The 123,343-nt window shown below is 46.5% G+C and overlaps 1 protein-coding gene across 7 annotated transcripts; it reads left to right on the top strand.

Moving 5' to 3' along the window:
- The first annotated feature begins 47,780 nt into the window (after positions 1-47,780).
- JCAD (junctional cadherin 5 associated) lies at positions 47,781-114,326 on the top strand. 7 transcript variants are annotated; one of them, XM_037384803.1, is made up of 4 exons: positions 81,380-81,482; positions 94,208-94,566; positions 101,126-104,784; positions 108,788-114,326. In XM_037384803.1, exons 2-4 carry the CDS (start codon positions 94,268-94,270, stop codon positions 108,820-108,822), a joined length of 3,993 nt encoding a protein of 1,330 aa, XP_037240700.1. In that variant the 5' UTR covers positions 81,380-81,482; positions 94,208-94,267; the 3' UTR covers positions 108,823-114,326. The 7 variants fall into 7 exon arrangements, with proteins under 7 accessions (XP_037240697.1, XP_037240700.1, XP_037240695.1 ...); XM_037384799.1 differs by lacking the exon at positions 108,788-114,326 and adding an exon at positions 82,101-82,161 and having other exon boundaries at positions 81,409-81,482; positions 101,126-108,778; XM_037384801.1 differs by lacking the exon at positions 108,788-114,326 and adding an exon at positions 89,204-89,342 and having other exon boundaries at positions 81,440-81,482; positions 101,126-108,778.
- Positions 114,327-123,343: the final 9,017 nt, after the last annotated feature.

Raw genomic sequence — 123,343 nt, 5'->3', positions numbered from 1 at the left:
GCTCTTTGAGACAATAACTTCAGGTTAACATTTGTTGCCAGGGATTATCTTCCCCCCTGCCCCCGCCCCCCCCCCCCCCCCGATGTTTGTTGTTCACAAGAGTTGCAGGAATGGGTTCTGCTGCAACTGCAATTGCTCCATCATTCCTCTAGCTTCCTGGAAAACTGCAGCTTCGGTCTACAGTTGGCTGCTGGGTCAGTACCTGTGTGTGATGCTCATAGCTAAGACGCAGTCACAAAACAGACTTCTTGGCTGGTAGCAGGTGCTCTCTTTCTCTGCCTCAATTTCAGATCTACAGTTCCTTCTTGGGATTGTGTCCTTTAGGCGTCGGATCACACTATGATTCAGGTTGGGAGTGACTTCTGGACCTAGTCCAGCTGCTGCCTCAAGTGGAATCAACTGTCAGATTAGACAAGGTTCCTCAGAGCTTTACCTAGTCAGGCCTTGAAAATCTCCAATGATGGAAACCACACAGCCTCTCTGGACAACTTGTTCCAGTGCTTGGCTGTCTTCATCACCCTGGGAGCTGGTCTGCAATACCCTCCCATATCCTTGTCACTGGCTTCTTTCCCGATGCTCACCCACACTCTCAATCAGACTGGCATCCATCACAAATGTTCAAGCTGCTCCTTCATGTAAAGAGCCTGCCCAGTCTTCCTTTCTTCCTTCCTGTCTTCCCTGAAGGGGTGGTACCCATCCATCACAGTGCTCCCACCATCATATCTGCTATTCCAACAGTGCTGTAGTAACAGCATGAGGAGCTCTAGTTCCTTCTTGTTCCTCAGGCCGCCCCGTGTTTGTATCTGTACATTTGAGGTGGGTACCTGTTGATCCTTTTTATTCATGAGGTCCCTCTTGGTTCCCATCACCCTGTATCCTTTGATTTCAGTCCGTGTTCATTGCTGCATCCCTTAACTGTGGGTTAAAGTTGTCCTCCCTTACTGTTCCTGGAAGCCTTGATATGGCCACTGCTCTTACCCAGCTTATGAAGTCCCCTGGTGCATCTGCAGAGAAGCACACAACACCATGCAGACACTCGTGTGGGTGTGGAGCAGGGTTCTGCTGCCCAGCAGAGCTTGTCAGCTTGGGTTTGGCACGTTGCTGGTGCTGTGTTACTTGTGGGTCCACAGCAGGCAGGCTCCCAGCGTAGCTGTAGTCCATGGTCATGCTGGGTCTGTGGTCATTGAGGAAGCGTGTTCTTAAAACAGCATGTCCTTGTTCTTGCAAATTTATTTCCAAGTTTAATTTCATTTATACTCTCTGGGGGGTATAGGCTATGTTTTTACTTGACACAATCTTGTACCTTTGGAAAAAGGAAAGATGGACAAAGAACCTTTATGTAAATAATTCTGCCAACATGCTAGTTAAAGGTCCATGCCAAGTTCAACTGTAGCAAGTTTAGGATTTCCCATCTGGGCTGCTTTGGAGATCCAATCAATCAACAATTAGGAAGTTTTTCAAAGTGAAATCATCTTGCTCACAGGAAAGCTCTCTCATCCAAATGCTTTGTCTTAGCACAAAATTATCACCAAGGTTCTCTTCTAGAACAAAATTCCTTTTAATGTCACAGGTAATTTGGGGTCAGCTTGTTTGAAACAAGGGTTAGGATTTATACAAGGCTAACCTGTGCCTGGAGATAAAATCTCTTCCTCTATAAATCCTCTCAGTTGAAAGTCTTGATTCACTGCTTTTGCAGACCTGTTTCTCATACTTTCTTCAAGTAGAGGTTGGTTTGCTTATTTTGCAGGACCCTCCTGCTTCTTTTCCCCCTCCCCATTGTCTTTTCATCAAATCTCTGATCTGATCTGTAAAAAACAGTGTGTCATTTGGCCCATAGTGTTTTGTGGAGCAGTAGTGAATACAGCTGTATTCAAAAAACAGGTATTTTTTAAAACATGGCTCTCATATTGCAATGTAACTTCTTCCAACTGCTTTATTTCTGGTATAGTTTGCTTCTCCATACTATCTTTTCCATGGCTTATAGAAGGATCAGTTAGCTGGGCTTCATGGGCCTCACCTACACTGTTCACATATTTTTTGGAAGTCTGTTCATTTAAGAGACTTAACACGATCTGTAGTATTAGAAAGCAGAAGTTCCCTGCAACATTTTTGGTAGACACTTTACCCTTCAAAATTATTTCTGGTTTTGCCTGTTGTTATGGGGAAGATGATGTTCAATTTGTTTCACAGAAAGACTTCAGAGATAGGTTTTTGTTCCCATGCTTAGCTCTCTTGTGCATACAGATTTGTAGTCAATGTAAACAGTGCAGCCCCGTACAGGAATTTTGCATGGAACAGCTCCCAGAATATGTCTTCTAGGTATTATCCTTGCAGCCCAAGGGGAGAGGTAAAAGCCCCATGAATTACCAAGGCATAGCCTCCCAATTGTATTGCTGACTCCAGAGGATGGAACAATTCCCGTTATTCCGCGTTGCTTTTTCTCATGCTGGACACAGGCAAAACTCTACTTTCCTGCAGAGAAAAGGTACGTATTGTTAGGTTGAAAAGCAGTGTTACTTAAATTCTGACTATTTACATCTTAAGTTTGATTTTCTAAAGTCCTTATCTAGGAACTATTGCTAGAGACTTTCGGAGTGAGAGAAAGAACTGGGAGAATACATAAAGGCTTCATATTTCGAGTAATTAGAGAAATGGTAGTTACTATTAGATTAATTATAAAAAATAATTACATAGTGGAAAGTAATACATGTAACAATTCAGCAATAACAAGGAACACTGCCTTACCTCTTGGAACCAATTTTCCTCCCCTAATTTTCTGTAGTCCTCCCAGTGGTGCACTACTTTTATAAAAGAATGGGCTTTGAGAAATTGTACTGAATGGAGATTAAAATATCCGATAGATGGGAAGGTGAGTGAGTATTTAGCCATCGCAGTAAATAAAAAAAAGCGTTATTGACTCCACCATAAAATGAGATTCAGAGATTTCGTGACTCCAAAAATACAATATAGAGAACTGTTCTGTGGATCTTTAGGTGATTCATACTTCCTTTTGAAAATTATCTTTGGACACCTATCAAAAGAGGGTTTGCTGTAATTGCTTGATATCTGAGCTTGCAAAGTAAGATCTCATTTGAAATGACCATGATCTGTTTTCTTGAGACACAAAAGACCTTAGCTATTACAGTTCTGCACTAAAATCCATGTTTAAGAGGGTTTGCATTGCAGTTGGTTTAGAAACATGGAATGTTATAATTTTCAGTTATCCTAAAAATGCACATGCTTACAGATAGCAACAGACTTTCACACTTCTACTTGGGCTGTATGATTTTAGTTCCCTTTTTTCACTGTAGACAATACTTTCAATCTTTGAAACATTTTGCAGCAATTAATTTTATATTTCTTCTAGAAGATAAATAATAAAGTCAAAGAGCTCTTCTGTATTTGTTCAGTAAGTTGCTGTTCCATTGTGCTGCTGAAGTCTTTGATGAGATAAAGAATGGCGTATCTGGAGCTTTCCTTCCTCAGATGCAGGCGGAGGTTTGTTGCATACCGAAATGAGGATGCATTTCATAGAGCAGTGTTTTTGAACTCTGAACCCCTCAGTGTCCAGGGAACTACGTCTGAAGAACTCACCAAAAAAAGCAAGAAAAAAAACCTTAAAAAGCCAATCTAATGGTCAGCCAGCTTCAATTCACCCAACAGAGGTTTTTAAATTTGGGGATTTTTTCCAAACAAAATAGAGGTCATACCAAATGCTGTTGAGTCATGGTTGGAGATGCAGCATTTCTTGCATTCCGGCATCACTTTATGATTAATAATCTGTTTAAGTAAGTGGTGGTCTGTGAAGAGTATGTCTCTGTTGCTTACAAAACATGGTTTCTAATGAAAAGAGCAGAAGTAATATCTTGGATGTCTGACAAACTCTGAAAGATATTTCTTAATGAGGGGAGAAGAAACGTTTTCTAGCAGGATATCTAAAGTTCCTGAACCCTGCCCTGGCAAAAAACTTGCCTTTTACCCTTATAAATTATAAAGGGGGAACATGGGTGTCTCAGTTTGTCATGATCTAATTTTATCCCACATGTATAGGGTTACAAGTATGTGGCAGTTAGGCATAAGCAATAGGATTTTATGCTCCAAATGCTGTTGGGAGAGAAGCCTGAACATCACATAGGTTAATGCAGGCTTGATTCAGACACCTGGTCCAAATCTCCTACACTGTTCTAGACCCCACCCACTGTGGCAGCAGAAGACTATAAATAATAACTACTGCCAGCTGCTTGCTCCCAGTGGGGATGCCTTCCCCTGGAGTTAATCTTTCTGATTCAGTTGCCAAGTTGACCCAGGGACTTCTGAAGCCTGAGAAGGCAAAGAACAGTTTGTCATCCCCATGCCCCATTCCTAGCAAGATTTTTTTCTCCTCCTGACTCCAGTAACAGCAGGACACAACCCTAAAATTCCTCTCGGATACAGAAAGAGAGGACAATGGTGTTGTAGCATGGCCATTTCTGTTCCTCAGATTTATGCAATTTATATAGTTGCAAGGGGATGGACATTTTTATCTAGCATCTGTATTTTGTTTTTCAAAAAAGATTGATGAAAAGATATTTTTTTCTCCCCCTGGAGTTTAATAAGCTAGAGCTTTCAGAGTTGTGCTTCACTTCCTCCCGTGTTTGTCCTGGCAAAGAGCAAAATTTAGAGCTGAGCCTTTTTCTGCTGAGTGTTTTTCTTTTCCGTGATAAACACAAAATATGCCATTGGTGTCATAAGAGCAGTAGGTGCGGGATTCAACTGATGCTTCCCAGCAGAAAGCTCTCCATCTTGCCAGGCCATTGAAGAGACGTGACAATGATTCATTTCAGTGATAACGCTGCAGGAACACAAGTCCAATTGTTTGCTTTGTAGGTCAGAATGGGGGGTGTTGGCATCTCTGTTCGCAGACTTTACAAAGAAGTCTGGGAATGGAAAGCATGGCCAGAAAAACCCTATTCTGATACTACTTAAATTGTTCCCCTGGCAGAGGTAGGCTATAAACAGCTTGCTGTCAAATACTTGCTGTCTAGCTGGCATAGCTGGACACTGTCTATATGAGGAGGTTTAATTTTTCAGATTTAACAGCTCATTTACTCTTTACCCAAGCTCTGCGATTGAAGTCTTGGTCTGTGTCAAGGAGAAGGCCCTTGGAAATAGTCAGGCTGCTCCAGTGTGAGTTCCTGACAGCAGCTCATGTTCATGTAGATATGTCATGTACTTCAGAGCCAGGGGAAATTGCCAGGTAACTTGGTTAACTCAGGGCTTTTCTTGCAGCCCTGTGTCTTCTAATATCTGTAATAGTACTTCAGACACTTGTTCACCGGTGTGTTTGGGTTTTGCCTGTTAGTCAGCATGGGCTTTGCAAACTGGCAGGAGATGAAGTTCTTGGGGACATAATTTTGTGTAACACATTACAATATTTTATTGCACATCATGACGACCCGTCTTATTGTGGGAGTCTACCAGCTCTCACCTGATGTCTCTTCCTTCCAGGAAAGCCTCTGCTTACTGACGAAGAAGAACCAAGATTTCATCTCTCTCCCTGTGTGAGTACTCCAAGGGAGGGACCTGGGCCTGTCTCTTTGGCAGGTTTGGACAGTAACACGCACCCTTCGGAGGATGGTGTGTCTCTGCACGTGCCCATGCAAACACCTCAAGCTCTAGTTTCCAAGTTTGTCCCTCTGGTCCTCCATTGCTGTTATGTAGAGAAAACAGCAGCACTACAGCTAATACTGCTCTGTAGCTAGGAGAAGCTGAGGCACGTGTTGTGCCTTCCTGTTTTGGGGAGAGTAACTCTTTCCCAAATGATGCATCTCCTTGAAACTGACTGTTAGCTGCTTCTCACACCAGTGAGTGGGAGAAATGTGCAATGCCTTACAGCATGGATCAAATATATATTATGGCAAACATTACAGCCAAAACCATATTTTTTTACGTTCCACACCACACACATTCAAGGAGAAATTTATTCTCTTTGTCCTATATCTTGAGAGCTGAATAGATTTTTGAAGGAGTTGGAGACAGTGTTCCAAGATCAGATCATGTACCCTTTTTTTTTTTCCTCTGGAAAGAAGGAAATAAATCCTGATGGCTGGACATGATGTTGTCTAATGATCATACTTTTTCTTGGCATGTTTATTAGCACAATGTGGACTCTGATGAGACTGTTTTCTTCCTTCCATCAGTCCTAACCATTTATAGCAATTCTTTTCTCTGGGGTTCAGTTAACTTACGAAAATGTCTCATACAGGAAAGATACCAAGTCAGGTGATTATAATAAGTTTGGAATAAAGATATGTGCAATCAAAGATTTTAAGTTGCAGCACAATTCAGAAGTGGAGTGGGTGGTAATTGATGTTTTAATTTCAGCCTCATCATGAGAATGTGATTTAATATTTTTTTTTTTCTTGCTGGTGAGGCTTAATTTAAAAAAAAACAAAAACCAGGGAAATGTTGTCTACCTGCCTAAAGGTCAGATTTCTCTTCTAGTAGGGCTAAAGCTCTATCCAGTATTTGTATAAGTAGCTTAATGGCTTTCAACAGAAGTCACTAGCTGAGGATCTTCATTGTTCTTGATTATGAATAAAGGCATAGAGAATAATAATGGAATGGGATTTTGATTTCTGCTGCTGCACTGTTACATGAAATGCATGCAAGCACAGAGCAGAACACCACGTTCTGACATAGAGAAGCATCTGTATGTAAATGCAACATGAATTTTCAAAGGGCTCCAGTGTTGAATCCCAAATCTTTTCCGCATCTTTAAAAAATCGCTGAAAAATCAATTGCACAACAGTTTATGCTGGGAAGAAGAAACGGAGCATAAAGCATCACACTGTGATGAATGGCCAGTAGGTCTGGTGAGCCAGCCGACCATTCCAGTCCAGTCTTTGTTCCTGTAAATGAGCCAGTGTGTATCTGGAAGAATGGGAAGTCGTCTGGAAACTTGATCCAACTGATCCAACAAATAGCTCAGTTGACACTGTGATAAAAGCATAGCTGACTATTTCAAATGTTCAAATAATGGTGATGTTTCTAATTAAAGAAGATATTATAATCTTCTTTAACACTGCCACTCCTGTTTGTTGCTGAAAGAAGTAGCAAAAAAGGAGTATGCATCATGAGCTACACTCTAATCCTCCCATTTAAATATCTGTAAGGCCAGAACAAGGAGTAGCATAATAGTATGAAAAAACATCTTTTAATAAGACTTTACCACACATGTTTTGACTGTTAGGCTTAAAGATTGTATTTAGATTTGGATGGTGTAATAATTTCTGCTATGTTAGGCTATTTTTATATGCATCTATTTAATGCATCAATTTGAAAAAAAAAAAAACCAACCACAACCTACTTTTAAAAAGTGGGTTTGGTCTGAGTCCAATAAAAATTAAGAGAAATGAGGTCCCTGTTGATTTTCTTTGTTGGCACTAAGGATGTAGCTGAGAAGGTCTCCACTCCTCACCACCCCACCCCCACCCCCCAAAGTTCAAGGCTGGATTTCTCAATTGTTCATTAAAGTTTTCTTGTTCTTCCCTCACAGTTCTAAGGCATTTTACACACATCTATAAGCACAGGCTTAGCACCAGCCAAGACAAGAAAATGTTGGAGACTGTTAGATTTCCCTGTGCCTCTGGAAAGAGCCTTGTGTGTTGCCTTCCTGAGAGTTCTGGCTGTAGCTGCTGGAAGGCAGCAGCTTTGTCCTTTCTGCTGAGGTTTGCACACCCTTTAGCTGAGGTTTGCACACCCTTTAGCTGAGGTTTGCACACCCTTGCAGCTGCCACTGCCACCCAGGGAGCTGCCCTGCCCTTGTTCCTGCTCCTGCATTGCCCTCTGGTGTGGGCACACGCGTTGGCCTGGCCAGGCAGTGATCACCCCTGGGAGAGGAGCCATAGAAGTGACCCAGACACAGCCCACAGCCCCCCTGCTCCTCTGCCTGATTAACGAGCACAGGCTTGGGTTTTGTTTGCTTTTATGAGCTCTTGCAGCCTGTCAGCAGTAAATAGCAGACTGGTTTCTAATAACTTCTGTTCTCATTATGTTTTAATCAGAAAAAGACTGACGTGGGCTTTATTCCCAAGGCAGCCGCTCCCGCCATGGCTGTCCCGTGCCTCATGTCCACACAGTGTCCTGTGACGCAGAGAGCTTCTCGCAGGCCTGGCCTCAGCAAGCTGCACTCCTCCTTGGGAAATCCCCCTGCATAAGCCCATCCTTCTTGTGCAATAGCATGGACCTTGCAGCTTTCGCTTTCCTAGCTGTAGAAGAGGTAATGTGGAAAGCGCTGTCCTTATCCAGCCTGACTTCGGAGCTGGGAGCCGTTATGCTTCGATGCTTGAACAAGCTGCAGCTCTGGCTGAGGAATTTCAAAATGTCTTGTGCTCTATCAGGAAGTTTTAGGGTACATGCCGTCTCACAGAGACCTTCTCAGCATCCTCCCCTGCTGCCCCTCCCTGGGGGACCCCCTGGGCAGCACAATTTGCCAGATCATCTGAAGTCCCTAGGGATGGGGCAGCTGGCTGCTTTTCTTTCTGTTGGCAGAGAAAATCACCCCCAACTTTCCGACAAGACAGAGAGGAAACTTTGATTGCTGTAATGCTACTGGGTTTTGCTCCAGCTCCAAAACTCTGGGCAAAGTGCTCCATTTCTTCCGGGAAATGGAAATTCTGGCCCTGGGAAGTGAATAAACGTTAACATGGGAAGGGTCTGGCTCCCTCCTTTGCCTGTCTCCCCTGCAAAGTCCATGAGTGTGTTTCTATGCTGCTCAACCCTGTTAGGGATACATGCAAAACACATTTTTCTCTCAGTGTATCAATGGAAGGAGAAGTCCTTTCCTACATGGACAGTGTGAAAAGTGTGCCAATCCTGTTTTCTTCCTTTTAAGACATTTACATAGCTTGAAGAAATTTCATTTGTATTTCAAAACCAGTGAGCAAAGGCAGGCAGGTTGGTGCTGTCAGCACATGGTTTGACTCTGTACTGAACCAAGCTTAAGAGAACTGCACACCTGTGATACCGAAAAATTGGAGACAAAACTCGCTAATACCTGGTCTGGAGTGTTAGAAAGCAGGCAAATCTAAGATAAATAACAATGCAGGCATAGACTCGAACCAAGAGTCTAATTCAAGTACCCATGTTGCTCACCCAAACGCAGGCACAGACTCAGACAAGAGTCTGATTCAGGTGCCTGTGGCACAAACAAGAGTCAATTCAGGTGCTTCTGTCACAAATGAGAGTCTAACTCGTGTACCCGTGTCACCCATGTGAACACAGGGACAGACTCAAACCAACAAGAGCCTAATTCAGGTGCCTGTGTTGCCCACACAAACACAGGTACAGACTCTGTCAAATTCAGAGATGGATCCAACCCACCCTGCAAGGCATCTTACAACACCAGGAACACATCCTGACATGGATAGGACTTCAAATCAAAATTAAAAATCAAAAGAATGCCTTTACCTTACCGGTGCGGTTCCACTCATGAGACCGGCGGAGCTGGGGTGGGGATGTCCCCGAGAAATCCTCTTGATGCCGGCTGGATGTCCCGTGATCCCATACTCAGCCCAAGCTCAGAAGCAGGATCCCATTCTCATTGCCAATTTGATACCAAAAATTCAGAGACAAAACTCTCTAATACCTGGTTTGGAGTGTGAGAAAGCAGGCACGCTTTATTTTTGGTGCCGAATGCAAGGAGGATAAGTTTCGCCCAAATATGCTGACTTTGTTCACTGTTTATTTTTATATGGCCAATCTATACAGACTAATGACATTTCTGAGAAACTATTAGCATATTCATTACAGCTGCAAGAACTACTTATCACATCTACACTCTTACTACACATGTGGTCTAATGGGTCAGGGGTCCTCTGATGGTGGTTGTTTGGGACATCTTCATCCTTTCTTCATCCTCTTCTCCAACTTCTTCTTATTATCCTTTTGACAACCTTTTCTTCTGGCCCTCTTTCAACACTCTTGGCTTATGTCTTGTTTTCAGACCGGTTCTTATCTACTTGGTAGCTAAACATGCAGCATTCTACTCTTAGCTAAACTACACAGTACCGCCTTGTACAGCTCAGCCATGCCATGGACACATAGTTGCAACATTTACAGTTAAGCACATTGGTAAGATTCCTCTGGTATCACCTGAAAGCAGGCACGGCTGATGGACCCAGTCTGAGGACTGACTTGCTATGAGCAGCTGGGTTTCAAAACAGCTGGCAGTGATTTTCTCATCACCCACTTCAGTTCAAAACAGGAGACATTTTTCCGTCATGGAAAATGGTTGCTCTGTGAGTGTGCCGTGGGATAGCCCACAAGAGAAAATCCCTCTGCCTTTCAGAGAGGCTCTTTTTCCCATCCAGTGAGACTTGAGGGGGCGGTTTGTGAGGCTGTGGTGTGTAAATGTGAAGCTTAATCTCGGTAAGTAATTAGCTTCACACTGGAGAAGCACAGGCCATTTACCACCCATCTGAAACATCAGTGCTTGACAAGCTGGAGCCCCACTCCGCTCTGGGCTGAGGTCCTCAGGGTCCTCAGCAGTTCACTCCTTCTCCGTGCCATGGCTCCGCTGCCCTGTGTGCCCGTGCCGGTGCTGCACGTGTTCCCTGCACGTGGTGTGTGCACTAGCAAGCGCCCTCGCCAGCATGTCAGCTGTCTCTGCTGCCCTTTGCCATCCAGCCTGTGCTGGCAGCACCACTGCAAGCCCCCACTGTCCCTACATACCTGCCACTCGTTTTCCGGGAGCCTGGCAGGGAGGTAGGGATACACCAAATGGTCAGGGGCATCCGTGGCTTCCTCTGTGGTTTGGGGCAGGGCATCCTGCAGCCCACGGCAGGCACTGCCCTGCGACCCCCTGTGATTCTCTGTCTTTTGCTTCATGCTTTTCATGATGCTAAAAGCACACAAGTCGGGGCCTGAGCTGTGTGCCATCCCCCGCTCCTCTGGCCTGCTCACACCTGCCTGAACCTGACCCTCCTTCTCTCCCTCATGCTGGGAAAAACCCTGGCTAGGTTCTTTATTGAAATAAATAATTCCTGCCCTCGGTCTACTTTCTCTTTCACCTATCAGCTTATTTAGTGCTGGACTGCTGCATCACTTAAACCTTGCTGGTATTAAGTCCGTCGTAGACAAATGTTATCCCTCTTCTGCATGTTCAACAGCTGGGAGACGGGCAGATCCTCAGGGTCAGAAGACAGTGAAACACCACCTCCTGTCTTGATTTTGAGTTTATTCCCAGCATTAATAGAAAAAAAAATTATCTGCATTGCATTTAACCGTAACCAGTCCTTTTCGATGGCAAAGGTAATGGGTTGGAAAGCTCGCTGTCCTGCAGTTTGTAGGGGCAACCATGTGGACTTGGCCTTGCAGTAGCCTGCAGTAATGCTATGAGAGATTGGGTGGTCTGCTCTCAGGAGCAGTAACTCAGTGGGAGGGGAGATGCTGTAGATCATAATTTTGGATGACTTCAGTACAGCACAGAAGACTAAACTTCACACTGCTGTTCCTTGTCAGAAAACATTTACTGCTTAGCTGAACCACAGCCGAGCCTCCTCATCGCTGCTCCATGAAGTCACATGTGGCACCACGCAGTGCAGGCTGTCCTGCTGTCAGGGTACACGGCACTGCACCAGCTGAGGTGCAAGTGGTTGACCAAGCCGAGCACATCTCCCCACTGGGGCATGTGCTCCCAGCCAAGCAACGACTGTGTCAATGCGCTTTACTGGAGGGTGTTTAGAAATGTTCCACCAGAGCGCTTGGAAAACTTGGAAAAGCAAAGAAAGTGTCTGGCTCTGCCAGCAAAAACATCTCCTAAACAGAGAAGATAAATTATTTTTTCTGTGTGGTAGGTTCACTTTCCAAAAAGACAAATGCCACTGATAGCAGCGGGAGGGATAACAGAGGCAGCTCGTATAAGGAGGTGATTTCTTTCAGCATGAAATTATGCATCTGTTCTGCCTGCCACAGATCTCACGGCATCAGCCCTCCCTCCCTCCGCTCATCTCCTCTCTCTCAGTGTGACGCTGCAAGCTGCTGTGCAAGAATTAGGTATTTTTAACATGGAATAGCTGATTCTGCAGGAACACACGTCAAAGGCACCAAAGCACTCCTTGCAAGCTCTGAACTAACCTGCCTGGCCTTCTCTCCTGAGGCTGGAGCATGAGGCCATTGATTAGAAAGGGCTTTGCTGAAGTCCCAGGTGAGGTGCAAAACCTTTCCCATCCCTCCACAGATTCCTCTAAAACTGAATCTGGGGAAAAAAAGGTTCCAGAAGCTGTGTTCATACCTCTGTAAGCATGAACCAGAATAATGATATTATTTGTTCTGTGGTATTTTCCTACAAAATTCTCATTTTTCCAGGGTAATTCTTTCAAGTTCTGTCAGGTACATGTGGTAGCTACATTGTTTAATCCCTGTGGAGATCTATAGATTTTTCTGTTTGGACTGAGAACTGGTAAAGTCTGGCCTATCAGATGCTTCTTGCCAACAAAAAGCTCATCTGCCATTCACTAAAAGATCCTTCTATCAATGACTGAATGAAGAGATAAAAATCATAACAACTTAAAGCTGGGTAACATCAGAATCACAGACTGATAAGGCTGGATAATATTGGCAGGGACCTCTGATGATCATCCAGTCCAGGCTCCTGCTCAAAGCAGGGTCAGCTAGAGCAGGTTGCCCAAGACCAGGTCCAGTTGATGTTGAATGTCTTCAAGGATGGAGCCTTCACTACCTCTCTGGGCAACCTGCTCCAGTGTTTGACCACTCTCACAGTAAAGCAGTATTTTTCTTGTGTTTAAATATAATTTCTTGCATTTCAGCTTATGCCCATTGCCTCTTGTCCTGTCACTGGGAACCACCGAAAAGAACCTGGCTCCATCTCCCTTAAAGCCTCCCATCAGGTCTTTATACATAATGGTGAGATCACCACTCTTCTTCTCCAGGCTGAACAGTCCCAGATCTCTCATCTTACCCCTCTTTAAGAGAAGCTTCAGTTCTTTAATCGTCATCATAATCACCCTTCATTGGACTCTCTCCATGGTGTCCATGTCTCTTGTACTGAGGAGTCCAGAACTGGACACGGCACTCCAGGTGTAGCCTCACTGGTGCTGAGCAGAGGGGAAGGATCACCTCCCTCCACCTGATGTAATGCTTTATCTAATGCAGCCCAGGATACCATTGGTCTTCTTTGCTGAAGTTTTTTGGCAAATCTTTTTGGGGAGGAACATTTGCTTTCTTCCAGTCTTCAGGAATGTCTCCTGATTGCCATGACCTCTCAAAGATTATAGAGAGTAGCCTTGCAATGACATTGGCCAGCCCCTCAGCACTTGCGGGTGCCTCCCATGAGGTCCCATGGGCCTGGGTATGTCCAATTTGTTTAAACCTTCCCTAACCTGACCACTTCCACTGACACTAAGTCTTTCTTGCTCCAGATTTTCCCCCTGGTCTCAGGGGACTCAATAACATCCTATAGCAAGATACAATTTTCTGTTAATTCTCTGCAGTGCTCACAGCATATTCATTTTTCCCCCCATTCGGTTCTGTAGCATTCTTCAGAAAAAAAAAATTACCTCAACAGCAATGTTTCCATGTAATTATAACCTCTATATGTCTACCTTCCTTCCCTCCCTTTTCCTCCCACTCATCTCCAGCACCTTATTTCTAAATTTTCCTCCTTTCTCAGTGCTTGCAGGAGGAGATGGGCTTTGGAGCATGTCTGTGGACTCACATTTCCCGCTCTGAGGAGCACAAGGGTTGCACACTTAAACCCCTGTGGTGTATGCTTGAAAATTTCAGCTTCATTTTGCTGAAGGAGAGCTCTAGTGAAAGTTTTCCATTAACCTTATCCCAGCCCCAGTGCTAACATCACCAAATCCCCAGCAAGGGGTACCATTGCTGCATCTTTGCAGTGAAAATATGAAATGATTCTGTTTAAACATACAATTTTCTATCCAGAGTGTACCTTAGAATACTGCAGACTTTCCCTGAAAGATTAATGATGTTAAAAAGTGCTAACAGCAGGCGAGAACAGCTTTTAGCTGCACAGCCATCAGAGGTGTCACAGGCTGCTGAGCTGCTGCCCTCTGAGGCTGGGTGCCCTTGTGCCGGCTGCCCCATACATGGGATGGCATGGCATGGGAGTCCACCTGCCCTACCACAGTGAGCCCAGCATGAGTTGATCGTGCTCCCTACAAACCTTGGGCAGGCTCGGGGAAGAGTTCCCGGCAGTTGCTGTCAAGCATGCCGGTCCTCACGCTTCCATGGAGCAGGCATACTCTGAAATGACAGGTTTTTTCCAAAGTGCTTGTCTGCCTTTTATGTGTGCCTCCTCAAGCAGAAGAACACTCTCTGCAGCTTTTTCAGAAATATCGGCCTGGCCTTTGCCTGTCTGTCTGCAGAGCCTCTCGGCTGGCTGGTGGGAAGGATGAGCCCCCCTCCCCATTTCTCTCTGCATGTGCCCAAGTCACCCCAGCAACCTGCCTTGGCCCCAGCCTGCTCCCCATCTTCCCATCAGGTCTGGGTGCCAAAAGCTGCCTCTCTGCCCCATGCTGACACTTTTTTCCTTCTCAGCTCTTTCAGTGAGACCGGATCCTTCCATAGTTTCAGCCATGGTGTGACAGTTGGATTTTGGACACTGCTAGCTGGAAAGATTTTTTGTCCAAGAAAATATTAAGCACTGTTCCAGGACAAAAAAAAAGGAGAAAAAATTTAGCAACTTATACCCCCATGCTGGGAGATCCGTTGACCATGAGCATGGAGAGCCAGGCTTCACCTCCCGCTTGTTCCTACACTCCCAGACTGTGGTTGCAAGTCCAGAGCAGGCTGCATTTGGCACGAACCAGATGTCTAAAGCCAAGTACACAGTCAACCTGATGGGCACACTGAATCCCCTAAACAGGCAGAAGCATGGGTCTCTGATTTCAAGCCCATGCCCCTGTAGTTTTAGATTCTTCTTAAATGTTTTCAATTACATCCCCTGTTCTGGAGCATACAGTTTTAACTTGGAGAGCGAGAAGGTCCTACCTATAGGCTTGGCAAGAAAATGAGATGCATCCTGTAAGGGTGTGGTGTTTTTTTCTGTGTGTAACAGAAAATTAATTACATGGTGTCATTCTCTGTTAATCTGTGTATGACCAGAGTGATTTCTACAGAATCCAGTGGGTTAACCTCACTGCCAAGGCCTGCCCTGCTATGCAAACTGCCCAGCAGGGCACCAGAAACTGTTGTGAGGGCACTGGTGGGGCAGAAACCAAATGGACTATGAAAATATCTGCTCCTGGAGGAGCCATAGGCAGGAAAACCTCACCACAGTGAGCCGGGTGGCTCCGGGGCTGGATCCACGCACAGCCTCTGTTCTGCCTCTGACAGGACGAAGAAGAAGCACTGCAGCTATCGTTTGTGCTCTGAGGTTGATCATGTCTGACTTTCTGCAACCACACTCAATGGACAGAGATGATTAGAGTAAATTCCAGTGGTCTTTGGCTCTCCCCAGTGCTGGGATGCTGATAAGCAGTGACAGTTGCACGACTGCTGTCCTTTTCCATGGTGGATATCAGGGATGTAAGGGCAGAGACGAGGTGGTATGTGCCACTTCTTGAAGCCCAGTTCTGGGAAGCTTTTGGCCCTGAACATCCTCACTGCCATATAAGAGAAATAAGAATTGCATTGGAAGGTGCCTGGAAAAGCAAAATACTTGTGTGGATCTATAGACACATATATCGATATTTTTATCTGTATTTCTCCAAGGAGATGTGACAGATTTGTTGTTTGCTTTCAGGAGGTGGAGGAAAGGTCAGAGTGGACACCTTACCTGGCTGCACCAGGAGCCAGGTAATGCTGTGTTTGCTCTGTGATCCACTCTTTTTGGACCTGTGTCACCAGAGCAAATATGCCCATGGTAATACATATTCCCCCAGCTCTGGCCTCCCAGATTTTCTATCCATGCAATCACTTCTCTTACCTAATGGTACAGCACAAATCATGATCACACCCATAATCATACACCATTCTTCTGGAGCCCAGTGGGAAATAATCACAAACAATTCATAAATGCAATAAAAACATGGAAGCCTGCAAACAGTTCCAAAATCAATGAGTCCACACGTGCCTGAACAGCTTGTGAAGGATGCTGTGGGCACACTGGTGTGCCTGCACATGTGCCTGCTGCCAGAGGGCTGGCTGGAGACCAGGCACGTGCTGCTGCAAGGTGAACGAAGGCGTCCAGGTGGTGCTGTCAGCACAGTGGTATTGGGGCTGAGGTAACCCACCGCAGGTGATGTCAGTGCTGGCAGCAGAAAGGAAGCTACCTGACATCTTTGGAGTTTGTTTACAAAGCCTTAGTCTCAGTTGGTGGCAGCCATGCTGACATGGCCAGCAGGAAGGTGGTTATATTTCAGGCTTCAGAAAAAAACAAAAAAGCCATTTTCCTGTCTTCCAAGACACTGACATGTATAAGCACTGTGTTTGCAGGAGGTGCTCTGTCTCTTCAGGGGGAAAGAGCTTTTAGTGAAGCAGCTTCTCATCTTGCATCAGTGCCATATGGGACACTGAGCAGCAAAAGGCCAGTAGGAAACCCAAATGAAGGACAGCACATTTTGCTTTGAAACTTCAACTGGTTACAGAGAGAAAAGTTTCAATATAAGGTCGAGCGCATCCAGATTTGGCAGTGGAAACTGCCCAGTGGAGTTTTAGCTGCTTTACATATTTAAGACCAGATGTGAAGCTGAAGTTCTGTTGCTGGGCATTTCTCACCTGTTCTTTGCCATGGGATGTTTCATATGTTTTATACCCCAGTGCACTTCCCCTCGCATTGCTATAATCCTGAAACATTTAACTTAAACCTTCATTCTGTAGAAATGGAGAAAGAAAATGTATCACTTGTCTTCCGTCACCCTCTACTGTCTCCCCTATCTCTCCTCTCACACATAAAGTTATTATCCCAAAGGTGGTTCTGGGTTCTCTCTTGGTCTTTGTCATGCATGAGGTGGAGGTTTGGTGCTGAATGTTCTGCTAGCAGAGACTGTGGTCATTGCTACTGTCTACTTCAGCTGTGCCAGTGCAACTGCTTTTTGGGGCTATGTGCATAAACTATGTCACTGGAAAGGTTTGGGTCAAGAAATAGCAAACCAAAGTGGGGAAGCTGCATCTATTCAATATACGTTCTCAAGCAAAGCAAATAGTTTACTGTTCTTACCCGTTTTACGGAAGTGAACTAACTGTCTGCTGGCAAGCGAGGTGTGACACCGGGCTAGCTGTGGCCAGCAGCTGTGCAGCCCCTGGGCACGGAGGCTCCATGCTGGAGGCCACTGGGACCCCCGGGAAGGTCTTGGGATAGGAACTGACTGTGCTGATGGTCGCACCCTTGCTCCAAATGTGTAATAAGCTGCTGAGCCAGTACGTACTGGGACCCACATGCTAGCTAATGAGGGATGGGTTTGGGGGTCACCAGCACCAAAAAACTCACCGGCAACAGTGTTGCAAAATGTGCCACCACTGGTGTGGCAAAATACAGAATAAAACCATGAAAATAAATACCCCAAAAGGAGCAGGGGCATTATAGGGTCTCACAGTTCCTCTCCCCGTTGCTCCTTTCAACATGCCTCGTTTACAGCCTGGGACCCTGTGCCATATCCTCCACTCGGCTTCTTTCTTGTGTGTCACCAAGGGGTGCTGTGCCTTGCCACACCATCAGCCACAGTCACAGCAGTGCCTTTATGTTGCCTCTTTCTTTGCCCTGCTCTCAGCTTCTCTTCTAACATTAACAGCTACATGATCCCACCGAAAAAAAGAACAAAAAAATATTATAATTTCCAGCAGCCGGTAAGCTGGCATATTTCTAGTTATAACAAAAAAGTGACCAAAGCCTGATTTGTACCGATAACTTCCTTTAGTTAGGCCAAAAAATGTGACTATTTCAAAGCTGATTTAAGTTTCTCACTGAGGTCCAGAACCTTAATCTCTCCTACTGTTTTCTCCCATCTACCTTGTGTGCAAAGCGAGGAATTAGGGTCAGAGGTGGAAGTCAGAAGGAAGAAGGATCAATTGTTCCTATTGCAAAAGTAAACAGGAGTAAGTGCTTAATTGTTTCTGTATTTTTTAATGAAGTGGGTTTTTCAGGCTGGTGCAAAGAGCTGTCAGTGTGGAGCAGCACAGTCTGAAACCAAATCAAGTCACGTCCTCCTCCCCTCTTCAGGTACTTGTTTTTCTCGTCATTGGTCCAGGGTGAGGACAAGGTCTTCCAGTGCTCTGAGCCTCTGTGCAGAAGAGGACTGCAAGAAACCCACTTCTCAGTGGATCAAAACAGTGATATACAGCCTCAGACTGGGACAGGTCTGGAGAAATGTCAGGAAATCCTGCTGGGTCACCTTCTGAGTGCAGCAGGGCAATGCAACTGTACGATCAGCTCAGAAAACCTTGTGCTGCCTTCGCATCTGTCACCAGCATCAAGGGACCATGGGACAGGGCTCTGACCGCCCGACAGCCCTTGAAGGCTGCAGAAGAAAAACAAGCTCATGCAAAAATAAGACCAAACAAGCTCCTGATGCTTTGTTTCCAATAGGTTTGTGTTTTGTGCTTGCCCTGGGAAAGTGTGCTCTCTTATGCCTTACTTTCCAAAGTGGGTGGGCTTCACCTGCAAAGAAAAAGAGGGTTATCCTAGGAGCCTCACTCCATTTTCAGCATCAAACATGCTCTATATGCCCTGGTCCCAGTGCCAGCCAGGCTCCATGGGGGCGTCTGGATGGAAGCAAAGCACACAGCTTTGAACCACACACCAGTGCCTGGTGCTCTCACTGTCTGCAGCAGCTGAGCACCATGGAAAGCATCACCCATTTTGGAACAAGCCCTCATTGGAAATAAAGCCACAGGCTGGGCTCCTGGCTACCTGCATGTTTATATGTCTTTCCGTCACACCCAGCCTGCCCAGGAATTTCCCCTCCAGTGGGATTTTTAACTGCTTTCTGCTTGCCCTCCTGCACATGTGCTGTTTATTTTAGCCCTAGCACGTGTCCTTCAGGAACTTGTGTTCAGGTAACTGCGGGACTTCAATCTGATTTCTAGCAGACTGGCTGTGTTTGGCAGGAACAGACCCTGTTGCCCAGCCCAGCCCTCTTCTTCAGCCTCTCCCAGAGACGCTGGAAGGTGCAGTTCCCCCAAAGAGAAGGATGTTTCATGCTCTGGGACTGAACTGAGCTGTTGTGGTGATGAATGATATTCCTGTACTTGAGATGGCCTTGTGAATGGTGAGACGGAGAAGGGCTGGATGAGTTTCCAGAGGCTGGCTGTCCTGTATGTCCTACAGATGATTTTTTTTTCCCTTCCTATTTTTTTCCCAAGGTTTCATGTGTTTTGATACACAAATATAACCAGGATGCTGAGGGATTAACGAGGATCAGAAAGGCTTTCATGACTGTTGGTGATTTGGGCTGTTATATTTCTTCTGCATTTCTCAGAGCCACTGGAAGGCTGCCGTGCTCCTGTATGGGACGTAACGGGTATTGTATAAACCCAGGCTGCTACACTGCAGGTTAACTGTGAGCAGAGGAGAGATGAAGAAAAGAGTTTAGCTTGGGCAAGAGGCACACCCTCTATTTTGGCAAGAAGCAGTTCAAATTCTTACTCTGATTTACGCTAGTTTATAGAAAAGGCAGTACTGAGCTCTTAAAGCATGTGGTAGTATTTAACTGTATAAAACTTGGAATCAGCTTCAAGTACTGCATGTGGGGAGATCAAAGCTAATACACTATACATTTTATATAGGGAATATCTGTGATGAAGAAACAAATTCATCTTAGTGATAGCCAACAGGGAGACCCTAGTTCAAAAACAAAGGCTGGTGTGGCAACATTCCTCTGTTCACTTGATTTACAGGGAGATTGTTTATTAGAGTCACTATTTTAATATAAACTCTGCAAAGGCTTGTGTATGTTGCATGAAGGCACTCCTGCTCTCGAGCTGAGGCGTGCGGCAGCAGACGGACTGGGGCTCGCTGGACCCATGGTGCTGGGGCAGCAGCCCTGCCCTCCCTGCCAGGGAAGGGATGGGGGCTGTGCCTTTCCTCTCAGGCAGCAACATGGAAAATACTTTCCTCCTGGTGTAGTCAGGCTGATATAACTGCTTCTGGCCATGTTTTTCCAAAAGGGGAAGAGGGAGAAGAAGAAAACCTTCTCTTGGCTGTTTTTTTGCTCAGCTGATGACCAGTTGCCTAGCCCCATCTCCATAGGAACTGAAGGTCACCTGCAATGCCTGCCCTCGGGAGCCTTCGGAAGGCCATGGTCCTTCTGCACCCCTTGACACTGCTGCTGACATTCCAGCCATTGCCACAGAGGGCCCTTCACTGCAGAGGGTGGCAGCTGTGCCTTTTGCCATCCTCTTCTGAGACCTTCCCTCTCCCCCTCCCCACTTGCTCGCTCTCACCTTGTGCAGTTCAGCTTGTATGTCCTGGTTATTTATGTGAAGCAGGCTCTCCAGAACTGCCCCGCGTGGTTATTTTAGTCATTTCCTCGAGCAAGTTCCTGTGATTGTTGGGCTGGCATTGTGTGAGTCACCGCCACGCTTCCTCCCACCCTCCCTCCCAGCTGGGAAAAGCCTCCTCCTGCTAATTTTCCTTTGTTAACCAAAGCATCCTGAAGTAATTACACCTTTAACAGCACAAAGGCCATGCTTGGCTATGGCAGCCCCCTGCCTTGCAGGTGCCTGCGCCTGCACCAGAGCAGCCTGGTGAAGCAGCGTGGTGTGGACAGAAGCCAGCTGGGCTAACCTGCCCCTTCGCTCCCTGCCTGCTGCTCCATGCGGTCACTCAGTGCCCTGGGGTCTGTCTCAGCTAGGAGTAAAGCCAAATTTCAACCAGAGAGGGACCCAGATCTATGACTTCACTCCTGCTCTTGTGAGTGCAGCCTCAAGCCTGCCAGGGAATGAACGTCCAGCTGCAGTGACCTTCCTCATGGCCTCTCCTGCTCAGAGGACACCTGCACATTGCACCCAGCATCTGCTAGCCCTGGCATGCGCAGTGGTGTGTTTCTAAAACCAGCTGAGACTGTCTGCTTGAGTAGATATGAGGCACAACAAACTATGCAGCGCAGAGCCACAAGTCTCTGTGAACAGAAAGCCATTTTGGTGACCGGGGTGCTAGGTGCTGGCTGTCACCACTCTGTGATGGAGAGCAGGGCTGGCAGGAGCTGCTGCAGCATGCCACATGTGCACAGGGCAGCGAGAGGCTGCACTGTGCATCTGGGCACCACATGGCCCTGAGAAACCACAGCGCACACCTGGCCAGGCACGCTGGCTTGGCTCCCCTGCAAATGAGCTGCTAGCGTGTAAGCACTGAAAGCATCCAAAACATATGCAGGGCAGGTATCTAAATATATGTGATGGGCAAGTGTTAAGAATCTGAAAGAAACCACCCAGCATATTTCTTTAGAGTTCGTCATGTTCCTTTTCATCAGTTTGTTTTGCTTTGGGCTTTTTGATGTTGTCATCCAAAATAAAAAAAAAGCATTTTTTCCCCACTAAGCACCAGACTGGTATGTGATTAGCATTTCTGCCCCCACAAGAGTGGAAAACATTGGTAAGCTGGAGTCCAGCAATTCCTTCCTTTTATTTGATGGGGGCATAATGTTTTTCACCTTTGTGCTGTGCTGGAAAGACTAATCCTCAGGGCTGCTGCTTGCACACCAGCCTTGCCCTCCTTCACAGAAGTCTAGCATTGTGCTTGTAGGACCGTTACCTCTGGCCTGTGATCCCCACCGGAGGTGCCTAAGGGCACCCCCCCACCCCAGTGTTGCTGCCTTGTGCTTTGTGGGTGAGATGCAGCAAGACAGAGCCAGCAGCCCCACAGCAGCCAGGCAGGGGAAGGCATGGACCACGAGCACGCTTTCCTTACGGCCACCCAGGTGGTCGCTTTTCTGAAGCTGTCCCTGAAAAACTGGGGACCATACATGGGTTTTATACAGTTCCTCCTTTATACAGGAGTAAATCTGGCATTTCTCCCCCATTACTAGCTGAGGACATTGGCTTGGCTGATGTTATTTCTGCTGCTTGTTGGGTTTGCTTTTCAGTAACCAGTGACAGGTTTCCCACTGGGAAGATACTAAAATCATCACCCAGTTGCAGGGGATAATTATAATTTCTGCTGGAATGACCCTGATGTTTCTTATTAGCACCAGCGGTATGTGTGGAAACCTGCACTTTGGAGGCAGCAGATGGCGAAAAGGTCCCCTGAGAGTACTGGGAGAGAAAGAAGGCTGGGCTGCCACCAGCAGAAGCATCTGCCAGCTCTGTGCCTGGGTAATGTGATCCTGGGCATCACTAACGTGAGGTTTTTCTAGCACGTGGAGACATGGCAGAAGGTGGGGAGAGAAGGAGAGGAAAGGAGTTTAGAAGGAAAGCTCAAAAAAGGTGACCTGTGAGCAAAATCCTATGACTTCTGTTCGTGGCTTCACTCAGGATGCACTGATCCAGTAGCAATGCAGGAGGGAAGTCCAAGCTGGTGTCATCTGGGGGGATGCCATGAACCATGGGTTGGGCTTTGCCTGTCCTTCAAAGTCTCACAGGACAGGGCCATGAAGGACAATTGGTTTAGGTCTGAAGGAGGGTGCATGGTCTATTCTTACTGCATTCTTTTCAATGCATATGCAAGGGTCCAGATTTCCTCTCCTGAACACTGCGTCATTACCCCGTAAGGAACACAGGGCCACCCTGTACATATGAAAAGGCAGGTGGCCCATCCAAATTACTTCATTAATCTCTGGAGACATCAGTTGTCCCTCCACCTGACAGCTGCAAGGAAGCTGTTGGCTCTGAGCCTGGTGCAACAGAGCAGCAACAAAAGAGTAATACACCCAGGCCTTTCCTTCCCTTGTCATTTCTCAGAGCAGCTGGGATCTTACTTCCTAAAAAAACCAAACCCAAATCAAAAAATCACCTGAAGCTTATCAAAATCAGGAGACTGGGAGAGTTGAAAGTGCCTCCTCACTGCTGTTTGGGGTTGTGCTACACCTGGGGGCTATCCCACTTTGGAATTTGTTTCTCTAAAGCCTTTTGGGATGGTTGTTGTTGGAATAGACTGCTGTGGGGCCCCAGAAACACCCTCCTGTATTTTAGTGCCACACAGGTCCGGCTGATCCTTGCTGAATTGCTCTCTGCTGCCTTTCAGTAGGGCTACTGGGCTGTCACAACAGCAAGAGCATTAAGGAGTGCATTTCCTTCTGAATTTAGTAGGTTTGGAAACCCTGAAAACTCTGGGATTTGAGGTGAAGAGGCTGATGAGCTGCAAAATGTTTGTTTTACTCTCAGTCCTGCTTCCTCTGACACTTGAAACAGCAGGAGAGACAGTGAAGGATTCATTCCCTTCGTATCCCCTATGCCCACAACTGTGTATCCTTGTCTTCTCTGAGGGCTACGAAGAACAGGATCCTGAAGGTATTTTTTTCAAATATGAACTTTTCCAGTGCAGCCAACAGTTAGCATGAGTTAAAGACCAAAAGATGCAAGAATCTGAGAAGTCATATCCCAGGCTTGCCTCACACAAAGCTCTAGTTTTGTGCAGATCTGCATCTACTACCCAGGTCAGTAGAGTAGGCATCTTAACTACTCAGGTAGTTATATTAACTGTAAGACTGGAGCGTCTCACAATGCTGAAAGTGGTTCTCACATGAGCTCCCTTCTACAGACAGGAGTGGAAAAATCATAAGGGAAGAGGGTCAAATGAATGTTTGCAGTAAAGTGGGGTCTCCTGAGTTCCTGATTGCCACCAAAACAAGACCTTAACAGTGCTGCACGTGTTACCACTGGGATGCTCAGGGCTGATTTAGACCCCTTACAACCTCTGTGCAATCTGAAATGGGTATGCCTGCTCTGCTTTAAAGCCAGCCCTTTAAGCTTTAAGATGTCCTGGCACTGGCACAGGGATGCTCCAACTGACCTAATTCTACTGATCTTCCTCATCTATAACCTCCACGGTCCATTGACTACAGGGATCTCTGGGTTTCTCATTAGCAGTTAGAAAGTAGTTTTATGCTCTTGTTCATTCATTACAAAACATAGAGAAAAATCTTCCAGAAGGTTATCCTTCTGCGCAGGTCAGGGCTGCAGTCCACGGACAAACATGCTTCTGCTGCAAACTCATCCCTTTTTCCTAATAAAGGTGCAGCCAAGGGAACTGGATTCAGACCTACGGTACTCACATAGAAAACTCCCTGTGTTGACATCTTATTTTTTATGCAAGCTGCTCAGACTTAGGCTTTCTTTAGTCTTTGGTTCTGTAAGCACATAGTCCTGAACTACTATTGCATCTCTCATTGCATTTTTGGGCGGTGGAGCTGGCTTTCACAGGTTGGCACTAGAGATTTTACTGATGTGGGTGATAGCACAGGGGCTCTGGGCTGTTCTGGCACCCCACCCTCACTATTAATCGAGGCGATGCTTTCCAGACTCCTTTGCACCAGCTCGGGTGAGGCTGTGCAGCTGTGGGGGGAGCAGGCAGTGTTTCCTCCAGCCTCCACCCAGAGCCCTTCTCCCCGGCCATCCCAAACAAGCCATCCCAGACTTCCAGGTTTACTCAGGGAGAAGGAGGTGCAGCGTGGGGATCCTGCTATCTCTCTGCAAGGGAGTGAACGCCCTAGCGTCAGCGAGATAAGAAACAGGGCTGAGGTTACCATGAAACTGCCTCTCCCAGCAGCTAGCGGGCAGTGGAGGTTGTATCCCATTTCTGGGACAACGCTGTTCCCAGCACGTCCACATCCGTGCTCTTCTTTTGATGTCCCATGGCCACCCACAGGCAGGGTCTCTGCTGGGGACCCTCACCCACTGGGTGCCAGTGCTGTGCCAGACACCACGTTGCAGAGCCCACGAGGGGGTGGCGAACAGCCGCACCGCACTACACTGAAGATACCCTGCGGGACATTTCCCATTCTTCATACACTATGGTGCTTCCCTTGCTGTTTCTTAAGGGGGGTGGGGGGCACAACTATCAATTAAGCCTAGGATTTCACAAATACCTTCTTGAAGGCTTTTGGTGAAGATCAAGTGTAGTTTAACATTAAATATTTAATGTTTTAATGTGTCCTCTGAAAAGGGATTTGATCTTTACATATGAAAAAGGGATGAGACTTAAAGACTAAACAGATCTTTCTAATATCGAGCTTCAGTGACTCAGAATAACAATGCAAGCAGCAGTGACTGAAAAATTTACATGTTGGGGATTAGGCACCGTGATTAGGCATCAGGGACAGAGCACAGGTTTGGGGAAGTTGTGCCGTATTGAGGGTGTCACTGGGGGAGTCACAGAGGTACCTGGGAGGAGGGGGCATGAGGCTGGAGAAACACTGACAGCCAAAAGGAGAGGGGCAGGAAAACAGTGACAGTACACATGAGGAAGGGTTGTGTAGCAGTTAGTTGTGGTGGCCTGATACTCTCCCAGTTGGCTGTCTAACAAACAACCCATCCTATTACACTACTACGGTATGTCTCTGTAAGCACTGAAGCCCAGGATTCTTCCCAAAGGACTCTGAGGAGTCCCTCCTGCCAGACACTGGATCAAAACCACTGCCTCTGCCCCAGGTAGTATATTCAAACAGAAGACTTCGTGCCATAAGTACGTATGTTTATACACACACAGGTGCATGCAAGTTAAAAAAGAGAATTTGTGAAATGTGTTTCTCAAGCAGACCAAAAGAATATTTCAAATTGCAGAAGAAAGGGAAAATCACAACAAAAATCTTTCATGCACAGTGTGTTAAAATTAAGGGTTAAAACGGAGGGATGCCCCCACTGCCACAAACCCTTCTCTTTTTCTGCTTTTAAGCAAGAAAGCTGTGAGACGAAGACAGCTCATGTTAAAGCCAGCAGTTTGTTTCTTTATAGCTCTCTGTGAAGGCTTAACTAACATGATGTGGCAGTGACATGAGGTACAACACAGAGCCCTGCCTTGGTAGAGACCAGCCAGACACGGCCAGAGCTGTGAGGAGGCTGCACTTCGCTGTTGCCCTGGCTCAAGCATATTTTTCACTTCAGTCTTTCCTAAACAATGCACCTATAGTGCTCAGTCTGGAAAAAAATGCTTGTCTGACCTTCTGTGAAGTTGTTTTCAGCCTTTTTCCCAGTCTAGCTCTGTGCCATTCTTGTGTCTGATTGAGCAGTAGCTACCTACATGGGAAAAAGTCGGTGGTGGCTCAGTCAGGAAAATAAGCATTCCCCAGCCTTTCCACAACATCCCCATTTCAATTATGTCCCATTTTGTTCTTTGGAGCAAAACCCTGAATGATTTCAGTCATTTCCCTTTCAAAATAATTGCTTTCCTGGCACAGCCTTGGACAGTCCAAGCAAAGAAATATTTTTCTTTCTAGCAGCCCCAGTGAAGGAGTGGCAGATACTGCAAATGGAGCCGTGGTGAGCTCAGCATTACTAATGCCTATCAGATCTAGTTCTCATCACTGTAGTGCGGCAACTTGCAAACCTTAGAAAAAATGTACTAAAGCTGGTGAAACCTGTCCTCGGTTTGCCATTTAGATCTGCCGAATACAGAATCAGAAGAGACTGTTATAAACATTTACTCTGACTTCCCAGGCAACTCAGGCCAGAGCTTCCCTGAATTAGTTTGACTTCAAACTAGAGCATTTCTGTTTAAAAATGCATTATAGGAAAATGTCTGGGTTTTGAAAATCCACCCCAGCCTGTGCTAAACCATTTCTGTTGGGTTGATGTCATTCCTAAAACACCTTCTTTTTGATCTAAACCCCCCATGCTCTGACAGCCAGCTCCAGATTTTGCTGCATTTTGTGTTCCAGATTGATGAGATTTTCATTCTCTTTAGCACCACTTACAGTGGGGTTCACCTTGCCTTCCTTTGGATAGCTGCAGTGGGGACATCTCCAGCAGAGCAAGTCACCACAGGCTCTTTATACTCAGTTGAGGGAAACAGATATTTTAAGAATGCAATCTTTGTCACCAGTTTTAGACCTCTGCTTCAGAAGAAGGGGAATTGCACCCCTAAAGTGTTTATTTCTCTGCATTGACTTCAAAGGGACTCTAAAGAATAAGCTTAGATACATCTGTGCTTAGTCAGATGAGACCCACCCAAGCAAGCGGTGATCCCAGCCCTCTGAACTCATCTCTGACAAAATCCAAGACCACACTGAAAGCCTCAAACACTGTTTTACAAAGCAGAGTTATCACTTCTTCCAGTTACACCCATTGTCCTTCCTCAAGCCTTTACAGTTTCCCAAATCCTTCCTGCAGCAGTTGCTACTATGATTCACAAGGTCCCACCACATCTCACTAGCACAGCAGCCCAAGCTAGGGAGCAAGCTCCCTACCCATGACAAGGGTGCAGCAGCAGCAGCATTCTTTGAGAGTTTATTTTTACTGCCTTGCCCGTGTCCGTGGGGAGCTCCAGGGTCTATTTAGCAGCTCCATGTTTGCAATGAGGCTGCCACCTAAATACGCACGACCTGCTCCCAGGGCATGGCACGTCTCTTCTTCCCTTGCAAGACAGCTCTGCTACACTACCCCAACCAACTCATCCAAAACACTGTGATGTGTCGAAGACATGGAATAGAAAGGGAGATGTTGTTGACTCAAGGCCAGAACGGAGTTTCCTCAGCCCTGAGCAGAGATTAACCAGTGTGAAAGACAGTGTCTGCAGGAAAACGCTGTCTTCCTGCCAGCAGCGCGGGTGCACATCTGGCTTCCTCCTCCATGAGATGCCCCACGGCAGAGCAGGCGGCTCCGCAGCTGCAGCCATGCCAGCGCCAGCTCCGGCCACCCTGCTCCTGCCCTGGGGACAGGCACTTGAGCCACTGGGCAGTGGTAGTGCATCCCTCCCTCCCTGCTTCCCCTGGACTGCTGTTTCCCTCTCCGCTTTATTCCAGGTCTTCCTCTTGGAGAGGCTTTTTCCTGGATACCCCTCGCCTGCACCGTTTATGTGTACTTTCAGCTCATCCAAAAGTGCCTGTTCCTTCCCAGGCCTTTCCCCAGGACACTGCAGACAAGAAGCAATCAAACAGACCAACTGAGACCAAAACAAGAGGGTTCATTTTAATTCCCCTCATCAGCTCTTGGGACATTTTGCTGCTTCTGCAGATTCAGAGCAATCCTTGCTTACTGTGGGGCCGTGTCTGGGTCTTTACTCAGTGCCTAGGGTGTCTGCCATTCCCCTGGCAGCTAAGGGGAGGAAGAGTTTTCCTCTTCTTTCCCAAGCAGGAGTACCTGCCTACACCTTAGCTCAGCCTGCACGCCAACATACAGTTCCTAAATGAGGGACTGGAATTGCCGCCACTACAAAGCAGCCAAGCAACGTGCAGAGCAGGAAGAAGCACAAAACAGACAATAAATGCTCCGTAAGTGGATGGTTTGCATATTTGAGAAGATCACCTGGAGATATTGTTGACACCCCAGGCTCTGGGCAGCTTCAGGCACTTCAGAGCCAAGAGCGCAGATCCACTTGAGACATAGCTGCTTTATGAGCCTAGAAAAGCCAGCCCTGTCCCTACCAGTCCTGTTCCCTCCATCCCTGTTTCCCCAGCCCTGTTCCCCCACACCATGCCTCCTCCAGCCCCGTCCTTTCCTGAGGTGTACCCTCAGCCCTGTCCCCTCCAGACCCAACCTCCAGCACAGCCAATACCCCCGATATTCAGAAAACCTCTAATGTCTGTTAGGTCTTCTCACCCATGCCCATGTGGGCAGGGAGAAACTTTGATATGTTTGCAAATTCATATTGCTTCAAAAGTAGTAGTGGGTTATATGAATATTAATACAAGGAATATTACTGTCACAGAACTGCTGGGCTATTTTTCTTCCTGGCCTTGTTTTGACAGTGTCCCTATGCTTCTGTTGAACCTTTCCCCCATCAGTTTTACTACCATTTCATCCCATACTGACATCAACTGTGTCTTAGCTTTTGCTTTTACACAGTTCATCAATAGCAGAAAATTCCCTTAAGAAGAAAACAAAACCTTCATTGTCTGCAAGTATTTGCTGCTATTTTATTCTGTATATTCTTCATCATTGATCCCTGGGAAGGTGGGTTGTTTTGTTTTAAAAACATATCTATTGAGGTAAAGTTAAAAGGAAATAAAACAACCTACTGGACAAAACTCTTGAAGGCAATAAAGGGTTCACAACCAGTGATGCTCCTTTTCTTGCTAAGAAAAGCCCCACCAGTGGAACAGCAGTTGAACACAAGTGTGGGGAAATGCGTTTCCCCAGTCATCTTCTCGTAATACAGATCTCGTAGGTCTGAGCCTTTAGTCTTCCAATCATTTCCTTGTGTGTGTAATTAGCATTGATTCTGGAATACAAATCAGTCCTTGAGAAGGATAGTATCTGCTAAGTAAATTGCATTGTTATGTACAAGTCTATTATGCACATCTTTGAGAAAGACAAACCTTAAGGCTTCATGTATGTTTGTATAAAGACATCATACCTCCTTGAATAAATGGGGAGAGTATTGATAGTGAAGCTGTTACTAGAATACAACCATTTAAAAAAAATCCATCTTTGCTCTGATACATGGAGCAGAACATGCACACGCTCATTGCAGGCACCAAGGCACCAAGACAAGGCAGATGGTTTTGGTGAGGGCTGTAAAGAGTGGCGCAGACAGAAAAGAGTGGGTCTGGTGAATTAAGAGCAAACATCAAATAGAAGTATGGGTAATGTTCCTTTGCAAGAAGTGCCTCCACCTGTCTCTGAGGCAGAGTCCCCAGAGGTGAAGAAAACTCATTTTTCCATTGAACTGCATATATTGAAGGGCCATTCAAATCCATCCCAATTGTCAATGACATTTTCTTTTCACATAACCCAAGCTAATATAATGCAGCAGCCTTAGACCGAATCCAAACCAAGAGCATAGTCAGGTCACTTATACTACTTCAGTTTGTGATTGCCCTTGTAAGCCCTTCATGAAATAAGACAACTGTATCTCAGGTAGCTTGTAGATGACAATGCATGCTGATTTCATGGCCTACTAAATGGATTATCTAGAAATCCCATCAGCATATAGAGTGCAAGAGCACATTATTACTCTGTCCATGCAATCATTGGGGTGGGTAAAGCTCGTTAGGCACTGACCCTTCATTGGGGCTTAAGGCTGTTCCCTGCACACCAGCCTTTATCTTCTTCCATCCAGAGTGACCCACAGTGGCACATTCCCCAAGAGACCCCATGCCCAACATGACCAGCTCAGGGTGGTGGTTGCCAGCCCACAGGCAGTGGATCCGTGAGCCCTGTGGCCACTCTGACAGGGAAATCTGGATTTCTGCAGCTTGGCATACATGCAGCACTGATGCCAGGGGGCTTAGGGAAAGAAAGTCAGGATCTTTGATTTAAAGCTCTTAAGATCAATTGTTCTCTAATTAATTGCCTATTTAATAATAATAATAATTACTGAACTCTTATCTATTATTTTCTTTAGTAGAACTGAAAGCTCAGTGCAGAAAAGGTCACTATTCCCATTTTACATGAGTTGAAAGTGAGGCAGAGATAGGTGCATTGCCTTCCCCAATACCACACATCAGTTTACTGGTAAATTGGGAATAAAACCTCAGTTTTCCAAGCCTTGGTCCAAGCTGGAGCTGCCAGGTTTCTTGATGGAGTTTCCTGAGTGCCCATGACTGCTTCATGCCTTTCCCATTGAAGCTTTTCTGGAAACTGGAGGAAACCACTTTTGGGCCAGGATTCACATACTTCAGTTCAAGGTCACACTGAAAATCAGCTACTAGATAAGGATTTTCTCCAGGGGAGCTGATGGACTGTCTCTCATGGCAGTACACAGAGCAAAGCCAGCTCTCTGGATGGTTCAAAGGCCTTCTGAGGGACATGTTTCCTATTCCGAAATGGACTTCACCTCTTTCTCTCTCTTCTTTCCCTGTGTGTGCCCTGTACCACTACCCAAAACCAAACCACCACACACATTGTCCCCTTGTGCTGTGGTAGCATTGTTTCCACACACCCCTCCCCACATTTTATTTCAAGATCCACCTTCTTTCTGCAGCCTCTTGACTCTTTCCCTGGCTCTTTTGTATGAATTGGTTGTGTATCCTCATGTATGTGTTCTGCAACACCTCTCCAGCTGGTGTTTATGTTCACCCTGAGCCACAGGCAGGGGGTGGATTTAGGAGAAACGCTCTGCTCCGTCCACCTGTGCAGCATAAGAGGAGACATTTGGTGAACGGTTGTCTCACCCCTTGTACACTATTTCTGTATCACTCAATATTGCCAGCTTTAATGTGGGTATTAGGGGTTTTGTGGAGTTTGTGTAAGGACAGCAAGTCCTCTAGGAAGCCTGTTACTAGAGATTCAAGGATCATTAACTGTAAAGGTATATTTGGGTGGGTGTTTGTTCAAACTGAGATTTCAAGTATTTCTCAGATTTGATCAGCTGAATTCTTATTTCATAGAGAAAAAAAATTACTTAAAATTCACTCTCCAGTGAAATACTGCTTGCATCCTCTCTATCAATGAGTGAGCTCCTGCATATCTGATTGCCAGAACAAAGTTTTTTGAAAAATCTCCTTCAGGCAAGGCTGTAGTTTCCTGAAATATAACAGGTTTAAGTAACCGTTTTCTAGCTGGATATGCCTCAATTTGCCTTGCCTATCTAACTAGAAAGGAGAGATGAAGAACAGCTTTAAAAAGATGGGAGAAAGTGAAGTGTTTCTGTATTAGTTATTAGCAGGTCAGAGGCTTTTCCTAAGGAAACCTGCCCATTTAAACACAAAACTGAGAGCCACAGAGTTTTTTCCTCCCTCTTCCCTGCAGAGAGCGAAGTGAAATCTAGGCATTATGGCAAAATGTTTTCAATTTTTTGTACTGGCTTTACATAAGTAGCTTTTTCTCCTCCATGTCAGTACACTTGACAGCCGTTAAATACCACTTTTGTCAAAACAGGCCCTTGCCCCTTCAGCCCTTATCCCGGTAAAACTGCCAGTTCCCAGCTAAAATCATGATTCCTATGCTACAAGTGAGCTGCTGGTGTCTGTGGTCCCTGCATACGGGCTGGCAGTGAAGCCCCAGCGGGCTGCCGGGGATAGCACACCATGGCCAGTCTGCCCAGCCCAGCCAGGGCATCCTGAGCTCCCTCCTAACACATGCCCCATCTTGCTCTTGTGCTTAAGAAAGTTTATTAAAAAACTATTTTTTTATTTTTTATAATTTTAATTTAATTTTAAATTAAGAAAAAAAAACCTATTAAAAAGCTATTTCAGACTCTTCGAGTGCCTGAAGACGACTACCAAAATAACTCTCCCCTCTGTTAGAGCACCCAGTGCCTCTAACAGAGTGGCACTGCATGCTGCAGGAGAAATGAACCTTCAGCAAGATTAGCTCCTAACCGATAGGTTCAGAAAAACATATTGAAAGTATCAGTGATGAATAAAGTTGCTTTCACTATCCGACATCTTCTGAACACTTTGCAAATGAACCTTCAACCACTGTCTGAGATACTTAAGGACCCCTTGCATGTTGGGTCCCTCCCAGGGACTGAAGGGTCCCCAGCATGTCCCAGGGGAGACCCCCTATCCAGAGGTCAACATGGGTAATCTGGGGTCAGGCCTCAAACCTTAGGGTTAGAGCCCACGTTCATCTACAACAAGGACACAAGCACTGCCCTCGTTTGAATGTAACATTTAGTGAGGAAAGGAGTGGAGGCAGATAGGTGCTCACCTGCCCTGGGGCTGGCAGCACATTTCAGCTGACTGAACTTCTGGCTGCTCCACCAAACTCACTTTTGACCCCACCAGGCTTTGGCATGGTCTGGTGTCCACCCAAAGGAGGATATGCACCAGGAGGAGATGGCTCTTTGTCCCACAGGCCTGGCTTTCTGAGGCTGAGATCAAACAATTCCCACCACTCATTAGCAGGGCTTAGCCATGGTGACCCTCCTCCTGCCCAGGCAAGGAGTACGAATGAGCTATGAGTAACCAGGTGACCACCATCAGCTGCTGCTGCTGCTCTCTTGCATTGCTGCCAGCAGGACTTAGACCCCAGCAGAGCTGTGGCGTCTCTGGGCAGAGGAGCACTAAGGACACCTGCTGTCCACCGCTGTCCTTCAGCTAATGAGTAAAGACAAATTAAAGCACATTATATTTAGGAGAGTGCCTGCCAATATGCAGATATGGAGTGTCCTCGTGGTGCGAAGGGGCCCTGTAAACTACATGAGACAGCCCCTCTCCGGTGTCTTCTGCATTTCTGGCGTTGCTGCAGTCTCCTCCATGTGCCGTGGAGGAGTAGGTGACCCTGCTCCCATGGGTACGTGCCAACTTCGTGGCACCAGCCCTCCTTCCAAAATTGCCTCTCCAGGGGGTGAGATTACCAGCCTAGCTGGAAAGAGCTTTTCTATCTCCAAAAGCCCTGTCAAGAGCATACATGTGTAATTTGGCCATTACACAAATAGCAAAAAGAAAATGTTGCTTACTTTCTGCACCATTTTGCCCTGGTGTCCTTTCTCTGTTATTTTGTTCTTTTTCCTCACTGCAGTCATTTAAACAATTTCCAGTCTCACATTGAAGTGAAGTCATTTTAAGACGGCTTCCTCCTGTTTAAATTAGGGGAGGAAAGAAAGGGAAAAGAAAATATTTCTTGCTTTGCTGTCAGCCTTCCAATATGAGCAAGTAAAAACTATGTTCAGTGGTGCTAAGTCCTTTCACTGCTCTGGCATAAGCACCTTGCCTATGGAGGTACTGTCACACTGCAAATCTGAGATACAGACTTGCAAGGCAGTCCCATGAATCTAGCTGCCAGGCCAAAAATATCTACCTGCTCTTCTTTCAGCAAAGTTATGGTGGTGGTTATAAGCTTTCAAACACAGTATTTTCATTATATTGGTTATTTTCCAATCATATGTTGAAATATATTGGTAGTTTAAAAGGCTGATATTGGTAAGAGGAATTATACTTTTCAAAATCATTACTCTCTATTAAAGATCAATAAATAAAATATTCAAGGAAACATATTAGTTCTTCAATGAGGGACAACAGCCACCAAAACAGAAACAACCACCCTGCAGTATAGCTGCAGCAGCAGAAACTAACCAGGACCCACTCCTCAAAGGGCTGGAGACCCAGAGGAGAGGATGTCCCAGGGGTGCCCAACACCTCTTTGTTCATTAGCTACAGATGTGACCAGTGGGGCAACTTGTATTTTTAGACCCCTTCCTCTGGCTGATCAGCCTTGCCATATCTGCTTCTAAACTGGCAAAACTTCTTGGGTCAAATTTCTGGGTTTGTTGTTTTTTTTTTTTAAATATCACTGCTAATTGACTGCTCTAGGAGATGGGGGAGATAAAGGACTTAAACAGATTATGATCCAAGTATGCAGGAAAGGGTAAGGATAGCTTTACGGCTAATGCACTGGGCGAAGGCTTGGGGAGCCCAGCTCATCTGGGGGCATGGGCACAGTCCCTCGGCATGACTTTGAACCAGTCATTTGCTCTTCTCTTATCTCACCTGCAAGATGGCGAGGACATGTTCATCAGTGTTTGAGAAGTTCACAGAGGCTGGGGTAATGAACACCACTCGGGAATGGAGGCTGAAAGGGGACATGATACTTCCCAGTTCTGGCTTTTGGGACACTCGTTCCAGCCTTTCCTCCCCCGGGAGGACTCTGAGGATCTCTGTGAGCAGTGGGAGATGCTGGGGAGCCGTGATGCTGTGGCTGGATTTAAGCTGCCTGGCCAGGGAGAGGCGCAGTGAAAGCACAGCATCCCAGAGCATGGGACCAGCTGTCTCCATCCATAGCTCCAAGCACTCCCACAGCAACTAATCAGTGTTGTTTATTAGTGCTGTGTTCCTCTAGCTGGACACACTGCAGATTGCTTCTGTTATGTCCCTCCCTACTTCCCCAGGAGAAGACCTGGAAGGAAATATGCCTTGCAGTGTGCCCTGCAGGTCAGCTAATCCTGCTCCTGTGGGACCGGAGTGGAGGACTGAGCTTCAAACAAGGAAACCTTGTGCAAAAAAGCATCTGTGCAAGGGAATTATTAAGAGTTTTCTCTTCTCTGCAGTGAGGTACTTCTTGCTGGCTAATAAGACCAGCCTCACTAGGGCTGCTGAAGCTGTGGAAGCTAAGAGTGATGCAGCAACATCCCCTTGCCGGCACAGCCTGAGCCGGAGCTGGTGGTGTGAAACCTCTGTGAACCCTGGATGAGCCGCTCCTGGTCCACACCACAGCCTCCCCAGTGTGGCTGCTAGTTCACAAGGCAGATTTGCCTTCACCCCATGCAGCTAGGAGCCCAGCAGACACCGTTCAACATAGATGCCCAGCAAGGAGCCTGGTGAGAAACATGTCAGCAGTGCACCACAAGCACCATGCTGCTCCAGAGATGAACACCACATCAACGGCAACATCTGCTTACACTGCATCTACTGCTGGCTTGTCTCTACAGTGACCACTGAGCATGCAGAAGCAAATGCTCCAGGGGAAAATTAAAGAGCATTTTGGTTTTGTCTGGCTGAAATGGGCAAAAGAGGATCCATCGTACATGCTCCTGTATCAGAGATTACTCTCACAGGAGAGAGGATGGGACCTCAGCTGTGCCTAAGGCAGGACTGGTATTCAGGAGACTTCTCCACGGGGCTTGGGTGAGTGCAAGCTCTCCATCTCTCTCGGGAAGCTCGTGCTTCAGCAGCCTCCTGTGCCATGCCCACTGCCCTCACCAGGGGGGCTCCTGCCCAGTTCAAAGCCGTGCTCCTGCTGCACCCCTCACCCCTCATGCTACACTCCTGGTGCAGGCACCCTCGGCTCAGCCCGTGCACACCCCTTCCAGCACAGCCAGGCCAGCAGCGGGCTGCCAGGCTAGCCTGATGCTTATTTATGATCAATATATTGTGTTAATTGTAGTTCACAGAAGAAGTGCATGTGGCCTGTGGCTCAGAGAGCTTCCCAACAGGCAGGTGAAGGTCTCAGAAGGGAGAGAGCACCTCACAAGTGAGGTGCAAGCTAAGGGGTGAGCTAAAAGACATCACCCAACAGCTTTTTAATTTGCCACCTGGATTCTGAGTTTCGCATTCTTGAGCTTTTCTCCTCAAACAAGACAGCTAGTAACATTTTCCTTGAATAAACTTAGGTGTTTTTGCATAATCAGATTATTCCAGGAACTGGAGCCTTGAAGAAAAGCCAGAGCCTGTTACACGAGGTGTGAACACAGAATCCCCCGAGTATCACAGTGCTGTCACTTGGATAGATGGGAAGTACAGTTTGCAGGGAGAGGGTTATCCTTCATTTTTAAGATTTGCATTTTAATCCAGTTAGCTTCTTGAAAATTTAGCAGCCTCTCCCAAATTTTCTCAGAGCCTCAAGGGACTGGTGGTGGGAGAGAAATGCAGGAGGAGGAGAACACACCAGAACAGCATAAGGATGCAGCAGACAGAGAAGGCGAGCTGTGAAAAGAGCAGGGTCACTGGAAGGACAGTGCTTGGGTCTTGGCTGTGGCAGGGAGTCTAATTTGATGCTAAATTCTGTGAACCCTAGGTTTTTGCTGGTGGTTTTGAGCAAGCATCGGTAAGACCACCAACACCAGACCTATCACCTGAATTATTCTGCTGTGAACTCCTGGGGTAGCAGTGTCAGATGAATCAGGCACAGGTCAAGAGTTGCTCTCTGAGTTGTCAATCTGACAAGGACCCACAGTGTGTCTTAAAGCCAGCAATTTAACCTCCCATGTTTTCTGTTTCTTTATCTGCAAAATGGAGCAAACAGTATTTCACTCAAAAAGCATGAAACTTGTGTATGTGTGGCATATTGAAAAGGAGTGTTATGAATAATCATGTATCTGCAGATGCATAGGAAATGAAGTCAAACAAAACACTCTGGTCTTTGGTTTCCTAAATTCAGAAATAATTTTTATCCTCAGATCGATGCAGGCAACACTATGTTGCCTTTCTTTAGGAGGCATGAAGGGTCAGTAAAAAGTAGGTTGGGACTCTGAGTGTCTAATTCATGCAATTTTTTCTCTGCCATTTTGCTTAGTTGAGCTTAAATGGGAAAAGAAGGAGTGGGTTTGTTTTCAGGCAGCTTGGTTTGCATGGGACTTTATCGATTAATTAACTTCTTTACCACAACAGCTGATGTGGACTTGCTACAGTCATATTCATGGCACTGCCTGGGTTTGCTAATGCACAGATTTTTGCTATCTTAATGTACCAATGCTGGCTGCAGTTCATTGTTAAGGCTTCTCTTGGATCCGTTTCCTTGTGAAAGCTACGCCAACCTCCAGTGCATAAATAGTGTGTCAGTGCAGCGCATTGTGAGGACTAGATCCGGTTGGGTATTTTCCCACTGAATATTTTTTTTCCATCTGAAAATGCCAGTTGGTCAAAATGGGAATGTTCTGCAGGAACGTGTCAATTTTGACAGATTGCTAGAGCCTGGGGAGTTAAAACCCATCAGTTTTGCCATGGGGGCTACAAAGCCGCTTGGCACCACAGGGCCCCAGATCTCCACAGCAGCTTGCGCAGTTGCAGGGCCGCAAACAGGAGCTGATTTTGCCTGAGGGCTCCCTCCCTGCTTTCCTCCGAGCAGCCCTCCTAGGGGAGCTGGGCTCATGCTGGCAAACCAGGCAGGAACCTCTGCTTCCTCACGACAGAGCTTTCCTAAGCTTTTTCAAATCTCATGAGTTTTCCCAGAGTGGGAGACTGTGTTTCTGCCCTGCTTCAAAATAAGAAGCCTTTAAAAAACTCTGTTTATAGACTTTCTGTCATTCTGGAATACCAACACACAGATGCATTGGAATAATCGCTGGTTAGCTGCTTTGCTTCTGAGTATTGATAACAAGTGCAACCATATCTCCTTCAAATGAAGGTGTAAACAAAAAGGAAAATAAAAAAATTAATGAGATCAAGGAGACAAACTTGATTAATAATGGAAAATGCTGCATGGGCCTGAATTTTGACAGCACACCGCCTTGCCTTCCTCTCTCCTGCTGCCTTTGGGCTGGTGCTTGCTCACATCTGGGCAGCGGAGCCACCAAGCAGCGGCAGGGCACAGCAGCCTGGCTTTGTGCCCAGAGAGCCAGTCATGCTCTGAGAAGAAATCGCCTGTGATATGTCACTCATCTCCTCGTGTGGCTGTGGACAGGGCAGAGTGTTTCTTTTTGCCCCATCTGCAAATGGGGATCAGGATTCTGGCTAGGTCTGCTGCCAACCCTGCTGTGACAGCGTCACATCTTCTGGAGCCTGGCCTAATTCATTTAATTTGAGCTGCCAAGTAGTTCTCAGAGGGTAAGAGCTTCAAAATGCTCCTGTCTTAAATAGATTTGAAGAGATTAGCTAAAAGTGAAAGACTCTGTATCCAGGCCTCTCCCTACATACAGCCCAACACAGTCTGATACTGCTTTTCTGTAGTGATACAAAATGCATTGCAAAGGGGGTGGTAAAGAAAGAGACCCATGCTTCAAAACTGACCAGCCTCAAACTCAGGAGAACCCGTGTGAGGGCATAATGCATGCAACTAAGATATTTGCACCTTGGTTTTACTCAGGTGATTTTTCCCACTCCTGTCTTCATAGTCTTCTATGACATTAATGGCAATTAAGCACTGACAGCTTGCATTGCAGCGGCAGCGAGGGGGCTAGCACGGGGCTGTGGCTCCGTACTCTGCAAAGACATGTCATGTAGATGCAGCCTCTCATCTTTTTGGAATGCTTTTGCCGTACTGAACCAAGCAGTGCCCAGAATAAGACTTGTGGCCTCCTGTGAGCTTCTGACTTGCTGTGGGCAGGTGGGAACAGCAGGCCAGGAGACAAGGCTGACCCTGACTCCATCAGCAGCTGCTTCATTGCAGGGTCCCCAGGAGCTAGTGCAGGTGCACCCACAGCACAGTCTGCAGAGCAGGCAAAGCTGCCCATAATGTGCCAAATGCCCTGCCTTTAGAGGAAGCCATTGGCACTTATAACTTTCCACAAGGCTCTCAAGATTTCAAAAATATCGCAGTCAGCCCTGCAAGCTGTGTCTGTGAAGGATGAGCTGGGAGCTCATCTGCCAGTCTCTGCTTCATTCTCCTTAATTTTACCATGTTTTCCTGTCATTTTTTGGTGGGAAAGGTTGCTGTGAGCTCTTTGGTCTTAGTGCAAATCTGAGTCTGATTATCAGAACTTTGCCAAAAATATCCTTGGTTTTTCTCCATTTCCTCTAAACATTTTGCACTGCCAATTAATGGAGGACCTACATCGACAGTGTGAGGCTTTATTTCCTGGAATACAGACAGGTAGGAATGAGCTTTAATCTGCTAGGGGCAGTGTATAATTTGAGTGCAACTACCTTTGTAGCTTAGCTTGTGAGTAAGCTTCCATAGCTCAGAGGAACAGTTCCAGCAGCTGCAAAATCATATGCTAAACATCAGCTTCAGAAAAAGCTCAAGCAGAATTATTGTGGCCATAAAACTGAGGAACATTCTGTTTTCTCTGACCTTAAGCTCAGCTTCTTTACACTTCCTGGGAAATCCTGGTGTTTTGCTCCTTCTGGTACTCACTCTAGAGAGAGCACACTCGTCCTTATTCATCTTTGTCATGAAAAACCTGCAAAGGATTTACATTGCCTTTCCCAGAAAACGTGCCTTCCAATCCTCCAAGTGTACAAAGCAGAAATAGGTCCCAAACACCCAGGATCTTACAAGAGAAAACAGATGAAAGTCCATCAAAGAGGAATCTAACATGGTGTTTTATTTCCCTTTCTAGCGTCCTCCCTCTGTGCAGTTTGCTGCTTTAAATTAAATTCCTCTTCCCAGCAGTGTGTGTTTGTGTAACAGGGGCAGGTAGGTGTGTGTCAGAGGTTCATGCGTGGCCGTGCTAGAATTTTTGGGACACCTCACATCAGAAAGGTCTCACCACCAGGAACTAATGGTTGGAATAGAAAAGCCAGACAAAGGGCTCTGAGGAAAGATGGTTTCTTTCAACATGCAGATGGGAATGAGGCAGAGAGGTGGAGGGATAGAGTTTCTTAAGAACTCGGGGCTGCCAAGCACGGGCAGATTTTCAGAAGAGCTGAGCTCCCATTTACTAAGTAAAATAATGGGCTAATTCTTCCAAAGAACTCCGGACAAGGGGAAATGAGCTCTTCTGGGGATCTTGCCTTATATAGTTATTGTAATGACTTGGTCTTAGTGCCAAGTGTATGAAAATCCATCACAAAGTGACTTGCCAAAGTGATACAGGGAGCCTGTGATGCATCTGGGGATCAAATCGTGATCTCTGAGAGAAAGTACATTATTCAGGCCTCTTGTCTGGAAAGCTCAAGGTTTAGCTTTGGCTTGGCTGTCTTGCTTTAGACAGAAAAAAAAAAAATAGCTCAAAGCAGATCTTGCAGTTCCTTAGGAGCCTTTTGTGTGTTTCCCCAGGGAGCTCTAGCGAAGGACCTGATCTCCCTGTGAGGAGCTGTCCTCAGGGCTGGTATGACTGGGATGAGGCAGAGACAACCCCACCTCATCCTGCCCACCCTGAGCAGCGCAAAGGGCTTCAGGGCTCAGCAGGATTTTAGCTCTTCCATGCACACTTCATAATTTTTGAACAAATTCCTCCAGGGCTGCTGGGCATGATGAAGGCTTGGAGAATGCCTGTGAGCAGGCTGGTGAAGCATCTTTCCTGAGTCTTATAATATCATATGCACGATACCTTTTCTTACAAAAAACAAAGCCAAAACTTAAATGATGCTCTGCAAACAGTGTGAGGGGTCAGCATTGGTGTGGTGCCATACTTTCTGCGTTTTAGTTCTGACTTACCTTTTTATTCAGTAGGATCTCTAGCACAACAGACAGGCTTTCACACTGCAGCCTGGACAGCCACTTGGCTAATTGTAACAGAAACAATTACAAGTAAGTAGCTGAAGGCAAGGTGTGGGAACAGAGGTTTTCTTAGAGATGCAGGCTGCAGTGCTGGATGCATTAAAAAGAGACTCACTCCCCTCCCAGCTGCCTAGATGCCTCCTGCCTTGCTGAAATCATCAAGAATTGTCACATGAAAATAGCCACGGAGCCACAGAGGCCAAAGGATAGGACTCCAGTTCGTGTCAGACCCATCATTACTTTCATTAGCAGCAATTACTACTCCTGGAGGAGCAGCCATCCGGCTGGACTTGCTTTCTTCCTAGTGGCTGGCTCTGCATTTTGCTTTCAAGGCATAAAGTGACAAGCCGTAACCACTACCAGACATCAGCAGTGCGATGGCATCTTCCACTAACATGGCTCATTTCATTGTCTGTGACACAGGGACCCGCCAGAGGTCTTTGGGCTCCTGCAGTCAGAGGTGTGAGGAAAAAGAGGAACCACTTTTGTTACCTAACAATAACCATCACGTGCTTTGCCTGAATATCAACATTTTCTGAAGTTCAGCAAAGAGCTCTGCTAACTCTGTTTTCCTCATTAGCCTCTTTTTTCAGCACCTCTGAGGTTCCTGCTCCAAACCCCTGGTTTCCTTTCCTCTCAGCCTGCTGTTTCTCCATTTTCTCCATAATGTGCCTTGACACCTCCGGCTGAACAAGGACCTCTGTTATTTGCTCCTATCCAATTAAATGCATCCTCTAAACCAGGAGCTTTATCCTACCACCTTGCAGCTAAACATGTTTGTGGGAAAGAAGCCTGTGGGCTGTGGGGAGCATTGTGGTGACCATCTTTTTCTTTTGAGTCACCAGAAGTGCTGCACACCAGCCTCCTGAAGCACACCATGCTCTTATGCTACTTCTATTCATGCTTTTGGTATGTAGAAGACAGCCAGGCAATACGTTGCTCCAAGTCTGGTTTTACAATCAGGATCCTAAATATACACACCATCACTGTGGGCGCGATGGCACGGTCCATGCAGAGGTGAGGCATTGCTGCTGTGGGAGCACATACAGCCCTCCCCTGTGTGCTGGGCTGACCCTGGCTGGACGCCTGGTGCCCACCCAAGCCGCTCTGTCCCTCCCTCCTCAGCTGGGCAGGGGAGAGAAAACACGATGAAAGGCTCACGGGTCGAGACAAGGACAGGGAGGGCACTCAGCAATTACCTTCATGGGCAAAACAGACTTGACTTGGGGAAATTAGTTTATTACCAATCAAATCAGAGTAGGATAATGAGAAATACAACCAAAACTTAAAAACACCTTCCCCCTACCCCTTCATTCTTCCTGGGCTCAACTTCACTCCTGAATTTTCTATCTCTATTCCCTGCAGTAGCGCAGGGGGACAGGAATGGGGGTTGCATCCCATGTCTCTGCTGCTCCTTCCTCCTCAGGGAGAGGGCTCCTCACACTCTTACGCTGCTCCAGTGTGGAGTCCTTCCCATGGGAGGCAGCCCTCCAGAAACTTCTCCAACATAGGCCCTTCCCATGGGCTGCAGTTCTTCTAGTAGCTTCTCGTAGAAACCACCTCTGCAGCTCCCCTGCTACCAAAACCTTGCCACGTAAACCCAACACAGCCTGTATTGTGAAGGAGTTCAGAGAGGAGCGCAAGAGTGGGAGAGCCCTCCAGCTGCCCCAGTTTGGCTTGGTCCTTCCTGGGCCTAGATGAGCACTGCCATGGTGGCTTCTACTGCATGTGCAGAGAAGCTCATGCTTAGGAGGGTGCAAGATAAGACAGAGGGGTTCAAAGAGGCATTTCTTACAAAGTAAAGCAGGAGCTGACACTCCTAAAACTACCTGATGCACCTGAAAATGCCTTTGGTTTGGGTATCAGTATGTAACACATTGTTAAAGATACATGTACCTGACTGCAAGAACGTGACTCCTTTGCTGATGCAGTGAAAACCCTTAATCTCAAAAATCAGAACTCAGTTGCCTTCATTCTTGATCGTGAATGTCACAATAAGTAATCTTCCTTTCTGCAATAAAGATGAGTATATAGACATTGCAGGAGACGCAAAGAGCTCCTCCTGTGACAACAGAGCTTTCTAATAATGCAAGTTCTCCAAGGCAGAAATTTCAGTTTATAGCAGTCACATATCTAGTGCAAATGGTCCCTGCTGACAGATTAGCCTGACTGTTGGGATTTAATATGCTTGAGGACCTCAGAAGGCACCTTATAAGAAAGGCATATGCAGTAGTAGCAATCACATATGCCCATCTAGTGGGACTAGGGGAGAAGATACCATCTAGAGCGGAAGGTCTCACTGGGCAACTTCTCTGTTGCCGGGCAAAACTGGCTCTTCTCTAGAACTATTTTCAGTCTTGTGCCCAGCGAAACTCAGCTGTCTATACAGACTGGTTTTCAGCTGTCTAGCTCATCCAAAAGCCTCCTTCAGGAAACACATGTTCTTCCTTATAAGATCCAGGCAGATTTTCTTGTTCTATCTCATACTCACTGCAAGTCAGAAAAGGCTGGGAGATGCGATGTAGAAGAGGGGCAGAAAAACAGACAGGGTAAAAAAGTTTAAATAAGACATAATAAGATCACAATACCCCTTTCTAACTTATAATAAAACACTTCTAACTAAACAGGAATTTTCCAATCAGATCTGTTAACTGAAATCCTCCCACCAAAAGTTTTCTGAGATCCACCAGTGCAGGGTAAGAAGAGCCTGCACCATTGCAGTTAGTTCATATTATACTTCAGGTTTTGCCCAGCATTCATGTACTAACATTCAACACAACTTCAGAGGTTTCCACTATGTGAAACAAAGTTGATGGTTGAGGCAATGATAGGCTGTGACACTTAAACATTCCTCCACAAGTACTCGTTCCAGAAGGAGATTGATTTGAATTTGTTCATCATGCCAGAGCCACGGCAAAGCCTGAGGATCTGGCTGTGGTGCTCAGCCCACCCCAGCATGTCCCTGCTCTTGTTCAGCAGACCCAGATCTCCTGGGCACAGGCTGGGGGTTACGCCCGCTCCATGTCCTCTGGACCTGCCACCTCTCCATGAGTTCCTGGGGCTGCCTGCATCAAGCAGTGTCCCACATACGGGGGACAGAGTCGTAATGCCTTTAACTGGGAGGTGCTTCTTGCTGGGTTGGCTGCAACTTCCTCATGGTAGGGAGAAGACCTGCTGGGTTTGGAGAGGGGAAGCAATGCCCACGTAGGGTCAATGGCTGCCAGCGCCTCTCCTGTGATGGCCAACAATGCCTGAATCCCACAGACCAGGCACCCACCTGTTTTGTTTTGGGCTTGTCACTGAGAGCTGCACGCACCTAATTTAAAGGGAAACTCTTTGGTGGAGTTCCCTGGGTTAATTTGCAATTAACTGTAAGCTCATTTGGGTTTATCTCACCACGTCATTTGGTGGTTTATGTTCACCGATGGCTGCAGTTGACATAATATTAGAAGTAAATAGAACAGAAACAAGCACTGCAGTCCAAAAAGAAAATAATTAAAGACACATAAGCTTAAATTTTAACAACTACCACAATTTTGTGTCTTATGGGACTTGATTTTGGGAGGGGCTTGTTCAGGGCCTCAGTTCCTAGAGTACTTTGATTAAAGAAAACATTTGCTTTCTTTTACAACAGAATTAAGTACCAGATGTCAAAACTGCAGAGCAAAAGTGTGAAAATGTGGTCTGCTACAATTCCCAATGGGCTTTTTTCCCAAAAGCTTGTATTCTCCAGATCAGTCATGGTTTTGTGTAGATCCTAATGGAAGATCTTCTAACAGTGGGGATTGGCAATATCACTTCTAGGAGTGGTTCCCTAACTCAAAAGAAATAGAAACTTTTTATCTCTAACCCTCAGTTGATGTCATAAAAAAGGGAGAAAAATTGCAAAATAGATGGATAACTATTCAGGTTCCTTTAACATGTAATTTCCCATCAACAACGTCTATTATGAATTCTTGGTCCCATTATCTCGGAAGGAGAGGCCAGTGTGGGAGTTGCTGCTGCTGCGAAATGGTACTTCATTGTACAGTTCATTGTGCTTCACATTTCCTTTCATTTGTTGCTCGATTTATCTAAGCGCTGACTGAAATGCAAAATCGAATCCTTAAATAGTCCTAGCATGGGCTTTGTTTTATTCTGCAGGCTTTAGCAGAAGGCAGGGGAGCACCACAGCCTACAGACCTCAGCTCAGCATGATTATGGTGGAGAAATATCCAGCATCACAGAGAGGGTGCTGAAAGCGAATGTTCCTCTCACAGACCAAGAATAATTTGTTGCTTGGGAAACAGCCATTCCAGCTAAGATCCTTAATGTTAGGGTTGGATGAAGAGAGAAAGAGCTCTAGGAAACTATGCAGAGCTGACTTTGTTTCAGAGGCAGTGGGCAGGTTTGTGGTCTGCACTGCAGCAGGAGGACATGTCGGGCAGGGAGCAGGTCTGAGCTGCCCCAAGGCACAAAAGAAAAGTAACAAACTTCATCAATAGGCAGGTGTTCAACTTCCAAGTGCCGGCTGCTGTGCCAGAGCCTAAATCTGGCAAAGGCTTCCAACAGAATAATTTTATTTTCTTTTTGATAAAAAATGAAGACTTGAAGGAACCGGTTTGTAAATTTGTGTCCAATTTGTTGACTTCTCTAGGAGGAGAAAGGAAACGAACGCTAAATCCGTCCCTCTGTTACTACTTATCTCCGCATCCCAAAGAAATAGCAGCAATGTGGAATGCTGAAATGTCTTGCCTTGACATTTTAGAAATTAAACTCTTTGTTCCTGTTATGTTTGTTTTTAAATTGCTGTTTCTTTGTAAACTGGATAAAGTGTGACCTGAGAGATAAACTAGAAACCCAAACCATGCGTTCAAATGCTTTCACTTAATTCAAAATTATTTTTGCTTTCTCTCCTTCCGTTTTGTTGGTTTTTTTAGTTTCTCTGGGAAAATGTGCTCTTTTCAGGTCAACCTGCAGCACAGCTTCTGCTGGCCTCTCTTCCTCCTGCTGTTTCCTATCAAGCCAGCTAAACAAAAGTGAAAAATACACCCCTCTGCAGCACAGAAATTTCCTTTGTGCATGCAAATATCCTCCATGCAGGTGAAGGAGGGAGCATAAGAGAAGGAGACAGGTTGTTTTCTTCCTAAAGTCGTGTCTGGCGGCTTGCAATGTTGGTGCGCAGATCTGATGCTTGTCATACCAGTATCTCTGCAAACTAGGAGACCTGGGGTCTTCCAGCTGGACCCCTACCCCCCAGGAGTGCTGTAGCAACACCTGCCCCTGCCCCAGGAGCATTCTCATGCCTGCTGTCCTTGTGGCGTCCCATACAAGGATGAGGTAGAACCTGTATCTGGGGAACATCAGTGGGGTTCATCTTACAGCAGTTACAGCAATGCTGAAGAAAGCCAGCTGGGGTGGAGTGAGCTGCTCAAGTGGTGGAAGGAAAAGTTGGTTGATGGGCCAGAGGCACGGTGGTGGGAGGTGTGGGGACATTCTGCTTCTAGCTCAGGTGCACATCCCTGCCCGTGACACAGATGCTTGGTATCCCAGTGGTCTACCCAGCAAAAGCCCAAGCTCAGGTGAGTCAGACTGAGCCAAGCATCCAGGTGGAACTCAGAGAGCTCAGCCTGAGCTCTGGGAAGCAGGCTAACATCCCTGGAGATGCTCCAGTCCATTCTGAGAACCTGAGGGCTGAGCTGGGCAACAGGCTTTTAACCATGCTGGCAGTTACAGATACCAGTCCTGTGCATCACCACAAACTCTGTACCTGGGTGACCCGGTAAGATAATGCCCAGTGCTCCTGGCCAGCACCCCAGGAGCCAGGCACAGGCTGTGACACCCCAGCCAGCTGCCAGCTCCTGCTGGAGGCTGGATGCTCCGCTGCCTCTCCTGCAGGACACCGTCCTCTGTGCCAGGGTGGGAGGTCCGCCCGCGGTTTTCAGATGGGATGATTATGTCTGCAAAGCACTCGAGAATGCTTTGGGATGAAGAGCGTTATGTAAGTGTAAGATAATGCTATTTATAGAGCCAGGTTTTATTCAAAATGGAATTAAACTTGTCTTCCTGAAGCCTCTGCTGTCAAAGACAAATTGGAATTTGTCCCCTTTCCTCTGGTGTTTTGCATCCAAATTGTTTTCCTCGGTTCAGTCCAAAGTTTAAGAATGTGTTTTATTTACAAATCATACCTCTCAGAAAGTTAATAGATCTCTCTTCTGTCAGCTGTGAGGTGGCTCTGGAAGCCTGGACTGTAGCCATGCTTTGCAACCACAGCAGCTGTGGCACAAAAGTGCCATAAACTAGGAAATGAAGGCACAGTTTGGATTAAACAACACAAACCCCAAACCAGTGTCCTGGGCACGATATTTTGCCTGCATTTAACAATCCCCATAGCGATCCATGAGTGGCAGGGAGGGTATTAAGCTTACATCCCTGATGGAGATGGCATTTGTTCAGTGGGCTAATGTCTGTGCTCCTGCAGAACTGCAGACCTCGTGGCCTTTTAAAATCTTGCCTTATTACCTTAAAGAGCTTTATTTGGTCTTTTGAAATATTAGATTCAAATCCTTCATATCTGTACTTTTTACAAGCCATGAAAACCCAGATTGCTAGGATGCCTGCTGAAATCCATGCTAACAGGTGTTAGGAATATTGTTTTACAAGGTACGGCACCTTACATAGGTTAGTTTGCGCAATTCATCTGCTGCCCCTCACTTGCCATAGTATCTAGCATGAAATTCCACACATGCCTTTTATTTAGGAAAGAACACAAAAGTATGTTATCTTATTCCTCTGGAATTTTCCACAGTTATTTAGTCTGTTAGTTTAAGCATAATTGGTTAGCGGGCTCTTGAAATTTATATCTTAGCAGTACTTATTTACATCAGGCTTAAAGTAGTTCGTTTCAGTTGAGGTAAATGTGAAGCATTAGATTGCAAACGTACCTAATCCATCTCTCCTCCCCCATGACTAGAAATCCTGTGGTTAAAATAACACAGCCTCTATTCAGAGCACAAACTTAGAGCTGCTAGTGGGAGCAGGCTTGGGATTTAAACAACTCTCAGCAGATGAGTCTGTTCAAGGGTCTCTCTTGGGTTTGCTTTTCATCCTACTTCTGATCCATGAGAGGAAACCAGGCATTCTCCTCTGGGCATGCAAGGTAAAGATTTTCTGCATTCTGTATATGGTTGCATGTTCTTGTAAAGGAGTGTATAAATGTGATTTCAGAAATGCCGTTGCAAATGCAATTGTAAAAATATTGTTGCTTATAGAGCAAGAAGTGTTTGGCAAATGGCTTCACAATCTTTAACTGTTAATCTGGTCTTGTGGCTATTTCTGTATGACAGTGAAATGATGAAATGATAATCTTGCACAGAGGAGCAAACAGCAGTGATTCTCTGTCACACATTAGAGAGGCTGAGCATGTAGGCAATGTAGGAAATAAACCCAGTACTATTGCAGTCAAGCCAGATGAAAGCAAAACTGGCATTTTGTTGACTCTCAGGTATAGTCCCTCCTGGGTTTGTCCAGCTGCTGTAATCCCCGTGTGGGAGGCTGGGGCTGTGCCGCAGGATGGCACCGAGTCTGTTTACAGAGTATATGCTAATGCTGTTCCAGCATGACTTACAATAAAGGCAGAGCGGTGCTTTCAGAAATGTTTCGATGTGGCATGCCAGATAATTAACTGCCTTTATTTGCTCTTATTGCTTTCCAAGTCACAGGGGATGTAGGAAAGCATCGTCTTTTCCTTGAATCCTTATTTTATTTGAAATCCAGGAAACAAGCGTGATGTCTGTGCTGATGTCCAGGGAACTGTACTCCCAGTGCCGGAGTCTGTTAACTCTCCCAGCCCCAATGCTCTTGCTTTTCCTCGTGCTGTGATTCACAGGGGATCCCGAGTACCAGATCGGTCCTCCCACACCATGGTGTTCAAACACAGCAGGTCATGCTGCTGCATAACACAGGAACACCATTACTCAGATTTTTGCTTAATTTAAAAATACACTGCCCCTCCCTCCCCCGAGGCATGGGGCAGGGGGTGTGTGGTGGCGGGAGCACTTATAATGTCCCTCCATCAAGACAGCACTGAATGAACACTGCTCCAGGTGATACCTTGCCAGTGCTGGAGAAAGCCTTGTCTCCCACCCCAAGATGCTCCTTTTCCTCTTCTTTCCACTTCCCCTTCCCTTCCCTGAGTAAGACAGGATGGTTTCACAGTGTCCTGCCTGCAATAACTGGCCTCCCCTGGTCCCCGCTGTCCCACAGCCGTGTCACTTTGCTAGCACGCACTCCACTCCTCTGCTCCTCCAGAGAAGAGGAGGACCCTGCTTGGCACGCCAGGTCCCTCGCAGCGCAGAGCTGTCAGGCTGCAGGGAAGCCTCTTGGCTAGCAAATGTGCCCTCGTCCCCTGAGCCAACAATGCTGCTTTGTCCTGGAGGAAGAAATGCAGCTTTATCACTTGAGTGCCCAGCGCAGGGAGGGCAAGCAGGGCTGTAAGGAACACAAACACAGTTTTTCATGATACTCATGTACAGTGCGCCGTAGCAGAGAGGCAGCTCGGAGGAGAGAGAATACGCGCAGAACAAAGAAATGTGGTCAGGCAGTAACTATAAAATTTCAATATAGAAAGTGGAGCTGATGTCATTTTAATGTCCCGAGCAGTGCCAAGAATTCTAAGCTCTGTATCAAGATTCAGTGCAAATCCCCCACAAACTCACAATTTGTTCTTGTGGAAAAATGAACTTTTATGGAAAATATGTATGGGAACCTGCCAGAGGAGTGTGTTGCTTTATTTCTTTTATTAATTTTGAATGCATTAGTTCAGAGAGCAATCCCATTTTATCATCAGCTGCCTCTATCCAAGAAGCTGAAGCTCACATGCAAATACTGGAGGCGAGGGAACTATGGGTTTTTGTTTGATCAGTTGTTAGATGGGAAGAGCTCTTTGAGTAGGAAGGGGTGTGGGAAGCCTCAGTGGGATGACTGAGTTAAAGTTTTTTACCAGTGACATATCTGAATCGTGATAAGACACACTTGAATGGAACAGCATCATCAGCTATTATAACTCTGAATAGATCAAAGGTGGGATTGCTTGCAGCTCCTATGATTAAGTTTACTTATATGTGTCCTGCTATAAGACTGTATTTGCAGTTGCTTATAACTTTGCCAGGCTTGAACCGTTTAGACTGAGTTCTTCCAACTTGATTGTCTGCCTTGGGCTAAGTTCTTTTCTGGAAAATTTCAGCCAAAACTCTCCAGCCATTTCCAAGAATGAGCGTAGGGAAAAAGGCATTGTTGTCCAACTGGAAAAAAAAGAAAGGAAGAAACAGGAGGGGGGAACCTGGTGATCCTTTCTGTGGGTAGTTCTTATCCCTCTGCGCTTTGGAGCAGAGATCTGAAATTTGGCAGCTTTGTGTTAGGACTGCAATATTATTTTTTTTTCTTTACTTTGTAGATCTCCTCCAGTTTGGCTTAGTGATAGACTTTGAAGGGAAAAAATAGCAACTTATTAGGGATGTGCTAGGGCTGAGAAGTCAAAATCTGCTGAGCTTCCTTCCCACATGAGCGAGATCAGCCCAGCATCCTGGCAGCTCCCAGTACTGACCCTAGTGCTCCTGGACACAGTTGGTGCTACCAAGTTACTGCTGCTCCTGCTGCCTCCCCACAGCTTTGCAGGGTCTGGACTACCCTTCTGCTCTTTCTAGGAGCAAGATGAAACTGGTCTTTCCTCGTAATGCTGCTTAAGGCAGAGGGGTGGGGCAATGGAAATGCAGGCAGGGAACACCGCTTTTGACACCTTCCCTGCACAGCCAGGAGGCATCCAGGGGCCCTGGGGATGCTGGGCTAAGGGAAGGTATGGTACTGAGATGCTAAAGCTGAAGGATAGCATGGGACTGGGATGGGGAGTACATGGTACAAGTGAGGAGTCAGGGGCTCAGGAGGTTCAGGAACAGGGTGGGGAGATGTATGTCAAGGTGTGAGCCATAGGGAGAGCCCAGACATGCCAGAGCCTGACATGAAACCTGAGCTGCCCCATCCATGGTCCTCTTAGGGGGTATGAGTGCTGCTTTGCAGAACTGGCTTCAGTCCCGCTCTCCCTGCGGTCTTTCGTGGCGGGTCTCTCTGAGGCTTTCCCTAGCCTGCAGTCATCAGCTGTGGGGTTGCCCCGCTGTCTGCATGTGCCGTAAGACCCTGTTAATGAAGTATGCTCCTGGCGTGGCACCCAACGGGAGCTCTGCCTTGAGGATGTCCAGCACCGCCTGATACTGAACACCCTTGCACAGCCCCAGCCCCAGCTATATCTATTTGTTGACCACACTTGGTCTCAGCTCATGACTTTGAAGCACTGTGCTGTGGTGCTGTGAATCCTGCAAGGGTGGGTATGGGCATAGGTCTTGCTGCAGGGAAGACCCACTGCTTTGATGGGGACAGCTGGGTTGGGTGACCAAGCCAGACACCTGACAAACTGGTGGTTGATGTGATCAGCCTGGTTGCTTGCATGCCTGTCTCTTCCCTGTTTCTGTTTTGTTCAAGTGGCTAAAGCACCACCACACCCCTTACATAGGTACCAGAGACACTTGTGAAACACCCAGTAAACTTTGCCAGTGTTCAGAAAATCAGTAATTTCTATTCAGAGGAGGACTTGGGTAGCAAATAAAGCCTAGGATCACACTGAACACTAAAGATGAAACAAAATTCTACATCTTCTCCAGTGAAGACAGTCCATCCTGTACCATAGGATAAAGCTGATACCTCTGGCAAAGCACTGTGTGATCATTTAATTAGCAAGTGTATCATAACACATAGCACAAGGGAGGCCTAATTCTGGCATCTCTTGCCTCATGGGTTTTTCAGTCTTAGCAGTTTTCTTAGAGCCTATTTTTGTATGCAATATATATGCAGCATTTGCAGACAGATGGTGAAATCTCAGTGTTTCCGTTTTGCCACTTGACGTGATTGCCACATTGCAAGATGGGGAGCTGCAGGCTGCTTGTTTCTGCCCCTGCTGACGTGGCAGGGAGAGGTGGTTTCCTTCACTTCTTTTATGGCCATGGGTTACGAAGCACCCTGTACAGCCTCTCCCACAAATCTAGGCAATAGAGTGTCATCATCTCCGTCAGCTCCCGGGAGCCTCATGCACACCCCAGAGCTCAGCTGTAGACGATGTAGAAGCAAAGGCCAGAAGAACAGGAGCTGACAATGTGAGAAGACCAGAGCTGCTTACAGACAGCTACTGAGAGATGAAGGAGTTCTAAGAGGCTGTGAGACAGTGTGGGCCAGGATTGCAGGCAGGGCTTGCTGCAAACGGGCATCCTCGCCTTTGTCAAGGACGTCACAAGAAGGAGTCTTAAGCAGGGGGTTGCAGAAGAAGTGAAACAGAAAAGGAAAAGGAGTGGCGGATGCTTACGGGCTTCTGCTCTGAGTGTCATGGAAAAAAGAGAAGAAAGTACGTGTATGGACACTGTGGCAAACAGTGCCCTAAACTTTGGTGCTGGATGAGAGCAGATGGATGAAGTGGAGACTTACAGTCAAAGGACCAGAGATCCTTATTGGGGATGTCCTTGTGGAAGTTGTCACAAAAGAAATAAATCTGGGAAGCTGTTGGTGTTACAACGTCGATGTGATGTTTACAAGCAACATCACGAATGAAGCAGTCAGGTCTGTGAATAAGGTTTCTTGCACAGCTCTGGAAGAGCTGGTGTCCTAATCTGCAACCCTGGCTGGTCCCACCAGCTCCTTTTGCTGCACACAGCCCAGGGAAAGTGTGAGATCATCTTATGAGTGCTAACCAAAATCTTCATTGCTTTTTGAATAGCTTGACCTGCTTGAGACCCAGACCTTGCTCCTACCCCACCTCTATTCCCAGCCAGCTACTGGCTATATTCCATCATGGTCTCCCTGCAGTTTTGGTCTGAATTAAACCAGTATGTGTGACATGCCCAGTTCAACAATCACAACACTGTGCCTTGGGACTTAGCCTTTGCTGGAAACTAAAGTACATGCGATTAATTCTGCAGCTCCTCAATGAACAAAATGGAGCTTTTGTGTAATTCCTATTTCTCATTTGTTCCCAAATAGTCATGAATCAAGAATTATTTTGTTTTGGAAATTAATGTTTTTTTTCCAAATGATCTGCTTTGACCTGCTCTGCAGATCCCCATGTCTCCACAGATTGTGTGGGCCAGGTTTTCTGTCCTGAGCCATGCCAGGGTCTTGGGTTTCTACAGGTGGTTGGTTGTACGGTGACACTGAGGTCCTCAAATCCTGTGCCTGGAGAGAACTAGATTGATCCCAACAGTAACAGACGCTTACTGCCTTCCCACGGTCGCACCCCAGATGTAAATTTGTCTTCGTGTTATTCTGCTGTCCAGTGACATGTGATGGGGCATGAAACATCAAAGGATTTTTTTTCATAAACGGGTGCACAGATTTTGTCTCCTGCCAAGATACAGCCATGGATGAGTACTCTTGTAGCAGCCATCTTGATAATCCGAACAGTGTTCTCCTGTATAAATAATGTCCTACTTCTTACAGGGAATCTGCCATGTCTTCAGATGTGTCCATGAAATATGTGTCACCTTTACAGAATCCTCCAATTTTAAGGACACTTTGGAAAAGTGATTTGTTTGGTGGTCTGTTGGCTTGTGACTTAAATTCAGAAAAGGAATGAATACACAGTTGTATCAGAAAAGAAAAACTCATTTCTGATAAGGTAAAAGCCTTACCTTTTTCAAAAGAAGCAGACTAGCACAGGGTGATGAAAATGAATGTTTCAGCCTTTTGCACTGGTGAAGACCATTTGGAAAACTCCTACCAAGACATAAATTCAAGTTTCCTCCCCAGAGGCGAGTGTCATGGGGTCCCCTAAGTCCCCTAAGTCTATCAATTCATTTATAACACCTTTGTGAATCCCACAGTCCAACTCTATGTATTAGATTTATGACACACACAGGTTCCTAATAACCTCAAACTCATTGAGGGTTTTTTAACTGCTTACAGCCTTTTAGCATGTTTTCAGTTTTTTGGGTTTTTTTAGATGTCTTGTCCCTCAGCAGTGAATTTACCTTGTTTTCTCTTCTTTTCTGCTACTGCCGGCTGGATGTTTATGCCCTTGGCATTTTCTACCTGCAGGGCAGAAAGCACCTCCTTGTACCAAACCTCTGACTGCACGGCACTGAGCTTCGGCTGTGCCAGGCTCACCGCACAAGGTGACTCCAGCTCTGTAGCTACAGGGCTCAAGAAACTCTCACCTGAGTTGTCATCCCTGAGCCTCAACCAAACCAAGCAGGCTTTTAAAGTGAACCTGTGTTGAAATGTGCCACCCTCTAGTATCAAGGCTGTGATTGTGTGTCTGTTGAACTGTTGTGCCCTCCTCCTTGGGCACACAGTCCTGCTGCTGCGTGTCGGGTCGCTAGCTGCCAGGCAGGGTATCGCTTGTGGAGCTAAACCCTATACTTCTACCCCCTGCCATCTCATCAGGCAAAATGTCAGTGGAGCTTGCAGAATGGCTTTCTCACACAGCACATCCACTGCCGGGACTGCCAGGGTTTGTACCCCTGCTGCACTTTAGCACCAGGCAGAAATGACGATGTCAATAACGTATCTTGGAGAAGCAATCAAATGAAATTACTTTCTCCTTCTTCACCGCTTTTGTTCTTAATGGTTTGCTTTGGCCTCTTGCATATGTGTAATCAAATGCTGCTGCTTTCCATATGCTACAGCTCGCTGTGTTTAAGTTGAGAGGATTCTCCCTTAAATATTTATTTAAACAATAGCACCCCTTCAGCTCTTTATAAATTGCTGTACAAAACTGCCCTTTGTAAAAGACCCCATCCATGTTTTTAAGATTTATTTGAACTGTTTTCTTGCCTCACTGCTGTGCTGTGGGACAGTACCCTACTTCCCAGGGTTGCAGATCCCACAGCTCAGAAAGCTGGTGGCTGCTCCACAGAGCTTACAGACCCAGCCTCAAATTGTGCCAGCAGCTCCCAGAGTCGCAGGGGAGAGTTTCAGCAGTCATATTGGTTTTGTCCCAGGAACTCAATGACCCTGTAACTTCCAGGAATAAGCTCCATCCAGAAAAGCTTCAGGAAAGCTGCTCTGAGAGTTGTCTCTTTCTACTGTTATCCACATACGATGTCTGAGGCTGGAAACACAGGGATGCCAACCCTCCGCAGTTCTCGCCAGCCAAGGGAGTGGAGGCTGCTGATACCTTTCAACAGTATTTAAACTATAACTTCAGAACCTGTAGTTCTGGGCATTTTCTGAGCAAAAGAACTTCAAGGCACATAAAAGAAGCTCCGTACCATTCAGTTGGAGTCCACAAATCTATAGAAGGACTCACCATCCAAAATAAAAAGATTTTTATATTGTACATGAAAGAGAGGATTCAAACTCTTCACTTAGCAGGCCATTTATTTGTATTTAATTTTAGCTGAAGGCATATTTTCACCACAGTATTGGTTGTATTAATGCTAGCTGTTAAAAAGTTTGCCCAAAGTTGTCAGTGTTGAAGAATAAGTGGCAAAGAGCTACAGGCCTTCTGCATTTCTAATTCCACATTATTCCAGCATCTTGATGAATCAGACACTGGCAAACTCTCTATAGTCAACATGAGTTTGGGTAGAAATTAGATTACTCACCCGCTACAGTAAGTGCAAAGGAGATAATACATTATGCTGTTCCTTAGCTATAATTGAGGCTCATCTCCCCATTCTAGGCTCTGTGTGGGTTTAATCACGGGAGCTAAACAGGGAGGAAGTACCAGAGCTTCTCTGAATCACTTTTATTCTTTGTCAGTAATTACATCGAGGCATATTTCCATGGAGACTGAGAGTGGTGCCATCAGCCTGCTGTCCCTCAGGTCCCCCTGAAACCTTCACTTGCTTTGCTAAATGCAGCGTGTCTCTGGATGGTCCCTTGGGAGGTAGAGGCAGGCTGCGTTTTGCTCAAGATCCTTCTTGTTCTGAGTGCAGATTTCAACTGACTACATTAAAAGATAGATCCTTTTGAGAGCAAATGCTATTGGTGAACCTGGGGGATCAATTAGCCTTTTCTGGTGGCTGAGGATTATTGCAGAAACAGTTTTGAACATCAGGAGGGCATTGAGTATTACTTTCCTCCCACGGTGAATGCAATATTTGGAAAGTCTGCCTCAGACATCCTTTTCCTTTTTCCAGTCTGAACTGGAAAGACCTCCTTGTACTTTTCTCTCCATCAGACAAGGCCATCGTCAGCAATATAGATGTAGTATCACCGTTCAATAATTTCAAATCAATACTTCATTACTTTGGTCTGTTCAGAGGAAGCACATTTTTCGCTGCATGGGTATATGGAGCCTTTATCCAGCTCGCATCCACTCAGTCCTCTTGTGTCAGTGTTAGGGTCAATTCCTTCCTTTTAATTTCCTCCCATTCTTCACTCACAGCATCTGGAGTAGACCTTTGACAGTGAATGTGTCTGAAAGAGTGTTTCCAGAATGAAGTTCTTAAATATTTTTTTTTTAATTTCTTGCCTCTACTAGTCAATCTGAACAGCTGCTTGGTAGCAAGAAAGGGTTCTTTCTTCCTCTCCTTCCAAGCTTTTGCCTTTCAGCTGTAGCTTTTGCATAGCTCCTGCATTGTACATGGCTGCATTTGGCCCATCATTCCCATTTCGTGGGAACTTCTGAACGATGTACCTTTGTCTTTGTACACAATCGGGTCAGAAAGTCAAATTGCAGAAAATTTGAGGGAGCTGCATGGTCCTGAAAATGCTGTTTCAGCAGACATGTCCAGGTCACTTAGTTCCAGGAACAAAATATTTTGATGGTTCAGAGCTGAAATAACTTGTTTCCAGTTTGAGCAGAACAACAGGACTGCTGACTTCTCTCAGCTTGACATTAATCTGTGCCCTCTCTTATCTGCTTTGGCGTCTCATGGGGGCTTGTGCTTATCAGCAGTAGCTATGGCTCACCAGTTGGGCTGCATGCACCCATGAACCACAGCAATCACACTCCTCTGTCCTTCCACTGGAGGTGGGAACACCTCTTCCACCAAGGAACAGGCTTTTGTTGTGATCTTGCACACTTGTAGTGGAAAGTATTCACCCAGAAAAAGGACTTCAGTGATGTCACCCAAAGCACTGCAGCAGAAATCCCATCTCCTCCTGGAAGCCCCTGGAGTCCTGAGAGAAGACACTGAAAAGGGAAAGACTGAGGAAACCCACCCATGTACCGTGACCTGAAGCTGTGCCAGAAGAAGCAAGGCCACTCATTTCACTTTACTCATGCAGGGGCTGGAGCTGCCTCCTGGACGTGGTGAGACTGCCTTCCCAACCTCCATCCTCCCAGATCTGGAGAAGAGGCTTGAAGCGTGATGCCCCACATCTGCACTGGCTGTCCTACCCACAAAGCCAGCCATTGCCTTCTGTCCATTAAGTGCTGGAGGGCTGTGGACAGGACAGGCACGGGACAAGAGCAGAACCAGGCACTGTGACCACTGTACAGGGCACCCCTGCAGAGGTCCCTGACATTTGCACGGCCAAGGTAAGCTCAAAGAAGCATTGATTTAATTCAGCCATGTTTGTGTGACTGCATGAGCACTGAAACAGTGTGAGTCCATATGATTAACTGTTGTTATTTATTAAGTATATTACTGCCCAGTGCTGGACCTGAACTCTCCAAAACGAAGCCCAGTATATACAATCAGTCTTGCCTCTCTCCAAACAGGGCCCAGCATCAATCATGACACTGTAAATTGTTTATACTGAACTGCAGACACCATAACTTATTAAATAACTCTCTTGTCAGTCAGATAAGTAAATATTTCGAAAGACTCTGAACACCCGGGCAAGCTCCAGCTTCCCAGCCCAGCTCCAAATGGATCCAAGTTAACAGGGGACCAGATTTGCCTTGCCTTTGATGTCCCTGCTCCAAATCGGGTCGAGAAGGGCTCTGAAAACAAGTTTCCCTAAGGGAGGCTAGTGCAGTTTTAAAGATGCTCAACTTTCTGTAGAGGTAACGGGAGGAAGAAAACCACGTAAAGTGTTTGCAAAGAAACTGTCTTCCTGAAGCTGTAAATGTGAACTTTTGGGAGTCAGAGCCTCCTCTTCCTTCTCCGCTTAACCCAGACAAACGAGGTGGATGTCAGCAAACCTCTGCTGCAGAAAGGATGGAGCGTTCACTCCCTGGGCTGTAGCTAGAGACTGCAGTGGTGCATCTCTCACACTGTTGGTGAAACAGGTGGTGGTAGCACCTTCACACAACTGCCTTGTGGTGCAGGCAGCAGTTTCACGGGCTTTGCACGTGGGAAAGGGAAAGGTGTTGGCATTGATTCCCACACCTCCATTGCCTGCCCGTGGTAAGGCACTGTGCTTTTGAAAGCACGCCATTTCACAGCTAACTGCTTCTGAAACATTCAGCTCTGTTTTGTTTAGGATGTTGTTTTACAAGATATTTCTTTCCAATCATTTCCAACAATTATTTGGGATCTCTTTCCTTTTGAGTTCACCGAGTTGTACCAGTTCACCACCTCCTCAAAAGGGATCGTGTTACAGGCAGGAATGCAGAGTTGAAAGGGCCTGAGTCTTTGCAACAGGAATTTGTTTTGGAAGCCAGCGAGTTGGAAGGAGTGGAAATGGGCAGCCCACCAAGGGCTTCGACAGGATTATCCCACCCTTTCAGCAGGCCACAGCCGGGGCAACCCATGGGCTGAGGCTGAGCCCGCTTCCAGGGGAGGCAGGGACAGACAGGCCACTCTTACCAGCAGTTTTATACAGCACAAGATCTGGTCCTGTTGTTTGATACCTCATCTGAAAAATCTCCTTGGGCATGGACCTCACTAAGGTGGCAGCCACCATGCGTGCTGGAAACCTTCGCGTGGGTGCAGCTGGCTGCACTCTGCTGCTGCCGGGTGGCAGGCGTGCTGAGGGGGCAGTTTTCCATGCAGAAGCCCATCAAAGGCCATGCACAAAGTTCATTATCAGCTGAAAACTCATTGACTTGAGGCTAACCTGATGCTGAGCCACTGGCTCAACTGCATGTTTGACGTTTATTCATTTGGCACCTGACCAGGACCTCCTTTCCTGAATTCCTTCAATGAGATTTTAATTCTTTGCCTTTTTAGTTACTTTGGTACCCCCTGCTGCTGGTGCATCTGGGCAGTTTTCTTAAAATGTATGTTTCCATGCGCTGTGTGCATTACTTATTTAATGTCAGAGGCATGTGTGAGGCTCTCCATGTTTGCAAGAAGACAGGGTTTTCATCCCAAGACTAAATCAAATGCTGCCAAAACAACGCAGTACAGACATAAATAAAACATATGTCGTAGAGACAAAATGTCCCTGGTTCTCATCTCCTTAAATATCTATTTGTGTTTGTGCACAAGCATAATTATTGGCACTCCTACCTCAATGTATTCAGTACAAAATGATGATTAATTGAGAAAAGAAGTTAAAAAAAAATAATAGTAATTTCCTCCTGAGGTAGCACAAGTGGGTAGATGCAGAGGGGAGATGGGAAAAGGGTACAGAAGTAACATTGATCTGGTGGCACACACACCAATGTGAAATACAGCCAATACAGTCAATATGTTCATGTCCCACAGGTGCAGAGAGATTTCACACATTGGAGTAAATGTTTCCTAATTCCTAGACACACATGATAAAAAAGGACAGTGCACAGAAGGAAACATATTCAGGGAACCTGCCAGAAAGAAAGGTGCTATTTTTTAAAAGAGAACTGGAAACACTCCAGCTCTGGATCCAGACCCAGCTCTAGCCTCCAGCCATGAATACCAACGCATACTAACGCTGCACCGTGCAAGCTGCCACCACTGTTACGGGCTACATCCCTGTACTGCATTGTTTACATGGCTGTCAGTGAATGGGGTGTCCCAGTGTGCTGTATGCACCTGTGGATGTTACAGGAGGAATATTCTCCCAGCACCTGGAGCCCTAAAGCCCCAGGACTCCCATACTGTGCAGGACCCTGCAGCTCAGATAGCCCATCACTGGCATGTCCCCTCTCCCATGCTGGGGAAAGGGATAATCCATCTTTTCCATCACCCACTGCCTTCCCCTGGATGCATACCCTGCTGGCTTCTTTATGAGTTGGTGATAAGTTGGTCACTGGTACATGAGGCTTTTGTGTAAGCTAAAGGTAGAACGCAGCTGCCTCTCTGTCACTGTTCCTATTGACCAGCACCTACAAAGGGAAGTTTGCAATGGTGGTAGATTTGCCCTTAACTAAGTGCATTTCTTTTCTTATCTCCATTGTAACATGTCACTGTTTTTTCAACCATTAGTGATTTTTTCCCCCCTCTTAACATTGTCTCTGATTTCTGTGTCACGAGGGGGAGTATTGTCAGATCGCATTCTCGTGATGGGAGAGGCAGAAAATCCGTTCTGTATATCATGTGCCCTTGGCTCCCAACACCACAAAGGATTTCTTCAAGCCCTGCTCATTATCTCGTTTTATACTTTAAAAGAAAAGCTAAAATGCTGGTGACAAATGGCCTCGTTTATCACATTTAATTGACTGACTGTTCTTTTAAGCCTCTGAAATACACACTTTGGGACAAAGCACTGGAAAAAGAACATGCCATTTACCCTGGTCTGCTGCCAGGTCACATTAAAAAATGTTCAGGAGGTGTTTGCTAGACCAGTACATGGAGTACACTTTCTCCAGCAGTGTGTCTCTGACTGTATGTGTTGCTCTTCGAAAAGGAGATTGAGCAATTGCTTCAGAGGTACTTTTTATCTTTTTCTAATTGCACTAACAACTTTACTAGGAACTTGTGGATGTGCAGCACAAGACCTATTCACTCTGGAGAGGACAGGACTTGGCAAAAGGTGCAAGGGTCCATGAAGTGGAAACATAGCCATTCTGGAGGTGCCCAGCTATATGCACAGCTTTTACCATGGTGAGGTTGCCAATATTGATTACAGTAACAGAACTGAGTAGCATGCACTGAAAGGGAGCACCTCGCTTCTAACTCCTGCTTCCCAGCCCCTCGCATGTTTTGCCTTGCCACAGCAGAGCCCCTGCCCCATTTGAAGCCCTGCCTGGGCCAGCCCATGTGTGGCTCTTTGGGACACCAAGACTGGGGTACAAAGCTTTCCCACAGCAGGGCCCACGCTCTGAGTAGCTGCTCCCCCTTCTCTCTCCTTGGTGCTGTGCAGCCTGCAGCTCCCACAGCTCCCACTCTGCAGGTGCTACCTGCTGTGCCACCCCAGGCTTCACCTGTGGGGTATGTGGGTGCACTCTCACCCCAGCACCTTTTCCTCCTGGTTTCTACCAGCCTTGTCATCCCTTACATGAGCAAGCAGAAATGGGGTTGGAGTGAAACTGCTATGGGAAGGGTGAAGCCATTAGGGGTGAAGGGTGAAGTTGTATGTGGAAGGTGTCAATAATTCCACGTTTTCTAGGGGACTGCCTAGAATGGGACCCTGGAGGTCTCCCTTCATCCCAGAACTAACCTGCATGTTGACTTACAGCTGAGGCAATGGCAAAATAGACCAATGTGCTTGTTGCAGTTGCAGCAGGGCTGCGCTGGCTGTGGGTTGCAGGAATGACAAACTGGAGATAGGGACTGAAAAGCCCTAAGATGCAGTCTGAGAGGGATGAATGCACAGCTCTCCCCAGCATCCCTGAGCCAGGCTGGTGCTGGCTGCCTGGGCTGCTGCTGGCTCTGAGGACCTGCGGCTGTGATGGGTCACAGGCTGACTAAGTACCTATAATATCTTACTGTTGGGAAAAAAAATCCCCCAAACTCCACTGTGGAGTATATAAATAGAAATACAGCATGCAAGACATCTCCTTTCCATCTGTTCAGCTCCCCCTGTTAGTGTGAGACTTCACCTAGAGATTTTTTTTTATGGATGGGGATGCTATTCCTCAAGAAAGGTGTATTCAGGTATGTGCAGGAAGGTAGGCTAAAGAAACTGGGTTTGAATAAAGAACAGATGTCTGAAGGGAGAAATAATAGCTTTCAGACACATAAGGGGCTGAGCAAAATGGAAGTAAATAACTGCTCTCTGTCCCGGCTGTAGACAGCAGCCACATGCTGCAGTTTCAGGGAGGGTGTGTACTGCCTCTGGCTGGGAGGGAGTTAAGAAAGAGTTAGACAGATTTGAGAAATGTTGCTAACAGTAAGAGTAGTAAAACGCTGAAATACTTTGTCTCAAGAGACTGTGGAGGTTCTGTTATTAGAGGTTTTTAAGAACAGGTTATCCAGACATCTGTAAGGACTGGCTTAGGCATGGGGTGAAGGGATGGACTGGAGCCAGTCCGAGTCCCCAGGGACCCTTCTGCATGCCATTTTCATCATATTAATGTAAACACATGAGACTCCTCTTATAAAGTACTAAAAACGTAACCCCGGTTTCTAAACAACCCCCCAAAAAGGTTTCAGTCTCGACTGAGCCTGTGTCCAGTTTGAAGATGGAAAGCTTATGACTCCTTTCCCACCCCACCCTTAGACAAACCTGCTGCAAAGGGGCCACTGAACCCCAAAGTCACAGAAAATTTCTCCCCCCTCCTGTCCTCTGCTGCCCTGGGAGACCCAAGCTGGAAAGGGCAGCGGCAGGACCCTTGCCCTGAACGTCACCAAAGTCCAGTGCCCGAGGAGAGCTGGTCCCACATTCCTGCTCCTCCCCATGGCAGCACACACAGGGCACCCCAAAGCCCAGTGCCACCCCCCATGGCTGCTCATCCCCAGGGGGACCCAGTCCCTTCCCAGCCCCAGCCACCCCATGCTGCCCACTGCAGGACTCAGCATCACATCCTAAGTAAAAGATTGACACCAATCCCACTGCCCTGATTAGCAGACCATCTAATCCCCGTGATGTCAGCAGGGTTTTGCATGGCAGGATTTGGCCCACTGCCCTTGTGCAGGTGCTGCTGAAGGGCTTTAGGTTTCATTTCCCTGTCTTCTGGCTGGTAGCGGGCGGGAGGAGGCTGCGGCATGAGCCTGCAGTAGGAGCCTGTGCTGGGGTTTTAGCCACCCAGCAAAATTCACAGCCAAGTTTTGTTTATCTTGGTGGGAAAATGGGACAGAAGGGTGTTTCCTGAAAAATGCAGAAAAATCCCACCATGCAGATCCTCTTTAACTACACAACATATATATGCATATATGTATGCATTTGATTATATCAATGTCTATAAATATATATATTGCATTTCTACTGCTTTCATGCTTCCTACAAGCACAGTTTCTGGGGCTAACACAAGGTAACGTGTGGCAAGGGGAGGAAAAGGAGAGACAGAAGGAGAGGAAACTGCTGCCGGACACAGAGGCTCTCCTCTAACCTCCATTTTTACACTGATGGAATGTACCCAGAGACTGTTTCTACTATTTAAGGAAAAAGGTTCCTATACAAAATCCTGTGGTTTTGAAGTGATCCTTTTATAGGCATAAAGAGATTTTTCCACATCCCTCTATTTGATTTCTTTTTTTACTCAGACCTGGCTACTCAAGTAGATACTTGCAGAATATCATGCACTGGAATCAGACACTTGGTTCCTATTCTTGGTACTGGAGATCAAATATCTCACCAGTTTACCACATAAAACCACAGGGATGCAAAATGAAGTCAGTTTAGCTGTAGGGCAGTGCAAGAGAGAGTTGAATTTGGTCCTGTACCCATCCTGAGGGATTCTGAGCTGGCAATGCCCCATCACAGACTTGAATCTACTGTATGTTCTGCAATGGCATCGCCATAGTCATCTCATGCTTCTCAAGAGTAGCGAACAACGGCATCTGTAATCTCATTTGGAAATAAGATTAACTGTATGTTAACATTGAGTTAATAACATGATTTTTTAGGGTGTGTAGCCTAAACAGCAGTTGGATGCAATGCACAACCTGCCCCTCGCGCGGGGACCTGAACGCTCATCTGTCCCAGAAGTGGGAGATGTGGCATTCATGTCCGTTTGGGCCCAGAAAACAGTCAGCACACCCTGCCTCCTGGACAGTGAGTTGTCAGCAGCGGTGTGGGATGGGGAGGTGACGGGTGCCTGGGCTGTGGTTGTGAATGCTCTTGCAGGAAGACTTAGCCAGATAGCATGCATCACGTGTGGGGTCTCAGGTGTGAGACATCCAGCCCAAGAGCAGATGAAGAGAGGAAGCAAAGCAAATCTTAGGGAGTAAGCCCACAGACACCTGAGAGCTTCCCAAGTCCCTCTTCATGCATCAATGTCCCTGGGAGCATCTGGGTACAAGTGCAAAGCTGTGGACCTGAAAGCAGGGTTACACAGCTCAGTGCTTCATGAGGACCAATACAATCTTTAATTTATTACTCCAGACCATAGTCATATACTGTGCTGGAGGTAGCTTTTCTGTACAAAAGTATGAAACAAGGGGTGTACAGAGCCTCAGTAACCGCTCAGTGCCAGATGTCTATTATCTCATCACATACATATGCTGCACAGCGATGCCGGCAGTAATACTTTCCTTCACTACCACAGAGACATGCCTGGTACCACCAGTTTGCACCGACATAAATAACAACCTGTCCAAGCATCTTCCCAACAAGAGCTGGAGGAGGGGGGAGCGACATATGTTCCAGATGGAAATACAGCCAGAGGTTGTGCCCTCGGTAACTTCAAGTTGTATAATTTTATCTCAATGCCACCTGAGTGGGAGTGATTCCTCCACAAACTGCATCGTATTTGCCTGCTTGCACACTTACTTTTTTATGAAAGTAGGAGGGCTGGTAATAGGGATGGTGACAAAACTACTGCAGAGCAGCTGAGACCCCCCAGTATATCAAAAAAAACATTAACTTGCTACATGGTTCCCCCTTGACAGATGAGGCATGTACTCTGCTTTAAAGTCATGCAAATCTCTGACTTCTGAAGAATAAATCCTAATTTACTCCCACACTGAATGAGTGGAAAATGCTGAAGTTGGATTTTGGATCAGTGGTACGGGTCTCAACTCTCCAGGTTTTGTGGACTCTCAACTTGAAATCATCTTTTAACTGCATATTGGGCCACCATGGAAAATTGTGTGATCCAGCTATGTTTCCAGCTCATCTAGAAGGAATGATTAAGGACAGGCTGAAGAGATATTGACAGAACGGGGATGGAGAACTAAGTGATGCCTGCCCACAGAGGGACAAACTCATAGCACTCTCCCAAATTGTGGGTGGTCTATTGCGCATCATTCTAGTCAATGAGAACATTACACTCATACATGCAAACCTAATTTGAAAAACCATTATTCAAACTGAACAATGAATGTATTGTAACCTCATCATTCGCACACACTGAGCCTCAGCCATCCGTTTTTCTCCAGTACATAGTAGCCTCTTCAAAATCCTGCAATTTGATTTAAAAAAAAAAGAATGCCGTGGGCGTAAAGTTAGCTTAGAAGTACACAGACCACTGATGACTCTGTTCTCATCCACACAGAGCATAAGGCAACCAGATGATTTATTTTTATTGGCACTGCAGGCAGATAAGCTTCCACTATTATGAAGGAGAGAAGTGCTGGCTGGCCCGGGCTGTCAGTCAGAGCACGCCCAGCAGAAAGACTACAACCCCCAATTCAATAATTACAACCTCCTCAAGGACATATTGCGGAGGCAGGCCAAGATCCCTGCTTCTCCCATTGCACGCAGAAATAACCAGGAGTGGTTCTAGTCAATGAAGGACTGGGACTGTTGTTGATTTTTGTAAATGTTGTAGCATGTCATGGGACATCACAGCTACGCTGCAACTGAGTCAAAATGTCAAACTTAAAATAAGAACTAAACACTGAGGCTGAAAAATAGAAATCCTCTATAAAGGTGTTGAGACCTGGTGCCACAAACCCCCCTCCCAGACTTTGGCAAGGCAAGGGCAAGGTAGAAGCTCTGCTTGGAGAGCTGCAGTCCTGGGGGCTCACCAGCTCCCAGGGAGGCTCATCAGCTTCTCCTTCTCTCAGGCAGGCTCAGCTCCATGTGCCCCCCCTGACAGTGCTTGTCAAACCTCTTTGCAACTCCCCACAGCCTGGCCTGCTGCCCACCTTGACTGCCTCACTGCTGTGCTTCACCTCCCGCCTGCCACGGGCAGGGAGAGCAGCCTGACACTGTCCTCATTTTCCCCCTGCGACCACTTCAGCAGGGCTTTCCAGTGTGCGGAGCTCACCGTAACACATCTTTTCCCTTTGGCTGTAGCTCTCCTGGTTTCTACAAAACAAACATTTCGTCATCACCTGGATCTGGAATTAAGTGGACAAACTTTTGATGGATATTCCCACTCTTGTTGGATTGTGGCTCCAGATCCTACCCTTCCCTTGAAGGAGACCTTGATTATCATGCAAATGACATTTTCACCCCATTCCTCTGAGATCTCAAGTGGGAAATGAAATTTTTTAAAATTAAAAATTGCTAGAGAATTCTAGCAAGTAAAATGACTATAAATACAAAGGGATGATCAGGCATGAACATCAATGATATTAACGGCCCTGCAGAATTGCTCCATAGCTTTAAATTTCAGTGTTGCAGGTCTGTGTGCCTCCACAATTGTACTCACACTTCTTAGACAGTAGCATCATATTTTGTATCCCCTTCAGCTGAGGATGAAACAAGGTAGCTCTCCTGCAGCTTCAAGGCCAACAATGAAAAAATCGTAAAGAGTAAATCATAGCTCTATATACACATGCATGTTTTGGGCATGTCTGACAGCATCTGCAGTGGGGAGAGGAACTAGTTGAAGTTTTGTGACTTAAAAACGTTCTTCCCAAAATAAGGGGCTTTGTCATTGTTTTCTTAAGTCACTTGTTGCAGGAAAATGTTGCTTTTGAACAAGTTTTTCTCCAATGGGTTTAAAAAACAATATCTGTACTTGAAGTTTCCAATTTCTGAAAAACAAAATACCTTGAGACATTTGAATTTCATTTGTCAGTGTCTGGTACCAGGTACCTAACAACTTGAAAAATATCAAGGAGAGTTGTTCCTGTTTGTTGTTTTCCCCTTGTTTGTCCCTCTGCCTTTACCCCCAAAGCCTTTGCAGTTGTCCAGGTGCCTCCTGCCTTTCCTGCATGCCTTGCTGAAGCAGTTCACCGGAGCGGCACCAGGAGCACAACACCAGCGACCCTCTGGCACAGCCTGCATTTTGGAGAGGGATGAGCATCCTCCCGTGCCAGCTGTGCAGGGGAGCAGCTGCACCCTGGATCACCCATGGGCACTGATGGGCCTCCCCAGCTCAGCCCCTTCAGGGGGTGCTGTGTCCAAGGGCTGCTTCTACATTCTTTCTCATCCCTGTTTTGTAGCCAGAGCTTAGCAAAGGTCTGAGTTTCCTTTAGCTGGCAGCTGGGCGTGCTTGGTGCTTTCTGCTGCTGGTATTGAAGATCAGGCCTCAGAGGGCAATGTGCTTCCCACGATGAAATCTCGTTGGAAATAGTAAAGATCTGAGGGCTCCCTCAGCCAGAAAATCAGATCCGGCTTACCTGAATGTCAGGTCATCTGGGCTGGAGTTAATAAACAGCTCGGGACAGAAATGGACAAATAGTGATGGATTTGCTCGTAGGAGCCTGTGAGGTTGCTTTTCTGCAGGGTATGGCTCTTCATGATGCCCTGGCCACTGCTTTATGGCTCCTGCTGCCCTCCCCAGCAGCCAGCACTTGCCTGGGCAAAGGGCAGCTGGTGCTGGGGACGGATCCATCTCACTGTAAGTCCCAAGCCCATGGGGACTTCATGGCCTTGAAACATCTCCCCATCAGGACTGGGAGAAAGTGGTTGGCAGTCACATGCTGCCAGAGGCAGATGGACAGACCACAACCTCACCAGCCTCCTCTTGGTGGGAAATGCAGCTAAAACATCTAACTGGTTATTTGTACCTGCAGTCAGCAGGCCAGGTCCCGCTGCTGCTGGGCTGCCAAGTACTGGGGACAGCAAACTGTCTTGTGCTCCCAGGGTCATCCTACCCACATCCCTAACCACATGGGCAAAGTCCTTACTTCTGCCTCCACCCCAGAAATGTCTGTAGAGGTGGGAAAAGGTGGATTCTGCTAGGAAACCTTGGCATATGGTAGCTCTGAATATGCCAAACTGCTCGAAGAGACAAGTCCCTTCTCTGACTGTATGCCCACCTCCCCAGAGAACCTCACACATCTGCTTTCCCTGGGCGCGTGCTGCCCAGTACGGGGTCTGAGCACCCCCATGCTGAGCTCAGGGTTTCTTTCTCACATGGGAGAAGGGAGCGGACCCCCACACGTGTTGTGGGTTAGTTCTAGGACTGCCTGCGCAGGCAGGGCTGTGCCCAAACTGTCAGGAAGCCATGCAGTGAGAATACCTCGCTTTGAAAGAGGGGACAGGGACAAAGGCGAAAAATGCAGAAAACACGCTGAAAATATGCCTCCTGGTTACCATGGCTGTAATCCTCCTCCTAACCCCGCACTGCCACAGCTGAAAGAAAAAGAGTAGCTGGTTCAAGGCAGCCAGGAGCTCTGCCACGGGGATGCCGAGGATACATGGGGAGGTGGCAGCTGTTGTGAGGTGCTCCTCCTGACAGGCACTCGTTAGGGCAGTGCTCCTTCCCATGAATGTTTCAGGGCCCTGGCATGCCTGGATTTGGACCCTTTCTGCTGCCAAGGCATGAGTCCCCCCAAAGCAGGGACCCCCCAGCTGCACCCTCCACCCCGCTCCTTTTGGGCATCACACAATGAAGCAGGTGCATTGGGAAGGGACCTCTGGAGGTCACCGTGGGACTCAGGTCACCAGCCCTTATTCTGTTTGCCCACCTCCTTCTAGTCAAAGATGAGATTGTTCCCTTCAGCTGCCAGGGGCTGAAAAAAATATGACTCAGATCTGATTTTGTACCACTGCAGTTGGATTTTCTGTCCTGTGCAGAGGAAACAATGAAAGGTGAAATCCCTGTAGGGAAAGATTTGCGAGATTCTGTGGGAAACTGGTATTACAGATAATTGTTTCCTGCTGAGGGGATCTAACAGAACTTTGCAGAAAAGCTGCCCTTTTCAGCAATATCCACTGCAGTGTACCTAAGCACACAAGTCTCTCTCTAACATAAATATGCTCCACTGCATGTTTTCCTGCTGCACCTGAAATCTAGTATTGGTTAATTCCACCAGGATTTCCTTTCAAAGACACACACCATAGTGTAAATGATAAACTTGTCAAATCGCAAATGAGGAGAAATGGTGGGTGCTTTGGCCTCTGGAGCACAAAGACTTGGATCCTTAATGGAAGCTGTTGAGACTTACCTGTTGAAAATGTGTAGGGAAAATTTATTGACTATCAGAACAAAATCTTCCCTCTTAAGCAGACTCATACTGCCAGAAGGCACCAACCTTATTTCACAACATTTGGATGAGCATAAAAAAGACACTTACGAGCAGCTCCTTTTTTGTATCTGGTTCCCAGTATTTTGAGAATATGTCCTTTATTTCTCCCTGTTGAAGGTACCCTGTTACAGTAAGTCATCATTAATATATTAATAAATATGACAGTTGATGTAATACTAGCTTTTACCATTTGTATACATTCATGGATATGTTTGTACGCATCAAAAAAATATCCATTTTTTTCTGTAAGCCAAGACACCTTTGGCAAGCTACTCTGAGCTGCAATAGTGTTAACAGTTGTTGGGAGAGTGAGTCCTCAGACAAGCTCCCCTCTTCACTCTTCCACTGAACTTACCAGAGTCGACTAATGGCACATGCTGGATTGGATATTGCTGTCCACTGCACGAAGCTCCCTTGCTCAGCTGCCTCTGACAGCTCTGAACTTGAAGCAACAGAGACTTGACCAAGACAAAAGAAAGCTTCTGCTTACAATTATTACGACAAGAACAAAACCAAGAGCAGTGTGACTGTTTTATTAATAGCGTGCTTTGCTGCTCCCAACATTTGCAAAATCTGTGTATCTGGCTCTCCAAGAATATTACTACTTGGACCTATTTCATATGAATTGTGAAGGATGAAGACATTCCTGAAAGCTCACTTGCCAGCTCTGCTGCTCTGCCAGCACCAGTAATTTGAGAAGGAAGCATGGTCCCTTCGAAACATGGATCGGAGCATGGCTGGAGGACGGGGCCCAACCAGATGCATATGCATGGACAGATTTACAGAAGATTCATTTTCCATCTTACAGTAGCCCTCAGTCTTCCCTCTTCTGCTGCTCTTTCCTGCTGAGGATGCATGTAGGCAGAGAAGACACCAAATCTCATCTTTGAAATAATTTCAGAAACATGCCTCCTCCTGAAGAGGAGCCAGCAACAGAAGGTTGGAGCTGGAAGGAGCTCAGATCTCATGTTTTCCTTACATGTCTCAGTAATAGCTTTATGAAAAATCGAAGCATTTTTGCAGGACTGAAAGGTGCTGATGGTACCTGGTTTAACATGATAAACCTTGCTTGCCATCCCAAATCTACTGGCTATCAGATCAGCTCATCTGTTATGTTGGTGTAGTGGCTGCCTGACATCATCAGGAGTGAATGTGTTACATCGATTAAGCCTTTTACAGTCCAGCATGGATTTAGGTAAACTGCAGTAACTGAAGGGCTTAATGAGAAAAACAGCTTGCACGTGTAGAGCCCTACCTGAGACATATATTTGAAAAGTACAAGTATCTGTTACACGGACCTCTAACTGCTTTATCAGACAAGAGGAGAAAACTGGCAAAGCTTAATGTTCTCATGGCAAGACACATGAATGCAGTTGAAAGATGCCTGTCAGATCACCCAAACAGACGGCCAGGCGGTGGGAAGGGGTGTTTCCACCCCAGCTAATGAGTTCCCTGCACACGTGTCTCAGCTCATCATTGGTACCCCAAGAACTTCCTGGGAAGTAATTGGCTTTTTTGGGAGTAAGGTGAATATAAGGTGTAGTAGAAAAGAAACGACACTCTCTGGTGCTCCCTGTAAATCACTGGACTTCAATAACCAGATTTCTGTAACTATTTTGAACTCTTGTCTTGAGCAAAGGGGCACATGAACAGGTATACTCTGCAATGTAGTAGAAGAGAAACTTTACGCCATGTTAGTAATGAGTTTAAGCTGTTCTCATGCAGCTTTATTGATGGGTGGCAGCATGAGTGGCTCTGAGCCTGGCATCCCATGACCCACCCAGCTTCCACACACACAGCAGCTGCCAGACTGTGGAGTCCACCTGGCTCCACCAGTCCCTGTCAGACCATCAGTAGCAAGGGCAGCGGAAGCGGGAACATCTGTTTTCTGTGATACGTATGTCCATTGCTTCTACCCTGGACCCTTCTTAGAGAGTGGGAGGAGTGCTACATGGGGGAAAATGTGCTCAAGCCAGGCTAGTGGTAGCCTCTTCCCTCATCAGCATCGTCATCCTTGTGCCATAGTCATCGCGACTCTGGCTGCAGAGAGCCAGCCAGCAGCAACCCCTTCCATGGTGGTTATACCAAGGAGGAAGAGCAGCACCAGACACGGTCTGAGCAAGAGCACCTGCAGCTGCTGAATTCAGAGCCCAGGGCACAGTCACAGAGCATCTGAGTGATGCCAAACACAGCCACCTTTCCTGCAGGGCTGGATGGCAGAGAGGCGGGAGGCAGGCTCCGGCAGCCAAGCCCAGCTAAGCTGGAAGCACCTAAAGTCACCCCATTGTGGAAGTCTGGGTTTTTTAAGAGACTCTGGGAAGGGGCATACAAAAGGGGGAACCTAAGTCCTTAGGCAGCTGTGAATGGCTGTCTTGGATTTAGGCACCTAAGTGCTTTTTTGGACTTCATCCCAAACACTTCATTGAGTGAGTGTTGCATTAACAACAGCCCAGTCGGAGGATAAGCAGCAACAGAAATGCTCCAAGCTGCTCTTTCAGTGCATCCTAGGATGTGAACAAATGATCACTGCAGAAACAGCTGTACTGGGTTATGGTGTCATTACCCCTAGCTGTTTCCTTCATCATTTCTACAAGGAAACACCCCCCAGCAGAACTTTCCTCACTGGCTTCGCTGCAAAGCCATCAGCCTAGTGCACTCCAGAAACCTAGCCAGGCTAGTACCACTGGGTTGGTGTGGAAAGGGATTCGCATCTCTCACTATCCCTGCATCTGACACTGTTAAAGAGGAAGATGGCTCCTGGCGGGTAGAGGAGGACAGCATCTTAAAGCAGTATTGTTATTTCTGTGATGATTATTTGCCTTTCCTTAAATATGGAGTGGCCACTTGTAAGGACCTGAGCTATGCACTGAGCTTTGCAACTCACTTTTCAGCTTCTTTTCTGAGATGGTTTGTGGTACTGCTCATGACCACTAAGCTCATGTTGAACAGAAGGCAAACCGAGGCTCTTCTAGAAATGATGGGAATTAAGGGGTAAGGCTGTGTGTGCCATTTTTCACTTAGGCGAGCGTACTCTGACTTGGGAGGATACACAGTCTCAGGTGAACGCTGCCTGCAGGGCACAACAAAAGGCAGAGCTGAAGTAAGAAGACTCATTTCTGTTTTAACTTTCTCCTTGGAGCCGATGCAGCTTGGCTTCTCTGATGTTGCCTGGCTGGCTATAAGCTGCATGTGCAGGGGAGGTTTAACCTCCTTTCAAACCACAGTTCATTCGGAGGCTGGCTGGCTGCTTTTCTCCCAGAGCCTTCCCCAGGACAGGCAAGGCACTCAGAACAGTTTGAATGAAGGATCTCCTCCTAGGTTCAAGTCTTCCTGAGGTGAAAGCAGGTCTTGTGAGGCCCCACCCCATCTGGACAGAGGGGTGTGGGACCCCCAGAGCAGGGACTTTCCTGTGAGGATGGCTGGGCTTAGGCAGGGTAGCAATACGATTAAAGAGTGCATGGTATAAATGTGTCGCAGCATCCTGGTCTTTAAACAGCCTGCCTCCTAAGGAGAGCCTGCACGGCACTTCTGCATCACAGCGCTGCAATATGTCCAAATATCAAGGGTGAAGCTTGAGCCAGTGAAAGAAAAGATGGGATAAATTAAGGCTTCCATGGTGGCTGTTCCTGATCCAAAGCACAGAAAATACGACAAGGTACAGGTGTAATTTCCACTGGTGAGTCAGGGGCTGCATAAATTGCATAAAAGGTGGCCTCAGAACAAGATAACCTAGTAAAATGCATATGGATGCCTTCTGATTAATCTGAATGAAGCTTTGCCTAAAAACAGTCTCCTATTATTTTGATGCTTGGTTCCATTTTCTCTCTGGTCCTGGAATGAAGGAAGGAAACGGAAGAATTCAACTTTACAAGAAAAGCATTTTAGTATGAAGAAAAGCTTTTTAGTATGAGAGCTTTAATTTTTCTACCTTCCAAGCAGGATTTCTTTGTAACACCAGTATCAACTTCTTCAAGATAATTAAAATATTTCAATGACTTTCAAACCCAAATACAGTCCCTGCAGACCTGCAAACCTTTATGGTGCAGGCTGACATTCTGGTGTTGGTGCTGTAATCCTTTGCATAGCTGCTCTAACTTAAAAGGTTATTGAGCAAAACTGTGTTTCTCTAATGCTGCTCAGATAACCTCTTGGCAAAAGTACTCTTCCAAAAAAGTGTCTGCCCTCCAATCCCTCCACAAGCAATTCCAATGGAGAACAGGTCAGAAATGGGGATGACAGCAGTATCTGCAGAAGTGCATAACCTGCTGTAAATTAATCTGAGAGCAAGTAAGAGTTAAATTCAAGACTAAAATGTATGTGCATAAGGCAAGTTTATTACTGTGGGGCTAAAGACACAACCCCACTCACTCCTCTAAACCTGTCCACCAGTGGGTGTGGGGGAAGGAAAGAAGCTTGGCAAGCATGACTCTGTGCAACAGGGATGCTCTGCACAGCTATATTTTTCTTTTTTTGAATCCCCACTTGAAGCAGAGGAGTATCTGTACCACCCCCACAGATAACAGCACGCTCCCTGTGTGATTTCATAGCTTTAAGTCAGGCATTTGGAAAAGATTTTTTCTATGAAGAATGGATTTGAGTCATAATCCCTTGACCCCCTGGCCCATTCAAGACGGCCGTGACATGTCATTGCTCTCTGATAATGATTCTCCACACTGCCTCTGCCTCCTCCCGTGGCGGTGAGCGGGGGGCGGGTGCACGTCCCTGGCCTTACTCCAGAGCTCTGGGATCTGTGTAATCTCCAGTGTCAAGATGTGTTTGGATACGGAAAGCCGCGACACTCTGGTATGTATCAGATAGATAACAGGAGCATCCCTTCGCCCGAGGAGACAGATGCCTGGTGCTGGGTGTTGAGCCGCTGAGGGCCTGTCCCTCTGTGGGCTTTCTGCCTGCTCTTTAACCCTGGATGACAGCCACATCTTCAAGGGGCTATTCTTTGGAGGATAAACATAGTATTTCTGGTTCAAAAATTACAAGCCATTCTCACATTTTTTCTCTTTAACAGAGAAGGACTGTAATCTCAGCTTTTTGGGTGAGGCTTTTGGTGGGAACGCGCTGGCATGAAGGGGTCTTGCAAACTCTTGTTGCACTTTTTGAGTACTCCTGTTACAGACAAGACTTTCTTCATGCTCTGCCCTTGCTACCGGGCTCAACTTCTCTCATGAAAAAACTCAAACAACCTACTATAGATAGTTGTCTTCCCTTGATTTCATAAAACCACCTCATGCAGACCTACGGGAGGGAGGGAGTGTGTCAGAAAGGACAGCGCTGCCTTCTGAAACATACGATTTAAAAATCAATGTTACCACAGAAAAAGCCAAAATTGGTGAGTTAAACTTGAATAGCTATTACTTCAGTCTTTATGGAACTAATAAGAAATACGCTACAGAGCATTTATAAAAGCAGCTTTTTTACTGTGTGCTGTGGTCGGTTTTGTATTAAAACGCACCATTTCAGTGATGGTCCCTTCTCCCTTGTGTGAACCTGCGCTCCGTGGGGAAGGGCTTGCTGTAGAGGCTCCAGCACTAGCAGCACCCAAAGCCACACCGTTCAAAGCATGGTCAGCGCTGTGGGAAGGGTGGTCACTCAAAGGCATTTATCTCCTGCTTCTGAAGACAAGCAAGAGGACTATCATGCCAATAGCTGGCCCACAGCCTAGAGCTGCCGGCCTGACTGCCCGCCCCGCTGCGTGCCGCTGCCTGCGTGCACAGGTCCCTCAGCATCTCCGTGCCTCTCTAAACGGCAGCGACCAAGGCTGGGGGAAGGGGGTAACCTGCTCCAGGGCAGGTTTCCTTCACTTTCCCAGTAACTATGGTCTGGCCAAAGCTTGGAAGAGTGTAATCCCTCTAAGCTCTATTTCTTCATATTTACTGCTGTAATGTATAGGTTCTTTTGCCATTGGTATATGTTTTTGTTTGTTCCTTACAAACCTCAGGGCTTCAGTTGTATCGTACAGCAGTGACTTTCACAGCCTACTTGTATCAGTGAAAATAAATAAGAATCCTTTTATCAGTACTGTATTTGCCATCTTACAGGGAATTTTTTATACATATACATTCAGGAAAGGGAGGAGACATTCCCAAACCACCTCTCCTGTTTCTACATTACTTCACATACCTTTATCACCCTGGCCTCGTGCACCTCCTCCCCCAGGTGCCCTGCTATTTCAGATGCTATTCTCTCAGATAAAGCTGCTCAGCCTACTCTGTGTGTGTGCAGATTAAATCTTCTATATTGCTAAGCATATGTTTGCAGCTGTTTTGAAGATGAAGTTGCTTTCCTTTTTTTTCAGAGTAGATTTGCAATTGGTTTCATGAAAAGGGCAAAGATTTTTTTTAGCTAATGCCTGTGGGCAACCTAAATTTGTTCTTATCCTTCACTGTAACTCCAACAGGTCAGTGTCTGAACTTGCCAAGTACATCTGGAGTCACAGTTGGATGGTACTGAGCTGTAGCGAGAAATTTGGTGGGAGGACAGGGTGCATCCTCCTGCTTGACTAGACCTGATATCACAGCTATCAGGCATGACCTGATGGGCCTGCTGAGTGTTGGCTGGGAGTCACTGAGCACTCACAGGTAATGGCAAAGTGGGCATTTCCCTGGAGATCATCAACATCTTGTGGTAATACATGACATCTGACCAGGGCCTGCTCTTCTTTTACCTTATTTGAAGTGTGTTTTCTACCAGCACTAGTCCACACAGTGATGTTAATGAGACCCACAGCTCTTGCTAACCCCTGCTTTTTGAATAGAGAAATCAGGCTAAAACCTTGCCTGTGCTTGGAAAAAGACCTTTTCCCAGCTGCACACCTCTCAGCCGTGACCCCACCTCCCAGTGTCTGAGACTTCACTCCCTAATGAGTGAAGCCCACATCACTAGCAGGAATGACAACGTGGCAGTCACAGCTCAGCCTCCAGAGGTACCCTCCTGGAGATCAATGGGGCTACAATATCTGTGCTGTACTGCTTGTGTACCCTTGTACATAATGCATCAAATCTATATTACTTAATAAAGTCAATGTAGGGATTAGCCTTCTTTAGAGTGGCAAGCATCCAAATTTTAAACTAGGAAAATAGGATAGATCCAACATCAATATGCTCTGCTACTGGGCAACTATTCCTCTTTCATCTTCCCCTACCTTTGGGGATGACTCTCTCCCTCCCCAGGCTCGACACCTTGCTGGGAGGCCAGCTAGGGCTCCTAACCCTTCTAGAGAGCTTTTCAACGGAGCGACTGTACAAATATTTTGGTCAGGAAACTCTCCTGAAAAATGAGGCCTAACTGTTCTGTTCCTCAGCTGGGTGACGGGGCTAATTACTGTGATAACTTCCCATCTCTCTCCTGGGTGTTATGATGAGAAACTCATTAATATTTGCTGAGCATCCTGAGCCAAGTCCTTGAGTGAAAGAGCTGTAAGGATTATTTTAACAATATTTAGCACTTCAAAAGTTTTGGAAGCACTACTTAATTTTCCCAAACGTAAACCAGCTAAATTCTGATGGCTAATTTGTGTGCCACACCTCTTAGCCTTTTTGGCAGTCTTCACAATGTTCGGGAACACACAGGGTATGGGTGTACACTTCCTCTGTGGTAACTAGTCTTATTTTTTAGCGCTTTTTTCTCATTTTTTCCTCCCTCCAGCACACATTCACATGTCATACTTTAGGACTCTGAGGTATATCCAGCAGACGTGATAGCTGAGTCTTTACATCTAAAGGAAAATATTCTCCATCAGTGCACCATTACTCCTCCCCATCAGCCTGTGGTCCAACACCTTGCACAGACACCGATTGTTGTGTATTAAATTGTCCTTGCAGAATGGTCACCACCCGGCACCGTGAACTATTTCCCTCTATTCAATACACACCCATCCCATCTGCTTCTTTGGGATGCTTAGGAAGTGATAAAGTAGTTCAAGAACTGAATCCCCAAATACCAGGTCAAAATACAGCCAAAGAAGCACCAAAGAACTGGCAAATGAAAACGCCCCCTCTCCCCAGCAATGCTTAGTGTTTCCCTTGATGTAGCAATAAAATATCTGAAGCTCCTCTGTTCCAAACTAAAAAGAGGTGCCAATTCTATAAACAGGTGATTACTGGCAGGATGGGTAATGTGACATGTTTTCTTGCAAAAGGGTAATAGCTGTTTTGTTTATGACTAGCATCTGTTCTAAGAAAGTTTAATATATCATGGCTGTAACATGCCATATAGGACGGACAAGAGGAAAAAATAAGCATGGATTTAATAGCACATCTGTGGCTAGTTAGTTATGGTAAACTTCAGGTATGTGGTGATTTCAGTGTATGTTCCTAAATACATTCCCGGCAACTGGATCTAAGACAAAAACTGTTACAGTCTTTCAGGGAATAATCAATGCACCTAGTCACTTCAAACCACACCAAATTATGAAGAAATCTGATTGATTTCAATGTAAAAACTGCTAATGTAGGATCACCGCTGGAAATGAGGCTCCAAGCCTTGCAACAACCTGTGTAGGAATGGCAAGAAAGCTTTGGCCCCGAGCAGCAACACTGACAATGGGATGTAAAACATAAACAGTGGACTCAGGGAGGTTTTGAGGCCAGAAAGAATTATAAAAGCATAAAGGAGTAATAACTTGCACTGAGCAGAGCAGGACTTCCCAGTCACTCATCACAGCAATGGCACGCAGCAGTGCTGCTGCTGAAGAGCTGGCTGGTGTGCAGCATGCCTGTGTGTTTTTCCTTTTCCCTTCCCTGTGCATTAATTCATCTGTATTTCTCCCATCTGGCCTGTCTCTCATGTTTGTGTGTTCCTGTTTTCCACGATTTGTGTCCATAACGGCCACTCACGCAGACTTGCAGGCGCTGCGCCGTGTCTCCCGAGGAGCTGGGCCCTGGCGTTCCCTTCTTGCCCAGGCACACAGTCTCGCTCTACCGTGTCCTGTGGGAGGCTGATCTGAACCTGACCGCTGTGGCACAGGGAACGGCTCTACTGCTTGCTGGGTTTGTGCAGCCCCTCTGTGCTCCTGTCCAGATACCCACCTTTGCCTCATACAGCCACCACCAGCTTTTCATTCATGGCTTCTTTGCCCTTCTCCTTGCTCCCTGCAAGCCATGCAAAGCAGTGGGGCAATAACAGCTCTCTCTGTTGTCCCGTCATGTCCCCCTGCCCCATCACACCGATTTTCACCCACCTCAGGAGTCCTCTGTAGCAGACCAGAGGCTTTATCACTCTTTTCTCTTCTGCAAACCCCATCTGTACATTCCTCTCACAGCCATATGTAGTTCTTCCAGACTTTTTGAGGCTGAAGCTCTGAACTGAAGAATGTGTGACTATGGTCCCTTTCTCAGAAAGAGCCAGGAGAGGGAGATCTCAGGTGGCTGCAGGACTGTGGGCTTTGCAGGGGAGCAATCAATGCTCTATCAATTGTGAACTTTTACTCTGACCATCAAAAAGCAAAATCGTTTTCCTGCCGCCTCTGTTTTTCTTCATCTTTGCCCTTCTCCTGGCAGTCACAGTCTGCATGGCAGTAGCTACCTGAGACCACAACCCCATTTACCTGGACACTGAGTTAAGGCAAAACCAGAAGCAACATCTGCCCAAAGACTTTGCCTTCTAACAGGCAGAGGACAAGACACAGCAGGAGCAAAGGGAGTCCCTAAAAGCCTTGCTGCTGCTGAGGAGCACAGCACTCAGGCTTCCCAAACAACAGACTGATGGCTTCATGCACTACACCAGCCCCCTGGGCAATCCTGCTTGGACACAATTTGGGGCTGCCAGCTGACATCGGTCATTGTGAATCCAGCCCAGGACATCCCTCAGATTGTCTCAAAAATCAGGCAATTTGCTTTCTGGTGTCTGACTGTGGAGCTGTGTTCAGCTTGGGTTTTCAGGCTTTGCTCTTTAACAGGAGAGCTAGAAGCACAGGTGGCAGTTTTCTTTTTTTAGGAGGAAAGCTCTGTTTCTCAACTCAAGGTCATTTGACTTCACTCAGGGGAAATCTTCAGTGACTGCAGGTCTCCAAACAAATTTGCAGAAGTGCCTTCTTCCAAGGGCTGCACCTCCCTTTGCAGCCTATGAAGTGTTCTCAGAAGAGGTGTAACAAAAAATACCCCCAGGTGCAGAGAGGCAGCTCTGAGGTGTGCTGTCCTCTATGCTTTTATTGTACTCTCTGCAGGCTGTGACCTCCTGAAGACAAAAAGTTGTCCCTTCCCTTCACCTTGACGTTGTTCAGTAAATGATCCAGATTTCCTTTGCTGGAGTGGCAGCTCCAGCCTGTGCCGTCCCTCTTCCCAAACCCTAAAGCCAGTGCCGCAGCAACTTCCCCAACAGCAAACTGAGAGCTCCAGCAGCAAGGACCTGCTCAGTGCGGTGCATTGTAACTGCCCAACAGGGAGAAAAAACTTTTTGGCTCAGGAAGGAGGGCTGTAAACAGGACTCTCTCCTACAACCAAGGAGAGAAAACAGCTTAGAGCTGCAGCCATGCAGATGAGAAAATCATCCTGGAATTTTTTTCATACAAGACAGTAGAGACAGGTATTTAAAAAACCCACAACTCCCAATTTGCCTGTCAGACTCAAGATATTAAAATAATAAACTAACTTGTGCCAGCACGGTTTCCTTGATGGAAACCCATGTTATCGTCACACCCACAAGGAGCTGCTCTGTGACAAACCCTAAACTTTCTACCGATTCACTGTGTCAGGTACAAGGCTTTACCATGGGAAAATATGGGAGTTTCCCAACCAGCAAAGCCATGGAGAACTCTGCAGGTGCCCTGCAGGGACAGGGTGTAAGGTGTCTGCACGGGGTCCTGCTGGAGGTCCCCTTGCCACCAGTGGCATTGCTCTTGGTGGATGGTTCATTTGTCAGCAGCTGCAGGCTCAGAGCTTCACTGCTGGAAGACAAAAGGAGATGTCCATAGTAAAGCAGGTCAATGACAATTACTCCCAGCACCCTACAAAATCGGGGCACCAGGAAACCTGTATATGGTTCTGGGCTCTCCTGCAGACTTCTTTGTGACCTTGGACTCATCACGTAACTTCACTGCCCTTGTTTTCCCGCTATTAAGTAGAGCACGTACTGAACAGGACTCAATTTATGAACATGTGTAAAGCACTGCCTAGGGTAAAAGTCAATTAAGACATAGTCAGCAGCTGATGGACGCAAGCAATTACTGAAGTAAATGATTCACAAACACACTTTTTCAAGAGTGTCATTAAACCAAAACAGATTTGCAAATCATTCACCTGTTTCTAGAGGCTGAATAAATCACAGGGAGGGGAGACATGGGGAAGCAGCCACCCAGCAAGGCTTCAAAAATGTTTGCAGATGTCATAGAGAAAACCATGGAGAGGACAAGCCCTTTAGGCACGCAACTGGGTGCCAGCGGGCACAGCGAGTTTCAAAAGGGTATCCTCTGGTCCCTCTCCATCCTTGATGGACTCCAGTCTTCCCTTCTGCAGATTTTCCTTGTGCTGAGCAATTTGATGTCTGTCTTCTCAGCTGAGCCATGGACTGAGCTCAGCTGCAGCGAGAGAGAGGAGGAGGTAGGTGCCTGTTCAACTTTACATATAAAACAACCTGCCTCATGTAAGGGCATATTGCTGGCAGACCTGGCGCTGCCGGGGCAGGCTCCTGGCTCAGGCCCTTCTGGGTTACCTCTCTGGAAGGATGCAGTGCCTCTGGACACGTCCTCGACTCGGCTTTGCTGTGAAGCGCCCAGGGAACAGACTCTGTGACGGGTGGGCTTTGGTCCCTGAAGCTAACCAGGGCTCGCCTTTTTTAGCTTGCAAGTGCCTCACCCACGCTTCACCGATAGTGCAGGACATCAGCTCCCCAGCGCACAAGGCAACGTGTTTACAGGGATGGGTTCAAGGAGGATCGGTGGATCCCGGGCTGGGAAGCCAGCGTGTAACGCCTGCGAGGGCTGCTGCCTGCGAGGGCTGCTGCCTGCGAGGGCTGCTGCCTGCGAGGGCTGCTGCCTGCGGCTTGCTAAGGGCAAAGCAGCGCTTCCCCGTGCCGTGAGCACGGCTCCGCGGGTGGGGATCTGATGCGCTGCTGCCCCGGGAGCCGCCCCGGCCCCACGGTGCTGGGGACCCTGCGGAGCGACGCGGGCACCGTGCCGCGGCCACCCGGGCCGTGCCAGGGCTGCTCTGCGCGGGGCCGGGGCGGGTGCAGCGGGAAAGCAAAACCAAAAAAACAGGGCAAAAAATGAACAAAAAAAATTCAAAAAGGGGAGGCGGGGGGGAGGCAGGGAAAACCTATTCTGCAACGTCTCCCCGGTGGAGCGACCAGCGCTACCCGGCCGGGATGCGCCGAGCCCGCGGGCGGGGCGGGGGGGCGGGACGGGACGGGACGGGACTGGGGGGGCGGGACCGGCCCCCGCCCCGCCGCGGGCTGGCGCCTCCCGGCTGCCGCGGCCGCTGAGCGCGGCGGCCCCAGCCGCCACCGAGGGTCCTGCGGCGGCCGCCCGGAGAGGTGAGTGCCGGCGGGGCGCGGCGGGGGCGGCGGGCGGGCGGCGGGGCTCGGCGGGGCTCGGCGGTGTCCCGGGGCGGGCGGCAGATGCGCGGCACCGGGGGGTTCCCATCGCCGCTCCGTGCGCTTTGCACCTGCTCGCTGCTCTCGCCCCCGTCGCCCATCGCTCCCGAGGGCTCTCCGGGCCGTCCCCAGCCCCGCGCAGGGCCCGCTCCCCTGGGGACCCCTGGGCGGCCGCCCGGGCAGGGTGGTGGCTGCCGCTCCCGGGAGCCGCTCACCTTCACTGCCGCTGCCGCCCACCGCCGTGTGGCACCGGGGTCGGGAACACCAGCTGCCGCCCCTCCTGGTATTTATTCTCATTCTGGGATTTACAGAGTGGTCAAGTAGATCTTGTGGGTTATTTCCTTTTTCGTGGTTGTTTGAAGCCGTGTACTGTTGCAAAGGAGACAAAAAAAAAAAAAAAAGCACCGTTATGTCAGAAGGAGATCTGTGCTGTTATGTCACTTCATAATTGCCTCAGAATTACAAATTATGGCCTTAGTCTGCTGCTGGATCTGTGCCAAAGGACTCTTGCATCTATTAAGGGTTTTGAATTTTTTTTTTCCCTTTCTTTTTTGTCAGGAGTCGAGAATAATGGCTTTTTAGTGGCCCGGACCCTACATGTTAAGTTACTCCAGCATCTGTAAGTGAAAATGCAATGTAACTGTTCTGAGTAGTCAGTCTGATCCACACAGTCAAGTCATTAAATCTTGGTTAGTGACAATGAGAATTGTGTCCTGCCGAAAAGTATTCAGCTATATTTCTTTGCATGGGCTGAAGCATTTTCTCTTTGTTGCTTTGGAAGTTCGAATTCTGCCCAGAAACACTGTTGCTGTTTGTGGGTAACAGACACATGGAAAATAGCAACTTTCCAGCTTCATATAAAGAATATCAGACTAACGACAGAGAAGGGCTCTGCAGTTCAGAGATGCAGCCACTGTGAGAGCCCCGAACTTGTGCCAGTGCTTAGTTTGTAATCACAGAGGCTAGATCTGCCCTACCCTGCTATGCTCTTGCAGTCCTACCACTCACCATGGTACCACTTGGAGGAAAAAAATTGTGATCCTGCTAGCTATCCCCTTTGCCAAGGATGCAAAGTCCACGGGAGGTCAAGGTGGGCTTCTGCCATGGGGTACAGAAGCTGGGCAGGGCTGTCTCTCCTGAGGCAGGATGCTCTCCTAAGCAGTGCCATCGGGGCATGTCATAATACCAACTAAAATACCAATTTAGTGTGTTGTTTCAAAGGCTGGGCCCACTTCTGCATCCTCCATTCCTATGGTAATGTTCAGGATTTCTCCATGCTGCAACATGTATTTGCCAGCTCTTGGAAAAGACGGATTGTTCCGTCTGCCGGGCTGTGTGTATCAAGTGGCATATTACAGTAGTATATTGTTCTTTAGATGCATAATTTCACTGGCCTCTTATGACCTAAAAAGCACACAGAAAATAAACAAGGGCATATTGTTCAGTGGGAAGGATGCAGAAAATTCTTCTGCCTTAGCTGTTAGTCAGGGAAAGATTACATTTAAGTGTTTCTCCTGACTGTCAGAGAAATGCCATGGCACATGTGAGCTTGGGTTTTGCCAAGCAGGCTTTATTTCTGAACTTCTCAGTCACCTTGGAATTAGTTACGAGTGCGTAGCAAAGTCCTGCCCAAATCTCCTCTTCTAATTAATTTGGCCAGAGGCCATCCTAATTAACCTTGAGGGAGTTCAGGGGTGGGAGAGCTTGGTATGAAGCAATTGTTTTCTTCTAATTTGCTGTTCACAATGTGTTGACCAAGCCACGAGCTGCATCTCTAAAATCCTCTGGGTCTCTTGCTGAAGCCATTACACTGGTTTATTTGTTTTTTAACAGATGTTGTTTTGCACTTCTTGAGTGGAAAGGGTTATCTCACTTTCTGCAACCTTGTTATTGTGCTTTGTTTCAAGAGCTAGTGGTCTCAGGCTTGCTGGGGAAGCTTACTCACCAGTTCCAGCTATGAAGGAAGGGGTTGGTCAGCCTTTCAGCCGTCTTGCTGTGATCTTAAGGTCTCCGTGTGAACTGGTGGCATCTTTTCACATCTACCTAGAGATAACTCCGAGTTCTCTTGGTACTGGCAGTGCTTGTAGAAAAGCAAAATCAGCAGCAGCCTGTTTGTCGCCCAAGTGTATTACAGTTAGGCTATTAATAGCATCTGTCAGCCATAACTTGGACCATCTCAAATGATGGGGCAAGGGAAGGGGTTTTGAAATCTGAGCTAGTCAAAAAAAAAAAACGAAAAAAAACTATAAAGGCTGAGTTCTGCTTTTTGAAAGTGCTGAGGGCACCCTGCAAGTCCCCATGTGTGTGACAAAGGGGGAAAAATTAACAGGCATTTCTGAAATTTTAGGATGGTCCCTCTTTCCCTGTCACGATGATGGCTGCTCACCTTGTTGGGTCAGGGGGCTGATCCGTGCTCAGAAGCTGGGTCACCTTTCTTTCGTCAGCCTGGGTTTACCTTATGGGTAGGCAGCACTACCCAGCACATGCAGTGCCTCAGCAGCACGGTGGCACTCGCATGTAGGCTTCTCGAGCATCTGTCTTATTTTTTTCTGCACTAATGCATATAAATGCTACTTTGGCATTTATTTTCTGGTAGAGCAAGGGGCTGGGGGGGAAATCCTGCTGAGACTACAAGGCAGGACACACAGATGCAAGAAAGGAAGATCAAAGGCATCTATAATACAGGAAGAAGCAGAGGGTCAATCCAGAAGAAAGGGCATTTGATTATACATACAAGGGTAATATAAAAGGGATAACAACACAGGAGAGGATGGTAGTGTCTGAAAATGAGTAAACAAACAGATGTGTCAGACTATGCTGAGAATTTATTTACTCCAGCAGACACAATCCTTATCTCTTTGAAAGAGGAGAAGACCACACCAACCTTGGAACGCCTCCACTCCCAGCCACGGTTGTGAGCGGGAGAGCGGGAGAAAGTGTTTGTTTATGGATCTCTCCTCCGTGATCCTGGCCTGATGGGCTGGCCTGTCCTGCTGTGATTAGTAGGATGTTAATGTGTGTAATCCTTTTGATCACGGAGCCCTGGCTCTATAAGTCATGTCACTGTCACCTCAGAGAAGTTCAACTATGTGATAGATCCTTTATTAAAAATTTGTACTTTGAAAGATTTAATACGGTTCTTGTTGAGATCCTTTTTTTTTTTTTTTTTTTTTTTGGTTTGTACAGATGGAGAGCTTTTCTGTTAAAAAAAATGCAAACAATACTAATGATCCATGTAGTCCCAGCATTGGAGTACCTTATTAGCACTTTGCCCATAGGTATTTTAGCTGAGATGATCAGCTCTTAACATTTTGATTTTAAGGTATGAGCAACGAATGTGATCCCATGTGCTTTGTTCCACCAGAGTGGATTTTTCCATACTGAAGTGTTGTAAACAGCATAGAAACATTTGTCGCAGTCCTAAAAAATACTGTCTTCTGCAGTTCCTTTTTGGGAGGGAAAGAGTTGGCTAATTACGCTTTGTTTAATAAATGTACTATTTTTTTCTCCTGTTGTGACAAACAAAAGCTGTCATTTGAGGAAATACACCATATGCTGCCAATTGGTGTAAGGACTGGTTATATCTGGAGCACAGAGTAGCAGTGAGTGCTCTTTAACAATTGCTCCTTCTCTGAAAAATATCTGGGCTGTTTTCAGTGGAGTAACGTGCTGCTCTGTCATCGGTGAAGCAAGCTGTTGATATTTTGAAAACCAGCTAATATGAACAGTGGTATCTGTGCGTGCACGGATGTTTCCTCTCTCCTTTTATGCATTTGCTTCTATTTGGATGCTTATGAGCCTCAGCAAATCAGTGCTCAGTCAGGGCTGGGTTGGTCCATGGCATATTTAAAAATCAACCGTATTTCAGATGCAAACTCCCATCCATGAAGTCAGACACGTATTTCAGCATTGTGTGAACCCAGTGCTCAAACACCCACATTACTTAAATCAAAACAAAAAATCTAGCGCTCTACCATTTTTTCTTCATAAATCTGAGAAGGCAAACTTTGAAATACAACCTGAAACCTACTAACAAACAGGCTGGCAGTGCCTGGAGAGCAGCTGTCACTCATTAAGGTCTCCCCCAGGAGATGCTCTGCACTCTCTCTCATGCCACAGCGGGTTTGCTGATGCATCTGCACTGGTGAGATACAAGACAGGAATAACTACCTACTGAGAGTTAAATAAACTCTTTAAGACTTTCTCCTCTTCTCCTCCCCACTTCCTAATTTTATGGGAGACACGTCATATCATTAATTTATTCTCTGGCACAGTTCCTCAGTGATTCCAGTGAGGACTTTTTGCTCAAGGAATGCAAAGAGGATGTGAGCTGTAATTTTCACTCTGTGTGAATCTCTGTGTTAGAGAAAAAATGTGAACACTCCTGCCCACAGGTAATGAGGGTTAAACACAAAAGCCCCCAGATTTATTTTTAATTTCTGTGATATGAATGGGAGAGACTGACCTGGGAAGACATGTGAGGCCAACATAAATTTGGCTTATCTTCCAGTAATGACTTTGGCACGTCTTTGTCCCATCTAGTCAGCAGAGATGATTATGCATTTAGCACTAGCAGATTTGTAGCCCTCAGTATGGTGTTGGCTGTAATGGGAACTTTCTTGAAGCTTTGCCTGGTGCATGTCTGTGATCTGATATGGGTCCTTTGGTCAGGACCCCGTTCTCGTGCCTCTACTCTGCTCATTTACTGCCTCTTCTCTGCTTGGGATCCCTCAACATGTAGTGTGTCTCCGTCTCCTTACCCCTCCCATGCCTGGAGGAGAAGCAAAGTTTCTGTTTGGACTGAGTGGTCCTTGCCACCTCCCCAGGCCTGCCTGCCCTTGGCACCCCCTGACTCTTCCCTTCAATGCAGACGATGTCAGGGAAGGTGGGGGTAAGGCAGGTCATTGGTGGCATTTTGTGATAAAGTGATTGTTCTACTTTAGACTGTTGTAGCAGGGGAAAAAGCCACACTTAATTCGAGTGAGGTGGCTATTTGTAAGACTGGGAATCTTACAAATAAGAGGAGTTTTGCTTTTCTTGGAAATGTGTGGGGTATGCCAACAAAACAATACTGTTTTGGGGGGGAGGGAGAGGAGGAATGTCAAAATGTTTAGTTTCCATCCCAAATCCCTTTGTTCTGAGGCAGGATCTGCTGCACCTCCACCATTCCTGATAGATCTTCATTTAGCCTATCCTTGAAAACCTGTATTGATGGAGATTTGTAGCCTCCCAGCGTAACCAGTGGTTAACTATCATCATGGCTAGACAGTTCTTCCTAATATCTAACCTAAATCTCCCTTGCTGTATGCTAAACCAGTACCTTCAGTTTTCCACATCCACAGGGAGCAGGACGGGATTATCACTGCCTTTTAGCAACCTGGCATATTTAAAACTTGTTATCATCTGTCATTCTCTCACCCTCATTTCTCCTCCCTTTTCCTTCAGCTAAACAAGCCCACTTCTTGTACCTTCTTCTCCAGGGGTCACACTCCCTAAACTTTTTTATCATTCTTGTAAGGAAGTGGCAGGGAGCAGCATCTTGCTTGAGGTAGGGCCCAAAACTGGGTATAGGGCTGAGAGGAGTAAAGAGCTTGATACATGATGCTCCTCTTAGTATACCTCTAAGCATATTCACCTGTGTGTACCAAGCCCTGCACTACTCATGATGTCTTCTCTCTTTGCGGCTCCAGTCCCCTGGAGAATCTTTTGCCATACCACTCCATTTTGCACATTTGCATTGCATCCTTCTTCTTCAACGTGGTGCTTTACTCCTGCCTGTATTTAATCTCAGTCATTCATTTCAGACTGAGTCTCTAATTTATTAAGATGTTATTCTAATTGCAATCCCTGAAAATGCTTGCAGCACTCCCTACAGATTTGTAATTGTAATCTTTATTTTAATTTACAAGGCATTAATGGAAATACCGGATAGAGCAAGACCCCAGGCACAGGCTTTATGTGTCTTTTCAGGTCGACATTGAATTTACTAACTATCCCTTGAACACAAATTCCAAACATTTGTATACCCACCTAGAGTAAATTATACCTAAATTGTATTCACCTGGTTTGCATATAAGACTATCACATGCATCCATCAAAAACTTTCCTCATTCCAGCGTGCGACTTCTACTGTTTTTTCCTCCTTGGTCAGTATGCTCCCAACTTGTCACAGAAGAAAATTAAACTGATTTCATCAAAAAGAAAGTTAAATTGATTAGACTTAATTTGTTCTTGACAAGTCTGTGTTTTCTGATTTTTCCTAACTTTATCATGTGGGAGTGGATGCAGCTGCAGTGTGGGGTGGGAAGCAAGGGGATGGAAACACCACTGCTCCTCGTGGATCGCACACTTGTTCCTCCCGCTCCGTGATAAATCAACACCTGTTATAAGTATTTGCAAGGGGGTTGAATAATAATTTGTCTGAGTCGGTATCAAAGCCAGGCTGTTTGTTCTACGATACCTCAGATCTGTCTCCTTGCCCCTTTTGTTTGAAGTTAGATAATATGTTTGCCCTTCACCCATCCTTTGAGAATTTCTAGGAGGAATTTACTCATGGCTTGGAGGCTGCCCGGGCTAGTTCCCTACTGCTTCTTTACTCCTAGCCCACGCTTAATTAAGCCCTGCCGAGCTGAATACATCCAACTTACATTAATATTCTCTAATTCTCTCTTTTTCTTGTGTTCTAGGCTATCTTTGCATTAAATATCTAATATTTGATCATAGTGAACATTATTGTTGAAGGCTCTTCAAGCACATAAATTTTATCTTTCCAATGGAGCGTGTGTCTGGAAGCCAGTGAATGTGGTGGTGGTTGTTTCTGCAGTGGAGGGCAGGGGATGGCATGCTGGGGCAACTGCACGCACAGCACCCCAGCAGCCTGTTGTTTACAGTCCCATCTGACTTTATTGTCCCAAAAGAGATGAAATGATCAAGGTAAAAGCCTCATTTAATGTGTTTATTTCTTATGAGCTGTCTCATATGCACATATGCAAAACCAGAGTGAGAAAACAGGAGCAATTACAATGACCAAAGACTTATTCTTCTGGGGTGTAGCTGAGGGTTATATTTAGACTGAGAGAGTAGTACCATCTAGTATTAAAACTGCTACTACAAGAGCCTGTTTTCCATTGCTGTAGTCTGTCGGGCTTTTATCATTTGATCTGAGACTTTCAGGTTGTGTCTCTCTCTCAGGCTAAATTTATTCTAATATTGTCAGCTAAACCAATTCAACCATTTCCAAGAAAAACTAGGGGGGAGGAGGGAGGAGAGAAGGAATGTTGTTTTGCCCACATTAAAAAGGGGAAAGAAAAGAAATCCTCCAGCTGTTTGACTGAGAGCTGCAGTGCCATCATGTTCAGGAACAGGATCTATGGTGACAAGGCTCAGAGAAATCTGCACATGTTCTCGGCAGGCTCGTCTCTCTTTCTAGCTCCTCCGTTTTCTGAAGATTTTCCCCTCCCATCCATCAGCACCCCCCAGCCTCTCGTGCTGAGCAGCCCACTTGTGACCCAGCCCTGCACAGAGATGGCGCTTGTGCCCTAACCACTCCAACGGATGGACGAGCAGAGCACGCCTGCATGCCCCCGGCGTGGTGCCCCCTGCCCAGGGCTGCAGTGGTGGAGATGGATTGTCCCCCTAATGATGGCTCCTGCTTTTTCCAGGTACCGGTGAGACAGGGTCTCAGATCTGGGAGCAGAGACAAGGCACAAAGGTCCTTCTGCTGGAAATGCAGACGGGACAGAAGCTGGTCATCAGGAGGAGAAGGAGGAAATTGGGGTGATGGCTGCGAACCAAGGACTGGTCGGGAGAAGCTGCAAGGGGTGCAGGATGGCAGGGCGGGCTGGCTAGCCATGGTGGTGGGCTGTGTGGGAAGAGCGGCTAGACTGGTGGGGCCAGGAGATGGGAAGGCAGGGAAGAGATGCTGGGAGGTGGCAGGAAGGACAGGTGGGTGTGGGAAGTGGAAAATGAAGGCACCAGGGTGCATGGTGGTGAGGTGTTAACAGGGGTGGGAGGGATACAGGGCTGCCTGGACAAAAGTGTTGGTGCTGGATTAGATTGGCAGGGGGATAGAGGAAAGTGCGGTAGGCAGATTACTGCAACCAGTTTTTTTGGCTCGTCCCATGTCTTCACTGTGTGGACAGCTGACTTGCCACAGTTAGGTTGATGTGCAGAGGCACTATGTTCTTGCAGCAGTTGCTTTGGACATACCTAGTTCATTTTTAAGACTAAATGCTATAAAAAATCAAGTTGTAGGCACTTCAGACTGGGAGCCTAGAATGGAGAGGCTTGTTTTCACTTTAGTCTGCCTGCATAAATACTTTTGTCTGGCACAGGTCTGATATGAAATGGGAATAATGTCACCCAGACACAAGCGAAGATAAGCTAGTTTAATGTGTGACCCACCTAGATAATACACTTTGTAATTCAGATGCCTGTCTTCAGTGCAGTGTTTGGGTAGCTGCTGTAGATAAAGCCCAGGAAGACTAGCATCACCTAGCCTGCACATCAATGAGGCAGGAGTCCTGCAGAATTCAGTAGCCTGAAGTCATGTAATTACAGACCACAATTGTGCATCCAAGCAGGGTGCCTTGATTTTTGCGATTCATGATGTTTGTATGCTTCATTTTGCAATATGAATCATGTTCCTTTGATGTTTTCTTTTCTGTAAAGTTGTACCGAATCGCTTACAAAACCATCCTAAATAGTTCTGCAGAGGTGGGCAGGGCAAATCCTGTGCAAGAACTTCAGGAGTGGTATTCAAACGGTTAAAGGGTTGCCACCTTCCATTTTATCTCAAGCAACAGAGGGCAGGAGAGATGCAACAGAGAGCAGCCAGGGCCAAACTCTCTGTCACTGCTGGTATCCCACCCAATATGTGGATGCTGTGCCAGGACGCTCTCTGGAACCAGGGCTAAAGGAAGGAGCATGCTGATGGGCTGCCCAAAACACCAAGCAGGGGTGTTTCAATGGCATGTAAGTCATTTCAGAGCATGGAGGTATGAGCTGCTTCTGCCACTGCTGCAAGTGTTGGCATTCATCATTGCTGGTACTGGTCATCGTACAGGTGGTGGTGGTATCACCAGAATAATAAGGCTTGGGAACCCTGCCACTGAAAAAAAACCTGCAGGTAAAGGCTGACCATCAACAGAAACCAGTGTATTTCCCTCACTGAGAATGGGCTCTAGAAGCAGCTGCAAGGAAACTCAAAAACCAGCTTTCTCCAGGGTGACTTTCAGGAGTGCTTTTGGTTTTTCTTGGGGCCAGTGATGAGATCCTCACTCTTGGACGGAGCACCCCGACAAGGTGCTCTGATGATGTTTCCATCTGGTGGTCCCATTGTGTCCTGTTCGCTGAGGCTGCAGGTCCCCATTGTGTCTGCGTACGAGGGGGCCGATGCTGATTTCCGTCATTCACGCTTGTTTCTTTGCATCCCAGAGTGCTGCTGAGAAGTTTCCAGAGAAAAGCTTGGCCCCTGTTTACAGTGTAATGTAGAGTTGTACCGGCTGCCGGGGACAAGTCGGAAACGCTGGCAAGATAGCAGGCATCCTCAGGAAGCTAACCCTATCAGAAAGCACTGATGTCATTGGCAAACAAAACAAATGAGTGCTGGAAAAACAAACTGTTTTCCAGCGTTGTTGATCTTCCCTCAAATTAGAAGCTCTGCACAGCCTTTACTCTGTGGCCGAGCCTGACAGATTATTTACAAGACAGCACTGAAGCAATGGTTTGGTTACTCCTGCCAATCCAATTCCTTTGATTTTATTTTTCAGATTTATTTATTTAAGGGCGGGTGGGAAGAGCATCCCAGCAACTGCAACCAGGTTTTGCAAAGCTGGCCAGCATCCTTGTGGACATAGGGTGCTGACACGGTTGCTATCCTGCAGGCTTTGCTCGGGCAGAGCCCCTGGGTCCCCTGCCCCTGGCCCAGCCCAATGTTGGGGGGACGGTACCCCCCATGGCTTCTGTGCAGCCCTTCGAAGCACGTGTCCTGACAGTGTCCCACCTGTGGCCACTGCTCCTGGGAGCTCGTGCCGTGGGCGTGGAGCATTTCTCCATGTGGTGGGTCTTAGGAGAGCTTGTTGGGGGGTTTGGTGCCGAGGGCACCGTGGTGGGCAGAGGCTGTTGCAGGCTTCTCCGCCTTTTTTGTTCCCATTGTAGAGCTGTGGTGGGCATGGTGATAGCATCCCACTCCCAGCCAGGCCTTCCCACCACCCTTCCACATGTGATGATGAATTTGCAGAGTGGGAGCAAACAGTCACACCAGTTCCTCATGGTGCATTTCCACCCCGTTGCTCCTCACCACTGGTGCCAAAAGGAGGATCAGAGTAAACCCCATGGGCTGGAGGTTTCTTGCCCGCTCGCTTTTGCCTCTCTGCTGGCACCGTAGCCGCAGCAGGCGGCAGAGAGGGGGTTAAGCTGCAATCCAAGCCAGCCTGACAATAATAGCAGGAAAAGCACATTTCTTCCTTGCACCTGCTAGTGCTCCAATGGGCTTTCTGCTGTTTATGGTAGTCACATTGGATCTTTCTCTTGTTAGAATCTGAACAGCTCTAGCAGCCAGCTGTTCACCTTGCTCTGCTTGTACCTGGCTCCTTCCACAGTCCAGGGCAGCAGGTGGATGGAAAATCAGCCTTTTAGGTCAGCGTTCAAAAATAACCCATGAAGCCTTCCCTTCCTTCCAAGAGGGAAGGGTCCCGCTCCTCCCTGCTTTCTGCCTGCTTGTACTTACTGCTGGCTCGCTTACTCAGAGCACTTACTGGGAATTTGGAACCCTGTTCTAGCAAGGGATACTCCTGAAGTATCTTCGGCACAGAGCTTTATTTCTCTGTTTTTAAAGGGTGTGTAGTGTTACATGTGTAAAAAGGGAAGAGATTCATTAAGTTCTAGAGACAAACCGGTTTAAGTGCTCAGCAGGCTCTCAGGCTGAAAAGCCACTTCTGCAATGTTTCAGGTTACCAGTTAAACTGGGGCTCCGCATAAAAATTGTGCATGTTTTTCCACACTGTGGGCTGCCCTCAGGCAAGTGCTGTGGCCGCCGTAGGCAGTGCAGGGCAGAGGCGGCTGGAGGGTCCTTGCGAGCCCAGGAGCCACACACCAGGTTGGCCCGGAGTGGCCAGCCAGACCGGCTCTGCAGTCTGCAGAGCATCCAGGAGACAGGGCGGGAGCAGAAAATGGATGGGGTGCTGGATAGGCAAAAAGTGGCCATAATATGTGAAGTGCTACACCGCAGAAACGGGTTTATATTCTAAGCTAACCCATCAGCTTCTGTGTATTCTGTAGCCTGAGAGATGTAGTGCTAATAAATGCCATCTTGGTAGTTGCTCCATCTCAAATAAATTATTGTAAACAGCAGTGAACAGTTCTCCTTTTCTTCTTGCCCAAGAAGAGCATTAGAGACCAGTGTATGAAATGGACTGACTTGTCATGATCTCTGCAGCGATGATCTGCTTTTGAGTAGCTGCCAGTGCTGGGCTTCTGTCCCTCCGGTAGACCTGCTGCTGCTAAGGACACACGGCACTCACCAGGCAGGTTAAATGAACTCTTCATGCAGGGAAAGTCATCTTCAATGTTCTATGTTTTACATAACTATGTTTAAATTCTCCTTTATCAACCTTTTTTTAAAAAAAAATTCTTTCTTCTGGTAACACAGTTCAAGCAAGGAGGAATGTATCAGAATAGGTCCATTGTGATGCACAACCTACAGAATCGGTCATTACCTTCCACTCATTTTAAAATTCTGGAAGAATGGCTATTCTGTAATTGCCATAATAAGCTGCGAGAGTGGTATAGACAACAGAGATTGTTTCTGGCCAGCTAATTGAGTTTGCTGAATCTTTGCTCTAGTCGGCGCAGAATTGAGGGCTGTCACTGGGAAGAAAAATCTTGACTGTCCTGTGTCTTGGAAATCTTTGAGACATAATAGACATGGGCATCTCAGGTTGTTTCCAGTCATTTTACACAGTGGAACTGTGCTGTAAAAATAGAGTGTACTCGAAATCTTAAGTTTTGTGTTATTCTAGTTGACGTTTACTGATTTCCAGCAGGGCAACACAGGCCAAAAAGAAAGTAATCTGTAAAAATGACTGTTTAGCTGGGGTATTGCATGATATTACCTGGGTTTCTCATGTGGTTGTATAATTCATTTTTGTTCTCATGCATATTTCATCCTTGTTCATGTGAACATTTTTTCTTAATGGGAATATGCAGAGCTGCAGGGAGAGGCATATTGCCCTGTAATCCACCCCCTCTTCCTGCAGCAACTTAAAACATAATACAGAACACACCTCTCTATGACTGGAGAAAAATTGTTTTTTAAGGAAATGCCTGGCTCAGATGGTGGGCTTAGCTCTGGTGCAGAGATTTTTTGAGATCACTTAGTGAAATCTGAAAGCTGCAATCACCAGTGAATTCTTCAGTGAAATGGACTGAGTCAGCAGCAGTGTGGCATCTGCTACTTGGCTGAGTGCATGGAGGTGTATTGTCTAGGGAAGGTCACCACATGATTCATCAGCATCTGCATGCACTTTGCTTCATCTATTTTATTATAAGGGTGGAAGACTGAGGCCAGGGGATGAGACTTTTAGCTTCAGCAGCCTATTATCTGATCAAAGATACCTTTCCTTGTTTAAAGCAGCCTTCTGTTTGTTTTTGGTTTTGTTTTCCAGTGATGGGTCCTGCTGGAAAGAGCTTTGTGATGGCACAGCTGTGAGTGAAACCAGCACAACATGTTCAGTGTGGAAGACCTCCTGATTTCTCATGGATACAAATTGTCAAAAAATCCCCCTGTTTCCTATGAGAACAGGTATGATGGATACCGGCATGTAATCACAGGGAACAGATCTGCTCAAAGAACGCTGAACGGGTTTGAAGCAGAATCGAGAGCTGGGGCTTACAGCAAGAAACCTCTGGTGAAAACCAACTCAAGCAGCACTGAAAGCAGCCATGGGAGCCAAGGGAGGCAAGCAGGTCCTGGTTACCACCATGACCTTCAGGGTTTGTCCACTTTTCATACTTCAGAAGGGGGGTAAGTTTCAGCATCATGCCATGGCTTTGCTTTCTTTTCCTTTTGGTCCTGACAGATAACTAAGCATGACCTTAACCCTTGACACCATCTTCCTGTGATCCTTTCCGGCTTCCATACTAGTGACCATTTCCATGCACTGCAAGTCCCAAGTCCACATGAAGCAGTGGCACATCCATTCACCTTCTGCTAGAGCAAGGCCTTTGAGAATACTGGGGTGATAGGAAGTGGCCAGGTCTGGGGTTGTTTCATTTACTGATGTGGTCTGCATCAGAAAGGCCTTTCTGATGGGCTCAGTCCAAGTACAGTGAAAAAGGGGGGAAAAGTTTTTTCTCTTCCATTTTAAAAACCTGAACCCAGCTTCTTCTGCCACATACACACCCTGGTTTTTGCTGTAGATTCAGCCTATGCAGCTCTTGGCGGGTGCTCCTACATGCACTGAGGACTTCCTTGGTTTTATAAGGCCACTCTGCTGGAGTAAACATGAGAAGGTGCCTGTGCTCCAAGCCAGTGGAAGCTCTTGTCGTCACTCCATAAAACGCGCTTGGGTTGCTTGACATAGAGTACGTGCGTGCTGCGGCTGGGGCAGGCTGGGCAGGAAGAGCTGTGTGTACACACCACCGCTCGGCCATTGTTCTGCAGCTATTTGAGTGCTGCGGATGAACAAAGGAAAGGGGCTAGAGCAGGACTGGAAGCCAGCCCAAGCGTGACAACTGTTTGCGAGGAAAAGCCCCTTCCTCCTGCCAAGTGGGCTTGAAACTGAAAGCAGGGCGAAACACTGTCGCCTTGGGAGCTTGTCCTCTTATGAAGACTTTCAGCACCGTGTGGCAAAGGCATGTGTCCCCTGGCTGCTGGCCTCGTCTGCTCTTTGCCTTCTTATCCCTTCCCCTTGCAAGCCTGTTTGCCTGGAGCAGGAACAGCTCCTGGCTGCCAGCTAGGATAATGGGTAGGAAGAGATGCGAGCCCTGTAAAGCAAGTCCCACCTGTGGTGAAGGTCCCCAGGTGGAACCATCCCTTCTGGAGAAGGAAGGAGATGACACAGGTTTAAAGGTAATAAGGAATGCCCTTTATGGTGTGTTTTGGATGAAGTAAACTGGATGGCAATAAAGTGAAGAAAGATACTGAAAAAGAACGAAAGGGAAAGAGGTTTTAAAGCAGGGGAAGATGGTGTGCAGGGGTGCCAAGGAAGCTGGCGCTTGACCTTGGAGCTGAGTTTACAGTGTGGGGAAAACCTGGTGTGAAGAAGACGTGGCTGTGCAAGGCTGGAAGCTACCGCAGTGCTGCTGCTCCCACAACCTGTAAGGCAGAGCCTGTGTGGGTGCACGGCGGTGTGGGAGGGCTGCTGCCTCCCTGCCTTGCGCTCCTCCCGGTGCAACCATGGGGGCTCGTGTGTCTGCCCCCAGTCTCAGGCGTGGCAGAGGTACCTGTAACTGCTGGTCTTGGCTAAATACAAAATAATGCTCTCTGACAGTTTAAATGTCTCTTTCTAACATCTCAAAATAAAAGGGGTGGAACCTGTCAGTCGACAGGGTAGTTAAATGTTATATCCTGGTTTTAAGAAGTGGCTTTTCCACATAAAGTAGGGAACACAGCGCTGGAAATGGCTTTGTCTCATAAACCCAAAAATCTTTTCTTACTGTTATTGTTACAGCAAACTGATTCCCAGTGAGCCTACTAGGAGCTCTTACAAGGCACTAACAGCTATGAACAAGGGAAAATCTTTATATCAGCCATCCCTATCTTGCCATCCCTGAGTGTGCAAAGTACCTCTGGTGCAAAGCACAACACTGCCGCTGCCCTGCTGCTACAGGAGGGGAGGAGCAAGGTCTCTGGGCCAGATCCAGGAAAGCTGTCTGGAGCTTCAGTACAGCAGCACCTGTGTTTCAGTTGCTGAGCTGCAGGGTGACAGTCCCCTGGAGATCCACTCCCCTGCCCTGGGAAAGCATCCGAGGCATGGGGCTGCCATGCAAGTGTGAGCTGTTTTAAAACTGATGGCCCAGTTTGGAGTGTTCTGGTCTGTTACCGGTGGGTCAGTGAACTCCACCACAGATTTTGACATCACTGTCTGGTTTCTGGATCATTGTGGGAAATAGGTTCCTGGTTCTCAGGCTGGGAAAGGACTGCATACTGCGATCTGGGGACCATTTGGGCCCAAAGAGGGGACAACCACCCAGCAAGGTCCAGCACGAAGATGCTGCTCTTTGGGCATCGCAGGCTTCCTGCAGCCATCTCCTGACACTGCCTTCCCAGTGCAGCACAGTAGCAGGAGAGGGTCAGAAGAAGCAGTATGTGTCCCAACTACCTTCTCAGACGTTGAACACCTCCATGGCAATTCAGAGCATGACTCGGGCTCCTCAGCCAAGGGTTACCTACACCACACTCTCACTCAGACCACTGATGTAGAAGAGCTAGTCACCTTCCAAACAGCACAGGAATGATGTTGCCCACCTTGTTGCTGCCTTTGCAGACAGGCTTGCAGGACTCAGGGTTTTTCATCATGTCACGGGATGATGCTGTTGTCTCCACTCATTAGGTTCTGCTGATCAAACCTTGCCTCATAGGAAGGCCTCATAGCAACTGCATGTGGGCACATCACACCACCCACTGCTGCTGCTTGGAAAGGAGGAGTGACACCCCGGTGGAGCGGGGAAGTGATGTTTTTCTCCATCCTGTTGTTCTTCAGGCAAAGTGTGGGGGAGCAGGTGGTGGGAGGGCTGCCCTGGCTGTCCTTGCTTAACTAAGCATTAGGAGGCTGCACAGTAAAGGTTTGGAAGAGGAGAAGCAGCAAAGGAAATGGAAAAGCAAAGAAATGACCCTATGGATAGACATGAGAGGGTTCACAGATGGAGAACTCCCTCCTGATTCTCTTCTGAATGGAGAGAAGAGGCACTTTGCTTAGCTGTTTACGTGGGAGGAACTATGTTGGTAGCTAGCAAATTTAGAGATAAATTGATAACATCATTAATGTGATCATCTGCTGGAAAAATTAGAAAAGTGTACTAGTGGTTCCCAGTGCTGGGGCTCAGAAGAGTGTATGCGAGGATAGGATCCCAAAATAGAACAGAAGTTGTCAGTGTCCAGGACAGCTCTCTGAATTTTTTTCCCTCTTGCTTCCAAATCCTGGAAATTTCTTAACAGTGCCTCCTTGTTGGGTGTGAAGTCTGTCCTGGTGCCTGCAGCTTGCACAACTGAGCTACCGGCTGCCTAACACCTACCACTTGCATGCTGGTAGCCAGAAATGGACAGAAATGCCCTAGGTAGCCCTGCAGTGGCCTCATTCTGCTGAGTTTTGACTGTGAAGCCTGTGCCACACTCCTTCACTTCTGGACCCTTGCGTGCGTCATGAGATGTCCTGCTGGTTCAGTGTCACCCTAGGGGAACCGGGCAGCTTCAATGCACTGCTCTGAGAGTGGCAGCCCAGTGAAATGTGGTCATGCAGCCAGTGCAAGGTGGACTGATAGCCTCATTTTTTGTAAAGGCCTGTGCAACAAAGGCCTGTGATATTTGTTAGAAGCAAGCCTGTTAGAAAAGAGTTCATAATGCTAAAGTCTACCTCTTTGGTCCCATGGGACCACTCTGCCTCTGGCACTTAAATCTTCCCGTGATTTAAGTTGGTCCTGTGAGACGGCTCCATCCTTGGCACCCTCCCAGCTGTGAAGCATGAATGCTGTGTGCATTTCTTTGTGTGTCAGTACTGGTGCATCATGGAGCGAGACAGAATTGCATAGTGGCACAGAGACTAGCTGCTGCTAAGAGGGACTGTGCAGTCCCTTCATTGAAACTGTGTCACAGATGCAAAGACTGCAGCATGAGTGGTATTTTCCATCCAGAGATGTAGCATTGCTGAGGCTGTAGCAAAACATTCTGAACTTGGCGTGACTCCTGGATGCTTCCCCTTCCCACCACTTCATTGATTGCAAGACCCAAAAGTGTCATATGTCCTGGAAGGGGGCACTCACTGCTGCAGCTGTGGCCACGAGCAGCGTGGTCGTGCTGTGCTGCCCCAGTGCCTGCTGCCTGCAAGTGTGCAGGAGCTGCTCTGCATCCTTGGGAACAGAGGAGTCTTCAGGCTGGAGCCAAGCTGGCGGGTGCTTGGGGAGACACTCCTTCCCGCTGCGCCGTGCAGTGCCATCCGTGCCAAAGGTTTACAGGGCCCACGATACAGGCTGTGTAACCACCTGTAGCACCTGAGCCAGGAGCTGGAGAGACTGATGTTGTTCATCTTGTGAATAGATCATAGAGAAGATCAGATTTAAGATGCTCTAAATACCTTTTTAAATGTCTTTTCTACACTTGCATTGCAACGATGACGTAGTGTAGTTCACAGTGGTTTGCATCATGTTCCAAAGTTCATTACTGGGGCCCAGTTATTAATCTTTTAATCTTTAAAAACAAATTTAATCTTTTAAACAGCTTTTAATAAATGGAGGGACATCCTTTCTGTAAGTGAAGCTGTCCTAGTTTAGGGCTAATTTACTTTAATGAATGTTTGAGCTTGGGGTTTGTTTGTTTCTAAAAAAGCAAACTAACCAAAACTCTTCTGGTTTAGTGGTTTCCTAGGAAAGAGACGAGTAATGCTTCCTTCCCCATTCCTGAATTCCTATTAAATCCTTTAAACAGCCAGCCCATTCCACCCTGTGCTGTTAGTTGCAATTTTTGCAAATCTCAGTATTATTGTCTACCACACCTCCTTCCCCCAGTTCCCCCAATGCTTTTATATTTGTGTTGATAAGAATTTGGGTTTACTTTGTGGGGTTTTTTTAATGGTGAATTCAGCTTTGCAACAACAGTTCTGGAAATTTGAAGATCAAGATTTTTAGATGCTTTTCTAGAAGACACTGAAGCAGGAATCGTTTCAGGGAAGTCTGATGGCCTGCGTTAAGCAAGATGTCAAACTAAATAATCGTAACCATCTCTTCTGATCTCAGAATCTATGACCCTGTACTTCCTGCAATTTCTGTAGACCCTTTTATGATGATGGACAAAATCAAACAGAAAGAGTAATCGGTCCATTCCCTCCTCACTATTGCTAGATAGACCCTGTTTCTCACCTCATTTTGTAAACACAGACACAAAAGGTGCCATAGCAGCAGGGGGATGAGATAAAAAGGTAGGTTTGATAATCTCAGAAGAAGGCAGCATTTGCTCAGCTCTATGTTTCCACATGCAGAAAGGCATGGAAATGTTCATTGTTACTGCTATCAACTTTCCAATATAGGAGGTGTCCTGTTATATCTCACTGATTAATGAAGACGTCTGTTACTTCCTGGGGTTCAGCAATCGAACTGTACTTTGTGCTTCAGAGGCAGAACATTTTGTTCAGATGTTAAGTCTTAATCCAGTTGAATTAATATGAACAAGATGTCCCTTGTCCCAGTTTGGTTTTTAAACTTTTATAATCATAGGATGAAGTTAATATACATAAAAGAAAATTGCTGTGGATCTTAATTTTCATTCCAAATTTTGAATTGTTTTATATTTTCACAAACTACTATTTCAATAGATCATTGTTTTTAGTAAAAAAGAGCTAGATGACACTGTTTATATACCTTGGGGTGGAGGAAAGAAAAAGAAATTCTTGGGTTCTATCTACATACTTGTCCTATTTCTGTCAATTTTGATTTTTCTTTCCAGTCTTATGCTGGTGGCAGGCACATAGTGTAAAGGCAGTTATATTGTTGGACACCTTAGGTACAAGAATAGCAGAATACAGTTCAAGTAGGAGATTAATTATTTATGTAGAAGGGTACCAATTTTGTTCCACAGTAATATATAAAACAGTTTACACTCTGTTCAGAACACACTAAGAACCTATTCTGTTCATGTAAATCTGTGTTCTGGATTTCTAATCTGCAATAAAATGTTTTTTTATATATTCCAGTAATAGATTGCTGGAGCTCATCCCTCTGTTATTTAAGAATTTTATACCTCTTTTGAGGTATTTTAAATTTTAAATATTGGTTCCATCTAATCAGAACTGTGCTGATACATCACCATTGTTGTGGCATGTGTCACTTAATCCAAAACACTTTGAAGAAATTTGTTCGCTCGGAAAGATGAACAAGAATCAGTGCTGGAAATGACAAGTTTAATTTCAGCTCATATACTAGAATATATCTTATGAAATAGCCCTCTGTCTGTTCTCCCTGCCTCTGCTTTTTGGATTCCTATTAAACTTGCGTACCACAGTAGTCCCCTTGACATCTATAGGTTTTGATATAGCAGAGTGCAGAAATAAGTTCAGCACAATCATTTCTGGTTTTCTGGTGTCCGTCGAGGAGGGCTGTGCGTGTTCGCACAGTATGTAACTGTGTTCATTTGTTTCTCTTTCTAACAGCTCTGCATAGCTAACAACATGCCAGCAGAACATCAGTCCCTTCCTTTACTCATGTTAATGACTGACTTAAATCCTCTCATTAAAATAATAAAGTCATCTGGTTGCAAATAGATTACACAAACCCCATTGGCATAACTCATCATTTGACCTCCTAATGGCCTTACCCATAAGAGAAAGAAAGGAGCACCTGTGCAAACTGCCTGTGACGCTGTGTTTCTTTTTCAGGGTTTATGACAGGCCTCAATTAGCATGGTCTTCCCAACCTAAGACTGACAAAGATCTCACCTACTGGAGAAGACGGGGACAGGACTTCAGTGTGCTATTGGGCTATTCCCAGAAAGCCAGCGTGGAAATGAAAGGCCTGGCTGCAGCACCGGGGGCACCCCGGCACCCCAAGGAAAGTCAGCTGAAGGTGGGGATGGGTGCAGGGTATGTCAGAAGAAGCGGCTTGCAGGAGAGCTGCGAAGTGCCCAGCGACTGCAAATGGCAAAGTCTGGGAATGGAAAGCTGGAACCAGCCAAAAAAGGTAGGGAGGCAAATGTCCGAGGGTGACAGGGAGAAGCTGCTTCAAGAGTTGTATTCACTGACCCTGGGAGGAGACAATGTACTGAGTGCCCACAACAAGGGGAAATCGCAGTCATTGCCGAGGGTCCTTTCACCTGAGAGCATGAGGTGTGTGGAAATGCCCTCCCTGACCAACAGTAACAACTCACTCAGCATAACTAAAACCCCCTCCTACCCCCCAAACAGACTGAGTGTGGAACCAGCTAAGCACCATGAACCAGGAGGCCATTTCCATCCCCTGGTGAAACCCAAGTATGGGAGACCTCTGAAGCCTCCATCCTATGAATTGCAGCGGCAGACTAGGGCGTCTGTAGAAACTGTGGGTTTCCAGGACCACTACCAGAAAGATGAACCTATCTCCTACTTAGCCAAAGTTAATGAGCCAAGGCAAGATGCTTGCATTCAAGACTCTGGTTTGGAGCCCCCGGTCTATGTACCTCCTCCTTCTTACAAATCCCCACCTCACCAAAACACGACCCCACATCCCCTCAATGAAGTGCCTAACACTGACACGTATGCCAGCAGCGATCAGCAGGGTCCTGCAGAGCGGGTTGTCCCCTGCCAACGACCAGCCATGAATACTTCTGAAACTGGAGGTGACCCTTGCAAAGACAACCATCTTCCTCATGGGAAGCAAAGCCATGCAAGGCGCCCTGCCGACTACCTGCGTTCTGTTCAGTATATTCCCTTTGATGATCCTCGGATACGACATATTAAAATTGCACCACCCGAAGGTCTGCAGGACAATGCTAAATACACTGAAAATGCATGTAGTCCCAGTTCTGGTGCTTCGCAAGACAGAGATCTTGAAATACAGTACAACAGTGCCTTTTTGGATGCATCAAACTTGTCCAGTTCTGCAAAGGGAGAAAGAACTTCCAACAGCTCCACCCATTGCAACAGATGGTTGGCACCATCCATCCGAGATCAAGAAAATTGTGCCTTGCTGGACCAAAGAGACAGTTGTAGCACAACTAATCACAGCCCCCGTAACAAAGCCAGTGCAGAGTACAGAAAAGGCAAACTTTCTGTAAGAAATTCACATATGGACAGCACCTGTGAAACTGTTACAAAAGTGAAAAAGTTTGAACCTGGAACTGGGATGCAGAGCAAAAAAAGTTCAAAGAAAAAAATGAATGAAACTATATTTTGTTTGGTCTCTATCCCAGTTAAATCAGAATCCAATCTGCCAGATACAGATAGGAACAACAACATAACCCAGAGCCCTGATAAGAATGGGTTTGATAACAATGGGGCTTTGCAAGAACAAAGTCTTTTAAGTATGTCTTCAACAGACTTGGAGTTACAAGCGCTTACAGGAAGCATGACCAATAAAAATGAGTTACAAAAACAAGAGCTGTGGAGACCAGAGGAGTTCAAACAAATGAATGACCTCAGATTTATTCAGCCTACAAAACACAGAGAGCTCAAATACTCTGGCTCCTGGCCAGGTGATCAGTACAAAGACCAGCAGACACAGACCACTTTTGCCGAAGAACCTAAAAGCCCACAGTTTTTCCATGGTACAAAGCCTGGGGAGCCCAATAGTAACAAACTGCTGTCTCCAAAGCTCCTAGGATGTACAGCATCCACGATAGGGTCAAAACAGACAGGGTTACCTTCTGATGAGAGAAGCTGCAGGCAGAGTGCTTGTGGTATAAAGGGTCAGATGTACTTCAGCCAGTCTAGCAACAGTGCATTTTCCAGGACTGCCACCTTGGTCTTTCAGGCCCCTTCCCCAAAAGCCCACCAGAGCCAGGCCGTGCCTGCCCAGGAGAGGGAAACCAGCCTTCTTTCCAAGGGAGATGTAGTTAAAGGAGAAGCTGGCACTCCCTGCAACAGTAAAGAGCTGTTTGGGCAGTTCCTGTTGAAGCCTGTAAGTCGCCGTCCCTGGGATGCAATAAGTGAGCTAGAAAGTTTTAACAAGGAGCTGCAAGGGCAGGAGGAGAGCACAAGCAGTGAAGAAGATTTGGAAAGTGCTGCGACTTCTCCACAGGCAGATACCCTTATGCAGAGGAGGGCAGCCAGAAATGAGAAGTCAAACCAGGAACCAAAACACAGTGGGAAACTGGAAATGGTTGTACCAGAGGTGCCTGTATTTAAGTCAGGAAGAGTTAAAAGTAAGTCTGAAAGTTGGAGTGTGGGGACAGAGCATGGTGGTGAGCTGGACTGCATTGGCTCTCAAGGCTCCTCACAGCCAGAAGGGAGCAGTGAAGGAGTCAGGCCAGCAGATGGAAGTCTGATAACAGAAATGAAGATGGGGGAAGCCAAGAGCAGAACAAGCAAGCAGTCAGTTCACGTGGGCCCTGTCGAGAGAGTTTTGTCCAGTAGCCCAAGCACTTCGTGTCACAGTAATCCTTTCAATAACCCCGTCTTGCAGGAGATGAGCAAAGACCAAAATTACCTAGATTTTGTTAAACTGAGCAAAGGTGCAACTCCAACGAATGATACGGTATTAGAGAGAGGCTCTGTAGTACGCTTGTCACTAACAAAGAGGAGCCAAGGGCACTCTGAGCCGGATTTGAGGTCAGTGGGACTTGATGTAGCCCCAGGATCTGGTGCTAACAATTCTGATCACTCTTCAAATGCAAATGCAGTGGAAATCCCTGTGAATGAGTCATTGCAGGCAAGAGCTGCAAGAATTTTAGGTATAGATATAGCAGTGGAGTCTCTCCTTCCGGATGACCATGCTGGGCCCTGTACAGGTACTAGCCCTGCAAATGGTGCCCAGGACACTGGGTCATCAGTGGGGATGAGCACAGTAAGTGACAAAGAAGGAAAAAAAGAGAGTTCTTATGAAGGCAGACGGAAGTGTGGCTGGACAGAGAGCACTCTCTTTGTCAGAGCAGGAGGCCAGCCTTTATACCCTGATGAATGCCTGACCACTCACCAGGAAGCCAGCACTAAAACACTTGTAACTGAGCAAGTTCTTGAACAACCTGCAAGTCCCAGCCAAGGTGAGGACCAAAACTTGGTTTGCAAGTCAGCTGTGTATCAGCATTCAGAAAAGAGAGTGAGAAGCACCTCAAAAGTGATAGAGACGCTCCAAGGCAAGCTCACTTCTCCACCTAGTCGGACTGCCATGGATCGCTTAGTGCGAATGAAAGAAGTTGACTCTGTGTCCCGGATGAGACGTCTGAGCATTAAGAGTGCAGACTCGGGAGAGGAGGTGGATGAGGAGAAACTGTCAAGGGCACAAGAGGAGAGAGGAAGCAAACTGACAAGCTCAGGGGCGGTTTCCAAGCGTGTTATCTCTCTCAGTGAAAATGGATATTTAGGTGGAATGGACAAGAAGAAGATCAACAAAGATTTTTCTTTAGGTAAGACCCTATTATGGGAGATCCAGATGGGTACTATTTCCTTATGTAATGGGCATGACTAGTTTGCTTATACCCACATAATGCTGCTCAAATAGTATCAAGCTGTAGGTGGTACTACCTCCATCTGGTTGCCACCCCCTTTGCTCTCCTTGTGGAAGAGATACATGAGTGTTCTCTGATCCCATTTTAGGAAGAGTTACTGTAAAACTCACTTGTGATACTGAAACTCATTCACAGAGACTGGAGCTCTCCCTGAGGTCTTATCTCTGTCTTATTGTTTCAGGGAATGGCCAGCTTCAAACAGCAGAATCCAAAGACAGTCACACTAGTGCCAGTGTTTGGAAACACGTGGTGATTTTATCATAGCCTTTCCTTGAATACGCATTTTTCCCCTCTCTAGTACTTAAGTAGACACATACTATATTGGAGTTCAGAAGAAACTAAAAAATCTGATGTTCTTCTGTGAAGCCTCTGGGAAATGGCTGCATTAAGGCTGCATCTCTCTCTCTCATGAATATTTTCCAGATCATATGCTGAGAATAACTGTTACCCGCTCCGCAGGTTTAATGGAAAGTTGACTTTTTCAGTGAACACCTTTTTTTTTGGTGTTCCTCATCTCAAAAGCATATAAACTTGTGCAGTCTGTATGCATCCCCAAAGTAACATGAGCTGTTTTCTCTCCGAAACAGTTTTCATAAGGCATTGGATAGAACAACTGAAAAACAGTTGTTGCCATAGATCTGTGTAAAGGGATCAATCTCCCAGGCCACCTGTCTAGTCCATTAAATTAATTGGAGTGGACAAATGTATGGTGTGAAAGTTGTTAGATTAATATTAGTCTCCTCTTTCCTTTTCCATCCTCTCTGTAACAACTGACACTCTACCTTGAAATCTGCACAGGTTATTCATTAAACCTCATTGATATAAATCTGTTCACAGTTTTCCAGTACAGAGGGACTGAAATTAAATGGAGCATACTTTAAAGTGGATTTATGTATTTCCATCTAAAGAGAAGTATTTGTGTGAGTTCTAAGTATTGACTCGTGCAGTCTTGCAGCCTTTCCCTTCATGTTTTTTTTCACGTATCCCACAGCTCTGTGTCACTTTCTGCTCTGAACTGTATTTCTCTAGACCAGATTTTCCAAACAGGCTAATTCAGCTTCCTTGTACCCATCAGGTCTCATATGCCCCACATGCACTTCATATGCTTTCCTCCCTTGGGGTTTCTGCTGGAGTGAAGAAAATAACTGTTGTGGTGACATGACTTCAGGGATGTATCAAAACAGATTGTGTGTGTTTTATTGGAGAGTTATTCTGCAGTAAATTAGGTCTAAATTTATCCCTCTTGCTGACAATGGCAGGCTTGTATTCTGCAGTGCATTCCCATTGCAGCAGTTCCATCGCAGATGGAACAGCCCTTCTCACATCTGGATAGCATGGCTGTCCCTTCCTGCTGCACACATCCATTACCGCAGGGTAACACACACATGGGGTGGTCAGGCATCTCTGCCACTGGCCTCTTCCCATCCAGAGAGACCCTGATTTGTTGATGGCCGCAGGATCTTCACCTTACCTTAATGGGGCAGGACTGAAGATTCATGTTTGTAGAACGGCCTGGCATTGTGTCTTCCTCTGTTAACTCTCACTCCAACTTCCAGACTAGCTCACTGGTACCACTGAAAGCCAAAATGAGATTTAATCCTGGAAAACCATTGCATTTGTTGCTTTTGAAGGGTAAATATTGCTAAAGGCTATTTGATTTGGAGTGAGGTAGGGTGATGTTAGTCTTACCAGTTGCAGACTGGGCCCATGACAGAGGCTAGAGCCCTTAGCAGGAGCAGGCTTTCACATGTATGATGCAGCCTGGCAGGCGAACAGTCATCTCAGAATAACAGCTTTGTCAAAACTGTGTGCAAGAAGCTCATCTTACTATGCAAATACTGCCATTAGAAGAACATCTCCAAATGTTCCCAAATGCACTGGATGTCTTTTCTCCTTTGCTGTGTGAAGACTGCTTCCATGAGGCTGCTGATCTGGCTTTGTTTCTGTAAAGAGCATTTCAAATGAGCTTAACCAAATGTTGAATAAACATTTCTGTATCAGTGCTAGAACTCCAGTGTTTGTCCCCTGAGAAGGGTGACATAGCCTGGCAGTCTGGCCCTTTTGTGTCCTTGGTTTAAGTGCTGAGGGTGTGGGTAAGCTTTCAAGGAATAAACTGAGCCATGCAGGGGGTTCGTATCTTGTGACCTGGTTTTCTCCTCCCGTCCCCTGCCACTCCCTGAAACAGTGAGCACCTGCAATTTTGTGGGGAGTTCTATTAATGTGAATGTGTCTGGCCTTAGGAAAATCAGGTTTCTGAAATGTAAATCCATTTTTATTCTTAAGTCAGCCTCACACAGAACAATTCTGAATTTTTGTATGTTCTAGCAGTTTAGATGGCAAAATGTTTGCAATCTAAGAAATGTTTCTGCTTTAGAGGCATCTTCCCACACCATCAGTGCATTAAGCTTAGAAAGATGCAATGCTATCCTGGAGTGCACTAGCCCTCAAAAACTTTTTTCCCCTTGATTGTTTTGCATTCAAGTGGTGTCTGTTCTTCAAGTTTGGAAATACCAGAAGAGGCTTAATAGTGATAAGCAGTTCTGAAAACACAAGTGTTGCTGGCACAGACTCCTTTCTTGGCTGGCCTAGCAATTTGAGGAGAGTGGGCAACAGAAGCGATAAAGGATCCTGCACAGGAGTGTCCACCCACTGAGGCCAAATCCAGAAGTTCTTTCATAGCCAGTTCCCCTTTGATATGAGTCTGGATGCAGCAGACGGACACTTGCACACAGGAGTGAAAACTTCCCTCTGAGGATTTTTATGCTTGTTTGACTGAAAATGTTCACTCACATCAACATAGAGTCCTGAGGGCGAACGTTTTATTTCAAAGTGTGATATGCAACTATTTTCATGCTCAACTGTCTAAATGTGAGTGCTGTGGGAGTACAGCCTACAAGAGGGACGTTTAAGGTTAGCAGAGATACTCAGATTGCGTAAGAGCAGCAAGTAGCACACCATAGCACAGGCTGTGGTGCCAGTTCGTCCAGGCCCCTGTGTGCCTACAGACTCCTCTGCAGGTAGCCCTGGTTGCTCCACACCATGACCATGCATCCGAAGGAGCCTAGGGTAAGTCAGATGTGTGCATAACGGCACAGGGCAGGCAGATCTCACAAGGCAGAGCCCTTTCCACACAATCCTATCCCAGAGTCACAAGGGTGAATGAAAAGGTTTGTAACTGCTCACTTCATGGCCAACATTGGGATAAATCCAATTAAAAAAATCTGACAGAAGAGCATCCTTGAGGATTCAGGAAAAGAAAAACAACATGTAGTCTGTCCTGTGAACTGACAAGAGGTAGGCTGAAATGGATAACAGTGTTAGTAAGCCAGTCCAGTGCCTTAGTGAATAATGTTCAAAACGTGAGCTGCGGTTGTGCAAACTGAAGCAAGACAATCTAACCATAGTGATATAACACATCTGTGCTTTCCTGTATTCTGTTGAATTAATCTGAAACCAAGGTTTTGCAATTGAATTAAAAGACCCTGATGACTGGATGGCATCATCACTTCTTCAGCCAGCCTTAAACATGCTGCTAGGAAACTTAAAGCATTTATTTGTCCTTAACGTTCAGTACAAGGAGGGCAAATCTTTGGTCTTTCTCTCCCTGTCAAAGCATCTGAAAACTAGAAGTGATCACTTAGCATTCAGTGTGCCTGTTCCTACCTACCCAAGGCTTCCAGAATTCTATTTCCATGCATTTGATCCAAGTTGTTTCTGAATTAACACTGGTGTAAATACAGAATTTGGGTCAGGAATGTAGTATGTATCTTTAAGGTTGTAAGTCCACTATTAGCTTCTTTTTAAAATAAAAACTAGAGAAAAGATGTCTCATTTCATCAACTAGCAATGTTAAATAGATTTCACACTTTATTAATAGTGTTATCTTGGGCTTTTTTTTCAGATACGTATGACCCCACCAAAGTTGAAAAGGTGTGAGATGAAAGAAGAGAGAATGGAGAGATTTCTGCTCTACTAAGAATGTTTCACTGATTATTTTTTTTTCTGGGTGCTTTTTCTGTGTTTTTTGTTCTTTGATGCTTGGAAATTGCCTCTATTTGTGGTGTTCATGGTGTACTGATAATGCCTTTACCACTGCCACTAGGAATTAGCTATTTGTGTCTGAAACTATTGCGGAGACCACAGAAAATCTGACTTCTACATTGGAACCATCTGGCTTTTTAGTGTTAAGACTTAATACCTACCATTGGCAAGAAGTTTTTATCTGAACTCTATTTCAGTCTTTAGCGGGGACGATGAAATGCATGAAGTGAGGCTTTTGAGCTTTCTCTTTTGTATAAATGTAAACGTGGGAGATTAATGAAATGATTTTTAAAAGAATGTGAATTTATAAGCTAAACTTCTAGGTATCTACAGTCTAAACTTTGTTTAACTTAAGGGATTTTTGGCCATAAGTAGAAAGTGCTGCTGCACTACATGGGGGACAAAATGCAAGAGAATGGTAGCGAAGACTGATTGTGAAGTTATTTCTGACTTCCAGAGCTAGAATTTACTCAGATTAAATAATTACTTGCCACCTAGAGAAAAGCAAAACCCCCAAAGCTTCTAAAAGATGGAAGACTTTTGTAGTACAGTGTACAGAACGTGTAATTATAGTAGCTGGCAACTAGTGTTTCAAACCAATGCAAAGTATACCACTGGCTGTTTTGCACTCAGTATTACCTATTTTTGTTTTGCTGTTTAGAAATTCTTTATATGAAAGAATAGTAGCTGGTTTAAAATAGCCCATTTTAACAAAGTAACTATATTTCTTGTTACAGAATACTATCTATTTTTCTACGATGTAAACAATTGCTAACAAGTGGCAAGTATAAAGAAGTATTGTTATGGTTATTATTATTATTATTATTATTATTATAATATTTTAAGAAGACTTATCCCTCTGAGTGAAGGTGCCCCTAGGAGATTTCACTTGTATATCTTAATGCACACAATGTATTGCCACATACTCAGTAGTGCTACCTTATTTTGTTCTGAAAAGAGTCATCTATGTATGTATGTATGTACTACAGGGTTAATGTCTGTTTTTCTCCACTCAACCCTCAGATCATTCTTCTTGGAGCCACTTTCTGAAGCACAGCTGAGAACTGTCTGGGCTGGTGTTGTTGCCATTACATTCCAGTGATGGTGATTAACAAAAAGTGGGTTGGGGTCTTTGTCCCGGTGTCTCTTCGTGGCTTAGATAAAATTCCTAGTTTCTTTCTTTTAATCTGTTCCCTTTTACAGATTATGGGTTTGGATTAGGCCAGTGTATAAAAATAAACAAAACTGGGTTTAATTCTTCCCTGAAGTCAACTGATGTTCCTGGGGAGGAGTTCAGGTGTCTTCTTGACAGCATTTAAATACCTGACTTTAAGTATATTTTATCTGCACACACAAATGCATGAGTTAAAGAATTTATAATAAAGCCTATACATTCTGCTCTTTGATACCGAATTAACCTGCATAGTATCTGTGTCTTTAAAGCCTTTATGTCCACTCCTGTGTGTTTTTTTGTAAGTACCTATGTACTAATATTCTTCTGATGACTTGTTCATGTACTTCACTTCTCTATTCTACTGGCCTTTTCTGGTTTTTAGCATAATTTTATTTTTTAAATTCTTCCAATTTCTTGAAATATTTTTTTCCTAAGTCTGTAATTTGGAAAGAACGACAGGGAAAAACACTCATCCTGTGTTTTGGCAGCAAGAATTTCTTGTCTGTAACACATGATTCTGTTACATATGGACTATTTAAAGCTTGTTTGAAAAGAAAATGTGGTGTATAATTCATTTTATTAACTCTTGTGCATGCTGTGTAGCTATACATGTTGAAAAACTGTTTCCACCAGTCTTGCTATATCCACCTTTCTTCATCACCATCTAGGGCATCTGGGGGCTAGCAAATAGCTACAAAACAAACCCTCCCCAATTCTACCCATAAAAAACTAGTTCTGAAATAGAACTACTTCAGCTCTTATCATCCCACTTACTAGTAAAGTTGAAATGCCTAACAATAACTTGAAAGTTTTAATTTATCCTTGATTTCTAAAGAACTATAAATTGTCTATTGAACCACCACCTTCAGTTCGTGCCTCTGTGGAGTAAGTTTCCCATGCAATCCATTTTCTTCTGATGGGGAGGAGGTTAATTGATTATGCAACATGTCTGTTTCATCAGTCATGTCAAGTAATTACTTTTCCAATGCACATAAACAGCCAAGATAGAAAGAAAGAAAGGAAAGAAAGAAAGAAAGAAAGAAAGAAAAGAAAAAGCAGCAATATTGTGGGGAAGGTTTTATTGGCCAAGAATGAGAAATTAAAACCTAGAAAGTTAGTAAGCTTTGTTTTGCAGTAGTGTGTGACTGACCAGTGGATGAAAGACTGAAGTTAGTACTGCTTTAAAAATGGTGTATTCCTCTAACAACACTGGTTGTTCTGTTTGATACTATGATACAGACAACTAAGAAGTACACGGAGTACAGCTTTGTGAACGATCGTGCTTCAGTGTTTCTACAGTACCTGCGCCATAATTAAAATGTCAGCTACGGAATGGGCTGGATGGTACCATAGTCGAACACCCTTCCAGATACCTTTTGGCAGTTGTGAACAGCAATTAACAGTAAGCTCTTTTTACACCAGATGTAGTTAAAAAAACAGTAGATGGTGACTTTCAGTGCCTGTCTCAATGGGTGCATAAAAATGTCATGGCAACAGCTGTCACTGGTAATGGCAACGGCAGGAGCCCAGGGCTGAGCGGATGCCGAGGAGGAAGATGTGGCGGTGTGAGGAGGAGGATGTGGCAGTGTTTCCAGTGCCTCCTGCAACGCGGTCGTGTGACTGCAGAGCCGCAGTGAAGAACTGTGCATTTACCTTCGTTCTCAGGAGGAAGAGCAAAGCTAGAACCTCACAAATCACATTGTTACAAGCTGCTGTGTATCCAGCTTGTGCTGTTGTTGCACCGCTGCTGCTGGGGATAATGGGGTTGGATGGCAAGTTATCAAAGGGCTTCCTTAGGAAGATACTGGTTTCATGGGCGTTCCCAGAAATTCGTGCAAAAACCCCGTGCCTGGCTTATACATTTCTAAAATGTTTAATGGGAGACCCCTCGGGAGACGGATAGCTAAATAGGGCCTGCCACCTCCTTCTATTTACCCAGCTGAAACCCAGAATGGACGGTCAGCCCACGGGGCAGGGGCAGTGGCAGCAGCTGGCGGCAGCGCTGAGGTTTCTTCCTTCCTGGAAGATTTCCAGGAAGCTTCCTGGAAGATAAACGACGAACACAAAGTTTCAGGCTCTTCTGTCCGAGGAAGAAGAGTCACTCAGAGCCTGGGGGCTCCCGACCGGTCCGAGCGCAGCCCCGGCGGGGGCGGTGGGGCGGGCCAGCCCCGGGGGTGCGGCCGTTCCAAGGCGAAGCGCTCCCTCGTGCGGCTCCCTCGGCGGCAGCCGCAGGTCTGGTCCCGTCAGGAGTCGCTGCTGTCGACCCCGCTCCAGCCTCGTCGCTGGAGGCACTTTGAACTGGGCAGAAGCGCGGTCTGGGCAGCTCCTCAGCGCGAGTTTCAAACGCCACTGCCGTCGCAGCTGAACAGGGTGGGAGGGGGAAGGCAACGGCGGGAAATCCCGGCGAACGACTCAAGACCGGTAACGGAAACGCCTGGCCATATGCCTGGCTTAAGCATCCCCTGTCAGCTACTGGCTCAAGAAGCCTTCCCCAGGCATAAGAAGGGCTGCTGCATTTCATACCGCAGGTTCTACAGCAGGTCGGTCTTCACTGCGACTGTATCAGGTATCGAAGCCATTGAGCTTCCTCGACTCGCTTTGTGATGTTGGGAGCAAATAGTCCATACACTGAAACACCCGATAGCTCTCGAAAAACATGAAGGACAGCACATGCTTAAAGTGCTAAGGTGACAGAATTAATCTGTCACCTTTAGAAAATTACCAGTCCCATCAAGCTTATTTACATATAAATATTGGCATTTAGTAAAATATTTCTGTTTGTTTAATATCATAAATCAATATTAATATCTAGGGTCAACATTCTGTTGCCTTTGCCACATGGACACCCAGCTGATTGTAGTTTTATAACACTCGGCCTTCTCTTTGGGTTAAAAAGCTGATATTTCCTTCACTGCCCCTTTTCAAACTAGTGAAGTGATTGGCAGAAAAGCAGAAGTGAAATATTCTTGCATTTTAAACGACAGAAGTTCTTGCAGTTGCAAAGTGGGCACTTTTGTCCACGTTCAAGATCTGATAGAAACAAGCGAATGTGAGAAGTGAATCTTTACTTGGCAGGAACGCTCAGCACAAAGAAGAGAGACAAAACCATGTTAAAAGGAATGGAAAGGATTGACAGCTTGTCAGCCTTTTGAATGTTTTCTGTAAAGCTGTCATTTTGGAGGACATTGGTATTCTCTTGGTTGAGGATCAAACAATCCCCTAATTTCCCTCCGCTGGCAATAAGCCACAATGCTGCCATCCTAATTTAGTGGAGTGAGATATAATTACAAGTGAAGACTACAAAGTTTAAACTCCTATTCTTCTGCATAATCCAAATAAAATATCAAGCTGAAGATTTCATGAGATGATGACTATATCATTGAATGTATTAGAAAAGTTGAGAAATTCTGATTTAATTCTTATTCAAACTTGCGCGAAAATGCTCACTGCACCTCCCCCTGGGACTAAACAAAAGCTGTTTACCATCAACTCTATTTTTAAAGAAAAAAATGTTTCAAACAAAGAAAAAGGGAAATCCTGATATCAATAGCAAAACCCAAAACCGCAATGCTACCTCCCACCCATGCTGAAAAATATGCTTGCAATATGGCTTGCAGAGCTGCACAGCAGGGAGAGGGTGAAGGGAACTTAGTTCAGAATTGACCGACACATGGCTGAGATTAGAAATAAAAATGAAATTTCCCAGCCAAGAGAAACTGCAATAACACACAGATTATAAAATGAAGGAGGAACTTTCCACCCTCAACAGCAGCAATCTCAGCCTTCTTTCAAGCTCTGGACCAGCAGAGAAAATAATCAGAACCATTCCAAAAGCCATTCCTAACCTGGAAGGAAAACAAGGAGATATATGTGTTAGACAGTAGTATATCAGTATCCTTGTGTCTTTGTCCTTATACAATGCAGATAATTCTCCACGCTGACTTTCATGATACTGTGGCTTATCTCCAAAACTAATACTATGTCACTGCCATGGTTTCCTGCTCTAACTAGCCCAAGGGCTGATTTAGAGGGATAAAAAGAGATAAAATAGGGGTAAGCAATTACAATACTATTTATATATCAGAAGGTTAATGTGTTTTAAGAATTTCCTTTGTATTTTTTTCTGCACAATGCAAATACTGTGTTTCTGGGCTTATGTGTAAACTGGAGGGGTGCTGTTATTCAGGAGAAAACATTCTCCAAATAAAGATTTTGCATGGATACACTCCTCTGTGATGCTGATGTTGTTATCATGGGGCAAAATGGAGCATGTGCTCTGATCTTTGCATTGCCTTCAAGAAAGATAAATGTATCAGTGAAGTGCTAAAAGGCTGCAGTATTCTCCAGGAGACTGCTACTTCAAAACCTGATGTATTGACTAGCCTGTTACAACATCAGGTAAAGAAATTGTGTTTACTTGAAAGAATTACTTTCCACATGCGCACTTTCTCAGAGCAGCACAGACTATAGGTCACTCCTTTCCAAGTTGTGTTCTGTTTGTTTGCTACCTTTAGGGTATGTTCTGCCTTTGTGTGAGAGTGGATTCCTCCCCTACTGCCTGGCAACCAGCCATCTGTGCTGGGCAAACCTACAGCGCCAGAGCATTTTCCACTCCATGTGAGTATTTTCCACTCCCTTTGCACAAGTTGATATGGCACTGGGATAGTTTACTTTGGCTACATTGCACGAAAGAATGGCATGCTCTGTATCTGTGCTGATAGGACTTCAAGAGAGCTAAGTTATCAAGTTAATATTAAAAAATATATTTTTATTTTTTTCAGACAAAAGTGTAGGCTAGGGACCAAATTGTCCTGTTACCCTGAGACCCAATGCTTCAAAGTAAGGGATTGGCCATGTGTGGGAGAACCTACACAAACAGCCCAGTAGAAAAGGTGAAGGCATGAGAGCACAGACCTTTCTGAGCTTGTTCCCACCCACCCGCACTCATCTTCTCTGCAAAGAGGCGGGCAGCTGTACCAAGGCTGATGTTGGCCCACACCAGCAGGGAGACATCTCTCACTTTTGCTCTTGGATGTTACCTGGCCATCACTCCCACAATGTGCATCAGGCAGGCAGAAGTCCTGCTGTCTGCCACCAGACAGGAACAGAGGCTGGTTAACATAGTGTATGCTCCCTTCAGGCCAATCTGTAGGTTCTCAGGCCAACCCTAGCCTGCAAAGCAAATCAGTAGGAAAATGTAGTGGCAACTAAGGGTGAGCGGATGCTGCTGCACCTTCGCTTAAAAGGTTTCTCACTAAGTCAACCAAAACCCCTCCAGCTTCAGGGCTCCCTTTTACCCCCTCTCCAGCACTAGCTGGAGAGCCAGCAGCTCACTCACTCTTTGCTACACCAGCCCCCACAAATGCCTGACCCTTGGCTAACTGAATAAGACCCTTAGCTCTTATCTTACTCTACCCACACCTCATCATCTTTATCTTTCCCACTGACATCTATCTTACAGCCCTGGAGCATGTCCGACCTTTTCTGGGTAACAACGGTATGCATGCTCAGGTTCAATTAAAGCTATCTCTGTCTGTCCTGCTCTGAATCTTCCCTTTCTTTGGGAGAAGAAAAACAGCACCCTGGGAATCCCTTTGCACCATTTATCCAGTGAGGTGCTAACACCAGCCTGCAGTAGTGTCATACCTCAGGGTATGATGCAGAAAGGAAGGAAGCCAAATCCCTCCATTTACCCCTTAAAATAAGAACACTTCTTGTAACAATAATTGAGATAACAGCAAATGTTTGCAAAAAACAACAGGAAAAAAAATCCCTTAAATTTATTTGAGGTGCTATACTGCTGCTCTGCAGCACTGTACTTCAAAAGCTAGCTGTAGCTTGCTTTGCCATTGATTTAACAGCCAGGCCTTGGGATGGGCTGGCTGAACAGATATTGTCCTAACTGGGAGCTTCAGCTTCTCCTCTTGCCCTTTCCCCACTTCATTTAGCCTGCAGAGTATTTAGGCTCTCCTTCCATCTACTGCCCCAGGTACAGCCTTTGGCCCTGGCTTCACTGTAGTAGCAACAACAGACAGTAATCTGAAACCCGCTGAGCAAACAGCATGGTGACCTAGCCAGCTTGCGTCATGTGAAGTGGCAGGGTTATGACATTTTGTGGGCAGGAAGGCTTGTCATTTGTCCCAGTTTCTCATTATTATTGTAGCATAATGTTTAGAGTATAAAGGAAGTCCTCTGCTCTCCCAGTGGTGGGTCACACTATAAATACCCCAGATGGCACAGGACAAGGAGGGCTGTAAAACTCAGGATGTGGGTCACAGGATGGCTGTCTGCTTGCTGTCTGAGAGTACACGATAATAAACTCTCACAAAGAACTCTGATAACGCCACATGAAAGGAGTATAAACACCGTGGAGGAGATCTCTGGCTGTTGTAAAATGTCACTGCTCTCTTCACTTCATGATATGCTGCTTTTCTCATTTCCTTCCCTTCTCAGCCTCCTCTTGAGTGCCTGAGGCTGAAGAGTATCCACAAAACTTTTTTTTCCTTCTGCATGACTTTTCAGCTCTTACTCCGTCTCAGTGCAGACACACCTCCATGTTTCTGCAAGACTCTCCTTACCCTAAGCAGCTCTCATACAATTTGGTCACTTCAGTCAAAGGTCCCCTGAAGGATATCAGCACCATGACAAAAATACAGGGCCCTTTCTCCTGTCCCCAAGAATCACAGCAACTGCAGGGAGGTGAGTCAGGACAGTCAAACAGAGGCCAAGCAGCTCCTGGGCCAGTTTTTAAACAGAAACATTCCTTATGTAAAATTCATCCTTTATTCCCCTGAAGAAGTGAAAACCAAAATTCATTAATGTTGTCAGCTCTTGTAATAAGGGGATGTTCATGGAGAACATTGTGCCTTTTATCACTGTGTACTTTGCATTTTTATTATCAAATGATTATTGCCTATGGTGCTGGTGTTTTAATAACCTCTGGATAAAGATTTTGATAACAGATTTAGAAAGAGGATTTGAGGGGCGTGGGAAAAATGAAACAATTGTGGATACATTTTAAACCTTCTGAAATAGTTTGTTAAAACCCCCTTTCCCCCAAAAAAATGTAATTTTTCTTTTTTCTATCTGATCACCTCCGTATTCCCCTCATGCCCAATTTTCATACAACAACCACCAAATTTTGGTGTGCACACAGTTCTACAGAACGGAGCATCTATTCCACCTGAAGTTATAATTCAGTGGTTGCTAAATGTTGCTGACTGCATTTGTATCTGTACAGTTTTGTTGACTGCTTAGAAATTATACTGCTTTAGCTATGTGAGCGAAGCAGTAGAGTTTTGTAATATAGGTCCACATTTCACCCAGACAGGGTTGAGAGGTATAACTCATGCCTCCTAAGGCAAAGGAGATTTATTTCTCTTTTATTCTCCTTCCCCCTGAGATAGGAACTGCCCTCTACTGCTGAATCAGCAGGATATGCCCTGTGACACAGACTAGCTGGCTGAAGAGCTGTTAATGGGTCCGAAAACCATATCCTACGCCAGCCTCCCTCCATGCAGCCTGCGCGGGAGAGGCAGGGAGCCGAGCAAGCAGCATGGGAGAGGGAAGCGGAGACCCCTGGTACACACAGCTGTTATCTGTGATAAGCTGCATCCTGTGCCATGCTCCACCTCATTGCGGCAGGGAAGGCGTTTGAACTCCAAGACCCTTTCTCAGTTCAATCCCTATCTGACAAACACACAGCAGGCAGCTGGAAGAAAAAAAAGCAAAGTTCAACCCATCCCCAATGACTCAGTTTCTAAGGCTTCTGACCAATTTCCTAAAACTCTGCCTTAAGGATTTTTTTAGGCAGTGTCGGTACATTTGAACCATATAAATAGCTGAAGGAGTTCATAGTAGCCATGGAGCAGTGAAGCAAAGAGATCAAGCTGAGAATGGAAACAAAAAACTCAATTACGTGCAGACAGAGCAGTAAAAAAGTGAAGCTCCTTTCAGGAGAGTCACTTGTTTTAAATGGCTGCAGCTGACCTCTGATCTCCGGTCAGAGCACAAACCTTACTGAAGTGTGGCTGTTGGCTTGCGTGCCCCCTTTACAGATGGTTCATAACCACTACTCCTGCTCCGACGGTTGGGTTTGACTGTGCTTTTCAATGGAAACCCCTGGGAAGGCAGCAGTGAACCTCCTTCCCCAACATCCCCCTCAAGGACTCTTCACCCTTGAGGGGGAAGACGTTAGCAGAGACAAAAACCACAGCTGTGAAGTGCGTCTCCCTTCACTTTGGGTCATCTTTGTCATGCACTTGTTCCCCATGTTGGTGTCCACCCTGGTTTTGCACAGCAGGGCATGACAACCGTTCATGGGCCCCAGCGGCCTGCCAGGGAGTCGGCCCTTTACCCTCCTGTTCAGCCAGTTTGCAGTGGCCCTTCAGCAGGCCCAGCTCTCACACAGAGCAGCCGAGCGAAGATGAGGAGGCAATGCACCCCTTCCTCACAAATCCCCTCAGAGGCACAGCTGCTGGGCCACGGCCCCAGCACCACTGCAACCCTGCAGAGCTGGCAGCCCTCGTGGCTCCACACAGGGCTGCCCCGCTGCCCTGATCCCTCTTGAGACATGTCCTGACCCCAAGCCAAGATCTGTGAGGAAACACCAGGGCTTCCCACATGCGGAGCCACAGCGCTGCTGCTGCTGGGGAGGGTGCCATTTTGTGCCAGCGCTGTGTCCAGGGGTCTGCAGGTCTCTCATGTGGGGGAAGGCTGCCCTCAGGCTTTCCACCACGCTTGGTTGGTTGTTTTCCACAATAGAAAGTCCACCAGTGAAACACTACTTGGTTTTATTGGTGTTCTTAATCTAAGAGGAAACGTGATGAGAAAAGGCCACGATTTGTCAAGTCTTTGAAGCTGCTGCGCCACCTGTGGCACCCCGCCCTACACAGCCTCCACAGATCCCCCAGGATCACCAGGCTTTGTCAGGGGGGGAAATGAGGGGAAATTCAGGCCTTCCCCACAGCCTTGCAAAAAACCGCGCTGCAGCCCCAGAGGGCAGCGCCGCTGCCCCCCCGTCCCCGCTGCCGCCGGCCGCGCTCCCCACGCAGGCGGCGCACGGCGAGCCCGCCGCTCTGCCCCCGCCGGCTCTGGGCCGCCCCGCGGGGCCCGGGCCCGCCGGCGGCGGCAGCTTTTGCAACAGCGCCACCTGCGGGGCGCGCCGCCGCCGGGCCGGGAGCTGAGGCGCGGCCGGCCTGGGCCGCGCTGCCGGCGCCGAACCGCGGGCCGGGGCTCACGGGCAGCGCCAAGCGGAGGGCCCCGGCCCCCGAGGTGCCAGTAGGCGCGAAGCGAGGGCCTGGGGGCACGCAGGGACGCAGTGGTCGGGGCGCTGGGGATCAGCCGCCCCTAGGCACAGCGGCGAGCTGAGGCAGAGGGGGCAGGAAGACGGGTAGTCCTGAGCGTCCCTGGTGCCAGATGGAGGAGAGACCCAGGCCCTGCGGCAGGGCAGGGTGGGCCTTGAAACGCAGCTGCCAGCCCCATCGTGACCAGCGTGGCCAGGCGGCTGATCCCCCACAGGCCGGGCTGACAGGGACGCCATTCCCCAGCCTGACCCACTGGTGCTGCCCTGGCCTTGGGGGTGCTGAGCAGCGTGGGGGACAGGGAGCAGTGCAGAGGAGAGGGGGCTGTGTGCTGGCCGGGCGCCTGTTACCAAAGATTAAAGGAGCTTGTGAGAGAGCTGAAATGCAAACAGGCTGTGATAGGGCAACAGGGCTTAGTGGGAGCATTCAGAGATATGTTGGCGTTGGGTTGGAGATGGATAGGATGGGTGGGAGCTGGTGGGCTCCGAGTGCTGTTAAACTGGAGGAAGAAGCCAGTGGCAGGTGAGGGAGGGGAGGCCAGGCAGGTTGCTTGTGGTGCCTTGCTGCTCTAGCTGGTGCTGTGACACAACGTTAGAAGCATCATTTGGCAGACCAGGAAAGACATAAAAATTTCAGAAAAACTCCCACAGGAGCTCACACTTCATTGGATTTACCTATGAGGCATGTATCAATATATGTCTCTCCTCAAATTGCTTTCGCTGTGACTTTCTTTAGGACAGGCCTACCTGGGAGCATGTACCTGACCTCAGCAGCTCCCTTCAGGTCTGTAGAGGCACCCATTACAGCACCCAGCCCGGTGTTCTCTTCTAGGTGGCCACCAGTGATCCACCAGTTTGCCCTTCTAGTATCCCTGAGACACATGGGTTCTGCTTTAGCAACTTCCCCGAAGGATGACTATGAAAGGATTTCCCAGGACTAGGAAGTGATCAACAAAACGTATATGAAATTACTCAACAGTGTCACCACATTCACTGGCTACTGACCTTTTAAAACATCAGTTTCTACTTCACCGACATCTGCTGTTGGTCCTAAACACAACACCTCTAGTTCCGCTTTGGCTAAAACAACATCATCAATATTTGACTCTTCAGTAAACCCTTTCAGAGCATCCTGCTTTCCTCCTGTAGCCATCCTATCTCCCTGCCCTTAGTGTCATGCCTGGTTTGTTCTCATTTACACCTCACACCCTGGCCAAAACCCTCTGGTTTTGATGCCTTCCTCTTTCTAAATGGGGATGCCATTAGCTAGTAAGCAGTTTACTCCAACTAATGGTCTATAGACACAATTTCACTTACTCTTACCAAATACCAAAATTTTTATACAAAATGGGATCATTTTAGAAGGAGATTGAGATGCAACCCAGAATCTCAAAAAAAAGAATAAAAGCCAATGCATGGCAGCCAGACTCTCTGTTCTGCCTGGTACATGTCCAGATTACAAGGTTGGGTTTACATACTCCAGGCTTCTAGCAAAGGAGAATCTTTTATTTTTATTGAATATTTCAAAAGACCTGGGGTTTATTCCAGTGATGGTTCTCATGGAGTCAAAAGAAGTAAGAAGCTGTTTTCAAAATTGGATTAACCACAGTTTCTTCCCACTTGCCAAACCCTAGCAGCCAGAGATTCATACCTCTTTTCACGCCAGCCATCCTATACCCCAGTCCCAAATATGTAACCCATAATCCCATTTGCCTTTGATACCACAACTGAATTGTCTGATCCCAGTCCTGTGGTTTCAGACCCAGCACAGGCAAATTTGACATTTCATACTTGTATGGAAAACAGCTTGAAGGCAGCGAGTAAAATGAAAGTCTATGAAGGTTGGCTTTATTTTTCATTGTAGATTGTGTTGAGATGGCTAAAGAATAGCTGGGAAGGGATTAGGCATGTTAGCTTGATGTTGGAGGAGGAAGGCTGTGTCTTGGCATTTCTTTCATGAGGAGCTGGGACCCAGGATGACTGGGAACACTCAAAGAACTGAACAATTAATTGTCTGGCTGTTCTGTAACCTCACCCATCCCTTACACATTTTTCTCAAAGTTTGAGAGACATATTGCCAAATTAACCCCATTTTCCCTGAAATCCATTTCAATCCCAAATTTACTTTAGATTGCCTCCAACATTTGAACTCAGTGTACATCTGTTGTGGTCAAGGGGACATTTATATTTAAACAGATCAGGAAATGAGCTGGAAGAAAGAAAGAGGAATATTTCCAGAGTGCACAGCATGAAGGCAATTTTTCACGCTTGATTTTGTTGTAAACAGGTTTGGTGAACTTGGTGATGGTCTTTGAGTGCTTCCCATCTTATAGAGAGGTAAAGCATTTTGAGATCTCAAGGTAGGAAAAGGTTGTACTAGCACTGCATCTTTATGAGTGGGTTTTCCATTCTTTCTCATCTGCTTTTCATAAAATATTTTGGGTTTGGTTTTTTTCCCAGCTCTCTACACATCCCTTTCCTGTCTTAGCTGGGAGGTGGTCAGATGCCTTGGGCCACCCCCTTCTCTGCGGTGACACAATAGGCAGGCAGTGCCATCACATTACCTGTGCTGTGTCAGCCTCAGCTCGTTACACAGTCCTTGGAATTGCCAGCCCTTTGCAAGTCATGCAACACAGCATAACATTTTTTACCTATACTGATCCCTTTGGTGTTGCAGAGTATAGGAGGGAGATGATGGCCAAGCACTTCAGATCTGCCTGGGTGGAAAGAAACACATGGCAACCGCACTCCTTTTGTCTCCCCTTCTCCCCTCACCTTCTAATACTGCTTATAATAAGGCAGGGTGTTCATATAAAGGACAGTGAAGAGGGAGAAAATCCACAGTCATGACAGCAGGACAAAAAAAAAAAAAAAAGAGAGAAATAAACAGAAAAGATTTCAAGTCCTGTAAGTAGAAACTCCTCTTGTTTCAAATGAGTAATAGATCAGGCTCTCCTCTTCAGCTCTCCAGAAGCACTTACCTGACTTGTTTCTGATCTAATGTCAGAGCACAGGCTGCCCTAAGGGAAACACCTGTCAGCCACCACCTCTGAACAAACACGTCTCAAACTAAGTCTTATTTCACAAGAAAAGACAAACACAACATCCAGCCTGACAGATACCTGCATTTGATAGCTGCAAAAAGCCAAGCAGCTTCCTTCAAGCACTTGAAGCCAGGAGGGGGTGAACATCTCTCCAAGGCCAGCTACCACAAAAGCCCCACTTCCTCAAGCACATCCTCCTGCTCCCTCTGCAGCAAAGGCTGGGTTTAGTCCGGCAGCTGAGAATCTCGCCCTCTGGCCCATCCCCAGCACCTGCAGGCTGCTTCCTCCATGAGCCAGGCCAGCTGCTTTCCCCGGTCTCTAAAGGGCACAGATTTCTCTTACACTCTTTTCCTGCACAGATTTATTTACATAAAATGAATGTTCTTTAAACTCGGGTTCTTCTTTTTATAAGATCAAAATCCTAGTGCCCTTCACTGCAGCTGTGTCTGTCTTTTAATGTGTAAGCCAGTATTATTTTAAAGGTCTACACAAACTGGCTTCAGGGAGATCTTTCCTGCAGTGCAAAAGGCTTTAGGGAAAACACGTATCAGCGAAAACTAAATCCGAAAAAATAGATATAAGCATAAAACAAAGAACCTGAAACAGAATTTGGGGTAATAACTATTCAACCATATCTGCCTAACATTAGGTATCTAAATCAGAACCTATTTTGAGTCACTGTTTTAGTTCCCACAGTTTAGCCCTGTTTTAGAAAAATAGGCAGAGAGGCAATGTGTGTGAACAGATCGTCAGTGTCCAGCTCATGCTTTTCCTTTTTCTTCCAAACAGAGCTTTCTGCAAGTGAACAGTGACATCTTTGAAGAAGCCATCCATAAGAAGAAACAAGCTCATTTTGTATGAACAGTTGTTGTCACCTTGATTTGTTAAGTGACCAAT

The sequence above is a fragment of the Falco rusticolus genome, chromosome 4 (assembly GCF_015220075.1).
Source record: "Falco rusticolus isolate bFalRus1 chromosome 4, bFalRus1.pri, whole genome shotgun sequence".
Classification (NCBI taxonomy): Eukaryota; Metazoa; Chordata; class Aves; order Falconiformes; family Falconidae; genus Falco; species Falco rusticolus.
Note: the sequence above shows the minus strand (reverse complement) of the source record. Positions and strands in the feature narration are given on the sequence as shown.

Excerpts from the sequence above, each read along its gene's own strand:
- JCAD (XM_037384800.1), top strand. The coding sequence starts at position 94,268 with ATGTTCAGTGTGGAAGACCTCCTGATTTCTCATGGATACAAATTGTCA. Across the intron at positions 94,567-101,125 it reads TTTCATACTTCAGAAGGGGG|GGTTTATGACAGGCCTCAAT; the intron begins GTAAGTTTCAGC and ends TTTCTTTTTCAG.